The sequence below is a fragment of the Temnothorax longispinosus genome, chromosome 11, assembly GCF_030848805.1.
Source record: "Temnothorax longispinosus isolate EJ_2023e chromosome 11, Tlon_JGU_v1, whole genome shotgun sequence".
Classification (NCBI taxonomy): domain Eukaryota; kingdom Metazoa; phylum Arthropoda; class Insecta; order Hymenoptera; family Formicidae; genus Temnothorax; species Temnothorax longispinosus.
The window spans coordinates 15,495,883-15,640,061 of NC_092368.1; the positions used below are offsets into that span (position 1 = coordinate 15,495,883).

The window sequence follows — 144,179 nt, forward strand, 5'->3', positions numbered from 1 at the left end:
AATCATTATCAATTATCAATCTCAACCTTGTAATAAATTATACGCTTTTCGATGCAAATAAAATGTTTAAAGATCGTTGCGAAAGTGACTGAAAGTCCGATTGTTGCTAATTTTATACCGATCCGTTGTCCGGCGAGCATAACGATGTGGATAGCAATTCATCGATCAGCCTACCCGCAGCTACGAGGATCCTTGACAATCCGCCAAGGTCTCGTCGCTGAATAAAAAACGCGGAGGAACGAGCGAGGTTTTACCTGGCGCGATAAATTCACGCAAGGTCGTAAGCCGTACACGTAACGGCGTTACACCGCCGTCCGTCTTCGATCGATCGATCTACACAGATCTACCTGTCGATCATTCGCGGGCGCGCGCGAGATCGTTTGTGTAACGATTCCATCGACATTAGTAACGTGATCCTTGAGCGCGTTATGTAAACGATCGGGAAGTGTTTCAAGATTTAGTCATCACGGCCGAAGAATCTCACGCGGCTTCCGGATCGTCGAGTGGCACAATGGAGAACTCTGTCGGACACGAAATCACGATATTAAATGCTTGATATTGTCCCAATCGTTTTCGACTAACATTTCAGATATTTATTTCGTCCCGGAAAAGAAGATCGGCAAAAATAAAGAAGTAACATATGTATATATTATAGGACGAGGTAGACAATGACTTGAATAACTTGATGTAGATATATAACTTTGATCAATAATAAACAGTCCGCACGAATGCCCGTGATGGAGCAAATGCGAGCCGACACGGTTAAGAACTTGCACCTTATAAGGCCGCGGTCGACAAGGCGCGTCCTTGTCCAATTGACGTCTCTGTAATCCGTCGGCATTTGAAATTTTTAAATCGTCATCGTCATTGAACGTGACTTCCGCCAGGCAATTCACGTTCTATCGGCGTCCTCGCACGTGCGAGTCCGCGTTAATACCGTCGTCGCGCGAAACCTCGACTAATCTATTGTTCTAAAAACTGCCCTTCGAGATACGCGAATGGAGGCACCGTGACGACGGACGGAGCGTTCTCGAGCATTTCTTCAAAGCGAACGACGAGAAAACTCGCGGTCTATAGGCTAATGTCAACGCGCGCTCCGGAGAGCGAGAGAAAGAGAGAGAGAACAAAGAAACGGAGCTCTTGACAAAACGTAACGACGTGAGGTAATATATCGCGAACGACGCAGAACTCGCGTGACTTTCGAGATAGCCGATGAGTCTTCCGCACTGATCTTTCCTCGAATCCATGAATCAGTCAAGGATTAACGAGAACCGCAACGTACAACAAAAACGCGCGAACGAGAAGGCGAAACGCGTAACGGTATCCCGAACAAGCCGCTGCCACCGCCGGAAATTAACGTCCCGCCACAAAGGAAGGCGGGCCCCTGAAAGGAGAAAAAATTAACCGTACCGTTTATGTACAGCAAACATTTCGAAAAAGAGCTCCGCTAACAATTCCACTCGATCGTGATACCGGATCGGCAAAACGAAAGTCAGTTGTAACAATAATCGACATTAATCAATAGTAAATTTTACCCGATCGCATCGAGAGATCGGTTTTAATCGAAATTGAAGATTATCTTCGGACGTAAATTAAACAAAATTAAGAAATTAAAAGAAAGAAATTATCACGCGATTTATATCACGTTGATTATGACATTGACATTGGCATTGACGAAATCAACAGCCAGGGCCACGTGACATGACGATGTAACCGGTAGACCGGTTCAGCCGAAAGAGCTGTATCCTCGGATTAACGCGCGCCCCATTACGTCGGTCCTCTTCACCTCCATCTTCCTCCCTCGCTATCTTTCTCCTTTTCCCTCTTTTCTCCTCGTCATGAATAAGTGTTACATGTACACTTTCTTTGTGCAGGAGGAGCGGTGGTAGGAGCGAGCGCGACGTGAGCGTGCGGCGATGTGAAAGTTGCCGGTTGCGGCTTCCGACGAATTATGCCGCTCGCGCAGAAAACTTCCTTCTCGCATTGAACTTGTCCGCGCCTCTCGCCCCCCGCTCCGAGGATCCCTGACCCGGAATGCAGGACCAGCCAAAACACGATTTCACAATCCGCTCATCTGATGGAAAGGCGTGGAAAAGGGGAAGAGACGAGGAAGAGAAAAGGGGAGGGAGGGCTACGCGTACGCGCCTGCAACGACATAACCATGTAAACTATTACGAATAGGGGGTCAAGACTATCTCAGAGAAACGATCTCGCGAACGGTATCGGATTCACTGATTTGTATAGAGGAGAGGGGAGAGTGAGAAGGGGAAGGGCAGAGAGAGAGAGAGAGAGAGAGAGAGAGAGAGAGAGATTCAAATCGCTTGGTAAATGGGACATTGTAATAATTCTCCAACGATAAAAAATTTATACCGTGGAATCAATATCTTAATATAAATCTCGTTTTTATTTTATATTATATTCTTGTATTATTTTATTTTATATTATATTCTTATATTATTTTATTTTATATTATATTCTTATATTATTTCTTATATTTCTTATTCTCACTTTTAACTAAATCCGCGGTAATCGTCAAGAAATTTATGAAAAGTGGTAGCCGCCGAATCAATCGTCGTAAGCTTGTTTTCAATTCACCTGATTTCGTTACAAATTGCGTCGCACATTTAATAGAAACTGCACGACTTTCCTGAGGCGACGGGAGACGCATACGAAATGTGATTGTGTGTAGCTTCAAGAACGCGATCGCCGGATGCCAATCTCGCGGCTATACGACGGACGACGTGCGGACAATCGTTCACGGTGAGAACCGCTAGCCGTTTCGGTTACGAAACGCGGTACGGAGCATTACGAAACGAAAGGACGTAATATCGCGGCAATGTAGGCGAGTTAAAGCTCGCCGGGCTCGCCGTCAGTACCGTTAGATTTTCTCCCGACCGGCGATCGTTGTCACACTTCTAACCAGAATGGCGTTAAAACGACGCTCGCTCCGATCGTCCCAAATTCAGAATAATTCACGAAGCAAAGTGGCGCAAAGATTGTTGCGTTATCTCGCCGAAGGCGTAAGACATGACGCATTAACACTAGAATTACCGAAGCAGTCAAATGAGTAATTTTGTAACTTTTTTAAATTACTTATAGCGATGCATTTTTTAGATTTTCCATGACTTTTGTTGCAATAAGTAAATGATTAAATTGACCAATTTACTTTCATCCTTCATCCTTTTTTCAACTATATATATAATAAATTTATAATATAGATATAAATAAAATTAAATTATATATATATATATATATATATATATATATATATATATACGTATATATATATATATACATATATATATATATATATAATATACTTGAATGACAGAAATTAATTGTCGATAGTTAACGTATCAAGAAAATACATTTGCGAATCAAAATTTAGGTCTTTAATTAATCTAAATTAAAGTTGAATTAGGTAAAAAATTAAGATTCTTATGCATTAAAGTGCGATAAGAATCTGCGATAAGAATTTCCTACAAAAATTCATTCAAGATACACGAGAAATTGAGATCCTTTATGACACGCTTTTTTCACAACAACGCTCAATTAAGAGCGTTTCGCACGATTGCACGCAGCGTGCGATTGAGTACGACAACAAAAAGCGGCGACGTTACTCTTTCTCTCTGCACCGATAATACTTCCGCGCCAGAATGCAATATATAATCTGCATAAACATAATGTATTAATTATGTAACCGCGGTCGCGCGAGAGAGACGAACGGTAAATACCGGTGACATGCGCAATATAACGTTCAATAAAATCTATCCGATGAGAAAAGAGAGGAGAAAGAAGGGAGGAGAAAAAGGAGAGGAACGCGCACACTTCCTGCTCGCGCCGCGGCGATATCGCGCCGTTCGCGCAGGATTTTAACCCCGTCACGGTCAAACTTCCGCGAAGAAATTCGCGGTTGCGTGATAGTTAGAAAGGTAATAAGTAAGCGACGGCAAGGAAAGTTCCTCGGGAAAATTACGGAGTGAGGTGAGGTAAGAGCAGGCCGCGCGGGAGATGCATTACACTTAACGCGGCGCGATGCCATTACTCTTCTGTGCAAGTACGTGAAAGTTGGTTGTTCCTCTCCCTCCTCGCTACCGGCCCCAGCCCCGACCCCCGCCGGCGTGTTACACGAGCATGTGGGCCGCGATCTTGCCGCGGTTGAGTATCGCGCGATGCATCGCGAAACGCGATTGCGAATGTCGGATGCAAAACGCGAACGCACGCCTCTCGCTCCGTCCATTATCTGTGTCACGACGAACTCCGAGGAGAATCTCTCGATGGAGAGATGTGAAAATTGATGTAACGTCATTTCTCAATTACAGCGCGACCGAAGTAAATTGTTGAACTCTGACGCATATTAATTTGGCTGTTGTTGGCATTACTAATTTAATCTATAAGGATGTGTATAGGTACGCTGAAAAAAACATTATGTCGTAACATGTAAAAGCTTCTTGAGAAGCATTCATACTTTTGCTAAGTTGTAATTTAGATAAAATATATAAGTCGTTTATATTGTAATTAATCTAAAATTTCAAACCTCATATTCTCAAATTTGGTAAATTAGTTATTTACCTAGAAACACAAAAATTTTTTTAGGTATCCTAGAAAATCTAAAAAGTAGAAAGTTCCGAAAAGTTGAACTTTTATATGTATTTTATTGTTAGAGAAAATTAGAATTCAAAAGTCCTAGGATAAGAAAGTAGGTCCAAACGTTTATTAAATCAACCTCGTCGGGTTTCGGTACTCATCTAACAAACGTGAGTAAACGTAACAGTAACTTCACCAACGTGACTCGCCTAATTCTTAGATACTTTCCAAAAATAGATAGACACCGTTAGATTTTGCGATGCGACGATACTCAGACGATTTTGTCAAGTGTGTGCTTCAACCGACTCGCATTCCACGTTAACGGGTCTTTCCAAATTAAACAACGGATCGACGATTCTAAGGTCGGTGCGTAAGTTATTGCAGTAATCACTCTTTTATGTCCGATACACGAGAACGCGATTTTAAACATATAAATAAAGAATTGTCGATTCGCTTGATGCGCTGGAACACTTTAATTAAATTGTAATTTAATTAAATTGTCAAAGCATGGAATCAGATGTTACAAAGATGTACTGCGCGTGTCAAGATTCAAATACTTTTAAAGAAATACCGATAACTGCAATCGAATCGAAAACTACAATTAAATTTCTAGAATAAATTTTAAAAAATTGTGAAAAACATTATTAATTTTGTATACATATGTATAATGTAAAATTGAATAAATTTTTAGAAAATATTGATTAGAATATATTTGGCACACAAATACACCATTCGCGATATTGAACACAAAGTGATACCTACCCCTCCTCAATTTTATTCAACAAAATGTAAGTTAATCTTTATTTCTATGATGTATGTAGCTATCAAATATGGAAAACTTGAATTGAGCGATGCTACTGCAATATTCAATTGATAAACGATCAAGATCTCTCCTTCCCCGCCAGATATTCTTATATTTCGGCTTCGTACAGGATGTACTTTATATGCACAGGAAATCAATTAATGCAAAAGATGTCACGCTCTTCAGAACTCAAATTGCACGGCATGCGAATCCTTCCATCCGGACGTCCAAGTTTGACAGCGGGCTGATTTCTTTTCGTGCATCTCGTATCGCAAGGTGCCGCGGCTTGCGGTGTGTGTCCTTGATCTGTCCCGTATCATACGGAACGGAACGGTACGGAACCCGTTTTCGGCCGCGTCCCGTTATGTCCGCGTGACGGAGGAACCACCGCGAGGAGAAGAACAGCGAAACGAAACATCGCGTACAAACGAAGAGGAGGAGGAGGAGGAGGAGGAAGGTGGCCGACAACGACAACGACGAAGAGGAGGGAACGGCGGAGCCAGTTTTCGAACGGTCCGGAGAAAGTGGTGGCTATACATTTACTGACCTACATTACCCTCGTTTCGTCCCTTCCTTTCTCCCCCTCGCTCCCCGCGGCCCCCTTCCGACAAGCTTGACACCCACCCGGGCGCACCGCCAGCCCACAAATTGTCCCGTTACACACGAGCCCGTTGTACACGTCATCGCCGTGACCCACAAAATGACACCGGGTCCCCCCCTCTTATGCCTCCCTCTCCGGTATACCGCTGCTATCTTTTATTCTAAAATTATGTCACGTCGCCTCGACCGTGCGATTCCCGCGACTAGAAGATTAGAAGACGAACAAAAGCGATGAAGATGTTTTACGCGTGTCCGTCACGAGGCCTACTTTGATTCTCGAGGGCCAGTTTAATGCGAGATCGTACCACTGTAAGAGCAGCAGCAGCAGCAGCAGCAGCCGTCACCGCTTCGAGAAAACGATATCGATATTTGGCTGACGAGATCGACCGAATACATCCGGGTGTATTGCGGCGAAACCAGTTCGGCATAAACCGCATCTTTCCTCTCTCGTTGCGAGGCAAATTAATCGGCAGAAATTTCGCAGCTCCTTCCGTCGCGCACTTCCGCAGTTAACCGACTTTCCAGACCGAGTTCTGTTCGCCGCGTGTTTATTCATTTGGCGATTCATCGGAGTTAAGGAACGCGACAACGACCGCGTAACATTCTCTCGACTAGTTTTTGACGCGATTGAAGATTAAAGCTTTCGGACGATGAGAACGTACGCGCGTTTCGATAATTGTTAGAAGCGATTATCTTGCCCTCTCCCTCTCATGGTTAACGGCACCAAAAGCCTTGGCATTATTTCTTCTCGCGCCGTGTTAACAGCGTTACTCAATCGCGTTACGAAACTTGACACATTGTCTCGGCCAATCGGTGGATTCCATATGCGCGAGCGAGGGAAACGAATGTTAATTGCACGAAGATAATCATAATCGAATCATAATCACTATCGGAACAGAAACGAAGGAGAGACTTACAAAACGGCCGATTGTTTCGATATAAATATTCAAAAATGTCGAATATTATTGTGCGTCCACAACATCGCTTTAAAAATATGACGTGCGACTTATTTATAGTCTTTAGAAATCTGCAGTAACAACAAGATTTTTGTAACGCATCTAATCGCGATAAAGGTATTTTTAATGCGAAAACAACGTTTTACCCGGCCAGCGTTTCAGCGTTAAATTAAAAAATCTATTCTTCTAAATTAAGAGACCTGTTTTTATCGGGTGTGTATATATACGAGATTAACGAGGAGCCGATGCTGCTCGTTATTTATCCGTAAAGATTGAAGCTACGTAATAAACATAAGCGTAAATATGCGCATCCTCTTTTTTTGCTACCTTTCTCCTCGCGAACGGACTTAAGCGGATCGGAGCGACGCAAAACATCGATCTCTGTATTCCGTTGCACCCGATACGTAAGTCATAAAACGGTAATGGAATTACGAGCGGCGAACTAAAAAACGCGGTTAACGCCGCCACTCGAAGGGCCCTCGAAAGTCAATCTCGGTTACAGTTAGCTGTGCCTTACTGACGTAATTAAAATCGGCGATAAACTCGGTAAAAATCGTGATTGGAAAGATGCGAAATCTTTCTCTTCTGAATATGAAAACGTTATTACCTTCGTTACGTCCCACGCAGAAATATCGGGATACTACGATAATGATTAATCACTCCTGCGAGAAAGCAATAAATTCACGGCATATGTTTCCTCGAAGCCTGCTCAAGATAGTTTCGAACATCGCGATGGTGAATTTTTAGCTACAATCACGTTTTAGCTCACAAGGAAATTCGCGGCTCCGGATCGGAGAGATTTTATAATTCAAATGATCCGTTCTCTCGGAGCGTACAAACTTCAACGGTTCGATTCGGTTTACAACCCTGAATTCGCCGTCTTTGATGTACCCCGGAGGTTTCGCCGTAGCCAATTAAAAGTTTAATACATTAAACTTTTAATGCTATCGCGCCCAAGGGGTGGGGCGCGTCATCGATTCCGCTATCAAGATGATTTTCGGGAGCACTCATCGTTCGGACGTGATTGACATAACACCTCTCAAGTGTCAAACGAATCTCGCAAAAAATGGATCTGGACGTCCACTTGTTCGCACGATGGATCCATCGATTACTTGAAGTGGATCGGAATCACCCAGGATTCTGGCGGAATCTGAGGTACTTGATGAACCGGGTGTACCGGTGTACCCGGCAACGTACCCCAAGGGTGGTGCCCATGAGATCAGTGGCCACCCAGACCACCGCTGAAGATGCGGCCATACAGGCCATCGTAGCCGCCGGAGAAGTCGGAGTCCAGGTGGACCTTGAGATGCGAACTCCATCATCCGACTCGTCGGTGAGAGCCCCGTAGTTTTTTATTTATTTAGTCTTGCACGCACTGTAAAAAAATTTTGTGTAAAATTACAACTATTATAGTGGATAATTTTGAGAATAGGTGTTCCACGCATTTGTAATTTTGTAGTACAAAAGAAAAAAGTAATTTTGTAATAGTAATAAAACATTGTATTAATTGTATTATTAAACATCTCGTTAAACATTCAAATAATAAATTTGCAAAAGTTGTAAATGAATTAAATGTCAACGTATTATAGCCAAACAAATTTGTAAAAAGACTAAATGTTAATGTATTACTAGAAAACGAACTGTAACATTTACAGTTTGTTTTGTAACAATACAAACAGCTAATGTAATATTACATTATCATTTAATTTATTTACAAGTACATTTTGTAATATTAAATTAACATTTTTGTATATTTCCTAGTTAACTTTGTAATATTACACTAACATTTTGTACACTTACAAGTTTGTTTCGAAATAATACGTTGATATTGTGTACATTTACAACTTGTCTTGAAATAAGGCAGTTCCATTTTTGTATATTTTTTCAAATTTGTTTGTAAATTTACTATTTGAATATTCAATAATACAATTACGAAAAGTGTTGTTACACAACCATTTTACTTTACTGTGCTATTGTAAACTTACTTTTGCAATCTGCTTCGTTACTAATTACGAAATTATTTTTACTTGCGCACTACAAAATTACAAACGCGTGAAAATTTACACTTGGTTGGAAGAAGCACGTACTCGTATAGTCAATTCAATATATAAATTTTTAAGTAATGACAAACACATAAAATATATAGACAGATACATTTCGCAGGAATTCAATTATTGTGCAAAGTTTTTCCGGGAGAATGATGATGTCTTTGTTACTAAAGCTGACAAAGGCCAAGTTACCGTAATTATGGATAAGAACACGTATCTTAATCAAATGACCGAGTTGCTTAGTGACAGTTCTACATACAAAAAATTAAATAAGAACCCGATAAATAGAATAACTACAAAGATTAATGAACTAATTAAAACTTGGTATAACAAAGACATCATCAGTGAAAAGGGATATAAACCACTTAATTGCACCAACGGGAACTTCCCACGCTATTATGGACTACCGAAAATACATAAGAATGGCTTCCCACTCCGTATTATCGTTTCTGCGTTGGGGAGTCCTTTGTATGAATTAGCTAAATTATTACACGATACTCTTGACCAATCTGTACCTAAACCACATTCACATGTCAAAGACAGTTGGTCTTTTGTTGAAATGATAGGCGGTGTGAGAATCGAGGATGACGAGATATTGGTTTTGTTAGATGTGACCGCACTTTTTACTAACATCCCTAAGGACTTGGTCATTAAAGCCATAAAAAAACGATGGAATCATACCAGAACCATTGCCAAGAAAACTAAACTCAGTCTTCCTCAGTTCACGCACGCAATAGACCTGATCTTAAGCTCTACCAGTTTCTGTTTCAATGGACAATTTTACGAACAGATTTTCGGTAGTTCGATGGGATCTCCCCTCTTCCCGATTCTCGCAGATTTGGTTATGGAGGATCTGGAAACACACTGTCTGCAGTCGCTGAGTTTTATTATATCATTTTATCGTAGATACGTTGATGACATTTTTGCGGTAGTCCCAAAGTCAAAAATCGATGAGTTACTTAAGATATTTATAATAACTATCACACAAGATTAAAATTCACTTACAAAATGGAAACAAATGGTGCATTAAACTTCCTGGACACCACGGTGATTCGAGAAAAGAACTCATTAATAACAAACTGGTATAGAAAACCAACGTTCCCGGGACGCTACATCAATTATTTCTCGAATCACCCTTTCAAATATAAAGTTAACATTATACGGAATCTAGTGGATAGGGCTATTTTACTTTCTAATACTCGGTTTCACTCGAATAATATCTCAACAGTTAGAAAAATACTCTTAAACAAGCTTCCTCATAGAGGAAGCTTTGTTTTCGTGAATTTCGTATATGAAATTCGATTGCGTATAAAGTTGGGTTTAGTCAACCAAATTTTAAAAAATTATATATGAAATAGGGGTAGAAGAAACCAACGAAGAGATTGGTTTTTGAGTTTTTTCTGATGCCAATATGTTCAGATTGTTGTAAAACGTCGAAATATCGCCTAAAAAAATGTCCGTATGTATGTATGTGCACATTTGATGTTGTGGTTGCTCTAACTTCCGCAAATATTGAGATATCGGGCTGTTTTTTTTTAATCGATAGAGTATCATTCAAGGTTGGTATTGAATTTGACGATGATCGGTAAAGGGGTTCTTTTTTTAAAAATGCCCGTGGTTTCTCTAACTTCCGCAAATTTGGAGATATCGATCTATTTCTAATTTTATTATATTTTTTAGTTTTTTCTACCCCTATTTCATATATAATTTTTTAAGATTTGGTTGATTAGACCCAGCTTTATACGCGATCAAATGTCCATAATTTTGATCGCATATAGGTAAAGCTAAGTCTAATCAACCAAATTTAAAAGAATATGCCTCTTATGTGTATACATAGCCGTAACAAAATGTATTGGAGTCTGAAATAAATAAAATACAGATTATAAAAAGAGTATAAAAATGTATACAAATGTAATGTGTATCATTATGTTTACAAAATTATTAGTATATACAATATATAAACCATATAATATACAGAGTGTCTAATTTTGTATTGACTAACCGAAAGGTGACGGGGTAATATGTATATAAAGATTGAATTTAAAACCTCCCAAATAGCCGTAATATATACTTTGTCTTATAATTTTGATAAATTTCCACTTGAGTAAAAAATATACTTATACTTTGTATGCCAATTATATAAATTGAAATGTTCGTCTTATGTATATTATATGGCTTACATATGTATAAAAAACTGAAATAAAGAAAATACAATTATACAAAATTTTAAAAGTATGTAAAGCTACTATTACAAATTTATTATAACAATAATGCTTACTGTTTTGGTCTAAGGAGGACGAAATCGCGAGAGGGATGGAGGAGAAGCTCCTGATGGACTCGGACGAGGAGAAGGAGGACAAGAGGAAGAAGCTGTAGGTCGGGGGGGAGAGTCGAGACAGGAAGGAGGGAGGCAGAGTGACGCAGACTTAGAGGAAGCGGAGGAAAACAAGAAGGGATGAAGGAAGAAACGGGGAGGGAGGGTAAAGAATGAATGTAAGGTCGCAAACGGTCAGGTTTAAGGGGATAAGTGTTGTAAGAGGTTTGAGTACACTGAAAAAAAAATGCTGCTAAATTAAAAAAAAAATGCGGTTGCTTCAATTAAACATCGACGTCACGGGCATCCACAAAAATAAATAGTTCATTTAATAGTATTTGCTATTGATTGTTATTTTAAATATGTATGTTAAAAGAACAATATATAAATTTCAATTAATGATAAGGATATTGCATTAAACGTACATTGAATTGTAAGAACGCTACTAAATTACGAATTGAATTACATTGTAATTAGTTGTTTTATACGTACGATTAATTTAATCATTGTCGCTTGCCCTGAGAATAAAAAAGTGATTGTTTTAAAAGTATTTTTATTTGAAATGTATCAGTTCGTTTTAAAATTAAACACAAAATTATTTGATTGAATTCTTCATACAAATAAAGTTATGTTATGTATAATTATATTAAACTTATATATATTTTAATTGATTAAATATGTTATTCAATATACAAATTATACGTTTAGTTTTGTTATACGTACGATTGATTTAATTATTGTCGCTTGCCCTGAGAATAAAAAAATGATTGTTTTAAAAGTATTTTTATTTGAAATGTATCAGTTTGTTTTTAAACTAAACACAAAATTATTTGATTACATTTTTCATACAGATGAAGCAACGTTACGTATAATTATATTAAACTTAAATATATTTTAATTGATTAAATATGTTATTCAATATATAACTTATACGTTTCGCTCGATTATATTAATGATTAAATGAACATTGATGCTTGCTCTAAGAATAAAAAAATAGTTGTTTTAAAAGCATTTTTATTTGATATATATCAATTTATATTTTATTGGACTAGATATATTATTCAATATACAAATTATACGTTTAGTTGTGTTATACGTACGATTGATTTAATTATTGTCGCTTGCCCTGAGAATAAAAAAGTGATTGTTTTAAAAGTATTTTTATTTGATATGTATCAGTTTGTTTTTAAACTAAACACAAAATTATTTGATTGAATTCTTCGTACAGATGAAGCTATGTTACGTATAATTATATTAAACCTAAATATATTTTAATTGATTAAATATGTTATTCAATATACAAATTATACGTTTAGTTGTTTTATACGTAAGATTGATTTAATTATTATTGTCGCTTGCCCTGAGAATAAAAAAGTAATTGTTTTAAAAGTATTTTTATTTGAAATGTATCAGTTTCATCAGTTTGTTTTAAAAGTAAACACAAAATTATTTGATTACATTTTTCATATAGATGAAGCTTCAAGCTTCAAACTACGTTACACATTTATAATTACATTAAACTTAAATATGTTATACTCGTAGGGTAGACGTAGCGTCCAAGCACTTTTGCCTAAGGCGACTAGCGCCTGCAAATATATGATTTATTCCCGTAGTTAGCGGGCTGCTTTGTGTGTTCTCAAAATTAAATTAAAATATAACTAATAATAGAGGTATCGACAGTATCGATACTGTTAAATATCGATATTTTTCGCCCGATATTTCTAGTGTATCGATATTCTTATTTATGATACGTATCGATACGAAATATCGATATTTCTCTTGTATTGCCCATCCCTACTCACTATTTTGTCTTGTTTCTTTAACATTTCTTCCTTTAGAACGTGTATAGAATGTCCCATTAATTGTTTATAATGCCAAAACATGTATCATTTGTGTAAAAGTATCGGCCATGTGTTTTTAATATCTTTGATAGTAGGTATTTCATGAATATTATTAAGATACAATCTTTGCACAGAATACGTAGCTTCAAGATACGAAATAATTTTGTTGTATCTTAGGATCGCTTTTTGATGAGTCATCATAGACTATTTCACGTAGAAATTTAGTCTTGTCTTCTATTGTTTCATTTGTTTCCGTATCAATATGTTTTTCTGGTTGCCAATTACTACAACCAGCTTTAGCAGACAATTTTTTTTTTGTTTTTTTTTAGAGGTATCGTTAAAGTTTGGCTCAGAGATCGTTTCATATGTGGTCTATTTAAATAACTGGTCTATTTAAATAACTATTTCGATCGCGAAGTTTAAGAAAAAATTGTTTATATCTCTCATTTCAGAAACTATACGGTTCACAACAGCATTTATTGCATATTTGCTGCGACTTCCACTTTCTAGTTCTTTGATCACTGTTGACTCTAACTTATTCCATGGAATTTGAAAATTCTTCCACGTTTCATTATGTAATGGAAATTGATTGCCTGATATTTTAATTGAGGTTGATGAAATGGATGGCGAACTTGGCAAGGATGACAAAGATGTTTCTTCGTTCAAACTGGACGTGAGTGAAATACTATCAGATAATGTCGTTTCAAGTTCTGTATCACCGTGTATAAACCAAGATTCTTCAGGCTGCAGCAACATTAAAGTTTCGCCAGAACAAAATTTCAAAACGTTATCGTCATCAATTACTGTACCATCTTTTTCCATAACAACAAGAACAGAGCCGGCAATACCAAGCTTAATATTACTTTTTAGGTAATTGTATAGATGGGGGGGGACCACCTTGGATGACCTTGATATTTTAGTATGTTGTCAAGGTCACCCTCCTGAGTGACCTTCAGAAGGTTTCAGCCCGCGCTCGTTATTCGTTAAAAAGTTATTAATAAAAAATGTTTCGAAAATATAGCAGCTATTTTGAGTACTGAGAGGCATAAACGACTAATATTACGTTTTTCTTTAAAGCAGAGAATACTTTATTTCGCGAGAAAGTCGCTGCTTTACCAAAACACAACATTTAAAGTAGTAAATTGTTGATAAATTGAAGTCTTTTTGTTAAAGCAGAGAATACTTACATGGATTAGATGACGCGCTTTAAACAGTTGAATACTTTTAAAGCGCGTCATCTAACCCATGTGGCATCTCGCATATTAACTTTTCACGCATGAACGGCCCGAAAGCAGGGGGGGGTGTGCGTGAACCTCGGTTCGCGTGAAAAGTGTATGCGTGAACTATTTCGGGACTACCGCACCTCCCCCGAAAGCAGGGGGGGGTGTGCGTGAACTTCGGTTCGCGTGGAAAGTGTATGCGTGAACTATTTCGACATATATATTAGTCATTTATGCCTTCCAATACTCAAAATAGCTGCTATATTTTCAAAACATTTTTTGTTAATAACTTTTTAACGAATAACGAGCGCGGGCTAAAACCTTCTGAAGGTCACTCAGGAGGGTGACCTTGACAACATACTAAAATATCAAGGTCATCCAAGGTGGTCCCCCCCATCTATACAATTACCACTTTTTACAATAAGATCTGACAGCATATTATCTGATTCACGAAGTATAAGTGATATTTTCTTTTTTCGGCTGTCCAGATTTTATATAAATGAAACATCTACAAAGAAAAAAACATGTATACGTGTATAATGTAATGAAAATAAGTTACACTAACATATAAATTGCTTACACATTTTTCTAAAAAGTCCTGTTATAAATGAAGAGCTTCATATTTGAAGACATACACGGGAATAGAATCTAAATTAGTTTGAAGAATAGAGGATGTGGTGCAAGTAAGGGAGTGTACAGAAACAAAAAGATTTTTTCGACATTTCGACAATCTACACCTTCAACTACAAATTCTTCATACACGCCAAAATCAGCATTGTATATAATCGTTGTTGTACTATACCCAAAAAATAGATACTTGGTATAACAATCATTAATTAAAATGTATTTAATTTTATATAATTAAATTATCATAACAATCTTTATCTACGCAGATACACATATGTCTTTTATACATAATACCTCTAAAAGTAATCTTTGAGGATATGTACTTTACATTTTCATACTCTTTGTCACGAAAATAATGTGTTATAATAAAAGAAATCTTATCATTGAAATTTTCAGATATATATTCTTCTACATTATCTGCTATTGCTAGAGCACGGTATCTTTTCTCGAGATTTAGATTTTGTAAAAATTGATGTTTATGTGATAATAATTTTGTTATGTTCTTAAAATTTTGGGAATGTTTAACCAATATTCTTGAAGTATCTATGTTTACTGTCAAATCTCAAGGTCTACAAATGTTTCAGCAAACCAAAAGATAAAATTAAAGAGGGATAATGAGAAATGTAGTGATGTTTCGGTCTTAATTTGATATTTGTAAAGCATTTTATTCTTAACTAGATTTTTCGCCCGCGCTTCGCGCGGGCTCAAAATCTATTCCCCTCTCTCCAAACTCACTCATTAATTAGGAGCACCTTTGATATTCTTTCTCCTCAAACTTTAACCTACATCTTCAAATTCTTTTTTAAAAAATAAAAAATAATAAATAATATTATAGATGCAGATTAGCATATTGTCAAATATGTATTTCAAAAATGTAATCCCTTATATTAAAGTCTTTAAATTTTATTTTTGCTCGCGCCTCGCGCGTTTTCACCCTCCGTTGACCCACCATTATTAACTCTCTTTCATTTTCTTCCATTTTATTTTCTTTTTTCGAAATCATCAAAAAATTAGAAAAATATTGGCACTGGTTTCAAGAAAATCAATTCTTAATGAAAAATTATCCATTAATAAAAAATTAAACTTATCCTCCAAAAATATTAAAAAAATTTTGACTTCTATTTCATATATAATTCTTTAAGATTTGATCAATTAATTCCCGAAAAATTGGAAAAATTTTGTAACCGGTTCCCCAAAAAATCGGTAACAAAAAATTATACACTTTATAGCAAACCCCAGAAAATTCTACCTTTATTTCATATACAATTCTTTGAAATTCGATCAATTGACTCCCGAGAAATTTGAAAAATTTCGTAACCGGTTTCCACAAAAATCGGTAACGAAAAATTATCTATAAAAATTATCCATAAAAAAAATTCAGCTTGATATCTTAAAATTTACGGAAATTGGAGCAGAAATCGGAAACCCCTTTATTATTAGCAATTTTTCTATAAACTCATCGTATCCATCCTCAAAAAATTAGAAAATTTTGAGATATCAAGCTGAATTTTTTTTATGGATAATTTTTATAGATAATTTTTCGTTACCGATTTTTGTGGAAACCGGTTACGAAATTTTTCGAAGACCCCTTTAGAAAAATTGGAAAAACTTTGTAACCGGTCATTAATGAAAAATTATCCATTAATAAAAAATTAAACTTATCCTCCAAAAATTAAAAAAATTTTGACACACGACTCCTATTTCATACGTAATTCTTTAAGATTTGGTCAATTAATTCCCGAAAAATTGCAAAAAATTTGTACCCAGAAAATTTTACCTCTACTTCATGTACAATTGTTTGAGATTCGGTCAATTAATTTCCGAAAAATTGAAAAAATTTTGTAACCGGCTTCCAAAAAGATCGGTAACGAAAAATTATACACCCTATAGCACTCCCCGAAAAATTCTACCCCTATTTCATATATAATTCTTTTAAATTCGGTCAATTATTTCCCGAAAAATTAGAAGAATTAGAAAAATCGGTTTCCAGAAAATCGGTAGCAAAAAATTGGCCGCGACATTTTCATCCCCGGAAAATTCTACCCCTATGTCATATACTTTTGGTAAAAATTCGGTCCACTAACGAATGAGTAGTTCGCGTACAGACAGACAGACAGACAGACAGACGTGACTTATATATATAGACTAGAATTCTTTAAGATTTGGTCAATTAATTCCCGAAAAAATGCAAAAAATTTGTAACTGGTTCCCAAAAAAATTGGTAACAAAAAATTATACACTTTATAGCAATCCCGTGGAAATTCTACCTTTATTTCATATGTAATTCCTTAAGATTCAATTATTTCCCGAGAAATTGGAAAAATTTCGTAACCGGTTTCCAAAAAAATCGGTAACGAAAAATAATACACTTTATAGCATTCCCCAGAAAATTCTACCTCTACTTCATATACAATTGTTTAAGATTCAGTCAATTAATTTCCGAAAAATTGGAAAATTTTCTGATACCGATTTCCCCAAAGATCGATAATAGCCCAGTCAAATTAAGATTTTTGGATGAAAAAATTGCCGGCAAGCTGGAAATTGGTATACAGGTTCATTTTAGTGTTCTTTTAAACATACTAAAAGTCCCCATACATAGAGCATGAGCCGGCTGCGCCATCTTGAAAAAAAGAGTACAAAAATGGGTTTTTTGCGAATAACTCGGAAATTATTAGTTTCACGAAAAAAAACATTCAGAGCAAAAATGTAGCTGATAAAATTCCTTGCAATTTGGTTTTTTGTAGAACTTCGTACGACCATTAGTTCCCAAGATAGAATTTTTTGAAGCATTGAGCAAATGAGGAAAGAGCTGTTTCTTCGAGTGTTTTTTCAAAATATCTCAGTTCTGGCTGTCCGAAAGTAAAAAATGCATACAATGAAAGTGAAAGATAATTAAATTACCTACAAAATGCATTATTTATGTTATACCGCGCGATTAATATTTCTAGAAATATTACGGTTTAAATGAAATTTTGACTTTTGGAAATTGTGAGAATAAATATTTCCTCGCAATATAAGTCGGAAATGGGTAGTCCTACGTAAAACATTGTTAAAATCAAGTAGAAAGGTTATTAAATTTTCATTATTTTGGTTTTTGACCGATTTGCATACGACTAATAGTATTTTTGATATCCGTAAAAGAAACGGTTTTTAGGTACACTTCTCAAAATAGCGGACTTTCGAGTTATCTTTTTTAAAAAAATACACATGTTTCTTGAAGTTTATTAAATTATCTTTAAAATGATTTTTTATTTGACTTTCTGTGATGAATACTTCCAGAGATATAGCCTTTTAAATATTTGTTTATGTTAAAAATTTCTTAATAATTTACAGTTTTTTTACAAAACATGACATAAAATTACTTTAGAAAAAATAATATCGACATTTGTTCAAAAGTTTATATGCATATGTATGTGATCCTGCAGTGGAACCGGTTTTGAAATGAAAGTTTTTAAAAAATTGTTATTTCAATTATGCCTTTCTTAAGAGTTTTTGTAAAAAAATGGAATTTGCCACACTTTTTTGTAATTTTCTCAGTTTCTATGAGAGATACGTACAAAATGTTTCAGACCAAATTTGAAGCTTATAAAATTTCCTGAAAAACAGTATATTCAGCATTAATATGTGACCAACAATTATACCAACAACAGATGCTAGAATAATGTTACTCTTTTTTTCCTCAGTTTACCGTAATTTTTAATGATTTAAATATTGTCGAAAAAATTTATTTGGAAATTTTTGCGGTCAGCGTAAGTTTCAAATCTCATTATACATGATGTAAGCTTCCCGTTGGTCTTTGGGTTAAATTTTTAAGACAGGTAGTATTCGAGATATAGGGCGTCAAAAGTGGCCGCAACAAATTTTTGTTTTATATGCAGTTTTTTATGTTTTTATTGGTTTAATTATTAGTATTTCAACAATAAATATGCATCCCTTACTTGCACTGTGTGCTCGCCTCTGTATATAAAACAGAAATTTGTTGCGGCTACTTTTGACGCTCTATATCTCGAATACTACCCGTCTTAAAAATTTAACCCAAAGACCAACGGGAAGCTTACATAATGTATAATGAGATTTGAAACTTACGCCAACCGCAAAAATTTCCAAATAAATTTTTTCGACAATATTTAAATCATTAAAAATTACGGTAAACTGAGGAAAAAAGAGTAACATTATTCTAGCATCTGTTGTTGGTATAATTGTTGGTCACATATTAATGCCGAATATACTGTTTTTCAGGAAATTTTATAAGCTTCAAATTTGGTCTAAAACATTTTGTACGTATCTCTCATAGAAACTGAGAAAATTACAAAAAAGTGTGGCAAACTCCATTTTTTTACGAAAACTCTTAAGAAAGGCATAATTGAAATAACAATTTTTTAAAACCTTTCATTTCAAAACCGGTTTCACTGCAGGATCACATACATATGCATATAAACTTTTGAACAAATGTCGATATTATTTTTTCTAAAGTAATTTTATGTCATGTTTTGTAAAAAAACTGTAAATTATTAAGAAATTTTTAACATAAACAAATATTTAAAAGGCTATATCTCTGGAAGTATTCATCACAGAAAGTCAAATAAAAAATCATTTTAAAGATAATTTAATAAACTTCAAGAAACATGTGTATTTTTTTAAAAAAGATAACTCAAAAGTCCGCCATTTTGAGAAGTGTACCTAAAAACCGTTTCTTTTACGGATATCAAAAATACTATTAGTCGTATGCAAATCGGTCAAAAACCAAAATAATGAAAATTTAATAACCTTTCTACTTGATTTTAACAATTTTTTACGTAGGACTACCCATTTCCGACTTATATTGCGAGGAAATATTTATTCTCACAATTTCCAAAAGTCAAAATTTCATTTAAACCGTAATATTTCTAGAAATATTAGTTGCGCGGTATAACATAAATAATGCATTTTGTAGGTAATTTAATTATCTTTCACTTTCATTGTATGCATTTTTTATTTTTGGACAGCCAGAACTGAGATATTTTGAAAAAACACTCGAAGAAACAGCTCTTTCCTCATTTGCCCGATGCTTCAAAAAAATCTATCTTGGGAACTAATGGTCGTACGAAGTTCTACAAAAAACCAAATTGCGAGGAATTTTATCAGCTACATTTTCGCTCTGAATGTTCTTTCCCGTAAAACTTATAATTTCCGAGTTATTTGCAAAAAACCCATTTTTGTACTCTTTTTTTCAAGATGGCGCAGCCGGCTCACGCTCTATGTATGGGGACTTTTAGTATGTTTAAAAGAACACTAAAATAAACCTGTATACCGATTTCCAGCTTGCCGGCAATTTTTTCATTCAAACGCCCAAAAATAATCTAATTTGACTGGGCTATAACGAAAAATTATACACTTTATGGTAATTCCCGGGAAATTTTACCCCCACTTCATATAATTCTTTAAGATTCAATCAATTAATTTCCGAAAAATTGGAAAAATTTTGTAACCGGCTTCCAAAAAGATCGGTAACGAAAAATTATACACTTTATAGCACTCCCCGGAAAATTCTACTCCTTTTTCATATATAATTCTTTTAAATTCGGTCAATTATTTCCCGAAAAATTTGAAAAAATTTCAGAACCGGTTTCCAGAAAATCGGTAGCAAAAAATTGGCCGCGACATTTTCATCTCCGGGAAATTCTACCCCTGTTTCATATACTTTTGGTAAAAATTCGGTCCACTAACGAATGAGTAGTTCGCGTACATACAGACAGACAGACGACGTGACTTATATATATAGATGATAAGTATTCATTAATTTTTTCTTTTAATAACGCAACCTGTCCAAAAGATAGAGCAGGAGCACATATTAACCCTTAAATGCCACACCTCTCAAGAATCTCGTAAGTTCACTGAGGGGTCTAAAAGACCCCAGCATGAAAAATGTCTCCTTACTCATTGATTTTTTTATCTTTAATTATGACAATTTTTTTCAATGTTGTTCAAGGTCTAGAGAAGAGTATAAAATGCTAATATTGTCCAAATTTCAATTTCGACATAGTATAAAAAATTAAGTAAACTGAGTACTGCTAAGTGTACACACGGGTAGGTCAATCACTCAACTATCATCAATGGGAGCATGAGCTCCATTTTTGGCAAGAACATTTGAAAACATTTCATTCTAAAGGGTCTGGGGTCCGCTGGACCCCGGGTGGCATTTAAAGGTTAAAGAACTCATTTGTCAAAGATGCAATACTAACATCCAAACATCATTTCCAATATTCTTGACTGATAATTTGTCAAAAACAGTCAAAGAAAATATTAATAGTATTCTTCTTATTTGGCTTGCAGTACCTGCAATTTTAGATGAATTTTTTATAAGAGAAATGCTATTGCATTTATTTTCATAAAAAGAGTTTATTTTTTGTAATCAATGATTTAAAAATTGATAATTAAACCAACCACAAAATATTGAATGCAGTACATGAGATCATGAGAAACAATCCTTTCGAAAAGATCATGTGCTATGCAGGGCGGTAATCCTGGATTGCACGTGAAAATGATCAAGTTTGTTTAAAGGCGAATCATGTTTTATGCCCTTTACAATTTTCATACTATATATTTGTTGCTTCTATAACACACAAATTGTATAATTATCTGAATTTCTATTTATATTAGTGCATGTATATTTTGATTTAAATTGATTTTGAGTTATGTCACAAAAGCGACAAAAATATTCTGAAGATTCTGAATTCCTAAATTATCGCCCAACATAGCAACAACAGTACCAGTAAAATTAATTGTTTCAATACCAACAGAAATAACTATTCCTTTTTTTCTAGACTTTTTAAGTCGCGTATTAGTAAATCCATAATTTTTTCCCAACCAAAGAATGTTACATGTTTTTCATAACATAACATAATAAGCTATATATTATAAACTTTTGCATGATCTAAGATAAGCCGGCAGATTTCCTAATACCATATATATGGCAACAAGTTTAAATTTCTTTTTTGAAGCACCCAATGGATTACATATCTCAAATGCATCTTGGTACAATATTATTTGTAATGCGTTTTTATTACTATTAAAAAACACGCAGTATATATGTGTTAAGCTATTCATAGATTAGCCCGATATTGCATGCCTCAAATTTAGTCGATTGTGAATAGAATAACAGAAAAGTGATATAAATAAAAAATTTTGTTATATATAATAGCTTTAAAAACTGTGCAAATTAGAAACTTGCACTTGGCTTCCTCATAGAGGAAGTGATATATGTCTTAAGATGCTAATACGGCCCTCTGATTGGCTGATGACGCCTTAAGACTATACTTAAGACGATCTTGGATATAAGACTTGACTATGAATACCGGCCTTAAAGAATTATATATGAAATAGAAATAGAAAAGACTGAAGAATATAATAAAATTAAAAAATTTCGGTAAACCTTTTTTTAACAGAAATCGGTAACCCCTTTATTATTAACAATTTTTATTAATTCTATTATATTCTTCAGTCTTTTCTACCCCTATTTCATATACATATAATTCGTTAAGATTTGGTTGATCAGTTCTGGAGTTATAGAAATTTCTGTAAATTTGGCACAGACATACATACATACACACATACCGACATTTTTTTAAATGCAATATTTCGACGTTTTAAAACACTGAACATATGACATTAAAAACTCAAAAAACAATCTTTTCTTTGGTTTCTTCTGCCCCTATTTTATATATAATTCTTTTAAATTTGGTTGATTAGAGCCAACTTTATACGCAATCAAAGGTTCATATACGAATTTACGAAAACAAAGCTTCCTCTATGAGGAAGCAATATTGTTTTTTATTACACTGCCATCTTTTATATCAAAAAGCACATTACTATTATAATTGTTATATGAATTTAAACAAAAGTGTCGAATATCAGAATTTTGTAATAATACTTTTATGGTTTCCAAAATTGGAATATAATGATAATAACATTGTTTGCGATTATTATCATATCCTAAATTAATTTGTACAGGCATTGCAACATAAAAATTATTTTGAAAGTACATATTTCTGGAGTATGTATTTCGGAGACAACCATTTTTAGAATTATGAACATTTGAAAAAGAAGAAAAACTACGTTCAAACATTTTTTTTTTTTTTTTTTATTTCATCTCGAAGATCACTTTCATTTATAGTTGTAATAAAACGTTCCTGAGCAAATTCAACTATGGATGACATACCATCTATTACAGCTTGTAAACCAAATTTTGTCAGGAAATATTTTGTAGTCAAATTACAGTATAACTGTGATATAGCCTTTTCAATGTTATCAATTTCAATATTATTTGAAAATTGATTTAAAGTTTTCTCTTGAGAAAAAAAATTGCAATTACTGATATCAAAATTTGTCAATTCTTCGTTTTCAGCAATATTATCAAAATTACGATTTAGATGACGTCTACATATGTGTACTGCATAAGTGCTGACTGTTTTGAAAATTGTTTTATTAGTACAACAATCCGGGTATCCACAATAAATTCCAATTTTATTTTGTCTTATATGATTACTAGATTTTTCGCCCGCGCTTCGCGCGAGCTCAAAATCTATTCCCCTCTCCCTAAACTCACTCATTAATTAAGAGCACCAATAGAACTCCATAAAACCCAATTTTCAATCCCATAGTAGCCATCTCCATAAAATTAGTAATCTTTTGGTACCAATTTCATCAAAATTATCAACAAAAAATTAGAAAAATTTTGGCACCGGTTTCAAGAAAATCGATCCATTAATAAAAAATTAAACTTATCCTCCAAAAATTTAAAAAATGTTGGCACTGGTTTCAAAAAAATCGGTCAATTAATACTTATTATTTCTCACAATTTTAATAATTTCCAAACTTTCTAAAAATCGGTAACAAAAAATTATCCATAAAAATTATCCATTAAAAAAATTAAAATTTACGCTATTTATAAAATAAGCATTGCAGTCTTTTTCTTTGCAATAATACGTTACACTTTGTTTCTCATAATCCATAAAAGGGACAAGTTGTGTACCGTCTAAGAATATGTTTCTTAAAATTGAAATTTTTATTAAAATGTTGTCCGCACTGCGGACTCCGCAGTTCTTAAACTGACAAATAATTTTTAAATGAGGCGTGTTTTTATGAAGAATCTGATGCTTGTTGTACAGAAGTATAGATAAAAATGCACTATTGCACATATAACATTTAAACATTGTCAAATAATCTGTATTGTGTAAAACAAAGAAGAAATAAAACTCAGGACTCTCAGGAAGGAAATTGTATGTCTATTCCAAAGGAGTAACTGGAACATATACGGAACTGCTATTCGCTATTCGAGGTCGATGGGAAGAGAGTTGTCGTAAAGTTAGAAGTTCTTGGCTACTCTCCCTCCCGCAACGCCCGCAAACGAACACGCTGCCATTTGAATCGGCACTTTCTCTGCGGTGAAGGTAAGTAAACATCTATTCGAACCGCGAGTCTCTCCTTCTCTCTCTCTTACCCGTTTCGTCTTCCCCTTTTTCCTATCTTTCTGGATGCGCGAGTCACGCACCAGATTGCACCGCCACGGAAAAACTTGCCGAAGAAACCCAAGATGAATTTTTTCCCCGATATCGAACGAGTGAGGCACGCGAGTCTCGATTTACGCGGTTTTAATATCGAATCGGTTCGTCGTTCAGCTCGCGGGTATCTGGGAGAAATTTCGAAATAAGATACACAAAACGAGGTTTACTTCTTCGTCGACGGTATTCTTTATGGTCCATGACTTATTGTTGCTATTTTAATCTTCCTTTGAATTATATATATTATAGAGACACGTAATAACGGGATATCATACATATATTTGTGGAAATTGACAAAGGAATGTCCGTGATTCAAACGCGGTTGCGCGATGTTAAATGCAAACATTGTTATTTATATCCTTCAATCTGATAAACGCGGGAAAGTGGATCATTGTTTCGGAATTATTATTAAATGCTCGAAGGAATTTTATTGCCGTAAATTGGAGTGTTTCTCAAAGGCGAGCGACGAGAGAAAATCAGCGCGTGACGCTGTTTCCTCAAAAAACGGAATCCGTTTCATTAATCGCGAAACCGAATAACGAAAACCGCGCCGTACAAAAGCCGCGGCAGATAAAGCTCCGGTGACGAGAATAGAGAGAAGAGAGGAGGAGAGGAAAAAACGAAGACGAGCGCGAGCGTGCGCGCGTAAACTCTGGCTCTGGAACGTGTTTTATCCACTTATCACGTGCTTCAGAATTCGTGCGTTAAGCGATGATAAAATTAAAGTGGAGCACGGAATAGACCGCCATGACCCAGTTTCCACTATCGACACCCGATAAAGATATTAATAAATCCCGCTCCCGTGGAGGAGCAATGCATTCGATGTGGTACGCCGCGAAGCGGATAATAAAAAGATGACGCGATCCTGCGCGATACACCGCATCTTTATTACTGCGGCGTACCAGCAGCTCTCGCTGTAATAATTACGCTACATTGCTACATTCGCGGGTCCAACTAATCGAGCTAGCGACGCGAAACTACAATGTTTGTCTTATCGTGGCAGCCTCGACTCGATAGTCACGGCGAATCGCGTCGTGAGTGAAAGCACACCGCGCCGCCGGCTGCAGTCCCGCAAGCGCATTCCATCATCCACTTTTTCACGGTAACGACGCCACTTTCCCCTCATTTTCGCGATCCCCTCCCCCCTCACTCTACCTAGACACTCGATCTAACGACGTTTCCCAGGATCAGCTCTCGCAACGACGTGATGACTCCATTGCAAACTTAATTCGAAAGTGTCATTAACCGAGATAAATATTCGGACCGGCGACGGAATCGGAAAACTGGGATACGTAAAACAAGCCTCTCTCTCCCATATCGATAAAATATCGAGGTCAGAGAGATTTATATATGTATATATTACGACTATGTAGTCGTAATTCCATATATATATATATAGAATTACGACTCTCGGTTATCTAATCTTTATTGTAACTTGAATTGTAAAAGTGCTCGTCTTTCGCAGCGACTTGACACCAGCCCGAGTTGATGGACTAACCGATAGATTTGGAACTTGGAACACGTAGGTCCGACAAGACCTACTTTTCGAGGCTACAATTGCGCGGAAGTTCGCGTTTCAGAATAGCCCATCTGATATTATATCACCAGACAAAATTAAACAGGGAGTTTTCATTTCGGTTGCATTAATACAGAATAGGTTATACATAGTAATGCATTATTTGAATTAAAAAGCATTATTTAAAGGTAATTAGTTTCATTATATCTGACCTTTTACGAGTGCTTAACCTTATACATTGATTGTTTGTTACTGAAAATCAGAGATTGAAATTTATTTGTATCAATCAGTATTATATTCAAATTAGCTCGATACGAATTTCATTTCGTATTTTACAAACATATATATTTATACACTCGCGTGTATAATATCTGCGAACGGTTAATTGTATATATTAAGAGTTTAATCTGTTATTTCAAATTGAAAAGATTTTAAATAAAATACTCCAACGTGAGAGATAAGTGTTGAACTACCTCATTAGCAGAGTTATATCTGTAGTTTCACTTGAGCGACGTATAATTTAATGCGAGTAACCGCGCGCTGACGTTTAGTGTACAAAAGTGATAAATCTCCATTACATACACACGGTAGCCATGGCAAGCGCGTATAATACGGTGATACATAATTTCACCGCCGGCGTAATTGTACATGGAAACTATTATCTCTCTCCTATCATTATTCCGTTGAATTTTCTATTGGCGAAACTCGGGCCGGAACAAATCGTTAATTGTACGTTCGCACATAGATCATTGTTTCCTGAATAAAATAACGAGAATTGGATAACGAGGAGAGAAGACCGACTGTAACTTAGTTAGAGAAATTCTACAATTCCAGTCGACCAGATTAACGGATTCGAGAACGCGCGTTTCGGAAGAGCCGCAATTCAAGACACTAAAAAGACTCGTGTGCTAAATCGTAACGTCGTCAAAACAGCCGATGACGCACAGGAAAAAAAGAAGTGTAAATCAACACTGATATACTTATAAACGCAAGAATATATATAATCTTGAAATGATTATATTGCGTTAAACGAAGAAAACTCGCTTGAATTAAGTCATTTAGATAGTTAAAGTTAATTTTTATATTTATACAGTTCAACCAAGAAAAAAATTGAAATAAGTTGAAATTCTTATAAAAAGATTATATATTCTTGCGTATATATATCTAAGTATATCAGTGTTGATTTGACACTTCTTTTTATCTATGCGGCCAACGACGCAGAGCAAAGATTTCACGTTTTATACTTGACGCAAGTATTCCGCAACGGCGATCGCCGATGCATGGATACAATCGACGGAACGAACGACGATCTCACGGCAAAAACGTTTCTCCGCCGTGTTATTCCGCGATCGTAACAAACCCGCGTGATCATTTCCGATGGTTCATCGTCGAGCCATCCCATCTCTCTCTCTTTTTCTCTCTCTCTCTCTCTCTCTCTCATGATTCATCTCTTCCGCCGTTAATCGGTCGGAAAGGATACGTCTCGATCTCTCTGTCGCCGGCGCGGCGCAATTTCGAGAGATCGAAATAATCGCGTTCGGCCACGTAACACTTACGCGGTAACGAGGATAATTCCTCACGGGTTGAAAATACAGGCCACGATTAGAAAGGTCCAACATCGCGATCGTTCGTCGCCGTCGTGAAATTACATTATATGGAGAGGAAGCCGCGGCGGCGCGGTGACTTCGCAACGCGGCGTTACTGTTTCACGGTGTGGCAGTCTAGTTTAAGTAAAGTAGGCCTCATTGCGCGCTCACGCTCGCGCGCGCGCGTGCTGCCTAGTATGGTGGCACTTGACCCCAATACCTCTCGCTGCCGGGTCTCTTTCACCACGAATAAACGCCGTCGTTCTCCACCTTCCCCTGTTCCGAAGGAAGCGCCGCGCGCGTATAGACCCGCGCTCGCCCATTAATCCGCAAACATTTACAGAAACGAGAAAATAGAGCTCCTAGCGAGAAGAAAACGATCTAGAGTGAGCGACACACTTATTATCACTAATTAGGATAATCTTCACACACATATGTTATCTTTCTGCGCAACGATGCCATTATTTCTCTTATCCTGTGTTTAAATTCTAAAAATAACATTCTTACGAAAAGTAAACATCAGGAACGCTTCCGGAAAGAGTGAATGGAAAAGAAGGTTCCGTTTCGCAATGTACCAAACGAAAGGCGTCAAATGTATTGAAAGTCTGTGGTCCACATGGAGGAACGAAGCGACGAGAAAACAAGATTGTTGCAAGCAATTCGGCACTCTCAACGGCGCCGAAGGCCGCTGCCGCTAGCCCTGAACTTGAATTCGGCCCGGGCCTCGAAATGCGAACCGGACGGACTCGTTCCATTTGCTTGAGTTCGACGGCCAGGTTCATCGCCTTCGAAAGTTTTTCGAGAGAGCCGTTTCTATGGCTGGAACCGCCTCGAAATTCCCCGCGGCATGGCACCTGCGGGGTATCCGTCATAGCTTGGCGTTACGCGCCAAGACGTGCCTGAATTACGCACCCGGCGATTGCGATTTCGAAAGGTGAAAGAGTTCATTGCCACCGCGCCGGCGCCGTCAACGTGTAACACTGTTACGTTACTCGTTCCGGGTTTATCCACTGCCTTTATAACAATATACGTCCTTCCGAATTTGGGTAGGATGATAACAAATAGGAAATTTATACAATCAATTAGAGAGAAAAACGCTATTTACGGCCTGAACTGGATCTTGGTAGCCTAAGACTGTAAATAGCGTTTTTCTCTCTAACTGATTGTTTATCATAAACGATCCTGTTTCATTTATTATTATTAGGACACTTATGATAATAAATGTCTGCGTAGTAAAGATTCGAGAACCATGGATTTATATAGTAGAATTCATTATCTACAGTAATCAGGGTAAATATTATTACAGATTTGTTGAGCGGAAGGCGAGCATCTGTAAGATAAAGACGAGAGTGCTCAACGATCGATCGCTCTGCAAAATCAAAGACGCGCGCCGCGATTCACGATCGCCGGATCTCATCCCGAAAGTCTCTAGTCCACTTTCTCCGGCGACGACAATGGCTCGCGGTGGAATCCCGCAGCTTTCCACATTCTTTTCGCGGTGCCGAGCGGAGAGCGCGACGCGGCCGCGGATAGGATGTGACGTGAAAATCTCGCGGCCGCGGCGACGGTTTCACGTTCGAGATCAGGACTTTCTCTCCGGTGGTAACGTGGCACCGCGTGGATCCGTGCAGTAGTAACAGCCACGATAAAACCAGACTGCACCGACCGGCCCCCGGCGGCGGAAAGTGGGTCGTCGCAGTGAAAACGGCCGCGATCGATTATCGCGACATCCGTTCGCGGCTCGGAAACGCGAGTCCGGGACCTGATTGAACAAGTGACAGCCTAAAATCGCATGAATATTTTGTAGAGTATAAAAGGAAAAAGAAAGAAAAAAATATCGCGCCGCGCCGAGCGAAATTGAACGAGCCAGGCACGTCAGAGGCAGAGAATGTTCCTGACGCGTAATTTTATTTTAAACGAGTATTACGCGTTTTTGCATCGTTTTGACATCGATGCATCGTTGCAGAAGAGAGAAATGGAAGAGACTTTCTCCATTAGACGACTCGTGGCTCCGCGTCGCGCTTCTCTCTTTCTCTCTCCCTCTCTTCCTCGTACCAATCAGCGTCGCAACGCTACGGCGAGTCTCCTTTTACAGGTAAAGTAACTCGCGGGTAACACTATCGTGAATTAGACGTCGATGAAAGTGCGGCGGATGTATAATCATTTAGGTAATCGCTGTGAGACAATCTCCCGGAGAAAATCATCGTGCGCCGCTCGCTGCCACGGCCAAGGAAATTGCGCTTTCGATTCCGCGGCTCTTATGTCAAGGAATCGTTACTCTTCGTACTCTCGCGTCGCGATTAGGCCCCGATAACCGCGCGCGGTTTCGCCTTTCTCTACGCGGATCGTTATAATTCGTGAGTCCTCATCCAATTAGCGAAATCGCCCCCGTCAAGTATCGCAAACCGTCGCAACGCGCGCCCTTCTTACTAATCATTCGTCGACGGAACTGATCTGTGAATCCAAAACGTTTCTCGCAAAACTAAAGCTCCCACGTCAGCGAAATATCGGCCAGACTATTGTTTGTCGATTATAAATAAATTATCAATATAGAGATAAATATCAATAAAAACGTCGGTGATTAGAAATGTCACGTAATTACATTAGCGATTGTAGAATCGAGATCTTACGATTAATTTGCTAGACATTAATTTCGCACGAGTGAACGAGAAAAGGAGGTGGGCGATGTCGCGCGACGGACGTGGATACCTAGGCAACGAACGTGGGAGATGTCGGTTCTTTTCCATTCCGCCGTATTGCGGCCAATGGAAAGCTGAAAGTTTCATGAAAGTGCATCGCGTGTCGGTAGTTACGCATTTGTCGAGATACAGCGGGGGAGGAAACGGGGGGGGGAGAGAGAGAGAGAGAGAGAGAGAGAGAGAGAGAGAGAGAGAGAAGGCGCAAGGGGGAGAGAGTCGAGACTGGAGAAAGAAGGGAAGGTTCTGTTCGTTAGCCGATTCCCCTCCGTCTCACCTCGGTATAGAGAGCTCTTTCCGTTCTTTTCAGAGTCGTCCAAGTTCGAGAATCAAAACCTCCGGAGAGCTATTAACAATTTCTCGTTCTCGCACGTGCAATAAAATTTCGCAATGTAGTTTCGCATTCTTCAAATCAAACCATCGCCATAATACGGCATTATGAAATCTCGCATGCGTAATTTACGCCATAATTTTGCGTTCTCAAGCGTCGCCGGATCCATGGCGAAGCTTTTAGATTCGTTCGCGATTTCGTCATATCGCGTGCGCGTAACGCCTTGAGGAGCGTTCGTTATCAGCGCTGGTTGCGTGCGTGCGTGCGATGGACGCGATATATTCGACCGCGAGAAGCGGCCGCCTTCTCTCGCACGAGAACCCGTAATTATGTCAGAGAAAATTGTCCCGCGGACCTTGGTCGTAAATCTTGAATCGGAGTCGTAAAGCGATCGGTTCAAGGATACCGTGGAACGAGCTGCGAAATCGGGTAAAAATCTCACGGTGAAAGCGCGACGATCCGCGCACAAACGGCAGAACTGACAATGACACTGAATTCATTCCGGTGCATCCCAGGGACATTAAAAGATAGCAAGAACAATTACCATTTTACTTCGTTCCGTCATAAAAAAATAAAATTCAGAATTAAGTTTCTCTCTCTCTCTCTCTCTCTCTTCTCTCTCTCTCTCTCTCTCTCAATTCTCTCTTTCACTTTTCCTTACGTCTTTTATATAATGCTTATTAATTTTGTACATTAGCAATAAGGATTATTATTACTAATTATGCGTGTGATCTAAAACATATATAAAATAAATAATTTATCCCAGAAAATTATTCAAAAGTGAAATGTTTTGTCTTCTGATTTTATGAGATTAATATTAGATATAAATATTACAATTAATTAGAGAAGATGTCATTTTCGGTCAGGCTAGATTTTGGTAGCCTAATAATAAATATTTTGGTGTAAATTTTGTATACTTTTTCCAATGCAACTCAGTATACTGCGCGTCGATTATTTATTTTTCTTAAAACACAATTTTTATTGAGACAGTAAATCTACATATTTAAATCGGTTTAACTTTTGATGCTAATAAACATGCCATTTGGATCACTGCAAAGAATTTATTGCGAAAATATAACCCCAACCGGAGATCTGTATCTCCTTACAATCCGATGGGCGTCTTTGCCAATTCGACCGAGATTTATAACATCATAAGTATTATTATAAGAAGGATATTATAAGATATCATTTATCATCCTTCGTCAAAACGTCATTTATTTTCATTCGAACGACCTGTAAATAAATTCCTTCGAGCGCAGAAAGCAGCGTGAATCGTCATCGATTAACCAACGTCGAAAAATTTATGTCAGCCGTGCCCTCCCACGATTTCGAAACGCAACAGTCCCGTTCAAACGAGATCACTGTCAGCAATGTGACACACACTCTCGTGTCGGGAACGATCAAGCGGGCGCTACCAAGAGAAAGAGAAAGGTGAAGTGCACGCAAGTTGCATGCGTGCACGTCGTCGGAGAAGAAAGTGCAACGCGACGATGACGTCTCCGTCCCGCCTCCCCTTCATCATCGTCGTTGTCGTCGTCCGGTGTTTCCGTTCGCCGCCAATTCCCACCTCGACGTCGGAGTCCCTATCATCGCCCATCTCCTCTCCACGGAACCACGCCGTACCTTCACCGCGTGTACAACCTCCCACCTTCCACAACCGTGTCTTATCCCTCCCCGATCCCTCCTCCTCTCGCCATGGGAACTCCGAAATCCACGAGAGAAAACCGGACCTACCTCAAGCCGTCCTTGTGTCGGAATCGACTGCCAAAAGCCGCGACGAAACTTCGCGCCGAATTGTATCGAGACGCACAGAAGCGCGAAGATATCCCTTTTCTCAAAATGGGAGAAATTCGAAAAAATAATCCGCCAAAGTGGTTCAAAGCGCAGCTTTTTTTCAGATTACGACTTTGAGTCACGAATTAGCCTGACAAATCTCGAGAGCGTTGAGAGCGGACGGTAAGAAGCTTCTTCCCGCGATTAGGAATAGAAGGCGAGGAATAAAAGTGCTAGGTGCACGCGAGAGCAAGGTTTATGCAATTCGCGCGCGGAACCTTCGCGGTTGGAACTTGATCCTCGCGTATCGCACCGCGGCCAACTCCAGTCAACTTTCTACCCGGCCCGAGCTGCTGCCTGATGCGATTTTTTTTCCGGCGCTAGCCTCGTTTCGACGATACGAAACCGTTACGTATAGTCGCGACTGGAGCGATCCCCGATGCGCGTCGGAGCTTTCACGTGACACACTAAAATGCACGCGAAATATGCATGCCGGACGAGTATCGGAATAGGCTCGTAAAATCCTATATCGGCGACTAATAGAGCGTTACGTGTCGCCAGATACGCAAAACTGTGACGGCATTAACCGTCAACGGCGAGTAATTAGCCGCGTACAATCGATTTCATAATTACTAAAAGTTTACGCAAAGGAACGGATATCAATACAAATAAAGACTTAAAAAATAGTGGAAAGATGTAAAAGAGATTTTATTTATAATAGAGATGTGCGAACTGTTCGAATTTGAATTTCTATATGATTCGAATCCGAACTATTCGAAAATTTCGAATCTAGATGGATCGAATACGAATCATATACAATGTCAATTGTATAAAATTATATTTCCCGTTAATGAGCACACAATAGTACAATCATGTTAATAGGTGCATTCAGTATTATTACCACTTACTGAGCGGCTAAGTAACAGTCAAAGAGTTTATTTCTAATTTTTGACGTGCCTTGTGACCCTATCAAATTGTAAAGTAAAAGTTTGAATATGCGTAAAAAAATAGTAAACTATGAGTATTAATAATTTATTTTACTAATAAACTACATTATTTTATTTTAATTTCTATGTATGTAATTGGATGATGTTATTGGATATTGCATAAGAGTATATAATTGTTTTAATTACTGCGACATTAAATAAAGTATATTTTATTAATTTTATATTAAATATTTAAATGTTTTTTTGCTTTAAAAAGAATTTATATTATATAATTAATATTATTTTTCCTCATTAAAATATTCTCTTATTATCTACGTGTCGAAATTCAATCTAATAATAATTATATATTGTTAATTAAAAATTATATTTCAACAATTCGATTCAACATCAAAAATCCTTGATTCGCACATCTCTAATTTATAATTAACATCGTCTATTTTGTCTATTCTTACGATAAGAATCAATTTCATTGGTGATTCCGCGGTTGCCGCTTCATAACTGATATTTCTGCGCTCATTTCTGTCTAATTTGAAAATAAAAGATAATAAGAGAGAAAGCTAGTAATCCGAAGAAATGCCGTGGCAACCATTCTGCCTTCGTATTCGCCGCGCGCGCGCACGCGAGTGTACTTTCATCGGGTTTATTTCGCTACCGCGATTTGAAATTCATCGTGGATATTGGAAACGCAGCCTTATTCCGAAAATTGCGCTTAATCATCGCGGTTGCGTTTTTGAGGTCAGTCGTACTAAGTACGCCGCCGTCGAGAAACTATATCTTCCGGTTTATCGTCGCTCGCGCGCCGAATAACGCGCGGCGATAAACGCGCGGGCGAGCCCGCATTATCTCGCACGCTACTCAAACAAATATTATACAACTGATTAGAACTAAGTATCGCGACGCTTCATCTCATTGCGTAATCTTTGCGGTGCGACGCGCGAGACCTAACGCGTTACAAACGAACGCTCGTCCGCATTATGCGTAGCCTTGAGGCAAATGGGTCACTCGATACGGCGATAACAATTACCGCCTCGATATTGGTTTCTTGCAAACGTAAATGAAAAACGTCCCGAGATGTTCCATGCGTGATCGAAAGATTCGGACGGTTTACAAAAGTATTGCTCCACGATTATATAAACTTCTAATATTCGTCGCTTGCATAAAAAATTCAACGTGAATGGATCAATTTTTCTCATCCTCGTGATTATTTATAAATTTTATTATACGACTAAAGAATTATTTCGTCGAAATAAATGTAAATGTGTAAATTAAATCGAAATTATAGGATAAGAAATGACTAATTAGTCACCTTTGATAGTTATAATTAGAGTATAATATCTTGTTTTATATATGCAAATTATGACCAATCATTGCCTGCGACGTTCAATTCACTCGTAACAATGAATCATAAGCAGCAGCAGCTTGATAACTCCGCACGTACATTTGTACACGTAATAGCGTGTCAAATAACCGCCGAATGTTTCATCATCAATGCGACGTTCCGTCGTCGAGTCTAAATGTTTTGTGTTATTGAAATTACTCGGTCGATTAATCATCACGGCCGAACGATAACCGTTCGATTGGCTATTAAAAATATCGCTTATCATCGATGGAATTACGACCTTGGAGTATCTATCGAAATGTCGTTCACAAGTCGTGTGCGTTCTATTAGAACATGATTTTTTTTCCCCGATTTACAAGCTCCGATCATTGTCTGAGGCTAACGAAGGTTTAATCAGCGAAAAAACGAGAAGCAGATAAAGCGTCGATTTTCTCGAAACGACAATCGACGCGACGGAAGTGCATCAAAGCGGAATGCATTGGCCATTGTTACGAAAAGATAACGATGCAGGCGAACGAGTACGTCACTGGGCGATTATCGCGCCGCGATAAGCCGACCAGAGAGGGACGCAATACGACAATATACGTGTTTGCAATGACATTAGACGGTAATTGCGCAACGAATTTGTTTATTCGCTCATGCGCGTCATTTCGAAATCGGCTTCGTAATCGTACATCGGTGATAAACAGGTGCATATACGAAGAGCGAGGCTGTTTTCGCTCTTCCCCGTAATCTGCGTTTCCGAGAATCGGATCGAGAGGGGGAGAAGGCAGATAAAGAGAGTCGAGAGAGGGTGATTCCTCTATATAGAAATCCCCGATGCGCTACGCCGCAATTGCGCCGCCTCGGAAATTTGATTGTCGTCACAGCAGGTGCTTATATTCGCGACCGGTAATCCGATTGTACAGGAGGAACGTAATGGCTTAAGAACTATTTTGTTCCGCGTCGTGTGCATTCCCGCACAATTCCCCGATTTTCGTAGAAAACGAGACGCGCGTTTGTCAAAGTAAATGCATGCAAGCTTATCGGAAATTTTTCTTAAATTATTTTATCTCCTCTAACGGATAGAGGATAAAAATTTTTCAAGATCAACTTCTAGAACAGTCTTAGATCGTATTATCATATATGTATTACATGATATATAGCATGTGGAATTGTCGAAATCTATTTTAATAGGTTAATAAAAATGTATCTCAGGAGAGATCTCATTTGAAGCAACAATTGTTCACACAAAGTCATTTCTAATCAAACACGAATCGTCTCTTGGAATGGCGTTGCAACGAAGTGGCGCGTAATTACGTCACGTTGGCATGGCACGAGCCGAGAAACATTCAAGCTCATCATGCGAATGTTCACGATTATCGCATATGCAATTATATTACGACGCGGTTTACGTAATGAGCGCGGAAAACTTGGCCGTCGCGGTTCGTTTTCCCAAAACGCGAATAATCGAACTCGTGCATCAGAGTATGTCGAAGGGAACCGAAAACGGCCCGTCCCAATTAACGCACCGCGTGACAAACGGAGCAAAAGGGCCCCGAAGAGGAAAGCAGCCGGAAATAGACGTCGTTCACATGGCGAGCCCGCCGACTTCCTTTTATGCAGTCGCCCCGGCACACCGGTAATACCGGCGCGCGACAATGAAATTAGACGGTGAGTAGACCAGTGGGACGTGGAATCGACTGTGGAATGCAATGCAAAATCGTCGACCGGAAAGGCCGGGGTCCAAAATAGACAAGCGGCGGAATTCCCGATTGAGAATGTCGGGCAGAATCTTACTTCGAATTTCGAGGAAAAGTATATTACGTTAATGTAAAAAAATAGTGTATTACGTAATCTCAAAAGATAAAGCAATAAATGCCTTAAGCTTTGTGTGACCGTGAAACGAAAATAACATAGTGTAAGATAAAGCTAATAGAAAAATAATGCACTCGAACTCCAATACAATCAACGACTATATTAGACAGGCATGATTCCTTTCGTGTTTTTATCAGGTCTACAGACTTCAAACATCCTGTTGTTAAGTATGTATTTTGTAAATTGCGTTATCTAGTTATTATTATTATTATCTAAAGTATTAGATTACTTAAACTATGAATATGAAGAAAAGAGCAATTAGGTCTTCGAATAATTATTCCTGAAGCTTAAAAGATAAGGACAGTTAATAAACGCACTAAATCTCGCACTAAATGCCCGTAGGAAGAAAGCGATCGAAGTGCAGAGACTAGCGTCATTTCGTTGCACGGCAACCATTCTTCCGGCTGTGACTCACGAATGTGATAAAAGCCGAACGGGCTTACGTGTTCCTCGCCACGCAAAGAAAGACTCTCGTGAGGCCTGGGCTAAAGCTACAAGCTTTTCGCTAAATTACCATCAGATCGTCTCGAGTTCGTACCGGACAAGTTTAATTACAATTAGACTCTAACTACAGCCATTACCGGTTAAGTTATTATCGATGCGCGCGATGCGTCGCGACGCGACGGCGCGTCGATCTGCGCGCGTCTCGCTAGGTGCGTGACAACGTATAATTAATTAGCGGCAAACTGCAACCGGCCACATCTGGGGAGCGAGAGGCCTCCACGATTCGCGTCGCAGATCGATATCTGACACGTCGGTTACGTGATAGTCAGCCGAGGCCGAGATAAGATCTCGCGACTATAGAGTAGCGGGCGCGCGCGTCACTGCCATTCGTCACTTTACCGTTTCTGCCGTCGTCGGGAGAACATCGGCCTTCGGCCGTGCTCGTCCGTGAACGCGATAGAATTTTCTTTCATCCACGTCACCTCACCTGCCGTAATAGATACCACCTGCGCGATATTTCAATCCCGCGCGAAGAACCCACGCGGAAAACGCGCGCGGCGAAGGACCCCGCGCGCGCGCGCGCGCACGCACACACCCGCGTCGTTTCTTCGCGGAAACTCGTGCGTTGCCTAGGAATGAACGATCGAGAGCGAAACCTGCAATTAGAACGCGATGCACGGAGATGAACGGACGCGATAAACGAGAACGGAGAGGAAAAAAAAAAGAAACAAAACGCACGAAAGTGAGATAAAGGCTGGCGTTGTTCGTGATCGCGAGTTAAAAATCTCGCATCGAGGGAAATCTCATTAGCTTCGATTGATTAATGGCGTTGAATCGCGATTCAGTCGGGCGCGCGATATTATGTACGCATCTCGCACGAGTAGACTATACTCGCGGTGCATTTTTATATAACAGCGTTATAACTATTTTATGTAACGCTCACTCCCGGCAGTGCGTAGCCGTTACAGCGGCTTACAACACACAAGGTAACGCGCGCAAGCGGCTATCTTATAATGAATTACACACGTCGTAACCGTGTAGTCATATGCTCGCGCGGTAATCAACGATTATCTCGCTGACACTATTTCGCGCAATATCCTCGTAACACGCCGGGAAATTATTACTATCGGAGCGCGGATCAATTAAACGTCTCAAGCATATCAAGGAAAAAAATGTCGGAATAAAGGGGAGCAGATAATGAATCAGCGTTAAACGTCGCGTCGTCGCGGTCCGCAAAAGTAAGCGACAAAAAAATCCTTCTCTTTTTAATCTATAGCTATAGCGCAACCGGTCGCGCGGGTACCGTTAGCGGAGCCATTACGACAAGGTGAAATGACACCGCGCTGCCTCGCGAGACGCTAAAAGGGAAATGTCATTGGCGATCTTATCTCGCCGTGCCTGCTCCCGTCTAATCCGCCGTTTCACCTTCGACACTGCCTTCGCATTTAATGCCGCGGTACAATCGATCACGGGTGATTTACGTTCGCGTCTCGCAGGAACGAGATGAAGGCGCGAAACTCTAGTGAGGAATTGATTGGAACACCGCCAAGCAACGCGGGATATCGTTATCGTTCCGTCTCGTACATGCATATATTGACATAATCGGGACGATCGGAATGTAAATCCCAACTCGTAGAAACGCTCAATTTAAGAAACCTCCATTTAAGAAAACCGCGATTGCGATTATTTCTGCCGGCAGCGCCGAAAATAAAAGTAACGCCCGTTAGATACCGACTATTGTCGTTTCGTTCGCGACGCGACACCGGGATCGTTGGGGTCGCCGCCGATCGATTTTCGGGCCACCTGTCATGTAAGTAAGGCGATCGGCAGAACGGGAGTCTAATCGTCTAATCCTCGGCTCTCGTGGGCCAATGTCGCGACCGCTGCATGCCGCCTCACGTCGCGCGTTACATAACAGCGATTATACAAGAATCGCATGCCGTGCGGCCGCGCCGTGGCTGCCGGATCAGGGCCAGCGACGCGCGTTATTACGTAGCGAATAAATATATAATTGGGCTTGGCCGCATCATCTCTCGCGGATAGGCTCCGAAGAACCAAGGCTGGGTCCATGACATAGAATCTCGCTTGCGGTGTTCTTGCGAATTGCGCCGCAGCGCACCGGTGGTATTAGCGCGATATTATAACGTCATTACGAAATCACACAATCTTCTGCCCCTCTGTAAATTTTCCGCGCTCTTCCCCTCTCTCCTAAAAAGTTCCGTTTGTTACATCGACGGGGCAGAACACACGGATTCTCCGTAATAACGTTTTAAAGAGATACGTCGCGAAAAACGGTCGCATGTAATCAATTGTGAATGAAACGACGAACAATGGATGCGCCTAACGATGAACGCAACGTTCGGCGGCAAACTGCCGAGCTGTTATTTAATCGCGCGCGAAAGTTTCATTAGCATTTCAACTACGCCAAGCGTAGAATCCAATTCCGTGACGCAAGACTTAATTAGAAATGGAAGAAGCTCCCCTGGAAGCCGAGGAGCGCGGAGGAGCGGACTTCTCTCGCTGCGCAAAATAACGTTCGTGTACCCCAACGTTGCAAAAACAACGATAAGCGAGGCTGCAGAAATAATAAGTTGAACGAACGGCCGTCGTCAGGGGTTTCGTGTCTTCGTGTGTTATTCTGGAAACAGGAAAACAGCACGTTTTCGCGCTGCTGAAGAACACGTCCAGCTGCGGCGCGTCGTAAGTTGTTAAAACGGAACAGAAATTTTCACGTAATCGCAAGTATTCGGAAACCTTCGAGATATCTCTCTCCGTCAACAAGACCTTGCTCGTATAACTACGCGCGGTAAAAACAGCTCTTTGCAAACAAGATTGAGAACGCGCGTAACGAGAGACCAATATCAACCTGTGCGCGAACATCATATAAATCACGTATGATATATGAGATATAACTAATCCGATTGCACGATCGTCTCTAATTAAACGTCAGCGGAGACTCGCGCGCAAGTTGCTCGACGCTCGACTTCCCTATAAAGCAATGCCGGAATCAAATAGAAAAAGACTCCTTATCCTCCTCTCGCGAGGAGCGCGGCGCGTTGTCTGAATTGTCTCATTGCGATGACCAAAACGTTTCTCTCGCATGGCATTCGATTAAATTGCTTAAAGGTCACCGCAAATCAAACGCCGCTTTTTTAATGCACGCGCATTGATCGACATTGAAAAGACTACATAAAACGTAACATTTTAAGAAAGAGCAAATATAAAATCTCGACTGTAAAAATTCTAGATTTAAAAAATGGTACTCTTGTTGTCGTGATAAGCGACAAGTTAAATTCGCAATTTCTCTTTAGGCAAGTCTGCGGTTTCTCGATCTAGATTCCGCGTAAATACGATGATGACACATTTTTTTCCGGCATTGGAAACGTTATAAAACGTCGGTATATATATAAAACTATGGTTATCACGATCACAATAACGGCGTTACGATCGCCGTTCTTAAAAGCGTCACGCATTCGTCGGGAAGCATCGGGCGTTTTTATCTGCAATTGCGCTTGTAAAAGCGACGCGCAGTGTCGCTTATCGTCCGCCAGAATCTACCAAAGATTGACCGGTTATCGCTGCGTCACAACGAGGAAAAAGCGTGACCGCGCGCGCGTTCAACGATCTTTTTTTTATTTTCGTCGAGGTAACGCCGAGGTGACTAGATCTGACAAACACGCGTCTGGTACGCCCAGATAAAAAGTATTACCCTGACGCAATCGCGCGTGTCCCGATAATAATACTCAGATTCTCGCAGAGAGGGAGAGAGAGAAAACTCGCGCGTTATACATTGTATCTGACGGCCGCCGAAATCCCGGCGCTGAAAATTGCGAGACGTGCAGTCAAGCACGGATCGATGCGTTAAAACGCGATCGCTTCCAAGGCGAACCGGGCCGACTTCTCGTGCTGCCGACGCGTTTATTTGTTCTCGATCTACGAAACGAGAAATAAAGCTGGAACCCCGAGGCTGCGCCTGACCGATTATTTCGATAGCGCTGTCAGTATACGGAGATTTAGGTATCTTTTTACTCCCAAACCGAAAAAAGCTTCTCTTAAATTCATGTTAAACGCATGCTCTCGAAAGACATGTACTTACAACGTTTTCTACAGTTTTGGAAAAGCAGTCAATGTTTTTCTTAAGGTGATTGGGCCATGTACCATATGAGTCAATATAAGGCCTAAAATTTATTTTAAGAAAAACCATTTTTATGGATATATTCTAGACACTTGTATAATTACTGATTTTATAATGTAACTTTTCATTCGATTACGTATCAATTTATCTACTGATAAATGTAAACAGTTCAAGATTTGACTTCAGTTGACATTCGTACAAGAGAAATGTCGCGACATTGCATCTCTTCGCTGTAGGCAGCTATCATGCCAGTGCCATGTGTTTGAGTGAGGTTATGTATTGTGTTTATGTTGAAAAATAATGGAAGGTAACAAACAATTTCGATAACGGGAGATTTGCTTGCAAAAGAATAGTGCTGTGGAAAGAAAACACTACACGGCGCGGCGTTGCCACATGTCCACGTCGCGTACAGCTGATCGAAAGGCCGACAAGAAACGCGACGATTCATCAACTTTTGATTGAATTTTTGGCCTTATTACACGTCAACGTCGTTTTGTCTTATACTTAACAAGTGCTAGAAGAATCAAATAATGTTATTTTCAGTTTTTTGAACTTGTTTCTTTACAGACAGTGAGTGAACTTCTCGAAAAATGTATGTTTCCGGTACAATTTCCCATAAAACCTATGTTAAAAATGCCAACTTTGAGATTTAATATCTCAAAAACTAGACGTCAGATCTTCTCAAAATTGCAAATTTAAGCGTATTTAGGTCTTTTTTATAACATATATTTAATTCGGATTTTTTTCTTTGACATGCTCTGATGGCCCAATCACCTTAAATATAACTCACGATATTTAAAAATAAGCTGTGTTGGATTTTTTTTTATTTATTTATGTATAAACGAGATTTAAAGAAAATTCCTTTAGTACACGTGTAATTATAATTACGACATCAGCAAAAGACGCAGAATACGATGCTGAAAAAAAGAATATGAGAACAACTTTACAAGTTACAGTAAAGAAAAGATAAGGTCAAACGAAGATATTTTTAAGATATACGAATATTACTCGAATATACCCAGGTGCTTCGAGCGATACTCGCGCCCGCAGGCAGGTAATACATACACACGTCTGGATACCTGTCTATCACCCGAGATCGTTAATTAGCTCCGGGACTTAATATCCGCGTAAAAACTTCCCGAGTACTCCTTAGCTTGTTTACGCGAACGGAGAAAGCGTCTCGAATGGTAGCGTTACACCTCACGATGGATTCTACGCGAAACAACATGCATGCGTTACATTGTTTTATTGCATATTATTTTCCAAGCGGAACCTGGATACCTCGGTACCTGCTAATTATCTTGTAATAAAGTGGGTACCCGGATATCCAGGTAATACCTAAGATAATATCCTATAAATACCCGGATATTTTTAAATATCTGCATATAACCTGCACATGCTCGAATATTGATCGCACTAATTTTGTATTCGCAATTAATTAATAATAACCAGTGATAATAATTAACAAATAATTTTCGCCTTCTTCCAATGACGTTAATTTAACGAAAGGTAAATTGTATCTATCAATTCTATCAATTTGATATTGCAGCAACAGTTCAATGTAGTAAATGCTATCCGTGTTTCAATTAATTTTCTTACTTTGTTTAAGTATTCTAGGGAGGACTAATAAAATTGTATAAAATTATATAATGCAATTCAGAGCGCAGTGATTTCTTATCATCAGTTGAAACGCAGTTAGAGAGGCAGTATCATCGAAAGCCAGACATTTCCGTCGTTCGAGAGAAACACGTCTCCGTCAGAACCGTTCTAGAGCATAAGAAAACACAACGAATGACGAATTCTCCTAATATCGGCCCCGATTACATCGATCAGCTGCCGTTTCCTCCGCCTTTTCTCACTATCTCTCGTCTGCGACGGTCGGTCGATCGGGCGTGATTTAACTTAACGACAATGCACTTTGTTCGTGGACAACAAAGAAGACCAACGAGGCCTGCGAGAGCGAACGAGGCCGTGGAATGATCTCGGGGAGAAAGAAAGAGAGAGAAAAAAGAGAAAGAGAAAACGCGACGCCGGATGGCGCGAGAGAAAGAGAGAGACTCGCGCGAGGCGACGAGAGGAGTGGGCTTCCACGCGATGGGCAAAAGGGAAGGCGTGAGGGAGGGAGGGGTCGCTCGGCAGGGCCTTGGGCAGGCTGTCCTTGACTCAGCACAGTTACCCCGGACCGAAGTGTGACGTCATTCTGCATAACTCGCCTAATTGCATCGTTGCTGCTGCTGCGCTGCACCGACCCGCTCCCCTACTCCGCCGGCCCGTTCCCCGCTCCGGCCCGGCCGTACTCCCCCCAGCCTCACCGTGAGATGCCACAAGGTGCTCCCCCGTGCCCCGCCGACCAGGCTATAGCGAGCGAAACTCGCGATAGCTCTAACTGGGGCCCACCACGAAAGAGCGCGACCGCGTCGTCGTCGTGGGTGTGCGCTGCACTTCTTTTTTCTGGAGTGCGCATTTAGGCGCGACACGATAAATGATAAATTCGTGATTGGGCCCGCGAATAAGAGAGACTACTGTGTCTATTGTAGCTCCACAAATTAAAATCCCAATTTTTTATAGAAATTATTATATAAATTGTTATTTTTTATTTACGGAAAAAATATAAAATATACTTATTATCTTAACTGTAATTTTGTAACTCATTGTATCTAGTGTTTATCATTTTAAAATATTATATTTTAATACATTTACTAATTATCCGAGTAAAAACGATACAGCTTCGACGTCAAAGTTGGTTTCGACTTCCTGCGTCGCGTCGCGAGTACTCAAGCACAGTTTGCGCGTGGCGTCACGATTTCGTATTCATATTCGTTAGCATGTATCGCACCTGACCGCTTCGTTCGAAACGACGGCGCCGAATAATTTATTCCGGGAGCGTATCCGGTCCGGGCGGGCGGTTTTGCGATACGGTTGCCTCGCGAGCGAGCGAGCGAGCGAGCGCGCGCGCGCGCGCGAGTCGGTCGCACGAGTCAACGACATCATTAAGCGACTCGTGTGCAACGTAGAGGACGGCCGTGGCAATGCGCGCCAATCGAGCGAAATACTTTCTCCCGACCCGCGCGTTCCCCCTTATCGCTCGCCTAACTGCGACGTCAAAAACGTGCGCGAGGTAATCAGCGAGTCGCCGCCGTTCGACGTTTCCATCTCGGGGATAAGTACATTCGCATGTCCCGACACGTTCGCGAAGTCGCCGTAGGCGAAGCTATCCGCGAAAATGACGATTGGCAAACGGAACTCCCGTCGCGTCGACAGAGACATTTCGATGGACGTGCTGGACAAATCGGATTTGGATTCGGATTCGGAAGAAGAAGAGAGAAAGCGACTTAAGATTACAAATTTTTTTGAAGAATTATCCTTCAATGAATCTCGTTTCCCTCGTCAGGAGGATTAAAAAATTAGGAAAGGATCAGCCGAGAAGGCTGGCTAAATGCGCGGCTGGCTTTCCTTGGCTCGAAATATTTTACAGCCGCCGCCGCCGCCGCCTCCACCACCACCTCTTCCTCCACCTCCGCCCCCCTCTCTCTCATCATCTCTCGCGAAAACGCGACCCTGAGATCGTGCCCCTACCCCGGCGCCGCCGCGCCGCTGCCGCTTGGGAAAAAGACGACGGTGGAGGCGCGAGGTGGATCGTTACGACCCTGAATTGATCCGTATAGCACGGCCGCGTCGTCGTCTCGCGGCCAGCTGAGAGAGAGACCAGAAAGAAAGGAGTCATCGACTCGCGTTTGACTTGGCCTTCGACTATTACCGCCGCGGCCAACTGCAGCCAGGCCTTTCTGCAACGGCCACGTAGATAAACAAAGTGTCCGACGGGCCACGGGGTCCGTTCCTGGTTCCCCCCCCCCCTCTCGTGCTTCTGCTCCACGCCGCGTGCAAATATAGCGCGATCGTCGATCGCACGGTTCGCCTTCGACCGGCCGATGATTCGCGGAGATCCGGATTATTGTATTGCCGCGCTCTCGTCACCGCGATAACGCTCCCGTTGGCGATCGTTACACAATTCGTTCCAATCGCCCTTCCCCTCCGTCCTCACCGCCCCGCGCGAATTTGCGAAACGAGAGAACCGACGAGGTTTATCTTTGTCTATTTGAGCTTCCCCACGAGCGCTATCGTACTCTTTGTTTGTCGCCGCGATACAAGGGCGTTTGACGCGAGTCGTTACGCGCGTTTACTAAACACGTCTCGCGGGATAACCCCGCGGATCAAGAAAATACTTTTCTTTCCGCTCGTTAATTACGTGCGCTTCGCAGCTTAATGATTCGCGGGTCCTCGATTGGTTCCGTGTTTCCTTGCGTTGGGGTACCTCAAACGCGCCGCGAAAGATCGGGAAATTATGAAAATTATGCCCGAGGAGAAGTTCGACAGGTGTGGAATGATAACGCGAGAAATACACAGCCGTCGTTATTGCGCGCGCGCTCGCGCGCGCAATCGAAACTGACGTCACTGTCGCGAATGGAAATACAATTATCTCTTATTGCATCTCCTTTTCGAGGACGACCGTCATGCCGCATCGCACGTTGGGCTCGATTCCCGATCGAGCCTGTATTTGTGGAAAAAAAATGAAAGAAAAAAATGCTCAAGGACGGAAAGCGAGATAGAATCATCGGAGCTGTTAAGTGCGAAGTACAACATTGATCGGCAACAACACTGATCGAAACAATCTGCATTGCCAATATAGCCGCAATTATGGCTAACAATAATCTATTACAGGAATCACATGTGTCATGGATTAAGAAAAGAGGCCAGAAATTTATATAACTGACAAGTCAACAGCGCGACTTACGTACGTGCTTCAGCTATTGCTGATCGAATGAATTCACTCTGAATTATTCGCCGAACACACGAATTGTTTTCAGTCATTGCCTGCAAGAACGGAAGTCATCGACCTGCTTAAAAATATATTGTCGTTCCTCGCGACGCACGAGTGACGCGCGATCGACGCAATTTGTTATGAATGATTCGGAATTTAACGACTTATTGACATTCGTCGCACAAATCGTGGCCGGCTTGAACACGTCAGAACGCCGTGAATTTAACGGGCGTAGAAAGTCTAATTAGCCGATCGCGAATTTAAATCGCGGCCATTAAAGTCAATAAACAATGAGACTCATGTATAACTTTTCACCGCAAGCGCACCTCGATAATTTATCAGCTGTCACATTTCTCGGCGGAACCGCGAAACGTCATTATCATATCAATTATTCCGTTTTTCTTCATTAAACATATATACTCGAGAGCAATTTAATCAATTAACGAGCGGATACATCGCGAATCTTTTCTTTCTCTCTTCGCGGCGATTATACAAAAGTGTGATAACGATCCCAGCCTTTTAATGCATTTAATTATTTAAACGATAGCGCAAAATATTTAATACGACATGTTTCCGAATCTCCTCTTTCGCTTGTCTTTACTTTGTAACGCTGGATTTGTACAGCAGACGTGAAGATAGACAGGATGTGCAGGGAAATTTGCGTGTACATAATTAACGTAATTCGCGAGACGCTTTTATACACGAGTAAAAATGTATGTAATTACGATTGGCACAATGCAATGGTGAATTTGACGAAAATAATTTGTACAAGTTGACCCGAATATAAAATTAATCGTTACTTAAATACGACTCGTAACACACGTATTAAATGATAGAAATTTCCTGTTCGCATATTTAACGAATGCAAAGAATAAATATCGGCTTTTAATAAAAAAAAGTCGTTAATCACGTTTTTATCGAGAGAATTAATTTGAATTACTCGTGATCAATGTAGTCTATTATTTTTAATAGTACATACATTTACTGCTTATCTACTTGCTAATTTATTGTGGAAAGAAAAAGAGAAAAATCATACCGGCGTAAAATGTAAGAAATCTAATAATAAGCTGCAAAACTGGGTTAATAAATCAATCAAGAAACCTCTGTTCAATGATTTGTATAACGGATCTGTCTCTTTTCTACGAAAATACTCGTATATACTTATATATTTATTTGTATAATATTCTATAAATTTATATATATGTATTTATATATAATCTGTATATCTATTTATGTATTTATTTATAATGAGCTAAAAAATTTCAAATTTCTAAAATCCTTAGATCTATATATTATTCATAATGCCTCGCATTTTATTAATTGTGTTATTTATCATCAACAATTAACTCTTGCTGGCCGTAACAAGATCTATCATATTCTACAAATACCGCTGCTGAAATTTTAGGCACACAGTGTTCTTTTTCTTATTTGCAATACATTAATAATCTAATTATTAAAGTCCATATATAATTATCTAATAATTAATCAATCCATGTTTCCCGTTCTCCTCTCGTTAAAACGTTAACCGCTGATCATGAAACTAATTTTGTAAGTAAAACAAAGAAAAAGAAACGCAGCGGCATTGCAGTCTGAGAGCAGGCGCCCAAGAAAGGGTTAACGAGTGGTAGTTACACACCAATTCACGTCATCGGTCGGCCGCGTGAATTTTCTTACGAAGGCGCGCGCGTGACGGGCGAAACGAGCTGCTGTCCGCCCCGTGGATTTGCGAACGCCGAAGAAAGAATTCTTCGGATTCGCAAGGATCCGGATTTAGTTCTCTTTCTCCCTCGCCGGGGAGAGGAGAGGAGAGTTATACCCGCGCCAAAGCCGGGTATGGGCAAGGTGCGGGAGAGAGTTCGAGCGAGCGCGCGCGCGCGCTCCGCCTGCAGATGCAGACGTACAAGCGAGCGCGAGCGAGCTTTATTGGGAGCGTCTGGATGCAGTTTGGCCGTCCGTGACTACGAGACTCCGAAGGTCCCCGGAACGTTGACCATTCGGCTCTCTTAAAGGACTCTGCCTGCCAAGGTCACCTATTGAGTCTCCGTGTCCACCTCTTCCCCGCGTCTCCCCGCTGTCGTCCACCTTCCTTCTCGCGTTCCCATCCCGCGTGCTCGGATCTTGTCGAAAACGCGCGCGCGTGCGATTCTCGCTCGCGCCCCGATCGCCGCGAGATCGTTTGATTTACACGAATCTACGCGCGCGCAACAGCCGGGATTATTTATGGCTCTCCGAAACACGCCGGAGCGAAATCGTTCGCCGCGTTTAGCGAGCGGAATCCGACACGCAAAACGGCCATTGTGTTTCGATCTCGCGTGCATGACTCCGGGCGCATTGGAAATAAACGATGCGCGTACATTCGAGCCGCCACCGCGGTGGCGTGACTGACCCGATCGTGCTCTTCGTAAAGCTCACCCGAGAACATCGATCTCCCGGTCCAAATAAACGCGACGATCGGCGCGATGCGTTCCGCGACGCGCATTGATCACGACGACGGGTGTCTTCGCGGCGTCTTTCGCGGAGAGATGAAGTCATTAATCTTCCCCGCGTATATACCTATATACACGGCGGCTCGGCTCGGCTCGGGATCGAGGTGCTTCAGGCGCATTTTACGGTTTACCGGCCGCGAAATAAAGCGCAGGGGAAGAAGCGCGCCGCTAATGTCAAATAAGCGCGAGAATTAACGGCTCCCCTCCTGTACGATCGCTCGAGTAATACGACTTCTTTCGCATTAGTCGACACTTAACAATTCCGACTGTTCGAAGAGATCCGGTATTACGGACGGGATTACATCGCGCACGCTTTATCGCTCATATCCTCGACGGAGGAATGACCAGATCGCGAGCATCGAGTTACTCCGCGGCTCACTATTTTTCCAAATGTATCCTGAGAAAATTCAAGTAACGCAATTCGATTTTAAAATACGCTTTAAATTATTATACATAATAAAAAATATTAAGAACGAAAATATCTCAAAACTTCAAAATAATTCCAAGAAACGTTTAAAATCAGTTTAAATTCCACGTTTGTCGTAACAGTTGCAGATTGGACGCGATTTATTTATTAAATGCCATATTAATTATTTAATATGTTTAAATAATAAAACAGATAACAAAAACGCGAATAATTATAAACAACGGTATATAACAAAAACACGAAATGAGCTTTTAATCGCGCAGCGAGGGCGGGGTGAATTTCGGGTATTGATCCACGGCGAGCCGTGCTACGCGTTTAGATGCGCTTGCTGGCCCCGAGGAAAGAACGAGGATAAAGACGCACGTGGATAAGTGAACGGGCAAACATCCCGTGACGCAACAGCAAACATATGACTATATCCGCAACGAACTCGAGCGCGATGCAAGTGCAGCTCGCCGCGGCCGTTATCACGCACGGCGAGCACGCGCGTGCGTGTGCGCTCGCGCGCGAACGCATATGCGAAACGCGCGAGGAGAGGTCGATGACTGAACTCGCGTTGCACATTGAAATTTCGGGAAAAATGTCTGAACGGCCGGAAATGACTGTGCGGTCGACTGTTGCGGCCCCGTAGAAGCAAAGAGTCGAGTTTATAGTTGCGCTACGGACCGGCGCGCGGCGGGGCAACGGACCGCCGATTGGCATTTAAATGTTGCTGTTGGAAACGTCGCGAAACGAAAGGCAGCGGAGGAAGCATAAAGAAGGCCCGGTTTAAAAATATGAACTTTAGACAACCGCGCGCGAGCGCGGACCCCGCCGCGGCCGCTTCCGGCGCAGCGGCGCGGGCGGTCGTTTATAATCTCGCGAGTGCTAAACGCTAACTCTCATAAAAAAAAACATAGCACTATCGCACGAATTACTTCTTATAACTTGCGTACCCGACAGAGGAGTTTTTCTTATACAATGTACCAATTTGCGATCGACAAATTATTCCTCGTACGCGCCTGATTTGAATGATTAAACGCTTAAGACAATTTATCGTAATTTTATGCGCCGTGCGCAACGCGAGCTCGCACGTTTTTCCGAGCACTTTTTTCCTACCGCGAGTAATGCGAGAAAATAGCATATGATAAAAAATATCGCTAAATGTTTTGCAAGCGTGTAAGATGTGTTTACCGCCGAGACGGGGGAGAGGGAAGAAAAAAAAGGAAAATCCGAAAGCGAGAGCGAACGACGCGATAGTGACATGATCGACCGATTACAGATGTAGTAAGTCTTGATGTCACTTTGAATAAAAACAGATAAAAAGGGAGGCGCGATAAGATCGCGCGCTGTGACGAGGTTTATTAATTGCAATCGCGAAATAAATCATGGCAGATTGCGCGCGACGGGCGTTGCAAAACTCTCGCGCGTAAGTACGCGACACCGAGCGTTGAACGACCGATGTTCGATACAGAAAGCACAAAGACGCAAAAAGCGGTAAAAACGGCGGAGAAAACAAACAAAAAGTGCGATAAAACGCCGCGTCGTCATCACATCGCCGCATGAATCGGTCGTTGAACGTCGATCGAGATTTATTCTTAAAGCTTATGCATGCGCATATTAAATAACGTAAACATGCACGACGAGAGCGTCGAAAAACACGTTTTGTCGTCACGCCCCAATTAGCCGCCGTGGCACAATTTAATCGGATTTCATTCAAACAACATTAATTTGGCGAATTATCGCGCGCAAACAGGAGTAACCGGCATGTTACTTTAAATGTAACGATGACGTTCGTCGATCGCAACGCGCTCCTTCTGTCTCTCTACCCTCTCTCTTTCTCCCATTCATTCCCGTCGGCGGAGGATCCATCATCGGAGCGCGAATTGGATTTTTCTCGTCCACGTGCTCATCTCGTTTACGCCAGAGAGACGCGGGCCGCGAATTTTTCTTGCGACGACGACGCCAGTAGTCGACGGTGCTCGTGATATTTTCAGTTTTGACGGAGCTAAGAACGCGGGCGCCTCGTGAATTTCGGCCTTCGGCCGAAAGACGTCTGCTCTCCGCGGCGCGGCGGTGCATTTGGGCTGCGCCGCGCTCCCGGTTCAACGAGGGTCATTCCTGAGTCATAGACCGGACGCCCCGGGCCAATGCGCTCTATCCTCCCTCTCCCTCTCTTTCTCTTTCTCTCTCCTTCGCCATAGGCTTCGCCTGCCTTCCAGAAATTTCGATGACGAATTCCCGACCGCGAGATACTGCTCCACGCTGCCCTTCGGAAGATATGAACTTGTCTAGTTTGGGAATGCATCCGGAAAAAATGCAATATAGGGATAGAAGAATTGCGACGTCGTTATGAGATTAGGAAAAAACCGCTAGTTTAATTCATGGCACAGCGATTGAAGCTAATTGAATGAGCTTGATGAGAATAATTGCATATAAACATGGTAATTTTTAAACAAAAAATTTTATTTTTATTTTACTAGTTCTTCATTAAAATTGTTTCCGATTTTTGTCATCTTGTATTTTTCTTTGATCATTTTCTTAAAATTACTGTGAGATTTTTAACTCCAATTCCGTTTTTTACGTTAATTGAGGCTCACTCCAACTTTTGCTTATCTATACCAACACACGAAATACCGAGTTTTATTCGCCGGTTACTTCTCTGTGTTACTCGCAGTTCGAGAGGGATCATAATTCGGGAATATAAATCCGACTCCGTGCGACGCGGGCCGAAGCCCGCGGAGAGAGAGTTCGAATAATCGTTCTATTTTAAGGCCGGATTACACGGGAAACGTGAGTCGGCGACCTGTGCGGAGGCCTCATCCCCGGTCACATTGCTGCAACGTGACGGAATCCCCTATTTCGACTACATCTAACCAGCGTCATTGTTCATCGAACGATGCGCCCCCTCCCCCCTCCCCCTCCTCCCGCGACAGGACTAAATATATAATACTTGATGCGCGAGCACGAATCTTCAAAACAGATATCGGCGCCGAAAGAAAAATGTTTATCCGAGATATACGCGCCACGTGAGCGCATGTTAGTTCGGCCGCGCCGGTGCAACGCTCGGCGAGTGACGCACGTACGAGATTTTGGGAGATTTTCGGGGACCTCGGGAAACGTGGGATTCTTGTAATAAATTCCTTGCCGCCCTCGGTTCCGAACGCGAAATGATGCCGGGAGCCTTCTTTTGGTTACGTTTCGAAACAGTCGCGATTACGGAAATTAATGGATATCTATTTCACAGTCCAAGTGCAACGCTAAAGTGCAACTACAATTAGCAAAGTCATGCAGAGAAGCGCGATACTAAAATTAAAGTAAAACCATTACGTCTTAAGTGCAGAATGCTATAAATTGTGTCGTCGTTTATATTTCAGGTAAAGCGAAAAAACAGATCACGGCGGGGCGAGGTCCGCAAGTGTTACAGAAGGGAGAGAAGTCGGGAGGAAGGGTTTTTTCGCACTTTTCCAAATGATCGTGACTAAAGGTCCGTCGCGAAACGCGAAACAAAAGATCGAGAGACGTGCAACCGCGGGAACACGCGCGCGGACGGTCGTAGATTTGCTCAACCCCCTCCCCCTTCCCCTGTTCTTCACCCTTTCCTCCAGTTTCACACGCATTCCATCCGACCATTCGTTTCCCCTCCGTGCGCGTAACCTTCAACCGTGTATACAGGGTGTCTCTGATCAAGCGCAGTATCAGTGGCAGATGCGACCGGGGCCGAAAGTCTAAACATCGTCATCTGGATTCTTACAAAGTTTACGAAGGTTTATACAAAATTCGTGGAACACAGAGAACGGCATTCGATGAGAACGGCATCCCGCAAGCACATTCGCGAATGCATTTGCAATAATTTACGGTACGTTAAGTCAAACTGTGAGTCGCTATTTTTATACGCAGGTTTCAAATCGACTAACGAGTTAAAATTAATTTGAGGCTTCAATATTATATAAATATAATATGAAAATTATATATTATTAATATTATTATTACATTTATTATTACCCATAATTATAAAGTAATACATACTGCTTGATTATTATTACAGTAGAGCACATTACGTGTTTATTGATCATTACACTGTTAATTATTAGCATATATTTTCTTATTACCGTAATGTACCATTAGTCCGCGCACGCGCGCGTATTACCACCTCGATTCGCAATATTCGACTCGAATTCACCCTCAATGAACGTCTTCCGTTGTTTCAGGGTTCACTCGCGTTCATCTTCTTTTCACCATTAAACTTCCAGTTTTAAATTTCGACAACGCGAAGAAAACCAGCGGCGCTCTACCTACCCCTCGGGTCCCTCCCTCCCCCGCAAAAATAGGTCAAGATCCGCCACGATGGCGCGTCCTCGGAGGACTCGGGATGCCGTGAAAGGGGCGGTGAAGGGAGAGGAGAAAGGGAGCGACACGGCGGAGCCAGATAGAGGGGCGCAGAGAGAGAGAGAGAGAGAGAGGGAGAGAGAGAGAGAGAAAGAGAGAGTTGCATGCTGCACCGAGCCACCAGGCGATACGACGTGGAGGGAGTGCAACGAGCAGAGGTGGGGTGTTCGGATGAAGGGGGCAGCGAAGGGTGAGAAGGGGGCTGGCGGCAGCGGCAGCGGCGGTGGCGGTGGCGGCGGCGGCGGCGGCGCGACGGCAACCGCCGTTCTGCCTTGAACCTCGCACGGTGCATTGCCCGTCGCTCAAGGGCGTCCGTTGTCGCCTCCCCTTCGTCGCCCCGCCATGCCGCCCCACAAACCCCCCCATCGACGGCGGCGCGCGAGCGCTCGATGGAGGCGCGCCACGCCACGCCGCGCCTCGCCTGCTCTGCTGACTGCTCGTCGTCGTCGTCGTCGCTCGATTCGGGGACGATATGATTTCCTAGGGTATCGACTCTCTCTTAACATTTTCGGGATGTCTTTCGTGATATTTTGAGACGAACACGGAGAGACTCGGGGTGAGTTGTACGTTGACGCAGGTTCGAACAGTAAATCGAATTTTTTCGTCACTAACATCGACGTCTCATTTCCGCGTGACAGAAATTGCATTGCGAGTGAAATGATTCTCGAGATAAATAAATTTATTCGTTAAATTTTCCAGAAACAATTTTTAAACGTATTAATTTTTTCCAGAAAAATTGTAATATTATTTTACGACGAGAGAATTTATCTGAAACTTTTAAAAAGTCAAACTGATTTACTTATTCTAATTATAATTATTAATAATTTAATATTATATAATAATAATGAAAAAAATTAGAAGAAACCTTTTGAACGACTTCCTGTTTTCTATTTGTGTCAAAAGCTTTTCTTCATCTCGCAGTACGCACGTAACAGTGCCCCGTGATTGTAATAATTGCATCATGATTATCAGATGATTTCTTAATCAATCATGTTTTCACATCGACATATTGACGTAAAAGAATCTTATTTACGTCTTTATTTAATAATGGAAGGTCACTGGTGACGACTTACATTATTCAAGGAGCATGCGGTACCTAACAACGAAAGGGTTGCAGCAAAGCAAGCACGTGTGCACGCCACACGTTAAAATCAAGGTCGGCTTAAGTTGCACCAGGACTATTAATAGTTCCAATGTTCGTTGCTTTCGAACAGCGAGCAGATGTTTCGGTGGGTTAATCGAGTTTCGGTATTCCGACCGTCGTCGCGAGCCTTATAGGCCCGCTTCGAGCGAGAGATCGCGACTGCACTCGACCGCTCATTCAAGGGCAACAACGTTCTCGTTGCTGAACGGAAAAAGAGAGAAAGAGAGCGACTTTCGCGCTTCGCGCGAATATTGTTGCGCCACAGAATATCGCATAGCGGATGCACAGTTTGGCATCAGCCGCACATCCAGTTTGATTAATTAATGCGACGAGGCAATCATCCTGGTATTTTAACTCACAGGCGGAGAGATGTTTCCAAACACAGAGCGCGAAACAGACGAGCACGTGCACTTTTAGCTCCGCTATATGCATATTCATTCGCGCGTGATGCATCATAAAGACTCACCGGAGCTTTTATCGGCAATTCTCTCTGCAACTGTAAATACAGAAAATAAATGTATTTAAAATAACAGCCAGAGTAAAAGACTCGCAACTTACGTATATATAATTCAAAAAACAATCAACATATGTATAACAAAAATTAACTTAATATAACAGTAAATGTGTATCGTGTAATATATTAATAAGTATCAAATTAAACGCTAATAAGAATTAAATAGCTGCAAAAGACGTTCGAGGAAAATTAAACTTCATCGAAGCTTCCGTTAACGAATAGATTAATCGGATGCGAACGCGGCCGGCTGTTTCCCGTTAGGAAGAACAGCGTAAAGGCGGACGATTCGATCGGGAGAATCGTAAAGCGACGACGAGGTGCAACGCGCGTCGTCGCAAGTCGCAACGACAGGTACGGCAGGGTTATCGATTAAGACCGCATCCCGCCTCGGCTCGGCGCGAGTGACAGGCATAAAGGCGGCACATACACCTGATATATTACAGACCGGCGTGAAATCGAGTGATTCACCGACGGCTACGACATTACGTACTCCCTGGCCGGGGAGCGTGTGCAATGTCGCACTGTATTTTCCCATGACAGCCGACAACGGATGACACGAAAGCCTAGAAACTGGTTACATCACTTGCGGCATGTCCGACGCGACGCGACTACTCTCGCCGGAGATTCACGTGCCGGTTTCTCTCGCGTTATCGCATTTAAACGTGCAAATCGATAACACGCGAACGTCCGCGTGTCCCGAATGCATGATCCGACCGTTTACTCGTGTCGAGACGTCACGCGTTTCTGATAATAAATCGAGTTTAAATTTATTACCATTAGTAATTAACTTATTATAATACGAAATTATATCTTTCATCTTTTATACATCGGACACTTAAATTCGGACAAATTCTGTTAATTTCGAGAATTCTATTTCGCTCGAGTTTGATCGTTGGGTGGAATCGCAGCGAGAGCGACTGCGAATTAACACGAGACACCGCCCAATATCCTGATTACCTAATGGCCTGCCGTCGCGTTAGACGGCGAACTAACGGCAAAATAATTAAGCGACGATTAGGCGAGGGGAGGAAAAAAGAAGCGAGCTCGGCCATCCGCGAAAGTGCATCGACGCGATGCAGTGTGCAGGCTGCCTGCAGCAGCGTCCCTCTGTGACACAAGAACCTAGCAGTGCAACTAGTTGCATAATCGGCTGCATTCCCCGTACTCGCTTACTCGTCACGAGGCTCGCAAACGCATTCCAGCCCCGACTATGTAGGTAGCTTCTTTCGTGCATAAGGTGCTGTCCGCACTGAAGCGTACGCTTATCGAATAAATAGAGAGATTATGCAGCCGCATTTTTTTCTTCGTGAATTAAATTGTTCCGTAATTACTATACATGTAACCATCATTAAAAAGCCACGCGTTCAATCGTAACCGCAAATAAAGTTTGATGTTATTCTGATTACTCATTATGTCTCAGTGTGACTTAATTGTTTTATTTTATGTGAGTTTAAGAGATTTTATTTTAGAAAACGAATGACACATGCCTCTTGAACGATGCATAATGTACATACAGTATATATTATAGCGTTTTTCACTGGCAGAGCTGGTGCGCATTCAGTGCACATTAAAGCCGTCGTACACAAACCAACGTTATATATAAAGTGTATGTTTAATATAAACGGGTTAAATCATGAAATCCTCAATATTCTTTATTGCACTATTTGGTAAAATATATACTGGGTATTTTATCAGAGAGTCGAAATATTTGCATTTTACTTTAAATATTAGAGATTAAATAAGTGTACAACGGCTTTAATGTGCACTGAGTGCACACCAGCTCTGCCAGTGAAAAACACGCTATTAAATACGTACGTTTTCCATTGAATTGACCAGATTAAATATAGAAAATATCAAACACAGATTTTTATTAACAAACGAATCGACATTGTTTTAGAACCAATATATCTTTTTTGCTATTTTACAAGGTACCTCAGTTAAATAATATATTAAATATTAACCTCTTGACTGTCGGTGACGAGAATTCTCGTCATTTTGAACTCTGCGTTCACTGCTGCGAAAATGCATTTTCTCGTCATGAAATATTTTGTTATATTAAAGTTTTACAATAAATTAATAACCGCAACAAGGTACATTTAGAAGTTTATGGGTGTGCTCAAAATAATTTTAAAATCATGTTTGAAAAAAAAAAGTTTAAACAGTTTTATGACAAAAAATTTTTTTAATTTGAAATTCGTCATCCGCACCGTCAAAAACCTCTCTATATAAACTTTCATTAATTTTCGAGAATCTTTTATTTTGGTATTTTAAGTCAAGGGATTAAATATATTCTGTGTGAAAGCAAATAAATATTACGGGATTGTTCGATGTAATACGCGGCGAGCGCAACTTTGTCGAACGCAACGCGTTGATGTCGGTTGATAAAAAAAGAAAAAAGGGAAGGCAACCGGGGGAGAGGAGAGAGAGAAGGTAAGCGGTTAGGGCTCGGAACTCGGAACACGCTCGCGCGCAAGACGAGCGGAGGCAACAGAAGGCGAGCAGGACGGAAGGAAGGGTGCCGCCGTCGCGGCGCGGCGGCGCGGGGAAACCTCCGCCGGGGGAAGGGGGGGAGAGGTTGTGGCAGAGAGAAGGTTGAGATTATAATACCATTGGAGCAGTGGCCGCATGACCTTGCGTATGCGTCTAGGTCGATGAGCCACGGTCATTAGGCGTCTCGCCTGCCGAAACTTCGACGAATTTCTACGCGCGACAGCGCGCAGCGGCGTGCGGTGGAGGGGCGCCGCCTTACATAACGAGCCTTGAAAAGAGTCGGTTTAGCACCGGTATTCAAGTGCATCGCGCCGTATTAAGTAAAGCGACGGGCAAGATTCGGCGCGCGCGGCGGAGCGGATTTTCAACGCGAAAAAAAAAGGAGAAACCCGCTCGCGGCGATCCGTGAGAAACGCGCATAATCGACGCGCTAAAACAGAAACGCTGCCTATCAATGCTTCATCTCTATATGCATAAGTATCGGAATATATTAATGCTTGAGAAAAGTGTTGAAACATATTAATATAAAATTGACTATTTACTGTTGACCGCTCGTCCTGCCGTCTTGCCTGCCCAGAGCGAAAACGTTCAAGAAGGCGCTTGATTAGCAGTCACGGTGAAGCTAAGCGTGCGCTGTGCTTTCAATAAGAATGCAAATCGCGCATCAGCGGGGATTACGGAAGACGCGGCGATTACGCGAGGCGGAATTAACAGCATTTTTTATTCGAACGGGACTCCATGCCTCTCGCGCGTTCTTCTCCGAACGGGTCTAAGTCGGTCGAGATCCTTTTAAGCAGATTTACGGCTGCGCCGAGACTCGGCAATAAATATATGAAATAAATCCGTGGAGAGATTCTCGCGTCGCGCGCCTAAGCGGTCGGACGAATGCGCGCATTCTACGCTTTAAGCGCAGCGGCGTCGAAACGCGTGATTTTCGGAGCGTAGAATCGATATGGTTCTCGGATAAATAAGACCGCCGGCATATATATATATATATATATATATATATATATATATATATATATATCGCCCGCGTTGCGCCGCGCGACCACGATTGCATAATCGCCGCATTCTCGGTGCTCGGTAGGGCTTGCAAATGCACGTAGGTGGGTTAGGGCGCGTCCGAGTGTGTGAACGTACGCACGCATGCACGCAGGCACAGTATGTGCATGGCACGCACGCAACGGCGATGAGCGCGATAAATACGCGAGCAAAAACCGGGACAGCGCGAGACAAGCTCGCGGGAAAACGTTCCAGAAGCTTTCGAGGAATCGTAATCAACAATTACACCAGGGAAATACGTACCTTCGTGAGCAGATAAAATAAACTTTACGCAAATAAGATAGACTTTATAACGTAATTATATAATTTAATAGAATAAGTTTCTCGTAATATAAGCTCTTCCTTATACGTAATCAGAATTATTCCAAATAATTTCTTATAATTCTGAAGCTTTTAACATCTAAATTGCCAGCTGTAAATTTTACGGCACAATCTGGAACCTCGAATACGCTCGTTGTTCGGTGCGACCGAGGTCGCTTCTTCGAAATGATTGGTAATAGCATCGTGAATCACGTTTGCGCAAACGCGCATATTACAGAAGGAGGAGGCATGAAGGAGCGAGAAGAAGAAATGACGGCGCGAGGCGCGACTGCGGCGCAGAGAATGACCTTGCATATGCGAGGTCTGGAATGAGCCTGGAATAAGCCTGGAGCCGATGCGCGACGTGTCGTCGTTCCCATCGTCACCGCCCCGCGCGCGGGAACATCCACCGGTGTCGCCTCCCTTCTCTCTAAAAGCGAAGGTCCGACGCACAGGATGCAACGCGGTATTTATAAATACCCTTGGCGTTTCTGTCTCCGTTCGTTTTGTGAACGAAACCGACGAGCGAACGAGCGTACCGCCGCGGAAAGACATTACGAGACGCATACGGGAGAGGTGAATGCGTTTCGCCTCGGAGGAAAGTGCAATCGCAGTCAAAGGCCGCGGATGAGCTATTTCTACGAGCGCAGAGAAAGAGAGAAAGAAAGAAAGAAAGAAAGAAAGACAGAAAGAAAGAAAAAGAGAGAGAGAGAGAGAGAGAGAACAGTCGGAGAAAAAATTTTAAGACCCTTGCATATCTCGCGGGTTAATTCGCCCCCCCCCCTCCCCGAATTCGTAGAACGAAGGAAAGGCGTTACTCTTAAAAAGCAAGTTTTTGTTATTTTCGGTTTTATAAATTAAATCCTTCTAATTCGCGAGCATTCGTTGTTTACGGAGCTCTCGGCGGAGCAGCGTCTTTCTCCCTCTCTCGTTAAAATACTGCGCGATGCATCGGCACTTTCGTTCCTTTCTAAGAATCGCAGTGCCATTAACTGATTACGAGGCCGATATTTGCCGACGATTAATTTTTACGACACTAGGAAAGAAACACGACGCGCGATAAAAAAAGAATGAGACGTGTCACGCGCCCGCGCCGGTGCATATCCGATCGTACATACACGATATATCCGACGACGATCCGATGTCGATTGCTGAAATCAGTCTGTCGGCGATAAGAGAATTTCGCGATTTAATCGTGCGACTTAAATATGTACAACGTATGTACCTCCCGCAGAGTGGCAGTTGCGTATATCGCGACTTGATTTCGGGGAATTTCGTATCTCGACTGTTTTTCGAGGAAAAACGTATCTCCGTTGATTATTCCCTCAAGTTGATCGAACGATGCCATAAGCCGGCCGGCTCGTCGTCGTCGTTATTGCAACCGTCGTTTACTTCTCGTTATGTGCGTGCACACGTACGGCACGCACGTACGTACAACAGCGCGTCAATATGACACAAGATGGATTGCAATGTCATACCTCGAAAAACAAGACGCAAACGTCTCGGGCGGGTTCATCGTCCTGATCACCTTAAGACACGCGTAAACATTTGCGAAATTCTGTCTCGCTTACGCACGACTTATTTAACACGTCGATTAACAGTCTTTCGGCGAATCTGCGAGATTCTTTATCGCCCGGGCCTTTTTAAGACAATGCCCACGTCATTGTTATATAAAGCCGAGACGGGCGATTACGGGGAAAAAAAAACAAAAAATTCTTGACATATGATACCGTGAGAATTTTGGATAACATTATTTGTGTTTTTTTTTTCCTTCTGAACCCGTTGGCCAAATGTCGATCCGAGATACTTGGAAGTTACATAACATGCGTGTATATTAAACTCGATCTCGGTATATTAAAACCGTTTTAATCTTTTAATTACCCATGTTTACCGTGCAGTAATCTTCGACCCACGAATAAACAGTTTCAATGCTTATATGTAACAGATTAATTCACTTAATTACTTTCCTCTTCTTTCTGCGTTTACGATTCTGAATTGATCTCATTTTTTAATTATAACAGAAAATGTTTACATCATTTCTTCTGAATAAATATTATTGGTTGATAAGATATTGGTACACACATTTTTATTTATAGAAAATCAGTTATTAAATTAATAGCAATATGTTTGTCAATATCTCTCTCATCACAAGTAATATTTTTAAAGAATTCTCAAATTCTAAATATTTATACAGATATCGAAGTAGAAAAATTAAAAAACAGCAACGCTCGATTAACACGGGCATATCTGATCCTTGGGATGCTGCTTTTTCTTGGCTAGATAACGATGTAACGATGACGACGAGACGATGACCACTATGAAGGGAACGACACGACGACAGCCAGGCTTAAGTGTCGGTGATCTCACTTTCGGGGAATGCCGTCCGTACGTTTCACCGAAGTGCATCGTTCGTTGTCGCGACAACGATATCGACCTCATATCGCCGACGTGCCGAGCCACACCGCACCAACGCCTGTCCCTCACGGGGTCGAAAATAAACGAGACTCTCTCTCTCTCTCTCTCTCTCTCTCTCTCTCTCTCTCTCTCTCTTTCTCTTTCTCTCACGGTGGCGGAGGCAATGGTGGCAGAGTGAGAAAACGGGAGAGAGAGAGAGAAAGAGAAAGAGAGACAGAACAAGCGAAATTGCGTCTCGCGCGCCGCGAAAGGAGTATCGATCGCGTTATCGCCGGCGCTCGTTCGCTCGCGTCGAATGGCCGTGAAACACGCGGCCTGTGTTTTATTCAATTCCCCGAGAGGAAGCTCGACATTCACAAAGCCTCGCGCGAATGACATAAGAGAAGAGCCAATCGAGCAGCCAACGTGAGCGCTCGCACTCGCTCGCGCGCGGGCGCGCGAGACGCGCAAAAGCGTAACAGGTCAATGCCGATATCATCGCGGCGCGACATTGACCAAGGTCCGGTTTCGATAATCCCGATAATATATATAAATCGCGCGTGCGCGTGCACTTGCCGATGATAAGCAACGCGATAACAACATAAATCTATAAAAAATAAACAATAAGTACTTTGTTAAACAAACGAATTATCGGAGCGAAGGAAAGGAGCGCGTAAAGAGCGCTCCGATCGAGAAACGTAGTAATAATATACATATATAATATAATCTCTCCTCTTTTTTCCCCTCTAATCTTTCCTCGCGACGCCGATTACGTCGGAAAACATAGGTTCCTAATCAAAAGTTATTCTATTTTGACCCCTCTATACGCTCCTCAAGTTTGGCAATAACCTTTTGAACCGCCTTGTATAAGTCTATTATGACTGTGGTAATTCCCGGCTGAAATTCGCAGAAAAATTTCGTGCCAGACGGTTGCGCAATCGACGATTACTCGCGATCGAACGACCGTCCACCTCGTTGCCGCTAATGGACGATTCTCCGTTACACGCGCGCGGCTTAATTGTTTTCCGTCGTTTCCTCAGTTAACCAATCATCCGTTATCGAGCCACCCGCGCTACCGCCAATTAATAAACCGTCGGACAAGCGGGCCGGATATGCGCTTCAATAGTTTACAATCAAGAGCACACGTCGAACAAATGTATCGGCGACGGAATCGCCGCCGATACCACAAATGTACCCAGAAACATTTCTCGCTCGCTCTCCTTTCCCTCTCTCCTCCTCGACAGGATGCGAGCGATGCGCTCGCCGTAATCCAATTAATAAACCGTAATATGTGGATCGCTTTCTCGCCTCCGTCTTGTTCCTCTCGCACTTCGTTCTCTTATGCAACTCGACGCGCGCATCGACGAGCGCGGAGCGTATTAAACAATTAAACCAAGGCTCGAGACGAACGTTGAATGTCTATATCGAGAGCGCGAGCGTGATGTCGACTAAAGTGCACTTTTTCTAAAGCGCGGAGACCTTCGCCTATATTATCCGCTCGGCTCCACCGACATATTTATATTTAATCCCGTGCGATAGACGCCTCCTCTCGCCCTCCTTTTTTTTCACGCGGCCACTTAAGGGGGTAAAATAAGACACGCGTCGCCTTAACGAACCCCACAAAGTGTTGCTTAGAGAAGAACAACGCCTTCTAGCGTGCGCTCATTCCCGCGCGCGCACCTTGCGCGCACGTCAAAAGAAGTCATCCAAACCGGTTGAGGGGGTCTAACCCGAAACCGCATTTCTCCATCCATCGCCGGACAAGGAGGGCGAGGGAGGAGGGGGAGAGAAACGGGGGGCGAGGGATGAGCGCATCGAAAATCCGGAACGACGCGCGATGCGAGGAGAGGAAGACGGTCGTAATTGAGAATTTGCTAGCCGCGGCGTTCGAGAGAACTGCCCACGCCCGCTCGATAAACAGAGGCGACCGTGGGAGTGGAGGTTTTAACGGCTTGGCAGGAGAGCGAAGAGCGGAGGGAAAAGAGAAGAGAAGAAAAAAGAGGACTCGATAAAAAATAGAAGATTCAAGGAAAACCTATATACGATCTTCGGTGCGAGAGTGAATTTCTTTAACTTCATCGTAATCTTCTGACGCGATGTTTCGATCAAGCGTAACACGATAATGATCGCAATTTCCTCGCGCTACAAGAACGGCAGTTGGGGGAAAAAAGGAAAATCCAATAAACTCGAAAAATCCTCTTAATTCGACCGTAATCGAGCGTAACCCTGACGATTGTGCGACTGATAAAATGGGTGGAACGCGCATTTCAATTACAAGGCGTAAATACAGGGATCGTTTTCCTGCTCCGATAACGGAGGGAACCCGGTCTCGGAGAAATCACACATTGCACATTCCGACGAGTTTCGATTCCTGATTAACGATATTAATTATGACTAACGCGTGGCGATCGATTACGCTGAGATTCGCGTTTACGATGAGGCTCGTCGAAGAGGAGGAGGAAAAGAGCAAATTGCCACACGGCGGAGCGTGAGAAAGAAAGAAAAAGAAAGAAAAAGAAAAAGAGAGAGAGAGAGAGAGAGAGAGAGAGAGAGAAGGCAGCGCGTGCGCGAGCGAGACATCGCTCTCTCGCATGATAGAGCAAGGTGCAATGCTCGGGCGGCGATGCACAAACAGCGTCGGGCGTCGCGGTCCGCACCAGCCAAGGTCACCCGGGTAATGTCCCGATGCCCCCTATGCAGGACAAATTCAGCCACTCGGCCGAAAGCACACTCTCGAGTCCGCTCCGACGGACGGCGGCGGCGGCGGTGGCGGGTGGCGGGCGGCGGCGCGTCGGCGGACCGGGAGGAGGCGGAGGAGGAAACCGACTCGCTCCTCTTCACCCGCTCGTTCCGCCTCCTCCCTCTGGAATCCGCTATTGAGAGGCGAGAGGGAACCCTGTGGTTAAAGCCCGGTGTAAGCGGTGGCGCGAGCGTGGCTCGTCCGCGTATGAGAGCGCGTTATGCAATGCGCCACGCCGAGCGCGAAGAAAATGCGATCGATCCGGGCTTTGATTCGTCGGAGACGACGCGCTTGATCTCTGGGTCGGTAATTTATACAGCGTTGTAAACTACTGATCGATGAAGGATGCGGTAACGCGGACAAGTATTATGCAAAATAACAGAAAGACTCAACACTCTCAAGTTCACGGTTTAGCTCCGCCGACGCGGAGCCCAAACGCTCCAGAAGCGTCATGACTGATTTTCTGAAGAAATCAGTCAAATTAAAAAAAAAAAAGACGTTATCTCAGTACGGTTTTTACGCCAGTACGTAACGAGATTGTATATCATTCGCCCAAATTTATCACGTAAACGTAAATAAACGCACAAAGGGGACTCGGTAGGGGGAAGGAAGGGTTAAGGCTCACGCATAAACGCGGCGAAAGAAATGGAGTGTCTACACGTGTTCGGCACGGTTCTTGCGCGAAAAATTGTACGACGGGACGAGTAAAAAAAAGCGCTCGCCTTTGCGTACGCGCGTCACGCACGCCCGTGCAGCGGCGCTACTTATTTTTATGACGGACGCGCTCGCGCACGCACGCTATCGCGAGCGGCTTCGTGGAATATTTTGTTTGCGGCGCATCCGTCCGCTGACGAAACCGGATGACGCTCTCGGGACTGAAAGTCAAGCGCGTCTCCAATGAAAGAGAGCACAAGGAATAATATAAAAAAATATATATGTATATATGCGTCACGTGTGCGCGTGGAATTTATCCTTATCGAACGGCGCACGGTGCGTTAAAGAACGCCGAGTGTTTAGATATCCTCGTATTAGCCTCTAATCCCAATATCTATTAAGGAGATCCTATAGTGGCAGTAATTACCGACATTTAGTTAAAAGCATACAACTTTTAATTGGCTTTACGGAATTGCAAAATTCTTTTACAGAATTAAAGTACGCACAAAAATGTAGAGGGCTAGGGTCGGTTTTACATAAAAAACAAAACAAAAATGAAAAATTTGGGCACATAATGCTGTCACTGACGACAATATTTGCTTATACAAAAATACTGCAGTTTATATATACAAAATGAGATACAAGCCCTCAAGGGAAAACATTTAAGAACAATATCATGCAATTAGAGCTTAGATTAAAAGCCTAGAAAAAAAATTGCATACTTTTAACTTTTATATGTACAAAAGCACATGCAGGTTGATATAGGATAAACAGTATTGCGTGTAGCAAGAGATTGCGCAGCGATTGAACAAGGACAAATTACTATAGTTAGACAAGGACAGATATAGAGAAAACAGGATTAGAAATGTTAACATTATCGACATCGAGGATGTTCGGCCTTCGCTATAGGATCCCCTTAAGGTTATTGAATCCTGAAATCTAATCCTCGGTATATATTTTTCAGATTAATATCCTAAATCAACCTTTAGGGCCGATTTCACAGTCTCCGATTAACTTGATCCTGCGATTAAATTCACTCTTCGTCTCTTTCTAGGGGGATAGTTAGAAAGAGATGCAGAGTGAGTTTAATCGGAGGATAACATTAATCGGAGACTGTGAAATCGGCTCTTAATATCCTACAATGTTAAGAGGATAAACTGTGTCGTAAACAAGCACGCTCAATATTCTCTTGAAGGACATGCCGGTAGAACGTGAATAGTTTTCGGAAGTTCGACCGTTAAATTCCTAGAACGTTCACATGGTTTCGGAAACCTTTGTACTCGGCACTCTTGGACGTCCCGCAACGTCACAAAGCTCTTCTCTAAAGCGGCATTAACCCATTGAAACGTAAGTTAACGGGGAAAAAAGTTTACGTGGCTTTGAGAATCTCGCCGTTTGTTTTTAACGCAAAACGCATCACACAGTCTTGGCCAGCGCCCAATTAAGCCTGTTCTTTTTGCAATATCATCTCTCGACGTATGATCGCGTCTATATGTATATCGGATACTGTATTACATATAACTTACGCGAATAATGGGCGCTGCGCAGTTTTCGGCGCGCGCGCACGCGAAAACGATTGTTCGCGCATGAGCGAATAGTTTTCCCGGAACGAATACGTCGTTTTTCGCCAAATATTTTAATTACGGCAGCGACGATCGGCTCGAATTCGCAATGACGCAACCACTCCCAGCTTTGTATTCCCAGTCGAATCGATTATTCCGCGACGCGCCGTATCAGTCGCCATTCAAGCTAATTCCAAGTAATTGATAGATTACTTTGTTTGTTTTTCCGAAACGTTCGCGCGATCTGCGCCGGCGAGTTTCGTATTAAAAAAAAATATTACGCTATTCAGAGCGTAAGCGAGCCGATATAGGCGCGAGTTATCAATGCCCGTTATCTGTCATTGATTACTTATGCAAGATATGCTATTCAACGAGACGCAGCGGCGAGTTGCGAGCTGCCAAATATAAAAATAGGTCACTTTACGACGAATCACGTTGCGTCCATCGCGAGCGCACGTACACGCGAAAATCATTTGGCGCGAGGGGCCACTTTGGTTTCTATAACGATTTCGCAAGAACCTCATCGCCTCATCGTGATATAATCTAGTTCGACGCGTGGCTTTTGTTTACCCGTTCCCGATAGGCAAAACACGGACTTTTCCATGGACACAGAGTCTATATCGCGGCGACACGTGGCAGATGATTAACTTCGGCATCATTTTCCGCGAATTTAAATGCGCTTCCTTCATAAATCAATCGCGCGATACTAATTGAAGAGCGGGAAAATCTCTCGTGTATTAAGCAGCAAGGTTGTAGTCGACATATATCCCGCTCGGCACGTGGCGTTATTATTTCGCATTATTTCGCATATATATATATACATATACATATATAACGGTCCTAAAAGAAATGTGATTTATTAGGAAACCGTGATTCGAGGTTAGAGGATGGTGATCATAAACGGCTGAAATCATCCAGTGACAGAAACAGGAGGAATCTGTCATAAAGCCCTTCACGAACTCCACCCGATTCTCCATTCCCGTCGGATGATGATCAACGATCGCCCTCGATTTACGAGGAGCTCACTGTGGGTGCAACGAAAGTTGTGTTAGGCGACGAGGTCGCACCGACCTCGAATCATTCTCATGATCCGCCCGTTGGTACTTTTACAGCACCGACAGAGGCTTCTATTGAATATCAACCGACAGTAAAACCAAGAGAAGATTCATCTTCTTCAAATGCCCAAAAAACTGAGGTTTCTGGGCAAGAGAATGAACTCATTATCGAAGATCTGGATGAGGAAATTTTGGATGTAATTGGCAAACGAGTTGCAGAAGACAGAGTGCTGGCCCCAGCTATTCCTAAAAGTATCGCTGTTCGGCTGGAAGACATTTTGAAGAAAGGTCTTCCAAAGGAAGAAAGAGAAAAGCTAATTAAGGAACATGCACCACCAAAAAATTGCGTCTTGATTGATCCTCCTAAGCTAAATGAAGAGATTAAAAGGTTTCTATAGCGGAACCGTCAAGAAAACGAGATGATCGAATCGTCGATAAACAAAAGAAAATTACTGCTTGTCTTGCCTTGATGGGTAGCTCCATAGTTGATATTATTAACAATAGCAAGACGGATAAAAGAACTCCAATATTGCCACCAGCACAAATTGCCTTAGTTGAAAAGCTCAGTGAAGCTGCACGGTTGTTGGCAGATCTTCAGAGAGATGAAACCCTGACTCGCAGAAGTCTAATTCTTGCTACCATCAATAGCCCACAGAAGGAAACATTGGAATCATCAACAGCTGATGAATGGCTTTTTGGCCAAAAATTGAATGAGCGTCTTAAGGCGGCAAAAACAATCGAACGATCGAGAAAGGACCTGAAAGCAAAACCTAAAATCTCTAAGAAGCCAAAAAACTTCAAGGCTCCGTCTCGTCGTCAGCCTTTCAAGCCCAGGACGTCGGGCGGATTCCGAAACAAGTTTTACAATCAAAATCAGTCCAACAGGAAGAACTGGGGGACTCAGAACAAGGGAGACCGTAATCCCCAATCACAAACCCCAGCACAACAGAAAAAAGCTTAGCTTTAAGGGATGTAAGTAGATTAGCTGGCAGGTTAAAAAATTACCTGAATAAGTGGAAAAACTTAACTTCCGATTCCAGAGTTTTAGATTGGATAAAGGGTTATAAAATTCCCTTTGCGAAATTAGTATTTCAAAATACAATCCCTAGGGAACCTTCATGGTCACTAAAAGAAAAAATTCAGGTTAAAGAGCACATAGATCAGTTAATTTCCAAAGGAGTTATTAGTAGGTACCATCCACAGAAGGGGCAATTTGTATCGGGTATCTTTTTAATTTTTAAACCAGATGGTTCAAGTAGATTGATTCTTAATTTTAAAAAATTAAATAAATTTATTGAAATAGACCATTTTAAAATGGAGGATTATAAAGTAGCTTGTAAATTAGTAAGTCGCAATTGTTTCATAGGTAAATTAGATCTTAAAGATGCTTATTATATGATCCCAATTGACAGAAATTATAAAAAATATTTAAGATTTTCGTTTGATGGCAATCTTTATGAATTTAATTGTTTACCCTTTGGCCTCAACACGGCTCCATATGTTTTGACGAAAATCATGAAGCCAGTAGTAGCTTATCTGAGAAATTTTACAATTTCAGCACAGGCTCGTAAATTTCTTGGTTTTATTCTAGATTCACAAAAAATGACGACGATTAGAATTGCCACTAGAAAAGAGATACAAGGTTCGTGATCAGATCAACATTTTTAAGAAATTGAAAAAATGTAAAATTTAGAGATTTTGCTCAGTTGATAGGATCCTTGGTATCATGTTGTCCAGCCATCCAAATACAGTTGGGCACATATCAAAAATCTCGAAAGAGAAAAATACTTAGCTCTTTTAAAGTCAAATGGCAATTATGATGTGAATATGCAATTGAGTTAAACTTTACAAGATGATTTCTCTTGGTGGGAGTCAAATATTTTACACAGAGTCTCGGAGTATTTCTAGTCGTGAATTCAGTTTGGTTATCTTTTCAGACGCTTTCCTCACGGGTTGGGGAGTTTCGTGCAACAACAATAGAGCTCATGGTCTCTGGAGTGAGTCCGAAAGGCTACATCACATTAATTACTTAGAGCTCTTATCAGCCTTCTTTGGGCTCAAATGTTTCGCCAAAGATCTTCAAAATTGCAATATCCTGTTAAGAATCGACAACACTACAGCGATTTTTTATATAAATCATATGGGTAGTATAAGATTCAAAAAGCTCAGTGATCTTGCGAAGACCATTTGGAAATGGTGTGAAGAACGCGAATTATTCATTTTCGCATCGTATATTGCTTCAAAGAATAACACTGAAGCAGATTTTGAATCCAGAAAATTGGATAAAGAAACGGAATTCGAATTGTCGGATGTAGCTTTTCGGAAGATCACTAGTAAATTCGGTTATCCGGACATAGACTTGTTTGCTACTAGAATTAACGCAAAATGTAAAAATTGTGTCCTGGACAAGAGATCCAGGTTCAATAGCGATCGATGCTTTTACTATAAACTGGAATAAATCCTTCTTTTATGCTTTTCTATCATTTATACTGGTTACTAGAGTCTTACAGAAAATAAGATCGGAAGGAGCGGAAGGTATAGTTGCAGTGGTACCACGATAGCCAGCACAGCCGTGGTTTCCCTTGTTCTTTTCAATGCTGGAATCGGAGGTTTTGACATTTAAGGCCGATAGTAATACCTTACTTTCACCCGATAGGGAGCCACATCCGCTTTGGAAGTCTCTTACCCTGGTGGCCGGGAAGTTATCAGGAAAGCTTTTCTGTTAAGAGGCGTTTCAAAAGAATCCATAACAATTACTATGGCTTCCTTAAGCGAGTCTTCCTTTAAGCAATATAACTGCGCATTGAAAAAATAGTGGATATTTTGTAAAGATAAGGGTTTATCCTTTTACGATGCTGAAGTAGAAGACATCGTTAAGTTTTTAACTATAAAATTTGACAACGGGGCATCTTACGAATCCCTTTACCCTTTCAGTCCCAGGCGGCGATATATTGACCACCTTTTGAGTCTTCTTTCCTTCATCGTAACTTTTAGTATAACTGCAAAAACATGCATTTTTTCTTTTTTATGTTGCTAAGGTTCAAACTTGATAATCAAGTAGCATATTTAGCAATATTGTTTATAATTTTTTTTGTTAATAACAAATTCACACCAAAAAACGCACCACTTTTTCGGTTGAATTTGATTGTAACGAAATTTGATAATTAATGTATACCTTAAAACATGGTTTCTTATGTTTTCGAGGTCGCTGATTACGAATCTGAAGTCAGATTTTCAAAATTCAAAATGGCGGATCCAATATGGCGGACGAATTTTAAAAAATCAACCGGATTCGCTTAAAACTTGTCACTCGAGGGTTTTCGGGGTCGCTAATTACGAATCTGAAATCAAATTTTCAAAATTCAAAATGGCGAATCCAATATAGCGGACAAATTTTAAAAAATCAACCGGATTCGCTTGAAACTTGTCACTCGAGGGTTTTCGGGGTCGCTAATTACGAATCTGAAATCAGATTTTCAAAATTCAAAATGGCGAATCCAATATAGCGGACGAATTTTTAAAAATCAATCCGGTTGATTTTTACAAATTCGTCCGCCATATTGGATCCGCCATTTTGAATTTTAAAAATCTGATTTCAGATTCCTAATCAGCGACCCCGAAAACCCCCGAGTAACAAGTTTCAAGAGAATCCGGTTGATTTTTACAAATTCGTCCTCCATATTAGATCCGCCATTTTGAATTTTAAAAATCTGATTTCAGATTCGTAATCAGCGACCCCGAAAACCATATACTCAATGCGTTTTGTAGATATTTGGCTATTCCCTTAATTATGGGACTGAAAGGGTTAACGGCTTAACGGCATGCGATCTGCTATTTCTCTTATCTTAGGCTCAGAAGTAGGACAAAATGAGATTATTAAAAGGTTTTTCAAAGGGTTGTCAAAATTAAGACCCCCGAAGCCTAAATATGATTCCACGTGAGATCCAAGTTTAGTTCTTGATTATTTCAGAGACTTACGAAACGAGGACTTAGCCTTAGATAACTTAAGTAAGAAATTAGTATCGTTATTAGCGTTAGTAACTGGGCAAAGAATTCAAACTTTGTCATCAATTGATATAAAAAATATAGTTACCAAAGAGAACTTGATAGAAATTAAGATTCCGGAGAGAATAAAAACCTCTAAACCCGGAAAATATCAACCGGTGTTAACTTTGCCTTGTTACCAGAAAAATTTGAACATTTGCCCAGTTAATACGCTGCAATGTTATCTCAAAAGGACAAAAGAGCTTAGAAGAGATATAACAAGTTTATTTATTTCGTTTAAAAAACCGTTTAAGAAAGCATCAACCCAGACGCTTAGCCGATGGGTAAAAGATGTTTTGCAGGAAAGTGGCATAAACACAGATATTTTCTCAGCGCATAGTACTAGGCATGCGTCTACGTCTGCGGTGAAACGCAAAGGTATTAACATTGATGTAATAAGAAAATCAGCGGGTTGGACAGAAAGATCAGCCACTTTCACAAAATTCTATGATAGACCCATCGTTCAGGACTTAAGAATATTTGGGCGAGCAATATTATATAGATAAGTAAGAAAAAGTTAAATAAAACTGTTTGATATTGCTTATTATCTATAACAAACATTTATTTTATATAATTACACAACCGTAGCCAACTTTCAACATCTACGTGTTATCTTGAGGAAGAGGCGCGAAATACAATTTAATCTGTAAGTGAAGTTCTATCATAATTGTATGAAGCGCCTCTTCCAAAAGATGGGTCCCTCTCTATACCCATATCCGACAATTTTGGATCCCGTAACTCTTAAGGCTACGGCTGAATTTTGAAAAAAATGACGGATTGGGCGCAAACACGAGAGAAGTCCCCTAGAAAGGGGAAAAACTTTTGTTTTAGCTGTAAAGATTGTGGCGCCTCGGCATAGAGTAGGGAGTGTTATCTTTCGGAAGAGGCGTTTCAAACAATTATGATAGAACTTCACTTATACAGATAAGTTTGTTTAATCATTAAATAAATCAATCATTAAATAGTATATGAATTCTAATTGCAGACGGAAAATCTCACACGTGCCAAGCGATGAACTCGTACTAAATATGTATTAATCTAACGTGGAACTATGTCATTTTACACCTGACAACGTTTAAAACATACCGATTAGTGTGATTGAAAGTCGAATTCGTTAAAAGTGAAAATTACAAATCGAAACTAAAAGCGCGATTATAATTGCAATTGTTTGCAGAAAATACATGGTTCTCGTTATTTTCGCGCATCAAAGAATGATTCATCGCACAAAATCACCTCCGCGAGAACGTTTGTAGAAAAATAACTAGAAAATATAAGAGCTAATGCACTTATACAAATACATCTGTTTTCTTCATCTCTTTTTTTCTACTTTTATCGCAGGCATAAATTCGTGCCTGTGAATTTAATTCACATCAGGCACGAATTTACATGGAAAACAAAATTTTGCCGAAAAATAACATTTCGTCGATGCAGTTCGTGCGGGCCGTAAAATACGGCATTTACAGTCCATAAAATACGCCGATCTTCACGGTCACGCGCCGCGTAAATTTTGAATGCAACTGCAATTCTGCAACGGGCGTTAAAAAACGACGTCAGCGAAAAAAAGCACGGGTTCCGAAAACACGGCACTCTCTTAAAAATCTGAAAAAAAGACACGTGTCTCTAAAATAGGATGCAAAGATTATGAAAGACAATACGCACATAAGGTAAACGTCCTAGTGGCCGGACACGTACCAGTGTCCTACTACATTAGAAAAAAATATTTACTATTTATTTGAACAATTAAAAATAAAAATAATAATTATCGTAAAAAAAACTTTAATATTTAACGATTAATTGGGAAAAAACTTATTTTTATTTTTAATTGTTCAAATAAATAGTAAATATTTTTCTCCAATGTGGTAGGACACTGGTACGTGTCCGGCCACTGGGACGTTTACTTTATATCCACGCGATACAGATCTCTAGATGAAATTTACATTACGATTGATCTTCAAATTTAGTCCTTTGTCCCTGATAAAATTGTATTACGACATTAAGTTACATAGATAGAAATTTATCTACGTATTCTCGTTTGATTTGAATTTTCTTAAAGGAATAACGTTCAAGTTTAGAAAGCAGATTCCTCGAATAAGAGAAGGTCAATATACAAACGTGCATCGTACAAATCTCGCGTTTACACGAATGTCACGAGAATGTTTGAATCAGGTTCGTTTGGCTTTCAGCACGCGATTCGTCGTCGACGGCTAACGAGATGAATCGCGCGCCAGGATCGAACGCAGATTCGTCCGCAATGAGAGAGGGATAATATTGCGCCGCGCACAACAGAGTTTATAAGTCGCGTTTCTTCGCGAGTTATTTCTGTCCCGACAATCCGATCAGATACGTTCCTCGACGTACGACGACCCCGTTCGTCGATAGGGATACACACAGTTCCTATCGACAGGCAATCCGCCCGCAATGTCACTCGATTAAAACCGATCTCTTCCTCGGTTGCGTAACGTTGTCACGACCTGACGTTGTTAAGCGTCCGGGATGCATCCAGGCGATGTATTTGACCTCCCGTAGGCACGATGTGCATTCGAGCTATCTTCGCAGGATAGCAATTTAGTTTACTCATCGAGCCGTCTCATATTCTCGTCCAACAATGGGGGATATTTATGAAACGAGAATAGAGAAAGCTCCGATTATAACATTTATATTGTATCTTAATCGGATTTGGCCTTTACAGCATTTAATTTCACATGCAATCAGGATACTTATTGTTAGTTAAGTTGGATAAAGAGAAAGTTTCCTGCTAAAATAGACACTGTTAAATTTGTATGATTGAGTTACACTCGATTTGAGTCATTTTTAACCGTTCTTATAGGTCACCACTGTCCTACTCAATATGTCGTTAATTTAACTAAACCAATAAAGTTAAAATAATACTGTTTTGTGTTAAAATAATAAATAACAAAATGTTATTTAACTCACGGTATTGGTTTAAATTTCATCCTTTGATATTTAACAGTGTAAGCTTCAAAATATCTTATTTATCAAGGTATATCCTATATATCAGAAACTGACACGAGTGATGATCTTCAGATATCCCCAGTTTGAGCCGCGACGTAACGTCGCATTGAATTCGCATTCGTTGCATCACAACTCCTCGTCCCTTTTGTCTTTCTTTGTGTTTTATTTCCTGTGGTAGGTCGATCCGGCGTTCGCGCGCGCTTCTCACGGCCACGAACCTCATCCCGCCTTCATCCCGCGTGCACGCGCTATTTCTAAACCCTCGTGTCCACGATGCTACAAATCGCCCCGAGATCTCTGACGGAGGAAGAATTAACCAATTGCATTGGTCAATTGGTCGAATTGTTTAAACGTGATTGGTCAATTCTTCCTACGTCCAAGATCTCAGAGCGATTTCTAGCATCGTGGAACACAAGGCTTAAGTGCCAAAATTTAAGGTGCCGTAGCACCGGACGCACCGACGACGGAATCGAAGTCGCGCGAGTGGGTGGTCACCCTCGGGAGCGAGCGGCGACTCCACTGCGCATATATAGTTTATATACACGCGTGTGCGTTACGTGTGCGAGCGAGGAGAGCGAGCGAGCGCGTTGCTATGGCACCAGCCCGTGCGGGCACCGCCTAGGACAGGTCAGTGACAAAGCAAGGTCACGTCAAGTGCTTCATGTAAAGGCCTTCACACACGAATCGACGGAAGACGTAAGACGTAAATCGTAAGAAAATCCACCAATCAGAGTCGACTATTCCCCTCTTCTTCCCTCTTGAAGAGGGGAATAGTCGACTCTGATTGGTGGATTTCCTTACGATTTACGTCTTACGTCTTCCGTCGATTCGTGTGTGAAGGCCTTAACATACTGTTACAATGGCGAATTTAGGTATACAGATTGGATTTAGACTTAAAAAGTTTTATGGCTTGTACAAAAGGAAAGAGTTTATAATTATTTAAAATTTTCAAATACCTCAATTTATTTCAGTAACTGTGTATAATTTATTAGACATAAATTAGACATAAAATTTCCTTATATGTTTTTATAGATTTACTTTATCATATATAGAATGTTATAAAATTTTAATAAAATAGTATAAGGATCCTCGAAATTGAAATAAGAGAAGTAATGGCTATAAGGGTCAGTGAAAAAAAATGGTGTATAATTATGGAAACGTTGTAAATGTTGTGGTGAAATGTCGTTATGTAAACAAAATTTTAAAAATTTTATTTGAATTCTGCTCTTGATATAAGTCTTCATTCAAAAAATCGTGTATGTTGACGCATTACCTTGCAGCCAGCGTCAATTCAATAAAATAGTATAAGGACCCTCGAAATTGAAAAAAGAGAAGTAAAGGCTATAAGGGTCACTTGAACTATCACAGTTCAACTGATCCTTGTAGTCTTTACTTCTCTTATTACAATTTCGAGGGTCCTTATACTGTTTTATTGAATTTACGCTGGCTGCAAGGTATGCGTCAACATACACGATTTTTTAAATTCATTTCTTCGACATTTGGATTTTACATCGTCATACTCATGAAACAATGGATAAAAGCAAGGAAGACTTACATCAAAAGCAGAATTCAAATAAGATTTTTAAAATTTTATTTACATAACGACATTGCACCACAACATTTATAACGTTTCCATAATTATACACCTTTTTTTTTCACATCATAACTCACAAGTGAAATTTAACTTCTTAACTCCTCATTTTATTACACGACTTATTAAAATTAAACTTAACGATACGCATTCTGACCCTTATAGCCTTTACTTCTCTTAAGGTGATTGGGCCATCAGAGCATGTCAAAGAAAAAAATCCGAATTAAATATATGTTATAAAAAAAACCTAAATACGCTTAAATTTGCAATTTTGAGAAGATCTGACGTCTAGTTTTTGAGATATTAAATCTCAAAGTTGGCATTTTTCATAGGTTTTATGGGAAATTGTACCGGAATCATACATTTTTCGAGAAGTTCACTCACTGTCTGTAAAGAAACAAGTTCAAAAAACTGAAAATAACATTATTTGATTCTTCTAGCACTTGTTAAGTATAAGACAAAACGACGTTGACGTGTAATAAGGCCAAAAATTCAATCAAAAGTTGATGAATCGTCGCGTTTCTTGTCGGCCTTTCGATCAGCTGTACGCGACGTGGACATGTGGCAACGCCGCCGCGCCGTGTAGTGTTTTCTTTCCACAGCACTATTCTTTTGCAAGCAAATCTCCCGTTATCGAAATTGTTTGTTACCTTCCATTATTTTTCAACATAAACACAATACATAACCTCACTCAAACACATGGCACTGGCATGATAGCTGCCTACAGCGAAGAGATGCAATGTCGCGACATTTCTCTTGTACGAATGTCAACTGAAGTCAAATCTTGAACTGTTTACATTTATCAGTAGATAAATTGATACGTCATCGAATGAAAAGTTACATTATAAAATCAATAATTATATAAGTGTCTAGAATATATCCATAAAAATGGTTTTTCTTAAAATAAATTTTAGGCCTTATATTGACTCATATGGTACATGGCCCAATCACCTTAATAAAATTTTAAAATTGCACAAACGCTTTATAATTGTCCTGTATATTGGAAGAGATCACTGTTATATGCTACGATCACGAATTTATTTTACTTGAAACTAGTACTTGGTTAGGCTAGTAGTACTTTAACGCTTCATCTGTAAACGAGATATCAGCAAAAGTATTCAGCGCAGATTTCAAAAGTTGCGCGAGCAAAAAGGCTGATACACCACAGGTGCCGATGTACCAAGTATATTAACCCTTTCGTGACGGCGGACTTTCGAGAGCTTTCGGTATGCGTCCCGATCTCGTCGCGCGCGCGTTTGCTCCCGCGACAGAGGCCTCGTTTCTCCGCCATTTGTTCCTGTAATCTGATATGTCGCGCGCGGTAGATGCGCCATGGATTAATCGTTTCCCTTTCGTGTTTGACGCTTTCTCACGCACCAGCGATAAAACCGCCTCCGCCTCACATATAACTGTATGCATTGATTCCTTTCGTACTAAATTAAAATGTTAATGTTACGTATACTAAATTAGAATTACCCTGATGCGATTATCCAGGATGTTATCTGCGACAACATCCGGATGCCCTTTGTCTCGTGGATTAAATATTTCGGGACGCTCTACCCGAGAACGGATTCGAAGAAAAAGATTCCGTCATTCCATATGCAAGGAGATTCAGCAGGATGCAACGACCCGGCGCGGCGGCCTGTCCAAGGCGATCCGGCCGGTGACGTATCGTGCGAAAAAAAAGAAATCACGGGTAACGCACCGCGCGCATCGCGCTTTCACTAAGAATAGGCAGAGCAGCGGCATCGCGGGCGCATACGAATTATCGTGTGAAAACATCGTAAACCATTCTCTCTCTCGCGGCCGCCGTTTAACCCTTTCCAGCACACACGCGTTCCTTTCGTGGGCAATCTGGATAAAAACGCGGCTCTATAAATTTTCTGGATACGATCAATCGAGAGACTGAAATCACACAAAGCTCTCTTGAATTTAGAACACCGGTGGAAAATACGAGAATTGTTTGAATAATATCGCCCCCCTCCCATTAGTAGTTGGAAAAGAATAAGGAATTCAGAACAGAAGTAAGCCAAGTAACAGAAGTTTCACAGAAGAAGAGAAACAGTTTAGTTTACGGGAGCATCGCTTTCGCAAATAATCTTCAGATACCTCCTTCTCCGAATAATTTTTGCCGGCGAAAGACTATGTAATTTTACGACGCTGTACTCAATCGCTTTCACATTCTTCCGAGTGCATTTTGCATAAAGAGGTAATACGATTCCGTAAAAGAAAAAAGAAAAGAAAAGAAAGAAAGAAAACAGTGTTACAATGTGAAAGTGACAGATGGAGAGAGGCGGTAATCGCGTGCCGTAATTTAATTAATGATCGAATGGGTAATCTCTCCCGCCAGTCTTTGTTCTCGTTTGCGCAAAATACCTCGTTTTTCTCCATCTTTCCCTGACGCTGAGAAGCGTCCGTTCTCTGATCGTTCGACGGTTACTACCATCGCTTTAATTAAATCGAGGTTCCTCCGCGAGCAAGTGCAAAGAAAAGACTGTAACGAAAAGAATAAAGAGAGAGAGAAAGAGAGAGAGAGAACGCGCGATCCGAGATACGAAAATCGCGAATAATATAGTGAATATATTAATGCGAACGGTGATATTTTTCAATACACTCTCGTCGTTGTCAGATCTCGCTTAATAGTTATTTGTGTAACAAGTGCGGGAAGTTGAGAATTGGACACGAGTGCGGAGTGGACGCACTCGCCTTCGACTCGTGCGTCCACTCCGCACTCGTGTCCAATTCTCAACTTCCCGCACTTGTTATACAAATAACTATTTCACGACAAATCGCTGGGATGGAAACAGGTCTGCGCGAAAACGAATAAAAGAAAACATCGTGGGACAAAACGGGGACGCGTGTGTCGTCGTAAGCGCGATCTTTTTTCTTTTCACAGCACCGCGAAATTAAGGCAATAACATTGTGTCGCAAACTGACGACACACCCTGTTTATCGAAGGAGGTAAAGGCCGCCACGCTTTACGCGCGATATATTTTTTTCGCTTCTTTCGCCCAACCGAAACGCAGAATGACTACGCATTTTCGCGTTCGGCGAATTACGACGATGCGGCATCAATTACGCAAATCGAGCAAACAATTTCTTACCAAGTTCTTGATTATCTTAAAATTATCAACATTGTACGCGTAAATTCCTCGAAGAGCCATTACGACACTGATAAAGACACGTTTAGTTATCTATTACCTATACCTACTTCTGCCTTATCTATTTATCTATCTGTTGTCTAATAATAGGATCTTCCCTGAGCGTCACACTTTTCGTAAATAAAAGCACGTCGCAGATGATTACATAAGGGAACTCGTGTTGTAAATTTTTGCGTTCTATTTTATCTCTGAAATCTCGTGTAAAATCCACGTGAGTGTTGCCGATGTTTCAACTATACGTGTACTTCGCGGTCTGAATTTTGTTCTTCCGAGAATCCGCTACAATTCTGTTCTCTCAGAGCTATTACTAAAACGGACCATATAATTGTTGAATGAATGTAATTACGAACGCCGTAATCTGTCACTATAAATATTCCTAAGCCATTGTTTCACACGTTACAGTCGTTATTAATATTCAATAAATGCATGGGACTTGGGACTGGGCTTTGTGCGTTAAGTTAAAGACCGTTCGGTTACAAGTTTCATACAATTTATTGAATTTATCAAAGCACTCGCATTAAGACAAAACGGAAATAAATTATCTGGTACACATAAAGATAAATGTATTTTAGGTTCTTATCGCCGCGAGCTCCATATCAGACTGACCTAAAGTAATCGGATAATAATTACTCGAAATAATTCGAATATCAAATAATATGAATATTTACCTGCTTATATACGCAGCATGAGGAAAAATTAACAATTCGCTTTCGAGCTCTTCTTGAGGATGGCCAAAGTTGCGCGAAAGGTTGAACGAACGTGAAACGAGATTCGTTAGCGAACGAATGGGGAAAGGGGGCGGGCAGATTCGAGTAAGAGTTTCTCTCTGGGGGTCATTGACAAGCGATGGATTTACGACGCGAATGAGACGCGCGATGTCTTTCGCGAGCGAAATCCCTCGGCGCGGCGCGGCGGGGCGGGCTGGCCGGATGCGGAAACCGCGCAATTATTTTCTTACGAGAAGCGCGCGGCGTCTTGCGTCACGATGTTACCTAGTGGAAAAGCGATCGGCTAACCGGCTGTCACGGAGAAAGAAGGCGGAAGCTTTCGCCTTCGCCCCGTGCGACAGCTCCCGCTTAATATTTCAAATCCGTTAGTTATGTTAGACAAAACAAAATATCGAAGGCCGGAAGGAGTAAGGATCCAAAGGGCAAACGTTTGGAAAGTCTGTACATTAATTTGGTAATATCGGAATAGCTGCGATAGCTGCTTTTGTGAAGATAACGACGATAATGTTAACGCACAGTGATTCATTGTTATGTTACCCGGAAAATAGACGACCACGCATTGCTGATTCACGAAATTTACGAAGTGAGAGTCGCCGGACGGTCATCGCCGACCGTTTCGTTGCAAATCGAGGTAAATGACCGGCGTGGCGTCTCGTCCGCGAGCTGGTTTACCCTCGTAGCGACATCGGAGAAAGTGAGCGTGAAACGGGGAAAATAATTTTCCACCTTTTGCGGAATTTCATCGCGGAGAAAACCGACGGCGCGATCGCATTTAAAGGAAACGCGACAGTATCGGTCGCATAAACGTCTTAAAAAATTGCTTAATTCAAAATTTCACAATTAATAACTTATTGACACGATACAAACTTTCAGACTGGTCGAGAACTGGCCGAGTTCCAAAAATCGCGGTTTAACGAGCTCGATCCGGTTGGCCGAATTTCGATCGTTTACAATGACGGACAAGATATCTCGACTCTCGGAACGGCGATGGCATTGATCGTCAGCGGGCCGGAAGGAAGGGGCCCTCCGACGCGAAATCGAGGTGGCTTACCTGTCCGTGACATAACGAGCGGCGGCGTCGCGGATGAGCGCCCGGTCTCGTCCCGGCATTTTCACCGGCAAATATTACGAGGTCGATTCACCGGACGACAATGATGACTCTCGCGCGAGCGCGAGCGTAACGAGCAAGGGAGAAAAAGGACGCGACACGAAAGAAGAAAGGAAGGGAGGAATCGCCGCCACCGCCGCCGCCGCGCCGGAAGAAAGACGCGGTGTGTTGCGGCCAGTGTCAGTGGCCTTGCTTTCTGCGACCCACTTTCTACCGCCGGTACCACAGGCGAGAATACCCGCGTGCGCACACGTAAAAGCGTGCGAGCGCGCGATCATGAAATGCAATGTCGCTGTCACCCCAGAGAAAAACGCTCGGCGAATTTTCACGTGACCCTCGCGACACCGCGGAAAAGATGACGAAATGTTTAAAAGAAAGAAATTCTGAATTATTTATATTATATTATTGTATGTTATGTTATTTATATTGTATTTTATTTTATTATGTATATCTCTAATTAGCAATTTTTAATCTTCAGAGATTGTGTGATAAATAGATGTAAATGTATTTTCGCACGAAAGCCATCAATTCTGATACGAGAAATTGACGCAACGCTAGAAAATGGATTCTAAAAGTATTCGTCTTTGCAAGAAAGATCATTGCCACTGTCGAGTACAAACACACAATCAATGGTATAATTCAAGGCCGTCGTTGAAATTAGCATTAACTCATTGACTAAATTCTAGTGTTTGCATACATACCGTTTCGTTGCGTTGCGCGAAACATACGTTTGTGACGAATAATCGAGTTTAATGTACGTAGTCTGTCTCACGCATTACGGTATAGCCGGTAGTAATTACAATTTAAATTAACCTAGGGGATTACAATACAAGTTAGCCCGAAGAAATTCATCGGATATCTCTCGACGTACTTCCAGGCATTAATTACGGCGGTCTCTAAGCCGATCGCCAGGCTTACGTAAGCACACAAACAGGTGGCGGTGTTATTATCGCGAACACGACTGGGGGGTTGGTGGTTATAAAATAAACATCAAAACGTGTCACGGGACGTACGATGCGATCGAGAGCCGGTAGAAAGTAAAATTAGCCCGAAAAGAGGAGAGGAGGCGTTTGCGTCGCACATATCCTGCTGTAGGTTGTTGACACCTGGCGTGTCGATGACGAGGATTGGAAAAGGTGTCGATGCTAACTCGGCATTGCATTAGCATTTCTTCGCCAACAGCCACGATCGATGTTGTAATCGAGCGGCAGCCGAGTTGATCGACTCAGAGCATCGAGAAAATTTTACGCCGGAGAAAATTATCGCATTGCGAAAAATGATCCTGCTACGTTCCAGCGACTATAGATTTATTAATCGAAAGAGTAGATAAATGGGAAATTTAAAAATCAGAGAACGGGAAAATTTTAGAGATCCCGTTTGGAGAAACAAAAAAAATCAGCGGCATTATCGCCAAGAGATAATTTAATCGGCCTAAACACTCGACTGGGTATATGCCAAATTAATCCGCTGATTTATCGCTAATTGCTTATAAAGTGTATAATTAATCGACGAGCAGTGATTTATAGAGCCGGGAACTCTCCGAATTCCCGACGCTGCGCGTTTAAATACGAGGCAAACGTGAACTACGAGGCAAATTGCGTAAGCTCCCATCGCTCGCGTTGTAATTATTCTCTGCCGCGCGCGTGCCTCGTGTGTCTTCCGGGAAGGAAGCATAAAGGATCAAAATAATCACGAGTCTTGGCTCGCGGCACTGCAACGAGACAAGACTCCGTGGATATCGTTGCTCGTCGCACGTGCTGGCGCAAGCAAGGAAAAGAGCGAGCGAGAAAGTCCGATGACAAAAACGGACGAAGGGAAAAAGAAAGGGAGGATACGCGTGTGCGCACGTGCGGGAGATAAGCGTCCATCGCGCGCGATGGACAGTGTTACGCGTGTCGCAACGCGTGTTTTCCACGCGGGCACGCGCAGGGTATAAAAGCCGTCGTCTATTATGCAGAGAAAAATTAACCGTTGGATTCAAAAAAATTCGCCAATTACCGTAAATTTATATCGACAAATACGTTCTATCTTTTTTCGGTACATCAAAGGAAAAGAATTCCATTATGTTCATTCATAAGAGCTTAGTCTGGATATACCTAACATGCAATTCCTTGTTGTTTTTTTTAACACGCGTTTAAGATGCAATTTGAGAAAATAAAGAAAGGGATAACCCGTATGTATAATACAGCATACATATAAACATATAGCACGGCCACAATGCAATACGACATACGTTATGTGCGCTTGACCGCGTATACGAGCGCACGCAAGTTCGCGCGTAACGCGCATCCGCTTTATATAGTTAGCAAAGCGCTACCGCGTGTAATAGCGTGTAATGCCGGTGCTTGTTCTTACGAGTTCGCGATTGCACAGCGCGCGTAACCCGCTCGAGTAAGTTGGTAAGAGCTCCGCTTTGTAACCGCTTTTGCGATACCGTACGACGCGCGCGTCTACGGACACCGAGACATCCGGGATCTATCAAGTTAATCTTGTTCCTCAGTAACTAATTAAAGAACCGTGGAGGAATATCCCTCGCAATGTTTCGGACGAATTCGGACCGAGTTTGGACCGGGAACCGGGAGCAAATCAGTCGTTTATAAATTATTGAGTAAAGGGAATTGACTCTAGCTCAATTTCTAATTCTCACGCATTAGCGCATTGCGCGAATCAAATCGCAAATTTAAAAGTGATCCGAGAATTTGTAAAAATTGTCTAAAATGGCGGTACCGTTTAGCCAATCGATAAATTGCATCGACGTTATTTCACGTTGGGAATAGCGTTCCGCTTGCTCGCCGCCACTATTTTAACGCGCGCACGCCCGTCACACTAAATACACCTAATTGATTCTCAATATACGTTAACGTAGATACGCACGCCTCCGTGAACGATCGCTCGTGAAAGCCAAGCTGAGCCGCCGATTAGCGGTGGCGACCGGCAGGCAGGTTAGCGTGCGTTTCGCTTTAGCGCGGAATGAGTTACATAAAAGTCGAGTCGGGACCGCGCGCGCGTTGTGGAAGGCCAATGTCCTGACCGATCAGTACGACGACGCCATTGCTCGTGTAATAAGAAATGCACCGCTCGAGCGGTTTCTCTTTCGCGGTGAACGACACACGTCCACGCTCGAAACGGATGAACACGCGTGGGTTGTTGTCGTGCGCCCTGCAATTTTTTCCTCAGAATCCTCGCGCATAATTAAATATTTCTAACACAATTAAATAAATTGCAAAGAAATTAGACAACTTGTTGTGTGGGAGTGATAAAATTATGTGTATTATTTTCAAAACAAAATAAAACGCCAATGTATGTACATATATTTAATTCATATTAAATATGTTCTTAATTAAAGTATTCTCTACTCGATGTTCTGAATTATTTATTTAAGGATTAAGAAATTGACTGAATATTATTCAATTAAACATACTTTTTCACTTATCATTCTTGAGAAGCTTTAAGTTACAAATCTCACTCGTTGATTTATAAAACCCTGAGTCGTGTGTCGGCGATCAGGAGCGATCAAGGAGGATTCCGTCGATTTTCTCGGCATCACGCAGATTAATCCGCTCGCTCGATCTCACATATCGCGAGCTGAATAGAATTGCATAGTCGGTGCACCGATGGGGAAGAGCGAATAGCGCCGACCGATTGGAGAGGAGATTGGAGAGGAGACTTTCAAATGTATACGAATGCACTTGCCGTAGAAACTTTCTTCGGAAACGGGACGAGAGCGCGCGCGAGAAAGCAACTTGCTCCCTTATAAGCGTATTTCATAACTGCTTAACGTTCCGTAACGCGCGGCAGGGTGATAACACGGGCGCCACGGCCCCCATGTTACAAGGGCCCGGGAGCCAACAAACTACACCCGTTCTCGTTGCCTGACGTAATTTCACGCTTTTCCCCACTTCTCTTGTCTTGTACGCGTAATTTGAACTTGCGGCGTAATTCTACGCGGCTTTATCTAAAACACTGCGAAAATGCAATGTCTCAGACATTATATATATATATATACTATTATTACTATTATTACTATTATTAGGAATGACTAGAGTCCACAGATTTAAAGATGTTTTTATATTACAATCACAGTTATGAATAATTCATGTGTTTTTACATTTACGAGAAAATATAAGGCATATATGTATATGTGTGACTTTTTTTTCTATTTTCGGAAGTACGGGAGAAACCGAGAATCTACAGTTATGACTCATGACGAGATGAGGATCGGATTAAGAAACTGCCGTGCATACTGTCACGTATCATCCACGATTTCAGAGATCGCGATCGGCGGGCCGGGGTCGACGAACGGCGCTGCCGGTTTCGACACATCGCTTCCGCCAATTCGGCGGAAAAATCTGTCGATTCAGGATCCTCCTGTCGCAAGTGCATGCCGGCCGATACCGTCGACTCGCGGGTCCTAACGGGGTCAACGACTTTCTCCGATTACCTGCGCACGCGCGCGACAATGTCGCTGCAATTACAGCGCGACTTGCAATTTTTGAAACGTCGCGACGGGACGATAAAAATACCGTGATATCTTTCACATTAGATAACTCGTTAGTAAGATAGCTATCGTCGACTGGCGCTTGTCGGAACGAGAAATTTTTGTTTTCTTGCTTAAAGTGTAATTTCTCCGCGCCTAAGCCTCGCGATAATAAATCAACATCGCGCCGCGTTTCCTGGTGATCAGTTAGGGCCGCGAGAATCACCTTCGTGTCTCTCCTCGATCCCGATTACGTAAATTATCGTGCGTGCCTTGGCGATCAATAGATGAGCCTCCAAGTTAGTTTCTTATACGATGTATAGGCGCGTCAAGAGAAACTTGGCGAGCCGGCGATAGTTCGCGGACGCGTTAGCGTTTCCCCACCGGCCGGCATTGCTCTAGAAATTGCAGCTGCGAACGTGGTGGTGGGACTGCTCCGGAAGAGTAAGAAAGCGGAACGGCGAGTGCCACGTTACACGTACTTGAAACTTTGTACGTGGTCCGTGACGTGTCTCCGCGATCGCATCTCTTTTTTCCCTTCCCCGATAATAATCCAAGTCGATAAACTCGATAAAGAGAAGATCCGCGATCTGTAAGGTATTATTCGGTAAGGTATTAATTTCAGGAAACTCGAGGGTCGTCCCTTGTTGCCGATGAGATAAAAATAAAAAATGAGGCTACTGCCCCGCGTGTCATGAAAATGATACTAACTGAAGCCCGGCTTGTCGGAAGGCGCTGAGCCCCGGCCATAATTTCACACTGAAACAGGGGGTGAACGATGTTGACAGGACGAGAATAACTAATGAGAAGCGAAATGCCTTACGTGCGAGGGGATCACCGTTTTCGAGCATCTGCGAGCGGAAGGCTAATTATTCTAGCCTTCGTCAGAAAACGGGAAAGAATTAATCTTGATTAAGTTAGAACTCTTGAGGGATGGCAATTTTAAGCCACCGGTATTTTTAGATGATCGAGGGCGGGATATAAAGAGTAAAAAGATGCGATTTCCCGTATCGTGATATGAAAGTTTTTCCAACGACAACGATACGCTGTTTATCACTCGAATATCGTCGATCGTTATCGGCTGCTTGCTCATTCAAGGGTTACCGCCGACTTTCTCGTACAATTTCTGCACGTTTCGCGATCGCGTGTCGAGTCCGCCTTGCAGTCCTCGAGATAATAATCTCCCCCCCCCCCCCCAATTACGAGACAGCACAAAAACCGTGTAACAACGCAGCATGTTGTCGTTGAAAATTATTTGATGTTTGGTAAATACTCGTCGCGGTTTTTAAACCTTAGATATATATTTTTAAAACTATAGGCTCTTTCAGACTTGAAATTTTGGGAGAAAATACAGGAATTAATTAACCTTGGATATTTTTAAGTCCAGCCATTCCTATAGATAAAAGAATTAAGATGCAGGAAAAATCAATTTAATGCGAGAAACTTGAAAATTTGTGAAGCTTATATAAGGTTAACTAATCCTAGACATTTCTATATATATATATTTAAAATTTTCCGAAAGAATTAAAAAATGAAAGAGAAATTAAATTTGTGCCAAAAATTTGAATCCAGACACACCGCGAGAAACTGTCGGAAACCTGTTGTTCCGTATACAGAAGTTGATTAACCCTTCCATCGTTCTCGGTTTCTCGATAACTGAAACTCGCGGAGGGCGAGGAGGCGGCATTATTATATTATCGTATGCAGACGCCATTCTTCCATAGACGAGAATAGATGCAGGCGGGCGCCATTGTTGCGTCGTGAAACGAGCGATGTGGAAGAATAACAGGAATACCTAACACACCCATTCTGCGCCTATTATGCCGGGGGGGAGTATGATTATACGCGCGCGAGCCGTGTGTCAACGTGATTCCCGTGCTAAGGCCGGGTCTACAACCAGCCCAGCGCTTAATCGAGATGTCATAAGCCGCGGGCTTATGTAATGCAGTTTTATGCTCGCGTTTCTAATCGCGCGCGCACCTACACGAGTCGTCCGTTTCGTCCCGTACGGGAGGATATCAACGCTACTTGGACTTTGACCTCGCAGTGATGTCACGAAATATGCATTTATGACAAATATACGCGAGCGCTGTCTTCACAATTTCATACATTATTCAATTCTATAACGTACCAGTACCCACCGTCCGTAAGGGATATGGCCAATCGCGAGAGCAGAGAGATTTTCATATCGTCACTACGGATCGCAATTTAACAGTAAATTTGCGCGATAAAATTAGTAATCTGGTCGTATTACGCGAGCGCGATCGGAGATTTTCGGAGAAAGATTTATATCCGCTCGTCGTTCAATCGCGTCATTAAAGCTGTATTAAGCGCAAGCGCTTTGCGAAAACATTTTAACGAGCGTCGGCGCATTGTTATGTCACCGGCGCGTAATTTATCGCGCGTGGCATTTCGCCCGTTGCGCGAGATCGCAGTGAAACAATAATCGACGGGGAGGCGGGGGGACGGAGCTAAAATCATTTACATTGACAGCGACCAGCGACCGCGGCGAACGTACCCCGCACCACGCCGCGCGAGGATTGTTCACGTGTATAACGATTACCAGGACAAATTTATAGTCGCTCATAAAACACGCGGATATACAAATGATTTATAGCGCCTCGTGAAGCGCGGAAGTCGACGACGAGCAATAATTATCGCAAAAATCGTTCGACGTGCATCGCGGCAAACGTCCGTTCCCGGCTTCGCCGATATATACGACGGCAAAAATCGGATCGTTAAGCGGGAAAAACTCGCTTCCCAAGAGGGAAGCGGAAGGGAGAGAGGGGGACGTTTCCTTCGTAACCCCGCTCAAACATTTGTCATATAGTGGCGAAGTTTCGACGCAATACACACGTAAGTTCTGACCGCCGTCGTGACTCACTGCGTGCACTTTTAGCTCTATCGATCGTGTTATCTATGCTATCCATCCCCTTCTTAGAGCAAGCGATACACCGCGTTACCCGACCGAATTACGTGGACGCGATGGACTGTCTTTGGTTGCGTCGCGAAATCGCGTCAGTCACCGACCTGATTCGCGCGTTGATTCGAGAATTCGAGGGAAGAGATAAACGAGAACGAGAAAACTCTGTAAATGACAAATCACGATCGTCCGATTTTTTTATCGGATGCGAATGTCGGAATTCTGCAATTTGTGGTAACGTAAATTCGGTGATCGTAGTGAAAATACCGTATACCGTTCCCCGTACGGTCGAACGCGATTTCCCTGCAAAACGGCCGGATCTTTTTAACGTTTGAGGAAGGTTATGGCGGGGCGTTGGTGATGACGCAAGCGGCGGCAGGCAAGACATAACCAAGCGGAGAGAAGCGGGCGAAACGGAAGAAGGGAGACGGCACCCTGGCACAGCCGCAGGACGCGGAGGGAACGCAAGGGCGAAGATATCGGAGGGAAACCGCCAGGAAGGGCGAGAGAGAGAGAGAGAGAGAGAGAGAGAGAGAGAGAGAGAGAGAGAGAAAGAGAGAGAGAAAGAGAGAGAACGGCAGGGAGGGAGGGAGAGAGGCAGGTACAGGAAAGAGGGTGTCGGGACAGAAATAGACGCCGTGGTTGCCGAGCTCTCGTGCATGAGCCTTGTGAGCGCCGCGCACAGCCTTCGAAAACGAAACGATGCACGGCAAGGATGCACGTGAAGCTCACATATCTCGCCGTTCTTTTTTTCCCCAGTTCGTTTCCAGTTTTAGCGCGCGCCGTGTAATGACGAGAGGGATAGCCTCGTCATGGAAAAACCGACTGAATATTGCTCAAAACGTTGCCTAATCCTCGTACTGACGAGTAAGATGAATCGCAGATTTGATCTGCCCATCGACCTTGAGATTTTCGAATGAGGAAGGAACGGGACCTCATTATTGAGGAAATTATGAAGCTATTTTTCAATCCGTATAAAATCAATGCCCGATATACAATTACGAAGTTACGACAAGAGTAAGGAAAAAAGTATAGTCTAAAATAAAAAAAGCAAACATTGTTATCTATAAATTTTCTTTAAAAAAAAGAAGGAAAACAATAATTCAAAATCAGAATTTAAATAGAAGAAACACTCGGCGAGGCAAATATTTTTGGTACAAAAATTTACAAACTAAATTTAAATAGAATGAAAAAATTAGACTAAATGAATAAAGCTAAATAAACAGATTGCAAGATTTGACTATAAGACTACATTTTCAGCTGCTTCGATGATCGGGTTTTCTAATGATTAAATTTTGCGATCGTATCGGCCGTTCGTCATCGATATGTCACAGATGCGGAAATCGGAGATGTAATCGCGGGAAAACGAGGCCCCACACGGGAAATATTCGAGGTAAGAATTGTTACATCAACGAGGAAGATCGCGCGAGCCGCGGATTGTGGAGATCGTCGAGGGACTCTATCGCGGTTAGAGTTTCCGAGAAAAAGGGACACGCTTGTTGATACGGGGACGCAACACACTCCGCCGCAGCCCAGACAGCCCAGGATACTGCAGCCGCGACGTTCCTATCGCGCGCTGCGGACATCCTGGATGCTGTGCTCGCGCTGCAACAGCCTCCCATATAACGCGTGTCGTTAACCTTACGCGTTGCGTTGGAAGACAACTGATAAACGCCCGCCACGTTTCATCCGCTCGTCGTTATCCTTTTCGTATATATATATATATATATATATATATATTTCTGTCGCATTTGCGAGACTAATCCCTTAATTTAACACGGTGTTAAATATAAAACTCTGTTAAATTCAAACATGCAAGATTACGATTTCAATTTTAGGAGGCTTATCACAAAATTATTTTGACATATTAATCCTCGGCAGAATTGTAATAAGTTTCTTTGATACCTCAAAATTTATACGTCTCTTAAAAATTCATTAAAATCGAAAGATTTTTGTAAAACAATGTGGATCACAGTAATAAAATACTCAAGATTTTATTTTTCGGATGTTTCATTATTAATAGCACGATTTAAAAGACTCCATCATACCTGCTGAAAATTAATAGTTTGTAACGATAGTTTACTATGGATATATTATTAAAAAGGGGTTCAACTTCAATTTTATGACATTTCAAGAAAGCTTCAGCTTATTATCTTTTCGAGGGATAACCGCGCCAAGCCAAGCGTCTCGAAGCTACGATAAGCAATGTCAGTTCGCCTGACTGGCAGACGAAGAGCATCTGTCCTTCTGTTCCCAAGACCGCGGGCGACTCTTGGCTGCTCTAGTTCCAGGGTAACCGATCCGCCGTCGTCGGTCGTTACACGGGACTCGTGCGATCATGCCGCCCAGGGATGCGCACGTGACGACGACGACGGGGAAAAGCGTGGAGGAGGCACGACGAAGAGGCGGGAGACGGAGAGGCGAGGCGAGGCGATTTCTTACCGAGCAGCCGGAGACGACGCGACGTGGCCACCGCCTCCTCTCTGGGTAACACGGTACCAGCAAGCAACGAAGTAACTAACGGTGTTTTGCCCTCGATAGCCGCCATTGTGAAACTACATATTATGACAGAGGAGCCGTCGCGTGTACCGCTTCACCACGACACACTTACCGGCGCAGCCTTAACGTCGCGTCGCAGTCGTCGCCTCACGATCGCTTCCTCTCCCTCTCGCATCACTGCAGCCGCCTCCCCGCCCCCTCGGATGTATTTGTGCATCATCCTATTCATCGTGCGACAATTTACATCGGAAATCGCTGAGGGCCTAATTTTCTACGTTGGCATCTTGAGTCTTACGAACCGTAAACCGTTGACAGCGCTCGAACGAGGGTGTCAAATCGACCGCGTGATAATCGCGAGATATTTTTGTCATACCGATATGAAGTGAACGAGAAATTCCTCAACTCAACGTCCGTCTCTCGAAGTATGTTTATGTATTCGAGTAGACGAGTCTCCCGTAAAACTTTGTGACGCCTTATACATATGTATGTGCATCGTATATTTTGAACTCAATATATGTTGAATTCATTAAAATTGTAAATTATGCATAAAACTGAGAAATCGGGGTTATAAAATCTTATACCCATATCTCGATTACTGAAATAAAAAGTAGAGAAAACAATAAATTCTTACAATTCTCCTTTTCAAAACCGTTTAATTTTAAATTGCTCGTTATTTTCTTAGGCTATATAATCAAACTTTGCACGCGCGCGTATCGTCTCATAAAAATTCCGCAGCGCAGTTCATCATCCTTATTCTCCATGAAGAAAAATAAAACCGATTAATTATGAAGCGGAGAAGTTGTGCGGCTAATAATGGACGCACTTATCGACGCGGAATACGATGATCCGATTTGCGTCGATTATTTTCGTTCGACGTTCTGCAATCGTAACGTTCAACGACATTCTTTTAATATGCAAATAGCGCGGAACATCAACTGTACCGGCGAACGTGCATCGCCGAACGACGCAATCGCATGTGTGCAGTGTTTGTCGATCGTTATCTTCGCCCGCGCCGTCTCGATGCGATATCGAGAATTTCGCAACAAAGAACGACGATCTACCGCGAAACAACGCCGGTGATTCACTATTGCGCAGAATAAACCCGCAAATCTTTCTTTAGAATCGCGTCATTCTTAATTTTAATCGCCAATGATTGATTCCCCTTCGTTAAAAGTGTAAGAGAATAATCTGGAAATTATATATAAATATTGTATAAGCTGCGGTGTACACACAAATATTACTACATTAAGCTGGGCAAATTATAATTGTATTACTAGGAATAAAACGATTAAAATTTTTGAAAGTATCACAAATGAATAAAACGCGACCTGAATGAAAAAGAGAGCGGCGTGACGCGCGCGTTTATCTCGGTTTCACGACACGATTCCGACAGGCCGGAAGAGCGCTTAATTGTCTCGTTTCACTCTCTCGCGGTGTCGAATCCAAGTTTAAAAAAAAAAGAACATTTCCCGTTACGCCGCGCGCACGCCGTATGGAAACGTAATGCGAGACGGAGCGGCGTAACGTACACCCACAGATTACTTTGCATCTCGTAACAGAGACAAATTCCCGTGCACAATACGCGGGGGCCCCCGAGGCTCCCCAGCCGATCTGCGCTCGTACGCGCGAAGGATACAAAGGGGGGCCCCGCGTACGTGGCGAACAATGATCGAGGGATGTACAGGAAATCGGTGAACGCGAGCGAACCCCCTGGATCTTCTCTTTTTTTTAGGGCAACTCCCGTTCGAAGTTTGTTATTGGGAAGACCGGCGCACCGTTTGTAAAAGAGCGATCGAGATTTCCCCGATCGACCTCAATCGATTGTATACGCCGAGCCGAGATCCCTCTGGTCGTTGCACTCTTAATGCAACGGATCTCGAGATCCTCGAGAACATATGGGTCACGATTCCAAGGAAGATCTCTTTCTCGCAACGCGAGTAGGGCGAAAATAATCGACGAGACTGATCCTACAAGAATGACCTATTTCCACATGAATGGGCGACATGGATTTTTATATATTTTCCGCCAAGGCTCTATAAAGTGTAAGATGACACTTGAAGAATTAATTTCAACTATTTATTACGTGACAAATTCGGATCTGACTGGAACTCCATGGGAAAAAATTGTGTCGCTTAAATTCTTTTTTCAATTGAACAACCTAACACATGATAATCGATCTTCCCATTCACAGACAACGCAAGTTTATTCATGGACTCGCAAGGAAACAATTTGCATTCGGGATAACATAATTACCGGAGAACACAGAGTTTCGTAAAAGAGTTATTGAAATGAAATTTAATCTATGTCAAGCATTCGGAAAGAGAGAATTAAAGCTAAATACGACAAATATTCGGAGCTTCACGATGTAGCCGATAAATTAGCGCAGATTTTCGAGAACGGCGAATTAATTGGTCGGTCGTTGCCCGAGGAGGAAATATGCGGCGGTCGGTAATTAGATTGCGCCGCTAGCATTTCGTCGGAAATGAGATTATCTCGTAACGAAGAATAAATCAGCAGATTGCCCGTACGCAAATAGCCCGACGAGCCGCGAAGATGGGTCATACAGCTGCAGATTATTAAGTTTTATCTTCGCACACAATGGCATTAAGAGCGGGGCACCAAGTTCGACGTCGAGCGAAAACAGAGAAGGGAAGAGAGAGAGAAAGAAAATGCAAAATTATTGCGCCGCCTCCGCGCGCCTCCTTGTTTCGACGAGGAACGTCGCACGCTATTCCGGAGCGGAAAAATATAAATAAGAAAATAGGGGTATACGAGATTTTATTTACTGAAGAGAATTATCCCGCGATTCTGGTGCGATATCTTTCGACGAGAACTCGCGAAGTCTGTTGCGGAACACTCCTGTAAGTTTAACATTACATCATCGAGACGTACGGTATTTGCCCGGACCACCGCCGGCTTTAAGAGGTCCTGGCTCGGTACCAGAACAACGTAAATAATAGCTAATACACATCCGTGTGTTACGTAATGGACGACCTCGAACTCAAATGTGCGATACACGTGCTCCGTTGGCCTACTTTCCCGATTCCGAAAGCTCCGCGCGACCCTCGGCTTTTCCCATTTACCAGAATCGTGGAGGATCTCAGAAACGAAGACTCGCTGCTAATCGATAAATATTTACAAAACGGAAAGATGCGTTTCGCGCTCGAAATAGATATATCTTTTATTTAAATTTCGTAATTTATTTACTTCCTTAATTTTATACAAATAAGTAATCTAACATTTCAAGAAGTTAGAATTCTTTAGTTTGATTTCCTTCTCTCTTTCGATGTTACTCGCTTACATTTAATATAAACAATACAAGACTATCAATATTTATAAGTTTCTCATAAATGTGTGAATAACTTGATGTATTTCAGATCATTCTAAATACTCGTACTTTGAGTTTACCGGTGTATATTTCACTTAATTTTCATTATTGTTTACTTCAACTTCACCGCTGGTTTCATGAATGGCACTAGGTACAACAAGAGATAAGTATATGACTCGGGTTTGCTTTTAGCTCATCGCGCAACGTGATTCGCGATAAGACGCGACGCACTCCTTCACACACACACACTCGCATCGCTGCTGCTGCTGCTGCTGCAGGAAAAGTGATAAAAGCCACCGAGTATTTCCGGTGTCGCAAAACGTCGCCGATTACCACCGATTAATGAGACGTATGAGACGCGCGTGTATCGATAAGCGACATTGTCGCGTGAAAAATAAACGATAAATTCTCACAAGGCAGCCTTATCGTCGCCTGTTATCCCGACGAATCTTATCCAACTGTGTATCGCGCCTGAATTTAATCCGACGTAAAGTTATACATTGCCAACTTTCATTCGTTACGAAAGACGCGAAATTATTGTTATTAATGTTAACAATTCTGCGCCGATCTAGCCTGGCCTAATCGATTTTAAATCCGACTTTCATTCGTTACGAAAGACACGGAATTATTGTTATTAATCTTGAATATAACCGCGCTAATCTAACTATAATCGATTTTAAATCAAAGACAGTATATAAAAATTGGATCATTGATTATCCCGATAAAAGAATAATGATGAAAAAGTAAGACACTTACAGTGATGCGGAAGATGCAGCTGCACGACGTGGACGCCTAGAGAAAAGATCTGAAAACAAATAGACAAACTCATAATCTCATAAATATCGGCAGCATTATGCAATATAGACAAAAAACATTGAACGAGAGAGAACATAGATGAAATTAAAGAATTTCTGTGACGGAAATGGTAGACTATGTTTATACGAAAGAATTAGAAAAGTGATTAATTGATAATTGATAATCGATAAACAATTGACAATTAATTTGTTATCACATTTTTTGTATTTTTATTGTACTCATCGGATATTATTGTACTTATTGTATAACACAAAGAGGAAAATAAAGGAAGTACAATCAGAGCGCGGAAAGAACGTAGGAATGAGTAATGCGATAAAAATGACGTCGAAGGCAATCAAGGGACATTTACGAATACAGCAAATTTACTCACCAGTCGTCGTCCTCGGCATCACCCCCGCCGATCGATCTCCTTGGCACTGGACACTCTAGTAGTCATTTGGTGCTAAAAAAGGGGGTTACCTGGAAAGTTTTCCGGGAGTTTTGATATTTGGCATTTTGATAGATTTCGAGGTGTTCTTTTGGAATTTTCACATTGCCACCTCGTATCTTTGCCGCTTACGCCGCCATATTGGAAAAATAGCGCCCGAAAACAGTTTTTCCACAATATCTCTTTTCCGGCTCATTTTACGATGAAAATTGTTATGTAAGAAATTAAACTAGAGGAATTTTCCTTCAATTTATGTCTGTTATTTTTTTGTAAAATAAATAGTTTCAGCGTCCGAGCGCTGCAATGTCTACTCCAACGGGTGCATTGGTGAAAAATATTCTACTATGCGTTATATGTTACATGTATTATATGTTATGTTATATGTTATCTGGGCTAAAATGCTCCAATATTTGCACAAATTGCAATAGTGACTGTGATAATATTCAAGTTCGACTACAAGACAGCGATGAAAAGGAAGAAACGAAAACTGTTTTCGGGCAACTTTATGACAAAATTGAGGCAGAAGCTGATGATATAGAAGAGATTCCTATCGCTGATTACATGGAAAAGATTCCCATCTGTGAAGTCTTGCTCGATCCTCACAACAAAAAACTCGCAGAATCTGGTCCATCAGGGACACCGAAGCGAATGAGAATGACCTAAATTATCATTAGTGCATTACATGTGAATTAGGCCTACTGGGGATACCACAGAAAAAAAAATGCGCTACATACTCTACCTTATGGTGGTGTGGAAATGTGTATTTTTCACCATACACGTGTTGAAGTAATCTTTGCGACGCTCGTACGCCAAAACTATTTATTTTACAAAAAAATGATAAGGACATAAATTATAGGAAAATTCCTCTAGTTTAATTTCTTACATAACTATTTTTATCGTAAAATGAGCCGGGAAAAAGATATTGTGGGAAAACCGTTTTTGAGCGCCATTTTTCCAATATAGCGGCGAAAGCGGCAAAGATACGAGGTGGCAAAGTAAAAATTCGAAAAGAGCACTTCAAAATTTGTTAAAATATCAAATATCAAAACTCCCGGAAAACTTTCCAGGTAAAACTACTAAATGACTGGACTACTCACCCGCGTAAACCAATCGCGGAAACAAGCGACGATATAATCCCGGCGGGTCGCAAACACTGGCGCGACAAAGCGTCAACACTCCCGGTTGTGTAATTAATACGCGCATTCGATTAACGAAGAAAATTAACGACACGGTATGCGTACACACGTTCGCGACGTATTCCGAACGAGGGGGCTGTAACCTGTTGCTCTCGGGCAATCGACAAACTCACATCGGCAGACAATTGATTGCGATGCACGTTACAGGACGCATAATTTGTACGAAGCGGAGTCGCGCGACACGCGTTTTCGGCACGCACAACCGAGTATTGCTCCGCGGGCGCTCGGGAGTAGTGGGGAGGGGAGCAAAAACCAAAAACACCGTGACGCGGCCCGTGCTACCGAATTCCCGGAACCGAGCGCCGGCCGGCCGGTAAAAAATGCGCGAGGGGTGTGTATGTACAGGATGATTTCTAGCACGAGTTTGGAAAACAATCTGGTGAAATATTCTCCGCTCCGTCGGAGAATTTGTTACTTCGCAATATCAGCATTATATTCATGATTTCGACAAATAAATGTATAATAAATATACAAATATATCTATATTATAATTTATGGCGAAACTTCCGAAAACGTCCGTGCTCAGATTTAGTTGAAACTTTGTGAACAAGTTCCTTTTAGATAAAAAACACATATACCAAAAGGATTTTTTGCGACTCCAAAGTTTAGCAACTTTTTTAACATTTTTAACTTGCTGCCTCCGCGCATACATTTTCCACCCGATGATCTTGAATTCAACATATATTGTCAAGGACACCCTCCCGAGTAACATGCAAGTGATTTTAGTCGGGGGTCATTGTTTGTTAAAAAGTTATTAACAAAAAAAGTTTGGAAAATATAGCAGCTATTTTGAGTATTGAAAGGTATAAATGACTAATAAATATGTCGAAATAGTTCACGCATACACTTTCCACGCGAACCTAGGTTCACCCCCACCCCCCGTTTTTGTAGATTAGTGACGCGCTTTAAACAGTTAAATACTGTTAAAGCGCGTCATCTAACCTCTATGTAGGTAGTATTCAATATTACAACCAAATTCAGTATTACAATGCACTGGGCAATGTGGGTGGAGTTGAGGGGTGGGCAGGGGGGCTTCGCCCTCCCGCACCCTCCCTTGGACACGCCTTCGGCGTGCCCGGGTAGAAGATGTACCTCGCACTTTATGTGGCACCTCGTTTCGCGTGGAAAATGTATAGGTACGCAGAAGCAGCAAGTTAAATGTATGCGCGAAGGCAGCAAGTTAAAAATGTTAAAAAAGTTGCTAAACTTTGGAGTCGCAAAAAATCCTTTTGGTATATGTTTTTTATCTAAAAGGAACCTATTCACAAAGTTTCACCTAAATCTGAGCACGGACGTTTTCGGAAGTACAGCCATTAATTTATATATTATAAGTGTATAGGTATATGTATACAAAAATTAGATTACTTAACCATGTTAACGGATAATTCGAGTATGTATGAAGAGGGACGTATAACGAGACGCGGATTCTCTCGGAAACAATTAATTTTGGTTGAAATATCCCGCGCTAAAAGAGTTTATTACGTTGTGCGTTGTTATTGCATCCGCGCTTGCGTTTGTATATAGGCAGTCGGGAATCTCCGCGACGAGGGGGAATAACGATTTTAGGGAGAATTTTATTCGTCGGAGATATCCGGGGCTAAATTTATCGCGCTCTATTAAACCAGCGACGCATCTCGACGACCAAGTAGGCATAACGATAATCGCGCGGTGATTCCGTTGGCATTCCTAACATTTACCTGTTGCAGGGGTTCGCGTATCTAAAGGCAAGGACTCTGTGTCAGCCATTAAGCGCTCGTCCACAATATTGGACTCTTCCGATTATGCGTATTTAGTGTATTTACTGTTCTCCATTTTATTAACCTCGCTGCGCGCGTGCCGACTCGGAACGACAATTGTTCGACAGTTCTATTGGCGGTATTGACACTTCTGGTACTTTTCGACACTCGCGCAAGACGCTCTAGACGAGGAATTTAGATTAAGGATCCACGGGAGTCGCGGAAGAGAATCGCTAACGCGCCTCACGTCATCCGTGTCGCTTTGCCAACTAATGACGCCGTGACGTCACGCGATCAAGCACCAGGGGAGTATGGATGGGAGGGCCTAAAATCTAGATCGACTCGCGACCGTTACTTTTTTCGCGGAATAATCCAATAATCGTGCGACGTCTCAAACGCTGTGCTACTCACGATGGGTCTCGAATGAAGAGATATACATATTTACGATCCATGGACACTTGTCGCAGTACTTTCAATACTTCTCCGCGTCCGTACGATACATTTGAGACGGCTTAAAGGGTCATGCCTAGTTGGAAGGGCATGATTTTCGGGGATTTTTATAAGAAAGTCAATTTATTTTTTCTTATAACAAAAAGTTGATATCAAAAGTACATATATTGAACAACATTCAGAATTTTTTTCGTTGAAAAATATTGCAAATTAAGGAAGTTACGGCCACTCCTGATTTTTCAGAGGTGTCGTGCGGTGACCACGATAACTCCAAGCCAAATTATCTGAAATCAAAAAACCAAAAAGATTCTGTTAGTATATGAATATATCTTGTTCGTGAACGAAGGATTTTTTGAAAAAATAATTTTTGACAAAATGGCGGCCGTTTTAAGGAAAAACGCTATTTTTCGGGCTCTTAATTTTTCGTTTTTCTTCAATAAAAAAAAAAAGTTTTCATTAAAAAAAAAACTCCTTCGTTCACGAACAAGATATATTCATATACTAACAGAATCTTTTTGGTTTCTTGATTTCAGATAATTTGGCTTAGAGTTATCGTGGTCACCGCACGACACCTCTGAAAAATCAGAAGTGGCCGTAACTTCCTTAATTTACAATATTTTTCAACGAAAAAAATTCTGAATATTATTCAATATATGTACTTTTAATATCAACTTTTTGTTATAAGAAAAAATAAATTGACTTTCTTATAAAAATCCCCGAAAATCATGCCCTTCCAACTAGGCAAAAGCCGCTAGATTCGCGGAAGGTTGTCGCGCGTCCTACCCCCCGCTCGCGTCGTGTGAGAAACTAATGGCAGTAATGGCGATATGGCGATGTGACGTCACACGGTCAAGTGCCACGGGGGCCGAAAATCGTAATACAGGGACTTACAATTAGCACCGTAATTCTTTTTCGGACTTAATCGCGCGACGCCCCGAACGTTGTATTACTCACTATGAATCAATGCACCCCACAAATGGAGACGTGTCTACGGCCCCAGATATTTGTCGCAGTACTTTCGATACTTCTCTACGTTCGTATGATACATTTTAGACGAGTCAAAAGGTCGCAAGACTCGCGGAAGGTGCCGCGCATCTTACCTCGCTTGCGTCGTGTAAGAAACTAATACTAATGGCGATGTGACGTCACGCAGTCAAGCGCCACGGGGGCCGAAAATCGTAATACAGGGACTTACCACCTTAATTCTTTTTCGGACTTAATCGCGCGATATCCTAAATGCTGTATTACTCATTATGTATCCCGCAAATGAAATTTGCGTGTATACGATCCCCAGATATTCGTCGCAGTACTTTCAATACTTCTTTGTGTCCAATTATATATTTTAGATGAATCAAAAAGTCGTGAGACTCGCGGATAGTAGGCTATTGTCTATGTGTTTTTAAAAGGAACTAATTCTTTAATGGAATTTTATTGACTCATACGATCATTCGATACTAAAATAAGTTAAAAAACGAAAATGCTATTAAATTAAGGAGTGCACTTCTGAGATATTAACAAAAAATATCATTTTCCATTGTTTTTGAAATATCTCGAAAACGACGTAAAATACGAAAAAAGTATAAGAGAACTTTTTTGTAGGAAATAAAATTTTGCATTAAATACGTCTATAAAAAAATTTTTTTGAGATATTGGAAACCCAAGAAATAAGATTAAAACGGAATTAAAAAATAGCGAAAATTTGGGAAAAAAATTTTTTTTTTACATTTTTGCGTACAACTTTTTTTCTAGCAGTCTAAGTGATTTTTTTGTTCTGAGATAAAAAAAATAGACATTCTAACAAAAAAAAATGCGGGGTCGAAAATATTTTTACGACCAATAGTGACCGAGATATCGTTCACGCAAGTTGAATGGTTTTAGTCGGTTTTTCAGTGTTTTGCTTTTATTTTAATTTAATGTTATTTAAACTGGTTTTTTTTACAATTACGTAACAGAAAAATATTTTTACATTAAAGCAGCGTGTCTAAAATAATCGATACTAGAAATAATTAATTATCGCGCTCGTTAAATGTTATTTTAACAGATATCTGCTTTTAAAATGCGCAAGAAACAATCGCGGCCGCCGTAAGCGGCTGCATATATCGTGCAAATAATATTACGACCGTGCGAAGAAGAGAAAGACGCAACGTTCGCGACGTAATCTCATCTCGCATATGTCAGAGATCGAACTCCGAAATTGCGAGATTGCGCTGGAGTTAAACCTCGAACGAGTGTCACGTAATGAGCGAATCAAAAGAAAGTACAGGACAGCAAAATATAACAAACGAATAACAATTACTCACCCCACGGTTGCTCCGCTGTCGCCCGATGCCTCCCAGGCCTCGTCCTCCTCTCCTCGATCCTCCTCCTCGATCCTACCGAGGTATGTCACATTCGATTACATTATTCTTTCGGATGATCGCGATCGATCTCGCTTTTCTCAACCGTCAATTTGACTCGCGTCGCGGCTTTGTGTCGTCGCACAGCTTAGGAATGAAGTTGCTCTCGCGTCGTTTTCGGAACACGGATAAAGGTAAAAAGATACAATCGAGTAATGTCCGCGCCGCGATGTGTAATTAGCGATCACAAATCACAGTCTCTATTAACGTCGTACGTTTAACTTTGTATTGAATCGTGGTTTTGTCGATCGTGGGTGTTATGTGGAGTTGACTTTAGTTTCGCGCGCGATCGATAGTGAGAAGCAATGCGTGCGAACATCGATAAATCGAGACATCGATACAATGGCATCCGCGACTACCGGCCAAGAGCGGATACGATCGTCTCTTGTCAGAACCACGAGACACACGCAGCTAGTCGGAACCATTCCTAATCCTTAATATTACATATTATATTATTCGTGAATAAAGGCATAATTATATTCTGAATCAAGAGCATTCATTACTTTGTTGTGCCTACGTACAATCACAACAGTGGGGGATATAGCTACAGTGTATTTTATAAATCGATGATTTCGGAGTTAATAAAAATCGCCTCAAGCTGCAAAGCGTCCTCGCGACGCGGACGGTTGGCTCTTGGTGAGTGACCGTGAAGTTGGCCGCGCGATTTGCGAAATTCTTTCAGCCATCTTAGCATCTATCTGTGGGACACGGGCGACACGGGTCACGGGCTTCAAGCGGATCGTATATAGTTTCGTTCCCTCCTCCGCCGTAATTCTTCCGATACCGTGTGACAAAGTACGCGGCCGCGTCGCGAGATTAATACCGGGAGTGCCGTGCAAAGTGTCGCGCGATCATAAGAGACGATATCGTTGATTTTCGCGCGTGAACGTCGCCGCGAGTCGTGAGTGAGTGTGCCGACGGAGATACGACAACGGAGCAACGGAGGAGGATCGAGGAGAGGAGGACGAGGCCTGGGGGGCATCGGGCGACAACGGGGCAACCGTAGGGTGAGTAATTGTTTAGTTATTCGTTTGTTATATTTTTCTATCCTGTGGCGGATTCCGTCACTTTCTCGAGCGCGACTTGATTCGCCCGTTACGCGATACTCGTTACTCGTTCCAAGTTTAACTCCGGCGCAATTTCGGAGTTCGATCTCCGACATGTGCGAGATACGCGAGAAAAGATTAGGTCGCGAACGTCGCGTCTCTCTCTCTCTCTCTCTTATTTGCACGGTCGTTATATTACTTGCACGATTTTTCGCGGATTAATTATGCGAACGAGTTAATACGGAAATATGCAGCCGATTGTTTCTTGCATTAACATTTTAAAATCAGATATTTGTAAAAATAACATTTTCAAAATTTAACGGGCGCGATATCAAGAGACACGGTAGAGTGTCTCGCGCCAAGTACGCGCGGTGACTCTTTTAAGCCCGGTCTACATAGGCCGCAGTTCGCAAAACGCAAGACACACGCACAGTCTACATGTCAATCTAACCTCTTTGTGTATAGAGGTTAGATTGACATGTAGACTGTGCGTGTGTCTTGCGTTTTGCGAACTGCGGCCTATGTAGACCGGGCTTAACGCGAACGCACGAGTTGCGAGTACCCGAGATTTTGATATCTCAATAACGAGTGAACAGGTCGAGTTCTGAGTAGGTTCAATCGATAGCTTGGGGTCGATTTATATAATTATTGACTTCAAGTACTGATTATCTTGGACATTGCTTTAATGTGAAAATATTTATTTGTTACAGATCAACGCAGGGTTACAACGTTACGACTCCGCTGTTGCGCATCGGCTGGTGAGTTATTTTTTTTATTTCAATATCGAGGCTTGTAAAATTGTGTTACAGATTATCCCTTTCCAAGTATTCACAGAGAATTTTCAAAGGCGAGTCACACGCGACGCAACGAATTTTATCATCTAGCAAGCAGGTTTCAATTCGTCAGCGAGCGAATCTATAAATCTCCCAATGTCTATCGTTATGCAAGCTAATTACCTCAAACGAGAACATGAATGCCGCAGGCAATAAAGCACCCGGATTAATTACAGCAGAGGTTAGTTTATTTGTAATATTCTTTTATATTTTTAATATCTTTAATGTTTTAATTTTTTTGTAAACTGTAGGACTAAATAATATATTCAATGAAGATATTTAATGAGATTAAATAATACAGAACACTTTACCGCTACATTAATTATCATTTCAAAATTTGATCATTTCTCATACATTTTATTTACGTTTGTAATATAATTTTACAAATCCAAGCCATTACGCCTGTACGTTAAACACTGGGAGATTAGATTCGCTCGCTGACGAATTAAAACCTGCTTGCGATAATGCTGAATGATAAAATTCGTTGCGTTGCGTGTGACTCGCCTTTGAAAATTCTCCGTGAATACTTGCAAAGGGATAATAAATTTCATACCGCGCACTTTGTTAGTTTGAATAGAGCGAGTTGCCTTGATGTATGGATCCTTTGTGTTAAATTGTGAGTTGCGACAAATGGATTGCGCATTGCACGTAACAGAGCAACATGAATATGAGTTATACAGTATGTCTCATCCGGTAACCATCTAACGATCTTATTCTTTCAATAACTTATGTCAAATTGTTTTACATAGTATTTTATTAAATACAGTACAGGTACAGTGTATAAAAATATTGTGTAATTATAACGGTTATTATTAATAATAACCGTTGAATATCGCGATATTATTAACGCTGCATGTTCGACGAATAAAAAGCGCACGCCGGCAGCTTTTGATCCAATAAATAACAAATCAAGCAGTAGAGGGTAGCATTTCCTTGCGGGCGACAATATCGATAAGGACTGTTGTCGACCGTGAGGTTTCAGTTGTTCATTCGCTCACCCGTTATTACAACACGTCAGGGTCTCGTGTAATCTCCGCTTCGAGCGGAGGATAGCCTTCCCGGGCGTTTTTCACGATCGCGTCGTCGTCGCCGCGACGGCCGTCCGCGACACCCAATAAGTCCCGAGTAGCCTTGAGGGCCTTGCCCCATCGACACGGACGACCGTGATCGCCCCCGGGCCCCTCAAGGTCCCCGACGGTGCAGGATGTCAACCTCGCGGGTTTCGCGATCGGCCGGTCCGATCGATAAGACGGTGTGAGTCAGCGCGTCATCGGATGACGAGGCGCAGCCTCCGCCGCATCACGCTCCTCCGCGACGAGGACGATGATTCAAAAGCGATTACCGAACGAGGCTCCGAACGCAGTTCTCACGCTACCTCGCGTGGAAGAAGAAAACCGTCGATATTGACTCGTCACGACGAGTCGATCCGCGGAAAATGACATGATACGTCATCCAGGACTGCAGCCGAAGCTCGCAGGAATTTCGTTGAGTAACCCGTGATGATGATAGAGGTGATGACTTCTACGCGATCGGGATAAGAGATAAAAAGCGCATCTGTTACGATATGTTACGAGTCGTTCTATTGTTTCCCATGATAGGTTTAAGCAGATGATATAAGTACGTCATCGATATCGTCATAATGACTCGTTCGGTGTTTGAAAGTTAATGTTTGCGTTTTAATCAGAAAGATAAGCGTGACAGAGAATCCTGTTCGCGTGTTTCGAGCGCACTTAATCAAATTAAGAAAGCTACGGCTCATTTAGGTCGTAAGTAATCCTGTCGAAGCCGCGAGAAAGTAAAATCAGCGTCGCTCGTCGTCGTGAAGAAAGAAAAGCGTCTTGATCTCGAGAGTCAGGAACAAAAAAAAAAGCCGCCTCGATCGCACGCACATAAATTTGCATCTTTGGCTTTGGTGAGCTGCATGCATGCATACGATACACATACATCCGTAAGTAGCGAAGGCTGCTTTCTCCGATCTAGGCGCTCGCTCGGGATTTCCTGTCTCTATTGCATGTGATCTTGGCGTATACGCGCGCGCGGCGCAAGTTACGCTGGCCGGAGTTACGTGGCCGCGGACACCGATTAAGCTACTCGTCGGCCGAATAGAGAAAACCTCCTTAATTTTCGTATTCCATTGTAGTAATACGCTGCGATTGCTCAACAACGCACTGCGCTGCATACGTTTTTAGTCCGCGAATCTTTTCCTCCGCGAAAACAGAACGAATCAAACTGTAGAGAAAGTATAGATTAGATCGAGTCTTCCTCTTCTTTCGAGATCTTTCGAGAATTTATATTAAATATCGACTATAAAAATTTGAATTCCTTAACTTCATTTAAGACAAATGTAAATTTTCTCAGAATTATCTTTCTCTTTGTTTCGCTTCAATATTTTAATTAACAGTTAGCTTTAAATTACTTTAGTCTTTCAATAATAGTTGAGACACAAAAATTCTGTTAACGCAGCTTGAAATAACATCTTTCAAAATTTATATTCGAAGCGAGAGTTTTCTTTCTCTTTGGCTCCCTCTGGACAATATTTAACTTAAAATATCTGTACGTAAATAGTTAAAAAAAAGTTTCTGTTAACACAAAAAGTCAATTTGAAATAAAAATCTCTCAATAACTCAGAAAGTTTTTAAATCGCGGAGAGGTTACGGCGCGTCGATTGTTGCAAAAATAGCCGTGCTTGCACAAAGATACGCCCGGCATTATTCAATCGTAGGTATGAAAAACAGCAGGGGCGTGGACGCGTCAACGACCAAATCATTGCTTTGACCTTTCGCAACGATTACAGCTCGGAGTGCCACTCGTATCTTAACTCTTTCGAACCTGCTGCGTGCGTATCGTTATGCGGTCATTTCGCAACAAGTTATTCGTTAAACGGCTTTAAATTACGCCCGCGCGTAGAAACGCGACGAGATTACCACCTCCACGATACAACCGCGGCAAATTTTTAAGTTTCTCTCGGTTGTCACGTTTCTCGTCGCGATCGCCAGCGATATATCGGATCCGCGATCCGCCTTTTCCTTTCACCCTTTCTTTATGCGTTCCCGCGAAGATGCAGAAGTTATCTCATCGTGCTTGACCCGTGCCGAACGAAATAACCCCCGCCCTCCGATAACTCGGTATCGCGGGCGATAGCGGTATTACAACAATTCCGAGCGGTTACGCGAGGAGGACGCGACTCCCCGAGGATGCACCCTCGACAAAATATTTATATTTATACGCGATGCGACAGAGAGAAAATGAGAGAAAGATCTTGCTCCCGTAATAACGCCGCCTGTTTTTCCTCCTCCGATTATTACGGCCGATAAAACAATTTCGTATACGTAGTACGTTATGTTTATTCCCGCGCGCGCGCCCGCGCGATTAAAGGCGAGATTTATTTTCGCTAGAGGCGGATGTCGACCGTTGACCTTAGGCACCGAAATCAAGGGCCGCTCCGCGCGCAACGTTCTCCATCGTAATCGGCTTCATCCTTCCTCCCTCCCCCTCTCCCTTAGCCACTCGGCGCGCGCTCTCAAATGGGTCGACTGGTACACACGCACGTAACGGCTTCGTCTTTTTATCGTACATTTCACCTTTCTACTTTGCAATCAAGCACTTTCATATTGCTTTCACTTGGCGGATGAAAGTACCGTCCGCAAGCCAAGTAGGCTCCCGTCTTTTATACTGGGTGGACGAAATGGCACATCTCGATGACACCCGTAGAAATATCGAGAATAAACGTTGCGAGCCAAGAAAACAATAAATGGAATTAAATATATTAGTGTCTTGTACTTTGCTACTTAATCCCTATCGAACGATTTGAATAAAATAAAGACGATAATGACAAGTTGTCGATCTTCTTTTTATTCAGATTAAGATTTTAGGATTCTCCATGGCACGGTGTACGCAGCTCGAGAAAAGTAGTGGTGTGCGGCCAACCTTCTGGAATCTCGCGAAGCGGCTTGTGTGGAATCGTTATTTTCGGAGCACCCAGTGTGAAACACCAACGCGCTCGCACGTTTTCGTATTTGAGATTTGGAATACGGAGGGCAGTGAACCCGAGACCGGATCTGGTCGAGAACCTTAGGCTTTATACAATCGCGATTGATGCCTCGCCTCAGTTATCACCGTTATTGCGCGAGCTCGCACGATAATTACACGGCGACGAGGACCAAGAATTAATCTCGATGTTTCAGCTGCGTCACGCGCAGCAAACGAGGAATCACACTTCCCCGCCGGGTATGTGTATACCTGCAAGGGTAAATCTCGCGCCGTTTGTCATCTCCAATTTGAGAAATCGAGTTTTATGGAGTTTATATCTCCTCGAGAATGCCCGATGTTTCAATTTGAATCCGTTCCTTACTTAAGAATGCCGCAATCTTCATCAGCGTTACGTTAAATCCTCTCCCGCGATTGTTGCGAGTTCTTGGAATGTACAAGCAACTTGAGTTTTCGAAGAATCGCATTATCAAGATCGGAAATCCCGCCTCGAGACTCGAGACTCCATCGTCGGATTGAACTCGACGACGGAAGGGTTAAAGGGGGGAAATCGCCGGACCTCGGGGCTATTTGAAACGCATTCGCACGCGCAATCTTGCGATTACACCGACATCGTCACTATTACTTTAACAGTTACACTTTCTCCTCGACGTCTCTCCACCGACGTAGTTAAGGAGAGAGCAGACCGCGAGCGTGCCGGGGAAATGATTGTTGTTGAACGAGGTGGTTATTTAAAATATGCACTCTCTCCCGTTATATTAATGATCTAACTAGCGCACGGCAGAATAGAAACGCTCTTAGATAATATTAATATTCCGTCCGCTGCACTGGCATAATGTCCGAGTCGCTTCGTTCCTCCCCCTCTTGCACGAAAATAAACCCCGTCGATATTCTTCTTTTTCATTTTTCATTAGATACTAAGAGGGAGAACAAAGTCGATTCGGTTAGGCTCGCGGCCGAAATATTTCATTTTACGTCGCTCGAATGCGATTAACCCCTTGACTCCCGATTATGAGAATTCTCGTCATTTTAAACTTTTATTGCGTTCACTGTCGCGAAAATACGTTTTCTCGTTATAAAATATTTTGTTGTAGAGCCGCTAAGTGATTTTATTATTGATGCAAAGTGTAACTAGGAGTTTTTGAGTGTGCTGAATACGATTTTTGAGTTTGATTTGCAAAATGTTGCCTCAGAAAAAAAGATATGGCTGTTAAACAAATAAATATTTTTGAATATTCTCGTCATAAGATATTTTGTTATATTAAAGTTTTACAATAAATTAATAACTGAAACAAAGTACACTTAGAAATTTTCGGGTGTGCTAAACATAATTTTGAAGTCACATTTGAAAAAAAATGTCTAAACAGTTTTACAAAAAAATTGGTCAAGTTTGACTTGAAATTCGTCATCAGCGCCATCAAAAACCCTTCTATACAAACTTTTATTAATTTTCGAGAATCTTTTGTTTTTAACATTTTAGGTCCACTCGAGAAAAATGGTGTGGCAGTCAAGGGGTTAAGTTTCACGCGAGCGTACCATGCTATGCAATCTTTTATTAACGATTTATTCGAGATGCAAGTCCGCACAGATGCGTCGTTGGCGAACGCCTGCTAATTGGGGGTGGAAAGGGGGGAGGGTCGATCGAAACGACTCTATCCCCGCCTCGACACGACGCGCGAATAAATAAAGCGTAAACCGGTATCGCACACCAGGCTTTCGAAACCTCGTCGAGAAAAGCTCGTCGAGATTGAGATACGGAGGTCCCGGCGCGGCCTTGCGCGTTAAAGACCGCGATAAGAGAGGTGATTGGCCGTGGCCGACCGCCTGCGACTTTCTTTCAGCGCTAAGGATGCCAAACAGCCGAGAGTCTAATTGTTTTCCGGCAAAAGAAAATAACGTTGCGACATGTGGTCGCGAATGAACCATCGAATGGCTCTTATATTCAACCTTGTATAATCGAATTCTTTCGCGTTTATGAATAAAAATATTATATAATTAATAAATAAGAAATTTGATTCAATTAAGAAATATTGATTAAATATTGAAAAAATGTAGCCATACGGATATGTTACAAACTTCTAAGTGGCTAAAACGACTTGATGCCTGACTAATTGCGAGAAAATTCACCTATTATAATTCGTTTTCAAAGTATTTCGGTCATAATTTATCGTTGCAATTTACGCTACACCCATTTATCGTGGAGCGCTTTATTATCTTAAAAAAGAAGTATCGCATGTTTGCTCTTGATGCGCGTATTTGGGGGGTTAATACCGTTGTTGCGCGTGCACCTCGCCGACGCATCGATGCGGTCGCGTTTAATTATCGCCGTATAATACGCATCGGGTGTTTTCTCGCACAGGGAGAGGAGACGGGATGTCATTGTTTCCCGCCGGGAGAGCAGATTTAATTATCGCAAAAGCGGTATTGTATAGGCAGCATGTACTCGCGCGCTCGTAAATCACGCCGGCCGATCTCACACGCCGCGCGCCGGCGCGGCGGGCGCGAGACTTACGTCGAAATGACACGCTACCCGCTAATGACGTGGCGCTTTCGCGGATTAAATACGTTTTTGTGCGATGCAAAAAAATTCCAAAGAAAGAGAGAGAGAGAGAGAGAGAACTGAATCTCGCTCGTAGAAGCTGCTCTTAAACTATTTATCTAACTTTCGAATATTCCGATCAGATCGCAGATTCATCGTTTATACGAGCGCGTGGCTACCGAGAAACGATTAGGAAGGAAATGAAATGCTCCCGAAGGACAGTTCCGACTACCGCGGTTGACGATTCCTTGAATAGCGTGCACAATAATGGTGCTAATAAATCTACATCTTCGTCAGCGTTTCCAGGTACGACTTGCGAGTTTATACAAAGCGATATGACTTTAATATCGCGTGATACGCACATGTTTGTACGCGTTTTTATAGATTAATACAAATTTAATTCCTCAATTTTATGATTAATTTCACAAATTTTTGAGAAAGCGGGTTATGACGCTGTTGCGCTAAATCCTTCACACGCATTTTTCGAGGGAAAGCGTTCTTTTAGTTTAAATAGATAATTTTAAATATATTTTTATTATATATAATTAATATATATTTATATACAATTAATAATAATTATGTAAATATAAAAAACTTAGTATTTTCTACTGTAAATCCAAATAAATAGTTTAAATATCTCTTATAATGTCCTGGAAGTGTCCTTCAGATTCAGCGATCCAAAAGACCCCATGGTCCCCATGTAGGGTAGACCGGGGACAAAAGTAACAGGGTACAATTGTAACATCGTGAATATTTTTTAAACTATAAAAGGTACGTGTGTATGACCGCGAGGCGAGATCCGCTAGATAGAGCGGCATTTGTTCCTTAGTTCATTGCCGCCCCTCGCGGAACGTGCACGTGTGCAGGAGAAGAAGTTACTTTTTTCCTTCCTGTGAAGTAAGTTTTCTTACGTGCATAAAATATGAAATATTTTTCTTTCTTTATGCCGAAGGTATAAGGTTTTATTTTTATATGTTTTAGTGATTATTTATGTTGATGATTTGCATAATACGATTGACTTTCATCCAGATATTTATGTAAAAAATTTACTTCGAATCATAAAATATCATTAGGGGACAATTGTAACATCAATGCCTGAGAACAGTTGTAGCGTTACAATTGTCCCCGTTGCTCGGGGACAACTTCAACTTAACCTAACCCTTTAAATATATATGATTATAAATAATCTTTCAATTGAGAAAACAGTATTATTTGTTTTTGTTTGCTATAATGTAAAAATACTGATATTGTCATGTAACAAATTATTTTATCATTAAAGTTGCATTTTTTATAGAAAATTCGTAAGATTGATTACATAAACTTACTAAATAACCATTATTTTGTTTATAGATGATGTGGTACAATCGTTCCCCTCTGCTGTTACAATTGTCCCGTGGGTTGGGACGGTTGTAACAGTATTCCTCATATTCTTTAAACAATAATAACTTTTTTCCTAGTTACATTACTGAATTCAGCACAAGAAAATTTTGTAGTCAAATAAATTCTACATCTAAAGGTACAGGTCTTTTTTACGTAGATATTATATTTTAATTGTTATAAAATCTTAAACTCAAAATGTTACTTTTGTCCCCGGTCTACCCTACTAATTTTCATGAAAATTAAAAGATTGAATGAAAACAAATTAAATGAAAACAAAAAGATTTTTGGATTAATCCACTATACTGGATTGGCTATTTTGAATTTTTCAATTCTGACTTCTGATTCGTAATCAGCGATCCGAAAAATTCCCGTGTGCAAAATTTAACAAAAATCAGTCTGATACAAAAATTCGTGACACAAAGGGTTAATGATGATTGTCTCGAGTAATCTGCAACGTTGCAATATCGCCTCTTACGTTATTTCGATGCATCGACTCATCGAGCTCCCCTTTGGCGCGCGAAAGAATAATCGCGGCGCATCCGATTCACAGTGCGTGAGGAACGCTATGTATACTTGAACTGCATACTCTTTCCGTACTTTTCAATGACGCATACCGTACGAGTACACGTGTCTGTCACGAGTTGCAGGTCGTGAGTTGCCGCGAACACGACGCGTCGCAATAAGTTTCAGTGCGCTTTGTAAGAGGCGCCGATTCCTCCGTTGTGTTTAGAAATAGTTATTGCGCATGGTCCGTGGTAATGTTGCGTATAGAACGGCGGCCACGATCCTTTTCTCCCCTTATACTAGACGCATGTAACGCATTGCACAACGGAATGACATTAAAATCAAGTAATGACGAAACGAGAGTATCGTAAATTAGAAATAATCGTAATTATTATAAATGTAAGGAAGTGAGAATTGACGCAACCGCAATTACGATTCGATCAATATCGACGCCGTTTTACCTTTCCTGTTTCAACATTACTCGAATGTTCGTTAAAAAAAACATCAAATAATTTATATATTGTCAATGAACAAACAATACTGCTCGTGTAAAAATTAGTAAAGTTTTCAGGAGAGACAAAAAACTATGCCAAAAGCGAAATTATACATCATTAAAACTCATTTGTAAGTAATATGTATAATCATTTACCCTGTAGAATGACGTGGAGCGAACAATCGAAGCCAAAAAGTGCATTCGGATTGAAATGTCACATAGGCGGTATTGTTTATTCACAGCTAAGACGCTATATTTAACGCAGACTTCTTTTTTTCCTCGGACTTGTTTTTCTACACGGCCCGAACGCCTTTCGCTTTCCATTAAGGAAGTTCCTTTCTTCTCTGCCAGTCGCTCGTTGTTTTTCATCGCTCGATAGTTTATGATTCCTCGGATCGTTGGCGTAAACAGTACACGTGTCCCCCGCGCCGCGCGCGCACGGACGCGTGCACACGCGTGTGCACGCGCGCATGCCGCGCATACGTGCGCGAAATCGCATCCGAGATAGCGACGCAGCGCACGTCGCGTCACCGCGCCGCACGCGCGCGCGTCCTTGAAAATACCGAATTCGCCCACCCGTCCGCGCCGCACCGGCGGACACGTGATATCATTATGCATGTGCGCGATCTATGCAAATCGCATTGTCGAACTTTGTATTCGCGTCCGCCGCGAATTTTCCGTCTATCCTCTGCCAATTTTTTCCCCCCCCCCCCCCTCCCGACGCCGACGCGAGCGACTCGCTTGGAGCTGCTCGGCTGAACGAGTTACAGCACGGGCGCAATTGCGATATCGCTACAACATCGCTCTACATTGTGTAACAAGAAATTACAATTTATACAAATACTTATATAAAACTGATCGTGGAAAAAACTCCCGGCCCATTGTTCCGCGAAATATAATGCGCAATAATCATCCGCGTTTGACGCACGATTAGGAAACCGTTTCCTGATAACGCGACAGCATCCTTATCCCCATTGCACATACGTGTCGATAATGCATCGATAAAAAGAAATCAGCGATACCGATTGCATGTGGATATTCATAACGCGTGAAAAAGAGGAGGAGGAAGAAGAGGAGACGCGGTGCGGCGCGGCGAGGTCGGGTTCACAAAGTTGCATAAAAAGTGAAGGTGACCGGCGGTGATTCACGGGGGCTGATGCCCTCGTTGTCTGGCATTCGGTTTACGGAGGACGGTGGCGATGGAAGAGGAGGAGGAGGAGAAGAGAAGAGCAGAAGCAGCAGCAGCAGCAACGGCAGCGGCGGCGGAGGAGAAGGAGGACGAGGAGGAAAAGGAGGAGGAAGGAGGGTCCTTGCCAACCGACCGGCCGAACCGAGAACTCCACCAAGAGAGCGGTCCGGCTCTTTGTTTTGGCTGGATCGCAGCCGACGCGATTCCGAGTAGTATCTCGCTCCGATGCGTATCTCGTTACGGGCCCGACCCCGCCGCGATCGACGCGTAAATCATTTTTTTCAACGCGACCGCGAAATCGCGTCGATTCGCCCACACGCGTGCGACCGAGAGGGGGCGAGCGGTGAGGAAATCGAGAGAGCGGGCGAGCATTGCACCTCGAATATTTTATATTGAAGAGGATCTTTTTACCTAATCGCTGTAGTGTTAAATTTATAGTTCAAATTAATACTCAACTTGAGTCATTTTTAACCATTCCTAACAGGTCGTCACTGCTCCTAGACAGCACCGTGTCCAAAATCGGGACATAGACGTCTTAAAGACATCTTTAAGACGTCTTATGATATGATGTCTGGGTACTCAGTATGTCATTAATTTAACTAAATCAATGAACTTAAAATAATACTATTTTGTGTGAAAATAATAAATTTCGACCCACATGGTAGTTAAAAATAACAAAATGTTATCTAACTCCAGGTATCGGTTTAAATTCCATCTTTTAATATTTAACAATGTAGAATTATAAAATTATTACTCTGATTCCAAGATACCGTAATGTCGTATCGAATGACGAGGATGTCGGCTGGCTGAGGCATGAAATCACAGAGTTAATTCGTAGTGATTTCAATTTAATTTTCTAACGTTCCGTCGTCGAGCTGGCCCTTGTACTTTTGGCGCAGATCGATCTTAATGTCCCTCCCACTCCGACGGAGGCACACCCCAAAGGTAGCGATTAAAATTCGTGGAATACAGACTGAGTGGAGGGATCGATAGCAGTCACTGACTGTCAGTGATTGCGCCTACTTGCATAGATAAAGATAGAACGAAATCAATGTTCGATGATATTTTAATTTATTTGACAACCATTCGAAATCTATCTTTCTTCCAGAAAGAAGATTATTATTTATTTACACATACATATTTTCATAACTAAATTAACCCTCTGATAATAAGGTCGAGGTCGGATGCGATCCACGGCTTCGTCTATTTTACACTTTTTGTTTTACTGCAATTATTTAAAGTCAGTTAATAATAAATTTATTGCGTTTTTTTATACAAATAAACAGAGGAAGAAGTTTTATGTTATTATTTGCTCCTTTTACTCATTTGGTACATTGATTAATTGAAAAATAAACAAAACAGAGAGATTGGATCCAACCCCACCTTCCTAAATACGTTCTAAAAAGCCGCCTTGCTATTAACGTATTAAGAGTCAAAGTAAGCTTAAAACACACGAATAAATGAAACAGTAGTCGAGCGTATACCTCGATCTAATCTACTTTCTCAAAAATGCTTCGATTATTTAATTCGCCTTCTGGCTGGAGCTGGAGCTCTCCATGCATTCCCGACCTTGATCAGAAGTTTCGGCTCACTCTCCAGCCGTCATTTTCGTCGATTTCCCGGAATTGCCCAAGGAATTCCGCCACATCGGTGCGCCATCGACGAAGTGTCACTCCTGCGTGGCACTTGCGTCGCGGTCGCGCACACGACGCAATCTAATCGCGCCGCTCCGGCTCGTCCGCTCGGAGCGACGACGCTGGTGCATTCCGCGGCGCGAGGATACCGCCGCGCCGGCCGGGAGGGGAGGGGGGTCGGCACCGGGGGGAGCGTCGTCGCGCAACGCACGGTGATAGGGGGGCGAGAGTGGGGGACCGGACGGTCTGACGCAGAAGCGCGTTGGGACTTGGGAGCCGGTCGCGCGGACGATGTAGTGAGGGAGGCCGGTGAGCGCTCGGGGGTGGGGGGAGACCGTCACACATAAACCGCGTATAAACCAGGCGTAAACTTGTCCCCCCCCCCCAACCCCTTGTGCCGTCTCGCGCGACCTACGTTCACCAACGTGGCTTCACACATGCGCGCGCGCGCGAGGCAACCCCGTCCAGTCAGCCTTCTCGACATCGGATCGGAGCCAGACGACATTGGGGCCAAGACGGCGGCACGTACGGCAGTCACCGTCGAAGTCTCACGCGGTGCGCGCAGTCAGTTGTCAGCCCGGCTTCGTAGCGAGCGGACGTGTGCGTCTATACGAGAGAGTCTCGCTTCGCGCAGCGGAGCCCGCATCACACCACGTATAATATATCTTGTACACAAGATATACATACGTGTGCTCGCATATATACACGCTGTATATATACGCGTTTACGCCGTCGAGAGCTTCACGCAGTGCAACGACGCGGTACGTCGCGGATCGCTGTCACCCGCGAAGCGCGGAGTTCAAGTTCACTCGCCCGAGCGCGCGGCAGACAGACAGGCAGGCAGGCAGAAAAGCCCGTCGTCTCGCGTCGAGTCTTGCAGTGGCAGCCGATCGTTCCTTTCGGGAGTGCCTCGTCTTTCTCTCTTCCGCGAGTGCCCACTCCGCACGGACGCACTCGTACTGGTACGTTTTTTTGCGTCGAGTGCCCACGCCGGAGTAAAGTTGCCGGAGATTCGTGTTACGGGGACGACTGTTATGTCGCAGTGACAGCCGCGCGCCGCATCGCCGCAGGTTCGATGAACGGAGCATTGCCGCGTGCCGTTCCCGTTTCGACGATCGCGTCGCGATAGTTACGCCTGTGGAACCCGCGGGGAAATTGTATATTTCTGACTGTTCCGCGGTCCCCCGAAGGTCGATAGGATCGACTTGGAGATCGACGACAATCGTGGATCGCTGTTCCATCGCACACTCCGGATCGACGGAACCTTTCAAGATTGGTGAGTACCATCCTTCCTTGGCGCACGCTGGCGAAAACATTAACAAAGAGGGTCAATTGGCGGCGCGAGTTTGGACGTGAAGAACAATGGTATATTTCATGTGTCGTGTAATTAACGAGAAATTGACGGACTCTTAAAATCTCGATAAAGTTTGAAAAATACGCGCGCTGCTTTTCCGTAAAAATCGCCCGAAGCTCTCGCGTTCGCGAGATTCTCATCATCGATTCGCGACGTTAGAAGCATCTTAGAGCACGTGCTTCCGGCGCGAATGAGACGCGAGAACGGCGCGTGCGAAGCTCCGAGTCACGGTTTGACAGAACCCTATACGCTGTTAAATATTATAGGGTGAAATTGAAACTAATAATTTATTATTTTTTTCAACCACGAGTGTTGAAATTTATTATTTTCACACAAAACAGTATTATTTTAATTTCATTGATTTAATTAAATTAACGCCATATTTCTTTTTAGTAGAAGCAGTGGCTAAAAATGACTCAAATTGAGTATAATTTGACACTACGAATTTAACAGTGCATTAGCTCGCCGAGAGAGAGCTCCATTACACTCGCCTGTCAAAGATCGACTCCTCGCGATTGTCGAAGATTCGAATTACTTTGGCGTTGCAAAATGCTATTAAAAAAACCAAAATTCAAACGACGATACGAAATTCTGCAAAATATCAAATCGATCTCTTTGCTTCGTTTTATACTATAAAATATAGACCAATCAAATTAAGGAAAACGCGCCGTTGAACGGTCAGGACTGGATCTTGGCCTAATAATATTATTATTTGCGTGAGAATTTTACGTTCAAAATATAGATCGTTTTATAAGATCTGTATTTTGTCATTCTTTGCACGCGAGGCGTATTAAAGACACGCGTCCGCGCGATTTTCGCGAAACCGCCGAGTAATTGGCGATCCGAGAAGTTCGCGCACGAATGACGCAATATCGCGCTCGGCGATAACATTCGTGAACGTGATCGTCCCGGGTGCATCCATTGTCCGGCTGCGCGGTGCATATCTTATCGTCGCGATATTCGCGCGGCTGAATCACGCGGACTCTCGAATAACGCAGGTGGTAGATAAAGGCACAGTTTCGAGAAAATGCAATTAATACACGGCCGACGCGGTGACGTCACGCGCGGCCGTTTACGGGATAAAGCGTCCTCGCTTCGCGACTTACGAAAGTGCGTGCAACACGACGCGTCGTTGTTCGTCGCGTTGCGTCATCCCTCCCCGCGTTCGCGAGGGCCCGCGATAGTGGAGAGAAATAAAAAGGGGGGGGACTGAAATTTTCGCTTCACGGTTTCGGTTCCGTGCGAAACTGGAGGCGATGGAGAACGCCTTCGCGGTACCGAGTGCGTTTGCGAAATGCATCGCGATCAAGGATCAAGGTCGGATTTTATTTTTACCCTTTCGACTCCGCCGCCATCGCCGCTCGCGTCGCTCGCGCTCGGTTACGTGAGAAGAATCGATATTCTCGTCGTACGTAAGCTCTCTCTCCCTCTCTCTCTCTCTCTCTCTCTCTTTTTCTCGCCTCTTAACGGCCGATTATAATTTAAAATTAGCCGATCCCGCGGATTTGATTAATTGAGACACATTGCGGAATCGAGATACGGTTGATAACGTTTCCTCGGTCTTTGCTGTGAAGTTACACGACGATCAATCTCGTTAAGTCTTTCCACGTGGCCGCGACAGCTACGAGGAGTGATCCATCGATCGCAAGATCATCTCGCGAAACGGGAACCTCCCCTCTTTCTCTCCCTCCTTCTCTCATTACACTTCGACTCCCCTTCCCCATCGATCTCTCCTCCCACCTCGCCCACCGCGTGCCGCTATGGCTCTCTATCAAAGTGGGCCACGGCCCAATTTACGGAGCTCTCTCAACCTCGTAGCGTAAACCGTCCGTGCAATAAACTTCACGGACTCCGGCCCGAAGGGCACGCACGTGCACGTTCGCGGCATATCGCTTAGAATTAGACGTGACTGATCCGCGGAAAATCCTCAAATCCATCAAGTTGCAGAAAAACCGAGAAATCCGCGGACGCTGGTGAGAGGAGAGAGAGAGAGAGAGAGAGAGAGAGAGAGAGAGAGAGAGAGAGAGAGAGAGAGACGAAAGATGTGTGGCCGAGTCATTACTGTAATAATATAACTACCGGATATTCCAGCAATTAGATAGATAAATGAGTAAATAAGTTATGCGCAGAAAAAAAGTGTCAAATCGTTATTACGTCGAATTAACACGTTCATTGTTTCGTAGATACGCAACAACCTATAATCTTCTTATATAAGAATTTCAACTTTTTTTTCTTGGTTATTAAAATACACGAAATGACTTCATTCAAGCAAGTTTTTTTTTGCAGTATATTATAATCTTGTTTCAAGATTCCCATGTTGAAACTAAAGATATTTTTAAATCTAAAATATGTATTTTTTTGTGTACAGCTACCGATGACTTCATTTAAACAGATTTTTTTCATTTAACGTAATTTAATCTCACTTTAAAAGATTTCCACGTCGAAACTAAAAATATTTTCAAATCGAGAATATTCTTTTTTTTCGTATACATACATACAGTTGCCGATAACGTGTCGCGTACGCCGAAGTAACGGGTAAATTACATTGAGCCTTCGGATGACGGTGCGTTTATTCGACAATAGAGAGAAAATCGGGGTCGGCACTTGCGGGGCCGGACTCGACTCGGTTTCGACTCGATCGCGTGCGATCGCAATTTGCGCCGGTCGCGCCGCGGTCGCGCCGGAGGTTTCCGCGAAAGAGATCGAGTTATCTGCCGATCGATACGGATATTGTCCGGCGGGGTGTTTGCGGTCGCGTTAGAGAGCGGATTAGCGGTATCTGCGTTGCGCGGAAATGCACGTAGTCGCAGGTGTTACGTTGCAACTTGCGAGCGGTCGCAAGTGCAGCTACTGCTAGTTACGGTTCTCCCATCCGTGCACGTTAATGTGTGTGTGTGTGTGTGTGTGTGTGTGTGTGTGTGTGTGTGTGTGTGTGTGTATGGCGTACGCGCGGCCGGATATACCGGCGATATCTAGACGTATATACGTGTCGTCGCGTCTCGGACATTGTGGATTAAACGTTGCGTCATCGGCCGTTCATCGATCACCATCATGTAAATTAACAGAGAAGGAAAGAGAGAGACAACGGTGAGCGTCTTGTAAATGTTTGCGTCGCTCTATTTCTTATTTAAACGATATCGACGGCAAATCGCTATTCGGGACGAGCTCATTTCCAATTCTTGTTAAACTTCGTAGGTAAACGCGAAGAAATAGCGCCAGTCGACGAAAATATCGTGGATATCAATGTTTCAACGACCGTATCACCGCGGCAGGAATTGCGTCACGAGCGCTAATTCGAGGAGGCTTTGCCTCTCACGTCGCGGAATCGAGCGATCAAATTCCGCGACGATCGCGGTTCAGAAGCAGCTGCGACTGCGGCAGCGGCAGCGGCGGGGCGGCCGGTTTATCGATCATATTAGCAAATATCAGACTCCGTTGTTCGCCGCGATGACCTTTTCCCGCTCGTATTATGCAACGAAGGTGAATGGTCTAACATAACAGCCTGCACGTGTTGCAGTCACGTGGCGGACGGGACGGGACGGGACGGGACGGTCGCAACAACACAAGGCAAACCGACTCGCGCGAATTGCGCGAGCGTTTGCGCGTTATGTGCTAACAGTTGCATCACGCACCGCGTTATTTCTTAAGCGACTTTCACACCGCCCAAAGAATCAAGTTGCGCGCCAGAAGGCCGCACGATTTATGTGGCTACCTAAATCAAATTGCGGTACATTTTTATTGACTGCTCGTCGATTAAAGAAATTCAAGTACCGTATTTCTTAGACTTTTATCTTTTAAGGTAAAAATTTTAAAAGAGAATGCATTGCAATTTTGTAATCATTATTTATAATAGAATGCCGTGTATATGCACGAATACGCGCTACACCACATGTTACAAGAATAATCATAATTTTCGGAGCAACAGGATAAACAAATCGGTCGCTTTGTTCGGACCGGGAAAAAAAAGGGGAACGTCGATCGTGTCACGATGTTGTCATCACACGCGTATATTATGTAACGCGGATAAACGCTTAGCGCAAAGGCCTCGCTCGTTACCCGCCCGTGTCACGTGTAGCGGGAAGGTCGGGGCGCGTCGTAAGAAACGCCGCGGATCTCACGTGGATCGCGAGCCCGCCGGAACGTGAACGTGCGACATTGTGCGACAAACGCGATCGAAACCGGTAAACATCCCGGAGAACGAATCACCGCGAAATAATAAACGCGATGAAAACTATTGAAAACGCGAACGCGTGCGATTGGTACGCGATGTCTCGAAAAACGAGGGCGAATTAAGATTCCGTGGAGACTCCTTGCCCTCCCCCCCTGTAGCCGCGATAATTACGAAGCGGGGCGGTGCGTCCGGCGGCCTAAAATGTGTAGGAGCCACCACACACGCACTCGTCTCATGTAATTCGGTCTCGCTTTTGCCTGGCCTTTCCCCTTCCCCTCCCGCATCGAATCGTATCAAGCCGGCCGGGCCGCGTGACGCACGATTATGTAACGACAAAGCGTGCCTCTGTTACGCGACTATAATGCGACTATACCGGGTGTCGCCGATCAATCTGGCGCTGATTCCCGACTTCTCGTTTTTCCGGAACTTCTTATCGAGCACCGGAGTGCTCTAGGAGCCTTGGACACGCGCGCGATTACGATCTTCCTCGAGATCCGCGATCTCCCCTCCCCTCTTTCCCCCCTCGGGGATTTAATCTGCGATCTCGCGATGCAATCGGGTCGCGCGCGCGTCGTAAAATTTTCCTTTCTCGTTCCGTTGATGATCGGAGCGACGCGTTATCGCGGTCCGGTTGCATAATGAGCGGGAAACGAAATCGGAGACCGGTTCGAAATGCCTCGGCGGAGGCCGATAACGGTATCAGTGCTCGCTGTTACGTGAGCGCTGACCGCAATCGTAACACGTCGCCACCACGGTCAAAGCGCGGTCGGGTGTCGGGTGGCCCGGCATTGTGCACATGCCTTTATGTGTACTAGCGCGCGCGCGAGCGCGCGCTTAAGTTCGTCGTACCCGAACTATTTTCGGGGCGTTCGCGCGCATCCTATTCAGCGGTTTTTCTGAAACGCACGTTCTGCAAGTAATAATATCCGGCGGTCGTGCTCCCCAAGATCGTCACGCACAGACAAACGTGCCCGAGTTATTTATTATATATTATTATTATTATTATCATTATTATTATTATTATTATTATTATTATTATACGTATTCTATCCGCCGCCTCGTTATCGATTTAGTTAAAATTTTTTACATCTCGCGCTTACTCCGAGATTATCGTATAATTCCGCCGAGCTTTATTATTGCAGATCCGTAGGATCGTTTGTGATCGTAGTCAGGAGAGTGTTATTCTCTCTCCTAGATATAATAATATAATTTTAGACTTCCGTCCCGTCGCGAGATTTTCCGGCGGTCGGCCGGCCGCGGCCGGGAAATAATGTAAATAAATTTCCGGGAAGATATACACACGGGGAGCCACACACGGGTGAGAATACGTCGCGTATGCACATTGTATATAAGCCGCTTCTTCGAACGAACGCGTCAGGAGAAAAAAATAAACGCTGGCACCGGGTCAACGGATGAGTTAATCGAGATACGGCGTGATATCATGCTAATTACTCATCGAGCAACGTAATACGTCGCTAATTATTTTGTATTCTAAACTATGATACCGATTTCGTAAGCGTTGTTTATGAACGTCGCAAACCTTGTCGCAAGCGTTGTTTCCGCGGTTACAACGTCGTCAAACGACAATATTCCATTTTCATATTTATATGTATAATTTTTTTGCTATTTTATAAATATATTTGCTGTGTTTATATATAATTGTGTGCGCGCGTGCGAATATTATAATATAGTAAATATATAATAATTGCACAACTGCGTCGAGATTCTTTTCTTAAATCGACGTCGCAATGCGGAAAGTACGCCGCATTCTCGGAGAAACGGCGCCAAACGGCTCCGCGGAAAGCGCAGAACGCGCTACGATTTCGTGCTACGCATTAATCCCCGGGGCGCATTTTCCGCGCATCGGCACGTTCCCGGAAAGAGAGCGCGAGTCGCGTCGAGACGCAAATGCGACGCTTGTACCGTGCCATGATGCACGCAGCAGCGGGCCACGTGCGGGGCCGCCGCATTGCGCAACGCGCGGACGGAACACGTGCCCGCGTTATACGAACAACGCGTTCTATCTCCCTCCCGCTATTTTTCCTATCTCCTTTCCCGGCCCGGCCCGGCCATTCCCGGAAAATTAGGTGATACCGGCGGGAGAAGGGGGAGGGGAGATAAGATTTCCTCGGAAATGTCGATTGATAGTGACGACGGGGGGGGGGGAGAGATACCGCGGGGAGACGCGTGGCTCGGAGGAATTACCATCAGAGGAACGCGCAGTTGGCCGCGACGTTTCTCCTGCTAACAACAAACGACGACAACAACAAATAAATATTAATAGCGCGTGATTCGTGAAGTGATCGTGAGTGACCCCGATCTGATCTAATTTCCCCGAGACTTTCGATCTCGCTTGACGAATTCCAGCGGCCTTCTGGTTCCCGAAACTACGATAGAGATCAAGGTAGAGCGAGAAAAACACGCAGATAACGTCAATCGTTAAACCTAAAGATAGTATGGTATCTCGGGAATATTATTGCGTCGTCTAATGTCTCGAAAAGTCTTTGCGTCACGAAGAGTAAGGTACCTAAATGTACCAATGCTTGGACACGTATCTATATCCGGACATTTTTATCATTTTAGTCCCTAAATAAGTTATAATGCGAATTAAAATCAAAGAATCAAAGATAATAAAGGTTAGATTTTAAGTGTCCCAGCATTGATACATTTACCTTAACACACGTCGACCGTGGACCGGCGCGCGATTCAGTGAGCACATCATTAAATTATATCGAGCCAAGTCACCGAGAGCGCGCGACGTAGCGTCACGATGATTTTTCGATGAGGAGATCGAGTGGAGCAGTAAACGGTACGCGACGCGGCGGAGTTATGAGATTGCGCAACGGCGTCTGGTGACGTTTCGACGGAAAACCCGTGGGTGCACCCACCTACGATATGCACGCGTAACGATACGTTAGCCGGTAGCGATGATTCGGCGAAACCGATTGCGAGAAAAGCGACGCCGTTTACGTGATTCAGCCTCGTTTCTCGTTGCCGATGACGCCTCGTCCTCGCGGAAAATGCACGAAATCGTCGCCTATTGACCTACGTCACGTATCTGCCCTTGCAGCGTTCGCGCGAGCGAAAGATGAGACAGAGTGTGAGAGAGAGGTCTACATGTAGGTGCATGCGAACCTTATTATTATATACGGAATCTAGAATCGGCCGATTAATTAAGCGGTGATGCACCGCTTGGAATATATACGAAAGCGATCGATGAGATTGCGTAATGTTTCCATTTAGTTTCCACACGTTAGAATTTCATAAGCATTCCATTTCCGCGGAAGGCATCTGCATTAGCCGATAAAAATAACAGAGCAACATTTGCATGTTGACGTCACGTCGATCTATCTAAAGGCCTCGTACCCCGATTTGAATACCAGAACGCGCCTTTACGTACGTCTTCATTAATTTGTGCGTGACGCAATTGTTTCATAATCGTGGGATCATGGATCACGATGAGTGAGAGAAAGAAAAAACGATAGAGAGCGGGAGGAATGACGTTAGGAGTGTTTATCGCGTCTATTCTTTATTGCCGTTTTAAATTTGATAAGTGATGTCACTGCTTCTTCTCGACTGAAGAATTATTTCGTTAGTAGATAAGATAAACATCGTATTTGTGCGAACCTGCGGTCTATTTGTTCAAAATCACTTCCGTCCAGTAAAAGTTAATACGCGGCGCTGCCGCGCTGTTCGAACGCGAGAAGGACGGAAAGGAACCTCGCGATATGTGATCTTTCTTCCTAGATCGCGCGCGAATTCGCCGATTATTTTGCCTCCGTTGTAAGCGGAAGAACGGAACGTGATTCCCCAGCCGTAACACGTGGCGTACGTCACGCGGCGCGACGCAACGCGGCGTTTCCGCCGTTCGTGTGCGTCACGGCGCGAGTGCGACGCGAAATGCGACCTATAGCGGCCGCGGTTGTTTGCGCGATCTGCGTCGGAATTATATTAGCCGAACGACGTTAAACGCGGCGCGGTGCTTTACGCGCGCGTCGCAACCATCTCGACGATCAACAACGTTGTTTACGCGCTTAATCAGACACGTCGATGCGAGTAAACACGCCGCTTCGGCGGAATCGGCGTTTCTCCCTCGCGAAGACTTTTGACTCGAGTGGGAAGTGCCGCCTGGTCAAGCGCGCGCACGCGACAATATCAGCCCGAAATCCGCGCGTGAATCGTCGCCCGCTTCAAAATAGATCGCGCCCGCGAGATTATAGAGCAATTTACGAGTCACCGAAATAATTTCGAGCTAATTTCAAAACGCAGAAGAGAACGTCGTGTCGCGGGAGGTCGTCCGCCGTGGGCGGAAATCGCGAGTTCTCTTGGAGCACGTCCATCGGGATTTCGCAAAGTTGCGATATCAACGAGCGGAGCGTACGTTGCACGCATTCTCAAATCTATTCTTTCCTTCGTTCGATTCTTTCCCAATTGATACTTAGAGACAATTTTTCCTCGGTAAAGAAGAGCAACTCGAAATTATCTCTCTGTTATATTCGGTCAATTTTTTTTAAATTGGTGCACAGTGGATGTTGGAATTATAATTGTTTTGACGCTGGATGATCGGTTTCATTCTAACGAGCCTCGTGACTTGCGTGGGCGGCTTTCGCGGCGCGACGCGGAAAAATCGACAGGTCGGATCGAACGAAAGATAACGTGAGTCACGCGAAACTCGTCGTACGTAATTGGGCGGCTTGAATTCCAGGAGATTGCTCAATTTTCGACGGCGTTTCGTGTCCCGATAATTCATTGCTCTGTGTCGCGCGCTCTGATATATCGAGGAAACCGACCGACCGACCACCTCGACTTTCAAAGTCGGTCGGAATCGGTGTTGTAATGCGCCGGCAATCCGGCTCGCCAAGAGAACAGACCTCCAGAGATTGCATCCTTCAAACGATCCTGCGAACGCGAGCGAAGTAATCGCGGAGTCGACTCCGCCAAAAATAAGCGGTTATCGGAACGACTCGCTTTGCAAGAAACGGGTGATACATCGTCATCGCGAAGATTCTATGATTTACTTCCTTAACTATTCTATTTCCCTGCGACGTGACGCATAACGCGGTGTTGACGCGCCGCTCTTCCTTGTGTCACGCGAACACGAATTATTCGACCCAGTTGAGCGCGAGAGAGTCGTAGAATTAATGAGTCACTCCCGAACTTCTGAAAAAAAAAAAAACAGACGACGGCGAGTTGCGTAACGCCATATTAAATAACGAGCATGCGCGTCACGCCGGTGTGAGTCGTCTGATTTCCATATCAGGATCCTAGAAATCTTCGCTGCGTCGTCATAAGAGTATACTTCGAGATGGTTTTTCGTTTTGGCGTACAGTCTGCGATCGAGAGAGGTACTCCTCGTGTCAGTAAACCCGTCGGGCTCGCGGTACTGCCGGATCGTTTGTTTGCGGTTATTTTCTCCATTTGTCTCCATTTGTCTCGGTAAAAACGGGTTCAGGCCGAACGAGCGCGAACGAACGCGAACGAACGAGCTCTTTCTTTTATGCAAGAGAGGAAATGCTTTCGTCAATATAAATTTAGACTCGTTTGTACTTGCCATCCATGCAAATTCATTCCTTCGTTCGCACTCTTTAATCTGGTCTCAACTTTACCGGTCTCGTGCTTGTGTGTCGCAAGGCAAACGAGCGCGAACAAACGCGACTGAACACTGAACAGTTTGCTTTGACGAATCCGCCGCGAGCACCAGCGAGTCTGCGGAGCAAGCCTTTCGCAGCAACGGAGACTCGACTCTCATTAACGCGCCACATGCGTCTTACGACGAACGCGTAACGTACACTTCCGCGGAAATAAGCGCCGCTAGCTAGCGGCTTACATAACGTGCGTCGTTACATCCGTCGCGCGCGAAACACGCTTTATCATTTATATTGCCGCGGGAGCTAAAGTTCATCAATAGTTGCGTAACCGCGCACGAGCGGGGGTTTTACTGCCAAGATCTTACTTCCTGCGTCGACTATGATTTGATAGCGTAACGAGTATGTCTCTGAATAGAAATCCAGTATAAAGAGAATCAGGAAGCGAATAGAGAACTGTCCGATTGAGAGATCTGTTTTTTATAAAATATTCCGTCCAATCAGTGACGTAAAGAAAGTGGAATAGATAAAATTTTCTACTCACCGCGTACAAGTTTTTTTTTCTTAAAGATGATTAATGTCCATTTCTATCAATGTAGATTAGATTTAATCTCGGTTTAATTTACTTTTTATCATTTTCTAGCTCTAAGAATTAGAAAAAGATTATTAATTGGTAAAAACCGACATAAATGAAGATAATCTCACTTCATGTTTAGTTTTTTTCGTTGATGGACAGTTAGTTGTGAAATCGCCGTACAGACTTTCGGACGAAATTCAGTGCCTAAAATCGTCGGGATTTTTACGAGGTCGAGTTCGTGCACGATTATCGTAGCGACGATAAGCGATGCGGTCGACACACAACGCCGTGCCTATTACGATTAAAATATTCTCACATATGGAGCACGCCAATTTACGTAACGATACTTATCTCATCTCAGAGTGGATTTTTTAGGTCACAAATCATATGACTTATATCGACGATTAGCTTGTCGCAAAGTGATCGACGACGATTGATCCGAAAGAGAGAGAGAGAGAGAGAGAGAGAGAGAGAGAGAGAGAGAGAGAGAGAGAGAGAAGGAGGAAAAAGACACGGGAAATAAGATGTCTTTCTTGTGCATCTTCGCGGGCATAATTAGTACATTAGCGTTAATGGCCTCAAGCCGCATCGAGACTTGTACAGTATTGCAATATTGATAAATAAATATCGTAGGTCAAGCAAACGTGTGTTTTCCGCCGTTATTTATTGCGAGACGACGCGACTGCGCGACCGTTCGACATCCAGAACACGTGGATCGGCGCGGTGAACGCACGTGCGCGCGATTGCATAACCGCTCCGCGCATCCGCTGCTCGGATTAAGGCTTACGTACGTATACGAAGGCGATGCCGGCGGAGTATTTTCATCCGCGATCGCGGGTTAAAAATAAACGCGCGAGGAGTAGACGCGCTCGTTCCCGCCTCGTGGCGCTTAATCGTGAACCGATAATCGATTTGGGGACAATCCAATTATACAAGCTTGCGTCACGGTTGTCCGAAACGGTATCTCCGTGATCAAAATTGTAGAATGTTATCTCGAAGAAGCCGCCGCTAATTGGTCGATTGTCCGAAAAAAATCCGTCGTAATTCAAGTTCACCGCGATTCTTCAATCTCTTCTCGTAAAATCGTCGCGGATCGAAAAGATCAAGGAGGCCCGTTCTTGTGGAATGTCGATTGTTGCGTAAGAAGTCGCGAAATGACGACGTATCTTTTTTTTTTAATCGGCAGAGGTGAAACGAACGTTCACCGGCCGGGTTCACTGGCACCTTCGACCTTGGCGAACGTGACCTTACTCAAGGCTATTTTGCAACTTCGGACGAGAGAGGTGCGCCCGTTGGCAGAGCGAGCGCGAGTCTCTCGATCTCTCAAAATTCTTTTATCTCTGGCTGTTCTCTCCCGCGCTTTGACGTCAGAAACAGCCGCATAAATCAGTTGTCTTTGTCGCATTGAAACGTATCATTAAAAAGATTAAAAAGAAAATAGATTTGATGAATAATAATTTTCCTTCTGCATCGAAAGAAGGTTATTTCCAAATCGAAAAGCTGGATGGAGATTATATTCTTAGAAGAAAAGTTTCTGAAGAACTTTATAATTTCCATTTTTCAAAACCTAGATCCAATACAGTTTGATAATAAGCTTTCAAGATTATATAAGTATCTCTATAATTAGACTCTATAATCACTTGACACGCACGATACTGATCGCGGTAGCCTGATTGTCAGCCATTCCTTTCTTTCTCTCTCTCTCTGACGTATGTATTATCGCCGCGCGCCGTCTGGAACGCAACGCGAGTTTCGTCATCGCTGCTGTTCGCCGCGCACGCGAATTGACCCACGAGTAAAAAATCGTGCGATGATATCTCCATTTCGCCTCGATTAACTGACCGATTGCCCCTTTTCCGTTCCAGATGTACTAAGAAGACAAATTATGGTGGCAGAGTTTGTCGCCCGCCAGAGTGGATCGCCCATCAATGGTGAGACCGCGTGTCTGAACAGCAACATGCCGGCCACGCACACAATGGCCCATAGCGGCGGTCACGGCGCGCCCCACGGCGGGCCCCACGATGCCCATGGACCTCTCACGGTGCCTCTCACGCATCCCGGCCATCACGGCGGACCGCCGGCCGCGATTCAGCAGCAGCATCAGCATCAACCGCAGCAGCAACTGTCGCCGCAGCAACAACAGCAGCAGCAGCCTCAACCGCCGCATCTTCATCACCATCATCAGGCCCAGCAGCCGCAGCCGCAGCCGCAGCAGCAGCAACAGCAACAGCAACATCATCACGATGGTGCGCCGCAGCATCCCGATAACTTCTCGCCCAACTTCGACATACGAAAGGAGCTGTTCTCGCAGCGCAAACAACGCGAGTTCATCCCGGACAATAAGAAGGACGACAGCTACTGGGACCGTCGCAGGCGCAACAACGAGGCCGCCAAGCGGTCGCGCGAGAAGCGTCGCTTCAACGACATGGTCCTGGAGCAACGGGTGATGGAGCTCAGCAAGGAGAATCACATTCTCAAGGCGCAGCTCGAGGCGATACGCGATAAGTTCGGCATCTGCGGCGAGTCTGTCATCAACACGGAACACGTGCTGGCCGCGCTGCCGACGGAACCCCCGATCAGCGTGAAACGCGCGAAGATACCGCCTTCGGCGGCGCTTCTCTACGCGCGCACGCCGAGCCCGGTGCACATGTCGGTGATCCATCAGCCGGTGAGCGGCGCCCGTTCGCCCAGATCGCCGGCCCAGCTCTACGTGCCCGAAACGACCGCTTACCCGGAGACCGAGAGCTTCCAGTACCCGTACTCGCACCCGGCGATGCACCACCTGGACACCACGAGCGCGCTGAACCTGTCGTCGCGCGGCCGCCGGGCGCAATCACCGTTCGAGCTGTCGTCGGGCAGCGGCGACGAGGCCGGTCCCCAGATAATCGTGGGCTCCCAGAACAACCCGGCCGTCAACAACAGTCTGCCTCACAAGCTCAGGCACAAGTCGCGCATCGGCGACAAGGACGCCGCGAGCGCGCTTCTCGCGCTTCAGGGAATCAAGCAGGAGCCGGGACCGCGAGCGTCGCCGCCCTGGGACGAGGGTTCCAGCGACGAGCGCGACTCCGGCATCTCGTTAGGCGCCGAGTGGACCGGTCCGACCGTCACCGCGGTCACGGAGAGCGATCGGGAGGTGAAGATGAAGCTGGACCGTCTCGCGTCTGAGGTCGCGTCCCTGCAATCGATATTCCGCCTTGGGAAACCCGTCGCGGCAGCGGCAGCGGCGGCGGCCGCGGCGGCGGACAGCCTGGTGACGGGTCACTCCGTCGCCACGGTCAACGGACCGTGAAGGACACGGTCTCCCTTCCTTTGCGGGTCACTGCGAGTCCTCCTCCCCTCGGCCGGATGTCGGGGTCCTTGGAAATTGGACATGGAGACGTCGTCTGGAGGACGCGTGGGAAGAACGACGAATCCTTAGATCGTCGCGCCGAGCTGAGCGTCGTGTACGCGATCGATCGTAAAGGATTTTGTAAAATAAAATTCGTGTTTATTTAAAGGATGAAGAGCGCGCAAAGAGTTCTCGCGTGCACCGGTGCAACGACAGCAGACGTGTAGCAGCCGCTTGTTCGTCCCGCGATTCGCCGATATATGAAATAAGAATAGAATACTCGTGAGTCTCTCGCGAGTAATTCGCGATTACCGATTGCTATCGATCTGCTTGTTGCACGAGAGTCATCGATAACGAAAAAAAAACTTTAATCCTTCAACCCGTAGACTATACCTCCCCGGAACGCGAGGCTTCCTCTTCGATAAAACTTATAACTTATTGTGATACGCGAGAGATATCAGTTTGCGCCGTTTTGGAAACGAATCCCCCCTCCGATGGATTCGACGGCTACCGGTCGAAGGGTTAAAGGCGTTCTCCACTCTTGGTTCCGAAGCGAAGTGGAGTTAGGAGTTAAGAGCCGAATGCGATACCTTGTAGCGCTGTAAGTTACGTTGTAAAACTCCCGTAGGCTAATCGTTCTTCTATTATTACCATTATCGTTAACTAGAGAGCTTTGTCGATTCGGGTAAACGTGTCGCGGCGAGTCGGGCCGAGCGTACACTGCAAATCCAAGTGTTATTTTCGCTGGAGCTCTTCTCAAACATTTCTCACCGTTTTAAATTAAACGTGTTAAATGACGTAATTTAACACGTAAGAAACATGCAAAAGGAGCTTCAGTCAAATGTGTCATTTTTAAACGTTTATGCGCGTAAAAATAACTTAGATTTGCAGTATAATCGGCGCGATCAGGTGAACGAAGCACCGCGATCTGTATTAAATGGAGCATTATATATTACACGCGAGTTACTCCCCCGATTGATGATTGGTCGCGCAACCGGCTATCTCACTACCATCGGATATCCATAATACGATTCATTCCCGTGTACGAAACAGGGATTACTTCTTCCTCCTCTTCTTTTTTTCTTCTTCGCGTCATTGTCATTATCATCGTTACTTTTTTTTTCCTATTCGCGATCACGTGACGATCTCGCGCAGTGGAGCTTCGAGGCGTAGCTTTAATTCGCGCCCTCGAGTCACTTAATTTATTCGCCTTCGTTAATCTTATATACCTGCACGATCGTTGTTAATTATCGAAAACTTTCGGAAGCGATATCTACTTTGCTCGAAACTTTGGAAATTCGGTTCGCTGGTACATTCGTTACGAATTCGCTTCTTTATTTATTGCCTCTTCCGTCGCATCTCTCGAAATCCCACACCGAAACTTGGACGAAGCTCCGCGAGTTTCTCGGATCCCTTTTCCTTTTGTTCTTCTTCGTTCCCTCGAACGTTTCCCAGGTCCGAATCACTGGCTGGTTAATCCGGACTAGATTGCGGGAAGGGGAGAGAATCGCGAGGCAACGTCTCCTCGGCACTCATGCCAAAATTTCTCACGACTTTTGCGCGACTGTCCGTTGTCTCCTTTTTTTTATACTTTTGCTATCGAATCCATCCTACGGTCGTGGCGAGTGTCTGTATATATGTACATGTATAAAGAAAGAAACGAAAGTGCATCTGTGTTACAAAACGCCGGACGAGAAACGCTAACTTTGATGTATGTACAATCGCCGCGGAAAGTCCTCTCGGAAGGCGGAAATTTAGCGCGTATTGAAGTATTAAGCGAGCCTATAGGTGTATGTAATATATATTTACATAGCATATACTTGCAAGAAATATATATATATTATATTCATATTATATATATATATATATATTTGTCAAATTTATGTATTTTTCGATATCATTGAAACGAACTGTAACGCACGTGCAGTGCTTGATTGTGCCGTTGCCGATTCGAAGGTGCGAGAGATTACGTTATATTGTAACAATAAGACCGGCCGAGACATCGAAATCGCGTTATCGGCGCGGAACCAAAGTGTGATTTTTCTCGAAGGTGCGAAAGGAAGGAAAACGAGGAATATTTATCCGACGATGATGGAGCGATCGAAGTCGGTGACGTGGAGAGAGGACCGGCGTCGATGTACTTTGCTGATCATTGTCCCCGCTCGATCAACCATTCGTTTCTTACCACATGTGATAACGCTAAGAGCGATAGAGACGCGAATCGATGTGAACCCGGGAGCAACCGTAAATAGCGAGAAGGCATCTCTATTTATTGTACACTAATCGCCTATGTTATATACGGCGGGGCGTGCGGCGACGACGACGACGAGGAAATTGGAGCGTTGGAATCGCTGCAGGCGGCGGTGTTTCGGGTGTCCCCTCTCGCGAGGCAATCCGTCGCGTCTCTCGCGGACAAGATCTCGTCTTTATTCCTCTTGCCCCCGTATTTTTTTATGTTACTCTCCTCCCCCAGCGTGAATGTTCCATATTTTGTACGGTATGCTTGGAAATACCGCGGCCAGCGACGGTATTGCGCGAGGGGCCTCGACCACCGCCCGAATTTTTAACTTTTCTGATGGTTGTCTGACCGAGCGGACAGAACGCAAACGTTGATTAACGCGTCTCAATAGTAACGTAAATATAGCAATAAAACGTTTCGAGTCGTCGTCGCCGAGCTCCGACACGCTGTCGAAGAACGACGTGTTCGCCAGCAACACCGCCGCGTTTCGCAGTCGCGTCGCTGTAAGATACCGAGAGTGCCTGTTGTAACGACGAAGTCATATGCGTTTCTCGCTGCGGCCGCCGGCCTCCGGTGGTCGCCGAGATGAACGAAGATGCTGCACCGTGTAAATACGTTGTCTTCTATTGTTAACTAACGAGCGACCGCGAGTTTCGCGATCAACGTCGACGACGAGGTCTTAACGCGATTCCGGATTTAATACACTCTACATAAACTCAGGTATACAATAAATAAACATACATACATACATATGTACACACACACACACACACATATCCCGATTACTCGCGCACTATTTGCCTCGTTCGCCTCGAACGATCACGATAACGCGATCGCGAGAGAGCCGACACGTTACAAATTGTACATATACAATCGCACCTTTTTTGCCAAAAAGCAGTTACGAGGACCGCCGGAACGTCGGCCGGAGAAGGAACGACACTCTTACCCCCTTTCTGCCCTGCTCCTTCTTCCCGCTTCCACCTTCCCCTCAATTGTTCCCTGCGAAATCGTTCGCGCGCGTTTCGACTACAGTTCCTATGCACTATACTAACGGTAAAGCGACTTAGAGGCGAGGATCGATGACCCGTCGTCCGATTTACGATTAAAGAAAAACAACCGTAATTCCAACCAATCGAATAAGCTTGGTTCTCCTTTCTCCGGCTGCTCGGAGATGTAAGTATTTAGACTCTAAGGGACATATCCACAGCGCGTGTAGTGTACTTGTATATGAATATCGATAAATAAATATTTTCAATGTTTTTGACACAAAACCCCTCTCCCTAGTTTTTTGATATCCTAGCGCACTCTTTCCTGCTCCTCTTTTTCAACAATTCGGCAAGGAAGAAGAAACATCGCATTACGCTTTCAATAAGTTATATATTTCATATGAAATATAATTCAGAAAAGAGAGACCCTTTGAACAGAGTACCTTTGAAAAATAAGCGGGACTACAATAAGCATAAATATCTACTTTGGACAATTAAATATCACGCGTGTAATTATACAAAAAATATAAAAAATATATATGTATACATTGTAAAGTAGTCTGTACAGTGTAAGACGTAATGTCTACTCAATGATAGCATCCGAGCCGAAATCAGTCCTACGATTTCTAGTCTAAAAAGTACTTGCATTACGCTAAAAAACCAGAAATATCGAGCTATAATATATATATATATATATATATATATATATATATATATATATATATATATAATAAGTCAATGCTATTTACAGTCCGAGTTGGATCTTGGTAGCCTAGTAATATTGCTGTATATTTCCAAGTACACAATTTTTCTTAACCCTTAAATGCCACACCTCTCAAGAATCTCGTAAATGACACATGGGGTCTAAAAGACCCCAGCATGAAAAATGTTTCCTTACTCATTGATTTTTTTATATTTAATTATGAAAATTATTTTCAATGTTGTTTAAGGCTTAGAAAAGAGAATAAAATGCTTATATTGTTAAAATTTCAATTTCAACATAGTATAAAAAATTAAGTAAACTGAGTACTGCTAAGTGTACAACCGGGTAGGTCAATCACTCAACTATCATCAATGGGAACATGAGCTCCATTTTTGGGGGGAACATTTGAAAATATATCATTGTAAAGGGTCTGGGGTCCGCTGGACTCTGGGTGGCATTTAAGGGTTAATAAGTCAATGATTTTGAAAGGATAATATTTACAAACCATATAGAACGATTCTTAACGTCAATACTATAGAGTAAATTTGAAACTGAAAAAGAAGACAAAAATGTCACGTGAATAGCCAGGTGAACATTTCGACTATTTTAATTTATTATGATTTGGAGAATAAACAGCCTACGTTTGTATGACACTTGTTTCGGACTCTAGATTTATCCTCTAATGTATGTTTCTTTTTCTTTATGTGATTTTTGTAAAATTATCAAGTAGTTTTCACAGCATGCGTATCCATTATAAACAATTCAAATAGTTCCAAACAGACAGAACGATGCCCTAAGCCTTAAATTTACGTTAGTTAGAGATTACTTTCGTTTTTTACATTTTGTTCTACCACGGCGTCTGCGCGAGGAGTTTTGACGGGTGTCGGACTTTTTCGATGACCTGAAAATATATCAAAGTTCAAGTTCAGAAAAGCAGTTAACTTAACAAATTAACTTAACAGATCAACTCAACGGTTACTACATCAATCAACTTCGTGAGAATTCCAAGTAATCGAATATCGATCAATTAAAGCGAAAACGCACCTGTGAACCCTATTCACTGAAACGGAAGAATGCTTCTTTAATGTTAGATGTTGCTGGACCAACTCCGCCAGTTTTCCCTGCTGAGCGAGCATCGAGAGGAAAGTGCAAATGAATTCGTCATAATTATGCGTTCTCCGGCAATCGTCGATCTGAAAAATTCGGACGATTCCTATAACTCCTTGAGATTAAAACTGCTCGATAATATTACCAGTTAATTACCGACATAAATTGTGACCTATAATCGCGAGGAATGGATGAAATATCGTGACTGTCAGCTGCAACTTTTGTCAATTAAAAATAGTAAGCGCTTCATGATACGCGTAAAACCGACCTTATACTTGTTTCTCTTGTCGTTCTCATCCTTCAGGCTGGTCTCGCACACGCTGATCTCGTGCTCCAAATTTTTCAGCAACGCCAGAAGGTCCTTAGGCGCGAATGTATGCGGCTCGAACAATTCCGGATACTTGGAGCACAGCTTGGGATCGATTTTCTCGACCTTCTTCTCCTCCGTGACTGTGTCGCCGTTGCTAGTTTTCACCCTCGCGTGAGGAATTCTGACTTCGCCCGATAAGCAGACCTTCTTGTGCAAATGGCCGCTGTCGGAAACCAACCTCTTCCCGTTTATATTGATATTTCCCAGAGAACGGCCTGCAAAAACGCGACGTTTTGATATTAGGTAACTGATGAATTTGTTTTGCCGAACTATGTAAATCTAATACCTACTCAGACCCGCCTCGTTCTTTTCGTCGCCTGCAACTCTGATCACCACGAATTTCTTGAAATCCTTCGTCGATGTAGGACTGCTCTGCCCGGAGTTCCATCCCCAAGCTGGAGATATCAAGACATTCTAAATCTCCCTTTCTTGTGCGGCCCAAGGTTCTTGAAGTTAGCGCTAATGCTCTTAAAATATCTGTTTTTACTCTGTATAAAGCATTTCTAAAATTCTGCGCGATTAGTAACCGGCAGATGGGCAGTACGTAACAAACGGGTCGAGTAACTGTACGTAGAAGGTGTGAAATGAAACGTCTCGCAAAGATGTAGGAGTATGTATGCATGTGTGAAAAGTACATAGTATCTCGAAGCAGACCCACGAACTGCAGTCTGTAGTAGTTGCGGCACAGGATGCGTTTCGTATCGGTCCTCCTCACGTGCAGCCTGATCTGCCTGGTGAGCTCCTCGAGATGTCCGGAATCAAAGAAACCGCATTTAACGAGCTGCACGATTTTCTATAATTGCGTGAATCTACCTGGCGGTGGTTACGTGTGGATCCCGTCGAAATGTACCGAGGGCTTGGTGAGATGTTAACAAATGAGACAAACAGAAGCACTCCCGACCCTCGACCCTGGTAATTCTAATAGCGTCGCTTTAACAAACTTCTGAAATACGATTTTAGGTGTTCCAACCGTATTTACGGATGTGTGTGGTTCTGGGTGATATTTGGACATGCGATACGCTCTCGACCGAGCGCGCTCCTGCAACGAAGAAGTACGGAACGCCCGAACTGATCGATTCGACGGACACCAGCTATCTGGGGTATACACAGGATCCTTTGGGATTCTCCGAGACCATTGACTCGTCCTACGTGATCGACAACTTCTCTGACTCGACGACCGAGGCGGTGACCGCGTATCCCTTAATCGAATTTGAAGAATCGGATGAAACGACGCATGGCGACAAAAGTGTGAGAAACGCAACGTATCACAAAGAGGAGAATTATATGTACGAGTACACGAATAGCCAAGAGCAATTACCGTTGTCCTTAACGCAACAATATAAGGACGTCGTAGATAATCACTACAAGTGGCTGAACAAAATGATAAATAGGTTGCACATCAACAAGAAGCTATCAGCTGTGATATCGAGTTCTCTGTCGATACCCGTTAAAAACGTAAACCCAACGCAAACCATCGTCATATTAGCGTCTCACAATTGTAGGCAGAACATAACGTTGAACTATCTTGTACAAAGTAACGCAGAAAGAAACGAGTTACATAACGGTGAACCAACCGAAATGATGGGAAGCAACGGTTCTCAGGTGAACAGCGTCACAACAACGGCCAGCACCGTTTCGACAGAGAACGCTTTGGAACTGCTAATCGACAGTCTGGACTCTGACAACAGCATAATAAGGATTAGCGATAATCTCGGGTACAAACAGTATCTCACGATCGACCGATACAAAGCCGTGGCGCATCGATTAACACCGCGCACCGTTAGCGTCGTGGCGTGCACGAGGAACGTTCGTCTGCCGAACAAGACTGACTGTAACCGGTATTACACGTGCGAGCCAAAAACGGCCACTGTAGTGGAGTACTCCTGTCCGCCGCACACGGCTTTTAACGTATACTCGCGAATCTGCGACGTCGAAAGCACGAAAACGTGCGCGAGCAACAGGTTTCCGGTGAATGAAATATTCATCGAGCGTGCCGAAAACAAAAGTACGGTCATACACGGCGAAGAAACGTCCGAGGAGAGATTGTGCCAAGAGCTCGGTAAGATAAAGGATCCCGCTTCTGACTCTCATTACTACATCTGTTACAGCACGCCGGATTCCGAAGATATCAAATCCATCCGAATGACCTGTCCGAACACCTTAATATTTTGCCAAAACAAGAAAGTGTGCACTACTAGACGATTATGCGACGCACTGCCATGAAATACGACCATCTTTCTTTCTTCTTTTACCTTGAGTGGGTGAGTTAAAAGCCGATCCAATTTCTGACGATGTGTCTGTACTCGAAGAGCTGTGAGCTGGCGAGGTCTGAATTCGTAACGGCGTGGCGTAATCCAGAGCGCACATCACCACTTTCTCCATTCCGCTGAAATCATAAATCGCTTGTATCAAAACTGTAACACTGATGAAATTTTATAGTTATCAATAAACGAAATAGATGTAATACAAGAGAACATATAACTCTCTAACTGAAAAAAAAATTAACTAAGATTATGCTTGTAAACTGTTATACTCTCTACTACTGTATTCTACGAGATTTAACTCAACTTCATCAATTAAAGTGTTATGGTGAAGCTACAGATAACATTGTGTCATACGAATAAAGTCAATTGTTATTTACGTGGATTCGGTTTTTCCAGATGAAATGCCAGAAACCGATTCATCCATAACCACCGTCGAATCATTATTTCTTTCCACGTTGATAGTGGGAATTATAGGCGATTCTTCGATCTCCGTCTTAGTAGGCAATCCATTTTCATCCTCCGTCTTGTTTCTTTTCTCATACTGTTTCTCTTTATCGGGATTGATCTCTTTATGCGAATTCTTCTCAGTGTTACTGCCGTCTTGATGGCTCAATTTCATCAATTGCTGCAAAGCCTCCAAGACTATCTGTCTGTTGGTCTTCAGCATCGTTAATTTATACGAGATAGCAAGACGTCTGTCAGGCACAACAGCCATGAGATTGAATCTAATGTCTTGCAACTGTTCGCCAGTCGCCATGCCTAAACGATCGGTTATGACACGTCTGAATTGCTCCGTCCACTCTTCGTGCTCCTTCCACGGTCCGTGATCCATTGGATAGGGTTTTAAGCCGTCCAGCTCGAAAAGCCTGCCATTTATTGGTACATAGCTCACAAAGTGGAAAGCCTCGCCGGTGAATCTGCCCGTGGAGACACCGGTGTTCTTGTCTTGCCGTCTCTTCGCCTGGGGCATAGCGTGCGAATTGTGCGCACAGGCTAACTCCGGCGTGTTGCCGATCGCCCAACCCTTATTCTCGGGACACATGCCGGAGGTATGCATCTTCAGCCGGGATAAGGTCGTGCCTAGATGGATATTCGGGCAATTCAACAGAACTGAGAGCAATGCATGAGTGGCGCAACTGTTGGGGACAACCTGCGATAGTTATATATAATATTGTGTTACAAAAATAATATATGCTTTATACATGTAATATTAAATCTGCTACGGTAAGAGCTATATGTTAGACCTGCTGTGCGAAGAAGATGTTGTTCACAATCTCCTCGTCCTTGACAAAGCTCTCATCTTGCTCCACGACCTTTCGCCTAGACCGCCGTTCTTCGATCCATCGAAACAGAAAGATGAAGCCATAGACTGGGCCTTCTAAAGATTTCTGCAGATCGTAGATCTCCTCCACTTGGACGCCCTTCACGCCGAAGTCTTCCAAGAGCAGCGTGAACAGGCCTGCGTGAGTGTGTAAAAGAGTTATAGCTTTGTCTGCTACAATTTTACAGCGCAAAAATAATTTTTAAGCTACGGGATAGACATTAAATCTTTATTGACTGTCGGTTGACAGACACATTTCAAAGTTAAAAACGTACCCGGGTCGCTTTCTAACTCTAGCCAACCTTCCGTTAATCGATTAATGTCAACGGGCATCTTTCCGTTAGCTGTCAAACGCGAAACACGGCAGAAATCGCTTCCACGGACTCATCGCACTCTGGCAGCCAGAGGCGCCATGTTGCACCTTCTTGCACAAAAACATATGTCGCATCCACACCACATCCACGCCGAATCCTGTAGGTAATGTGCACGATTTTGTGGTTCTCTTCCGTGCTATGTCCACAATTTTTTGATTTTCTTTGGAAAAAAAACTAAAAAATCGTGAACATAACACGGAAGAGAACCACGAAATCGTCATTACGACAAAATCATGAACATATAGCATGGAAGAGAACCACAAAATCGTGCACATTATCTACAGGATTTGGTAACAGCCAAAACGCGGGGTCGGGGGCATGATCACTTTCATCTCATCCTTCTTTGTGCTTATACTGTGCTTGCACTGTAATAGAAGATACCTCTCCTGACTCTAAACCCGGTTCTACAATACGTCGCAAACGACGGCAACTGCTAGTTGAAAAGTGTCGTTACTTCTACATTGCGCTTTGTCAATTGCGGTTGTCAAAAGAGAGATAGCGAAATTTTTACTTTTTTGACGACAGTGACTGGCAATCGGCAATCAGAAATAACACTTTTCAACTATATAGCAGTTGCCATCGTTTGCGACGTATTGTAGAACCGGCTTTACCTCATGGTCACATAGCTACATAGCATGTTGCCCATCGTTGCCGATCGCACCCGGCACCCACCGGCACCGGATCGCACCATTGACCATAACATCATCCCTCGTCATCCGTACACTTTACGGCAGCAAGGACGAAGGACGTAGTAATTCCCCGCAAATTGAAGATTGCCCACGTAATCGTTTGTTTAAGATAGAACGGGCGAATATTTGCGGAAGGGAATTGTTAATATTCAAGTAATACTTGCATTAAGGTACTCTTAAATTACTTTAATTATCGTTGCGTTTACACGTCTTTTTAAAGTTGAATTTATAAGTCTGCTCTTCAGCAGAAATATAACGCCCGCACCACCCCGCACAATCAAAAATATAAAAGGAACAAGGAACAAACGGGAATAAAACTGGATGCATAATGAAGAACACAGGTAACAGAAACGGGGAATAACACAGGCAATAGATTTTTAATCTATCGAAAGCCGTGTATCAATACTACACCAGCTTTAGTCATGATTTCTTATTCCTAATCGCTAATATCTGTTCCTTGTTCCTTATATTTTTGATTGTGTGTGGGTCTTTACTGCTATACTTCTTCTTTGTAAAAATGGTGCTCAATCCTCTACAGGTTCGATTCGGGATCAAGACGAAAATAGTGAATCCACTCAGAAGAATGTAATCCAAACTTGGGTAAGTGCAAATTGTGTGTGCAAAGTAAATTTCGCGTTGTAGGGAAATTCTTTTGAAATATTTGATTTTTCTGTTTTTCTATGGTCTTCTCTATTTTTCATAGGTCAACCTCACGTTTGGACATCATACAGCTGATTTCCATAACGAGAGAACTGAGGAATACTGTGATCGTTTTGGCGGACGACATCAATACCGGCCACTTCGGACCCACGCGACCCCGTGGATGACCGGCCCTGCGTTAGCTCAGCGGCCGAATTTGCTATAAGGAAAGGATAATATTACATGATAAAAGGAATGACTGACAATGAGAGTAACATCGAAAAAAAAACGCGCCGGCGGAAGAGAGACATTTCTGATAAAATAACTGATCAAGGACCTGTCCATAAAAAATCTAAAACAATTAGTTACAAACGGTTTCAGTATCAATGGTTTGACGACTATCCGTTATGGAGAACGTGGGTAAGAGAAGTTCCTAATGATTGTTCCAAATTTTTCTGCAAGGCTTGCAAAAGTATATTAACTTGTGGTCTTTCAGAAATAAAGAAACACGCATTAAGAGAAAATCATATAAAAAATTTAGAGCAATTAAATCTAAATTATTGTATTGACAACTCAAGATTTATAAATAGTACATCATTGATCAATGCAGATAATTCGGGACAACCTGAAATGATTGAATGTACGTCAAACCTAGAAGATCATTTTAATTTTAATGACCGTGTTAAGATAGCAGAAATAAAATTAGCGACTTTTTTCGTGGAAAAGAATGTGCCGTTTTCACTTTCATCCGATTTACTTTCGATTATGAAAGATATTGGAAAAGAACCCGGTCTTTTACGAGCAATGTCTTTAAGCAGAAAAAAATTAACGCAAATTATTACTAAAGTCGTGTGTCGTGCAGAAACAGATCGAATATCTCAAGTTTTGAGAGAAAATAAATTTTCAATATATAAAGCTGAAACATCAGACGTAATGAATAACGAATGGTTTCCATTAATGGTTCGTTATGTAGACCCAATAACGTTAGGCATTAGATGTGAATTACTACAAATGATTTACTTGAATGCGAATAATTGCTCGGAAAGTAAGATGTTTGAAGCTTTCGAAAACGAGATGTTGAAAAACAATATTTCACTTCAATTAATCGTTGGTCTTGCTTGCGATAATTCTTCAATAATAATAGATAACAGTTCTTCCATTCAAACTAAATTGAGTGAAACAAATCCATGTCTTGTTACACTTCCATGTGTATGTCATTCTTCAGCGTTAGCAGCAAAAGTAGCTTGCAAAATAATTCCTCAAGATTGCGAGCGTTTTATTAAAGGTATTTCTGCATTTGTTAATAGTAGTTCTAAAAAATCAGCTATTTTCCGAGACTTTAACATGTGTCTTGAAAATTCTTCTTTGACGACTTTGAAATATGCAGATACATGTTGGCTAACGCGTCACAAATCCATTCAGAGAATTTTGAAAAAGTGGGATACCTTAGGTCATTTTCTAATGGGACAATCATTTGAGAACATTCATTCTGCAGATAACTTGCTCGAGATTTTTCAAAATCCTGCGACAAAAGCTTATTTTTTCTTTTTGAAATTTACGCTTGATGCTTTTAACAAATACAATGTTAAATTCCAAGCACAAGAATCTTTAATTCATGAGTTGCAGCCTTCTTCGATGGAATTGCTCCTTTGGTTCCTTCGGAAATTCATTAAGCCTGACTTACTGAAATCCGAAATACTCGATAGCATAGAAAATTTGAAATTTTCTGATCGCGATAATCAACTCCTTTTAGAAGAAATTGATTTTGGTTCTGAATGTGAAAAATATTTAAAAGAACAATTAGAAAAACAAATTTGCTGTGAAATGGATATTATTTCTATCCGAAAAAACTGCTTGCAATTTTACGTTATAGCAAGCAAACAAATTCGTAAACGTCTTCCAACCAATGACAAGTTTTTAGAGTGTGTTACTGTTTTTGAAAGCAAATCTGTATTATTCGATCGTGATCGACATTCCACGTTTCGTAAAGTTGTTCATGTTAATAACAGATTAGGCGAATTAGTTGATGAAAAATTACTTGAAATTGAATGGGAGTGTCTATACGGAATCGAGTCAGACACAAAAGAAGAGTGGTCAAATTTATCTTTTGACGATATGTGGATACAAATCGGTTTATTTTCCACAGAAGAAGGACAAATATACTTTCCAGGTTTACGATCACTTCTGAGCGTTGTGAGAACTCTTCCTCACTCAAATGCTATAACAAAACGTGTATTCTTTCTTATACCAGACGTGAAATCGAAGAGAAAGAATAATAGGTCATTTGAAACATTAAATGCAACCTGCGTTATACGATATGCTTTAAAAGACAGCAACAACACTGCTTGCACCATGAAAGTAACACGTGAGCATTTAAATTTAATGAGTACGGAAAATCTTTATGAACAAAAAAAAGTCAAAATGGAAAAGTAATCTTACATTGCGTGAACAAAATTTGCATGACAGTGATCCTTGACTATGTTTACACAGTGGCTTATAATTCAGTTTAATAACTACCATATACTCAGATAGACAGATGTGTGCAACGTAGCTATTGTAATTATATTATTGTATAGCATTAAATTATAAATGAAAAATAAAATGTGTATCTATTATGATGTCGTATTGTTATATATTTTACACATATATTTCATGATGTAGCAATATGTTCTCACTTTGCTACAAACGCATAACTGCAATTATATATTCGTCATAAAGTTCAAGGTAAAATCATCGAAAAGTGAATACTTCACATTTTATATTAAAAATATAACAAAATTTTAAATATCTCAGGAAATTCTTATCGAAAGAGAGTTTTATTACAGTGTTTTGAAAACGTCTCGACGAGATCTACAACTTTTATCTCAAGAAAAAATCAAGATCCATTTAACCTTTAGAGCGCCGGCATTTGATGAGCTTTAATCCTCTTAGAAAGTCCTCAAATTGTTGTGCTTATATCTTATATATAACATATACAAAGTTCCGATCATACGTAGAACCGGTAGAACCTATATTTAGGCTTTCCGGCGTTCTAAAGGTTAAGAAATTAGTCATTAAAATTTCTTGAAAACGACATCTATGACACGACTCACATCGAAATCACGTGCCCTCTTTAGACCATCCAACTGCATCCAACTTTTGTTTGGAACCTTTTTCCGTATCTTCTATATATATTTTTCGAGATATTTGGCTGCATCGATTAAAATGACTTTGTACATATCTGTATCTTAGAGGTAAAGAATCGTATTTCCAGTTTTGTCAAAATAAGCGTTAATACATAGTAAGTTTATTAGTAAATATGCATTAAATGTACAACAAATAAATTTTCTGTACATTGATTTATCTCTGTATTAAATAATATGTTAAAATTTGTAATCAAAATCTATTATTAAAAACAGTTTTACTGTATCGACTCTCAGAGTTTCTGCAAACTCTCTACGTTTATTATTCAAACTAAGATATGAAAACTACTTTATAATATATATACATAACATAACAAAACTACACGGGCTGTTGCTTTAACCATCAAGAATTTTGGAATTCCCACAAGTTATTAATTTTTCGGTGCCAAACACTGATTGATCACACCAAGAAGCATAGAATTTTCTAAAGCTGCAGCCACTCTTTCCTTGTCCGCGAGCTGTTTGTTCACTGCTGCCTCTGAGAAATGAGTACCCGGAGAAATTTCCACGCTAACCTTGAACCTAGCAGGTAAGGCACGCAGTAATTGTACGCGAATGGACAATCCGATTAGAGTGGCCATGCTGCAATGTGGAATTGTAGGCGTGAACTTTATATCCACTCTGTTCTTTTTATCATCGACCTGTAATACAAAGTTGTA

At 42.4% G+C, this 144,179-nt stretch overlaps 4 protein-coding genes, 3 long non-coding RNA genes and 1 pseudogene across 8 annotated transcripts in view; 4 read left to right on the forward strand and 4 right to left on the reverse strand.

The window, feature by feature from the left end:
- Nucleotides 1-3,384: 3,384 nt before the first annotated feature.
- Nucleotides 3,385-96,977, reverse strand: LOC139822363 (uncharacterized). The gene is made up of 5 exons (XR_011734496.1): nucleotides 96,346-96,977; nucleotides 95,192-95,280; nucleotides 94,762-94,810; nucleotides 54,869-54,898; nucleotides 3,385-8,320 (listed from the first exon to the last, which is right to left on the reverse strand). It is a non-coding gene; the product is annotated as an uncharacterized lncRNA (long non-coding RNA).
- Nucleotides 13,050-14,876, reverse strand: LOC139822246 (uncharacterized; annotated as a pseudogene).
- LOC139822197 (uncharacterized) lies at nucleotides 88,039-91,256 on the forward strand. The gene is made up of 3 exons (XR_011734473.1): nucleotides 88,039-89,332; nucleotides 89,439-89,571; nucleotides 90,314-91,256. It is a non-coding gene; the product is annotated as an uncharacterized lncRNA (long non-coding RNA).
- Nucleotides 96,978-115,771: 18,794 nt separating the features above from the next.
- LOC139822534 (uncharacterized) lies at nucleotides 115,772-133,156 on the forward strand. Of its 2 annotated transcripts, none has more exons than XM_071794349.1 (2): nucleotides 115,772-115,907; nucleotides 128,184-133,156. In XM_071794349.1, the coding sequence occupies exon 2, from the start codon at nucleotides 128,204-128,206 to the stop codon at nucleotides 129,605-129,607; it is 1,404 nt and encodes a 467-aa protein (XP_071650450.1). In that variant the 5' UTR covers nucleotides 115,772-115,907; nucleotides 128,184-128,203; the 3' UTR covers nucleotides 129,608-133,156. The 2 variants fall into 2 exon arrangements, with proteins under 2 accessions (XP_071650450.1, XP_071650451.1); XM_071794350.1 differs by lacking the exon at nucleotides 115,772-115,907 and adding an exon at nucleotides 122,401-122,560.
- An 86-nt stretch (nucleotides 133,157-133,242) lies between these two features.
- On the reverse strand, nucleotides 133,243-139,071 carry Calypso (ubiquitin carboxyl-terminal hydrolase calypso). The gene is made up of 8 exons (XM_071794348.1): nucleotides 138,912-139,071; nucleotides 138,560-138,774; nucleotides 137,693-138,465; nucleotides 137,304-137,437; nucleotides 135,342-135,446; nucleotides 134,950-135,266; nucleotides 134,619-134,767; nucleotides 133,243-134,475 (listed from the first exon to the last, which is right to left on the reverse strand). Exons 1-8 carry the CDS (start codon nucleotides 138,967-138,969, stop codon nucleotides 134,397-134,399), a joined length of 1,830 nt encoding a protein of 609 aa, XP_071650449.1. The 5' UTR covers nucleotides 138,970-139,071; the 3' UTR covers nucleotides 133,243-134,396.
- LOC139822536 (uncharacterized) lies at nucleotides 135,728-137,297 on the forward strand. The gene is made up of 2 exons (XM_071794352.1): nucleotides 135,728-135,911; nucleotides 136,012-137,297. Exons 1-2 carry the CDS (start codon nucleotides 135,741-135,743, stop codon nucleotides 137,272-137,274), a joined length of 1,434 nt encoding a protein of 477 aa, XP_071650453.1. The 5' UTR covers nucleotides 135,728-135,740; the 3' UTR covers nucleotides 137,275-137,297.
- Nucleotides 139,072-139,291: 220 nt separating the features above from the next.
- On the forward strand, nucleotides 139,292-142,953 carry LOC139822538 (uncharacterized). The gene is made up of 3 exons (XR_011734536.1): nucleotides 139,292-139,869; nucleotides 140,238-140,299; nucleotides 140,403-142,953. It is a non-coding gene; the product is annotated as an uncharacterized lncRNA (long non-coding RNA).
- A 649-nt stretch (nucleotides 142,954-143,602) lies between these two features.
- The window catches only part of Galla-2 (MIP18 family protein galla-2), a 1,284-nt gene continuing 707 nt past the window's right edge, over nucleotides 143,603-144,179 (reverse strand). The window contains exon 3 of the mRNA XM_071794351.1: nucleotides 143,603-144,161. Coding sequence (XP_071650452.1) covers nucleotides 143,892-144,161 — 270 coding nt within the window. The 3' untranslated portion in view covers nucleotides 143,603-143,891. The remainder of the gene's footprint in view (nucleotides 144,162-144,179) is intronic.

Bases quoted from the DNA above. Each gene is read 5' to 3' on its own strand.
- LOC139822534 (XM_071794349.1), top strand. From the start codon at position 128,204: ATGGTGGCAGAGTTTGTCGCCCGCCAGAGTGGATCGCCCATCAATGGT.
- LOC139822536 (XM_071794352.1), top strand. From the start codon at position 135,741: ATGCGTTTCGTATCGGTCCTCCTCACGTGCAGCCTGATCTGCCTGGTG. The intron at 135,912-136,011 runs GTGAGATGTTAA...ATACGATTTTAG, and splicing joins CGAAATGTACCGAGGGCTTG to GTGTTCCAACCGTATTTACG.
- Calypso (XM_071794348.1), bottom strand. From the start codon at position 138,969: ATGCCCGTTGACATTAATCGATTAACGGAAGGTTGGCTAGAGTTAGAA. The intron at 135,447-137,303 runs GTAAAAGAAGAA...TGATATCTCCAG, and splicing joins TTTTAACTCACCCACTCAAG to CTTGGGGATGGAACTCCGGG. The intron at 135,267-135,341 runs GTAGGTATTAGA...GCGTTTTTGCAG, and splicing joins AAAGAACGAGGCGGGTCTGA to GCCGTTCTCTGGGAAATATC.